Here is a 144179-nt window from a genome sequence, read left to right on the forward strand (position 1 = left end):
CACTGAGGTGGGGTCAGTCCAGGGTTGGATACGGCACGCAAGGCAATATTTTCCCTGTTGCCCAGCCAGGGATGACATTGCTTGTGATGTGAACCAGGTGATGTGGCCAGACCCTGACAGAGGGCAGGATCCATAAACCATCCACCCCATCCCTTACAATCCCTTACAATACTAATTTTTGTTTACCATTGCACTGTAATTTTACTGTAATTATTTTTGAGTTTAGCATACCATATTGTTTTGATTACTGTAGTGCAATTCTATTTTTCTTTGTGTTTTCTTGTTGTTGTAAAAACCTACAATGGTGAAAAAAAATAAGCTGTATATACTTTTCTTCTGAAGCCTATCTTTTCTTTGGAAGCCTTTCTTTTTGTGTGTTCATTGAAATGAGAGTAGATGTACTTTACTGGAACAATCTATCACAGAAGCCTGTATGAGAAAATTAAAAAGGTATATGAAATACTAAAGACAGAAGTGTTTTATATAAAGTACATCAGTGTGTTGTTGCTGCTTTCAAAGACTAATTCAAATGGTGTATGTGTGTATCATTTTGTCGCAAAAATGCCATTTTGAAAAAGGATTGTTAGGTTTTGATGGCAGAGTTTCATTCTGACATAGAAGTGAGAGTTTCTAAAAGTTTTTAAAGCTGTCACTTTACTTGTGTTCAGATGAAAGAGTGAAATATTTTTCATTCACTTCAGTCATCTTCATTGAATATGACTAAATGTCTTTAGTTACAGTGTATTTTATATTTATATTCATAGTTCACATTGTTTTCATACACACAACCTCTTTGTGTTTCATAACCACAGTCTGTCATAAAGTATAATCATATACAGTGCAAGACATGTCAGCTCCAACACATATTTGTTCTTTCAAGAGGAAAATATGAAATATTTTGCATATTATGAATTATATTTGTACTGGGATTTAACATGTGACAAACTTGTCAAGTTTAGAAAGCATGTAGTCACAATGATCCAGATTCTCTCCAATAACAGAAATATAAACATGTTCATCTCTCTCTCCCTGTCTATGTTCTTTCTCTACAGCTCCTGTGATTCTGGACCCCAACACTGCTCACCCAGAACTCATCCTGTCTGAGGATCTGACCAGTGTGAGATACAGTGATGAAAAACAGCAGATTCTTGATAATCCAGAGAGATCTGATAAATATTCATGTGTTCTGGGCTCTAAGGTTTTTAACTCAGCGACACACTGATGGGATGTTAATGTTGGTGACAATTCAGACTGGGATTTGGGTGTGACCACAGAGTCAAACCAGAGGAAGGGAGACACATTCTTTAACACTGGTGTCTGGAGTGTAATGTTGGATGATGCCAGTGAATACTGGTCAGAGGCCTCAGGAGAGTCATCTACTCCACTGAGAGTGAATAATAAACTCCAGAGGATCAGAGTGGAACTGGACTGGGACCCTAACCCTAAACCCAATCCAAAACTTATGGTTACACACATACCTACACACCCTCATACACAAACACATTGCTTCCATTCTTCTGTGATGGATCTCTAACTCTGGGGATTGTGATGTTCTGTGTTTTGTGAAACCTATCAAAAGTTGCTAATTTAAGTCTCTCTTTTTTTAATGGGTGTGCAGCCAAGTCCACATTATCTCTGACTCCTGAATGTTATGACAGAGTCCAGTCCTCTGATACTGAAGGATCCAGAGATGTCCTGGTGTGGGGCCCATATACTCCTGTTCTCTGTATGTGTCCATTTCATTCTTTCACTGTGACTCATATTTCAGTGTGACTACACCATAGAGAAGAAGAGGATTTGTACTGTCCTGTGTGCTGTGACATCTTCAGGGATCCTGTTGTCTTGTTTTATCGTCATGGTGTGTGTAAAGTCTGTCTGCAGCAGTTCTGGGCAACCCATGCTCTAAACGTAATCCAGATTACAGGAAAAGATCCACGAAAACAGATTTCAATCCATATTTTTTTCAGTGGGATAAATGTCTATTTCATTTTGACCTGCTGTAGAGACAGTGGTAATTTTAGGTGTGTCAGTTGAAAAGGAATCAACCTCATTTAAATGATTTAAGCAAGGAAAATATTTTACATATATTTAAAAAAACTTTAGTCATTTGGGGGAACATAAAATATGATGCTCCTTTTAGTTGAAAGAAATGAAAAATGACAGAGAATCAATGCTTTGTATTATTTGCTCATCAGACAGTCTGTGTTGTAACAATTTCCACTTGCATACTGATTATAAAAGTGTATTTTTAAAATACGAGCCAGGTTATACTTCAGTGTAACAGCAGGTGGCAGCACAAGACAGAAAAAGGCTCTTAATTATAGAGACAGACAGACAGAGTGGACCTGTTGGTTCAGAACTTTCTGTTGAAGTCTCATGTAGAAAGGGACCATGTGTGCTCTGGTTTTACACACAACCTACTGTTCACAACATAAATCTAAAGTCTTTGTTACAAAATGCAATGTACTACAGACATAAAACAGGTCAAAAGATTTTTTGCACAACTTGCACAATGTTTCAGTGTACATCAGAGTTTCAGATTTTATTGTTGAATATCTTTTACCCCTCTTGTTCCATATTTGCTGAGTCAGTTGACCATAGTTATTTTGTTTGTGCATGTGTTTTGTGTGAATATGTGATTATTGCATAATACAGGTGATGGTGTTTGTCGAGTTCACAATCACTGCATTTCTTTTTAGAGAGGGTGACATTTAACCGTAAACACTAACAATAAAAAAGACAGATGAAGTACAAGCTATCATTACCAGGAACAGAACACAATATAATAAATTAGAAAAAGACATATAAACATGCTTGCTGATTTCTAAATCATAAATTCACATAAAATGACTATTTTATATAAAAATATTGCTTTTCTTTATAGAGAGGGCATATCAACCTTTTGCACGTCAGAATTTATGACCATATAAAACACAAGCCATTGTTCCCAGGAGCTGAACAAAATATCATTTATCAGAGACACATATTAACCCATCTGAACATGAGTAAATAACTAACAAACACAGAATAAAATGACACTTTCTGCCACATCAAAACAGGTTTTATTCCCTCCCGTAACTTGATCCTCAGGTAAAACAAGGTAAGGACACAACCAATGAGAATCAGTCTTTAACTAAACTCCACCCTCATCCACATTCAGGAACTACAGACAGAAGGAATTAGAGTGCAGTCCATTTAGCTCTTCATAAATCTGACTACAGTTAAATTTTTACATCATATCAAAGACAACAGGTGAGTGACAGATGATGGCGTGCGGTTGGAAAATGATTGAAATGAGTTACTGAGTATTTTTAAAGGTCTGTAGAGTGAATGAAAAACAGAATGCAGAGATTTAGTTTGTTTTACCTCTGAACATTAGAAAGTGAAAGTGAACTTGATTTTGCAGGAGCCATTGGGGGGGAGGAGCTGTCAGAAAATGGCGTCTAAAGCTGTAGTATCAGAGGAAGATTTAACCTGTCCTGTCTGCTGTGACATCTTCAGGGATCCTGTTGTCCTGTCATGTAGTCACAGTTTGTGTAAATTCTGTCTGCAAAAGTTCTGGAGTACAAAAGGATCACAGGAGTGTCCTGTCTGTAGGAGAAGATCATCAAGACGTCAACCTCCTAATAACCTTGTGTTAAAGAACCTGTGTGAGACTTTCTTACAGGGGAGAAGTCAGGGATCTTCATCAGGGTCTGAGGAATTCTGCAGTCTGCACAGTGAGAAATTCAAACTCTTCTGTCTGAAGGATAAGCAGCCTGTATGTGTGGTGTGTCAGGCTTCAGAAAAACACACAAATCACAGATTTTGTCCAGTAGATGAAGCTGCTCCACGTTACAGGGTAAGATATAATCTTTGGTCACTTCATTTTTTAAAGACATATTTGGGTGTGCCTCTGACTCATCCTACAGAACAGGAACAGTGTGAGTGGTGCACACATATTAACCTGAGTGTATGAGAGAGAGAGACAGAATTGGAGTGGTAGTTCAGAATCAATGACTAAATATCTCTGGTCTTAAATACAACATTTTCATGATGTTCTCACTGTACATACATCACTTACATTTGTGATGCTTCAAAAGAGACAGAAACTACTGTGTCTGTCAGTAACAGGCACACACTGGTGAGAGTGTCTGCTCCTAGTATGAAGCCTATATATTTCTGAGGCCTATATACTTCTGTCCCTCCTGCCTTGAGTTCAGTTCTCAGACCTCCCCATGTTGAGTCTTGGTTCCTCCCAAGGTTTCTTCCTCCTATTCACTTCATCAGGGAGTTTTTCCTTGCCACTGTTGTCTTGGGCTTGCTCACTGGGGGTTTAGGCGCTGATCACTGTACAGCCACTTCGAGACAGTTTTTAACTGTAAAAAGCTCCATACAAATAAACTTGAACTTGAACACTGTAAGTCATTGGACTTCTCACTAGTGGGATTCTCCACTGTGCCTGTTAGTTTAGTAAAGTTCTTATTACATAAAAAGCAACTTGTCATTCTTGACACTTCTGCCTACAGGAAAACAGCAAGTAAATATTTTAATACTTAATTTAGCAGTAAGTACTTTTATATTTGATAAAGAACACAACTGCCACTCTTAACCCGTGTAATAAAATACATATTTTTAAAAACTAGTGCATTTCTTAATTTGTGAAGAGAAACATATCCTATTCATGTGCTAAACACCCTATTTTAGGAGGAAACTTCCATTTATCATGAAATGATGCTGAAATACAGAGACTTTTCCCTCTTTTGTTTCAGGATGAACTGAAGATTGCACTGAAGCCCTTACAGGAGAAACTGGAGATCTTTAAACAAGTCAAACTGACCTGTGATAAAACAGCAAAACACATTAAGGTGAGAGTAATGAAAAATGAAGAATGAATGTGTATTGACAATGTCTAATGAACTAATGTAAGACAGAGGGAAGAGATAAGATTTGTCAAATCTAACTCAAATCTTCTCATTTCTCTTTACTTCTCATTTCAGATCCAGGCCCGAAACACAGAGGGTCAAATTAAAGAGGTGTTTGAGAAACTTCACCAGTTTCTACGAGATGAAGAGAAAGTCAGGATTGCTACACTGAGAGAGGAAGAGGAGCAGAAGAGTCAGACGATGAAGGAGAAGATTGAGAAGATGAGTAGAGAGATATCATCTCTTTCAGACACAATCAGAGCCATAGAAGGGGAATTAGGCACCAATGATGTAACATTCTTGATGGTAAAACTCTCACAACTCTTTCCCTCTCTCCCTGTTTGTCTGTAATCCAGTTTATAAAATACACTATTATATACCGAATCATTAATTACACATTCTTTTTTTTCCACAGAACTTCAAGAGCACAGTGAAAAGGTAAGTTTCTTCTCTCTCTCTCCTGTCAGATTCTGAGCCCAAACCCACAGCAGCACTGACTCCTGAATGTTATTCCAGAGCCCAGTGCACACTGCAGGATCCAGAGATGGTTTCAGGAGCACTGATCAATGTGGTAAAACACCTGGACAACCTGAAGTTCAGAGTTTGGGGGAAGATGAAAGACATTGTTCAATACAGTGAGTTTGTTTTTATAATAGACTTTACATTTTACTTGTAGAGCTATTTGTCAAGTTTTCATTGCCAGAAAGTCTGGTTACAGAATCCCATTCACAAAATATCTGCTTCAGCTAGCTGTGTTTTCATGACAAAATCGGACTGTGAGATAGGAGATATTGAAAGAGACAGACAGGTTTTATCTTTAGTCTTACCATTTATTAATCACCATGAGAAGCTAAATAAGTAACCTTCTCAGTGAATGACTCTGGTTCAGTATGAAGACATGGGCTTTTAAAATGACAAATCTGTTATTGTTGATAGTCAAATCCACTGTGTGCTGCATCTCCAACTCTCTTCTTCTTCTTATAACAGATCTGACTCTGGTCTATGAATGTGTTCACATCTTCAGTGGTTTAAAAACTGGTATTCTTGTAACATTTGTCATGAACAAACAGGTTGTGGATGTGAAATGGTATTTAGTGTATCACATTAGATATAGGCTATTTAGTTACTAATTATTAATATTATTAATAGAACATTACATTAGGTACGATCTCAGACAGTAATTAGAGCATACAAGTCTAGAGACAAACATCTCACATATGTTGAGGAGATGGAAAATGTCTTTGTGCTCAGTTTACAACAGGATGAAATAAGAGGAGGGATTCTTCATCCTTTGTTCATATGAGTAAATGACCTCAGTTACAGTGCGTTTTATATCTCTTTTCTTAATTCATGTTGCTATTATACAGACAACCTCTATTGTATTATCACAGTACGTCATTAGCGAGAGCCATACACAGTGAAACTTGTCAGTCCCCACAAATATTTATTTTATCAAGATGAAAATATGAAATGTTATTATTACATTTAATTAGATCTGTGCTTTTTTGTCTCACATGATTTACTGTGTTACTGTTTAATTTAGTAATGGTGTTTAACATGTGATAGACTCTAGACATTCAGAATACTTATATTCACAATGGTCCATGTTCTTTACATTAAGAGAAGCAGGAACATGCAAATCTTTTTTCATCTCTCCCTCTGTCTCTGTTCTCTCTCTTCAGCTCCTGTGATTCTGGACCCTAACACTGCAGGACCAGATCTCATCCTGTCTGAAGATCTGACCAGTGTGAGATACAGTGATGTGAAACAGCAGATTCCTGATAATCCAGAGAGATTTGATGAATATATGTGTGTTTTGGGATCTGAGGATTTTAACTCAGGGACACACTGCTGGGATGTTGATGTTGGTGACAATTCAGACTGGGACCTGGGTGTGACCACAGAGTCAAACCAGAGGAAGGGAAACTCATTCTTTAACACTGGTGTCTGGCGTGTAATGTTAGATGATGCCGGTAAATACTGGTCAGAGGCCTCAGGAGAGTCATCTACTCCACTGAGAGTGAATAATAAACTCCAGAGGATCAGAGTGAAACTGGACTGGGACAGAGGAAAGCTTTCATTCTCAGATCCTCTAAATAACACACAACTATGCACCTTCACACACACTTTTACTGAGAGAATGTTTCCATACTTCTATAGTTGCTGTAAACTCTCTCCTCTGAGGATCTTACCAGTGAAGCACTGTGTATCAGTGAAACAGCTCAGTTAGATCTGACACTGTCTCTGTTTAAAGTGAGATTTTTCTACTGTTATTGTCTTTGTCAGTAATGTCTTGTCTGATCAGAAAGTTGATTTTCTGAAAGCTGGTAAAAAACAAATGTCTGGAAAAGGAATGGTTAAGAGTTAGTTTTGTTCATTATTTCATTTGGAGGGGATTGTTTTTTTCATTTTGTCTTGATTGGTTTGGTGTCTACATTTCAATTCAGCATGTCCCTTTCCTTTCAGTTTGCTTCAAATTACAAGTATTAAAGTTTCAAGTTTTAATCGTCACATACACAATGTCGAGATAATGGCAGTGAAATGTTTTCCCACTGTGCCCCCCCCCCTCCCCCCTTTATGTAAGAATATGCAGACATATTACAAAGGAAGTTTCAGAGAGTGTACTAGAGGTAGTAGTGATTGTAGCTATATGGGAGTGTAATATAAATAAGAAATGTAATATAAACATGATATAAGTGTGGTATGTAATATGTAGCATGTTTTTTTTTTCATTTTATCTTGATCGGTTAGGTGTCTTCATTTTAGTTCAGCATGTCCTTGTCCTTTCAGTTTGTATAGTTTTGATTAGTAATCAGTAAAAAAGCAGTCCACAGTCTCTCCACATATGTGTAATGCTGCAGTTCACTTATGTATCTACCTGATTTGCTTATATTTACAATGTTTTTCATTTTTTATTCATCAGTGTGCTGAGGGTGTGGCCGTGGTCATCACACATGAGAATTATAATATGACTCTGTGTGACTTGTTTAGTGACTGTGACATCAGAACTGTGGTTAATTGGTTCATCAGTCTTATAGTAAAAACATGAACCTTGGTAAAGTGATGATAAATGATGGTAAAAGTCACAACTCTTTCCCTCTCTCATTTTTTGGCTTTGTTTCTCTGTAATTTCACTACAAAATAAAAAATTATATATCTACACCTTGTCATTAATTGCAACATGTTTGTTTTTTCCGCACTAACTTCAAGAGCATCGTGAAAAACTAAGCTTTCTCTCTCTCCTTTGAGATTCTGTGTCACGGCCTGTGAGGCCTGGGATACGGTGTACGGACCCAGAAGCAGACTCTTGAGAGATTCTTTTTAAAAGGTGATTTTAATGATCAAAACTTCAGCAATTCAGAAACGGTTGGCAGTGTTTGCAGTCAAAAAAGGGAAAATCCAGAGTCGGCACACAGGTGGTCAGACAAAAGACAAAATGGGGGTACAGGCAAAAATCATGTGGGAGAAGATCCAGGACTTGGTTCAGTACAGTAAGTTTACTTTTACAGTAACACACAGAGCAATAAAAGGCAGTTCCCAGGTTTTATTTACTTCACACTGCTAAGCACATTTTACTTGTAGAGGCATTTTTTTAACTAAGTTTTTATTTGTAGAAAAATTTGGTTACAGAACTGTGTTTACATACATACACATCTTATTCACATACACATCACATACATACCACACACATCTTCTTCAACTAGATGTGTTTTTATGAAACAATTCAACTTCTGTGAGATTGTGAAGGAATGAGAGAAACAGAGAGAGAGAGAGAGAGTGAGAGCAACTGTGCTCATCAACTGTCAAATAAAATAGCAAATCAACAGGCCCTGTGGCTGTCACATGATTTTGAAGCAATGCACTAGAAATTTTGTATAATTGATTATTAGTTAATCATTATACCTAAGACCATAATTATGCTATATAAGCGCAGAGACAAACATCTCCCATCTGATAATATTGAGAAGGAGGAAACGTCTTTGCTTTCAGTTTACAACAGGGTTAAATAACAGGAAGATTTGGATTATTATTGCATTAGACCAAACAAAACTGGCTGGTTGTTTTAAAATTTTAACTCAGTGACACCACATGACACACTGTACACCTGTCACTTTATTTGTGTCCAGATGAAAGAGTGAAATATTTCTCATTCACTTCAGTCATCTTCAGTGAATATGTCTAAATGACCTCAGTTAGAGTGTATTTTATATTTATATTCATAATTCACATTGTTTTCATACACACAACCTCTTTGTGTGAAGTATAATCATATGCAGCACATAACATGTCAGTTCCAACACATATTTGTTCTTTCAAGAAGAAAATACTAAATATTTTGCATATTATAAATTATATTTTTACTGGGATTTAACATGTGACAAACTTGTCAAGTTTAGAAAGCATGTAGTCACAATGATCCAGATTCTCTCCAATAACAGAAATATAAACATGTTCATCTCTCTCTCCCTGTCTATGTTCTTTCTCTACAGCTCCTGTGATTCTGGACCCCAACACTGCTCACCCAGAACTCATTATGTCTGAGAATCTGACCAGTGTGAGATACAGTGATGAAAAACTTGATAATCTCAAGAGATTTGATAAATATTTATGTGTTCTGGGGTCTAAGGGTTTTAACTCAGGGACACACTGCTGGGATGTTGATGTTGGTGACAATAGAGACTGGGATTTGGATATGACCACAGAGTCAAACCAGAGGAAGGGAAACTCATTCTTTAACACTGGTGTCTGGCGTGTAATGTTAGATGATGGCGGAGAATACTGGTCAGAGGCCTCAGGAGAGTCATCTACTCCACTGAGAGTGAATAATAAACTCCAGAGGATCAGAGTGGAACTGGACTGGGACCCTAACCCTAACCCTAATCCAAACCTTATGGTTACACACACACCTACACACCTTCACACACAAACACGTTGATTCCATTCTTCTGTGATGGAACTCTAACTCTGGGGATTGTGATGTTCTGTGTTTTGTGAAACTCACTGAAAGCTGAATAAGTTGTGCAGGTCTCTCTTTTTTAACGGTTGTGAAGCCAAGTCCACATTATCTCTGACTCCTGAATGTTATGACAGAGTCCAGTCCTCTGATACTGAAGGATCCAGAGATGTCCTGGTGGAGGAGGAATAAACCTCCTTTAAACGATTTAAGCAAGAAAATATTTTATATTTTAGCCATTTGGGGGAGAATTACATGTTTTGCAATATGTGCATGTCGGACAGCTTGTATTTTAATTATTTCCCATTGCATATTTATTGTGAAAGTGTCTCTTTTAAAATACGAGCCAGGTTATACTTCAGTGTAACAGCAGGTGGAAGCACAACACAGCAGAAGCCTCAGAATCACAGAGACAGACAGACAGAGTGGACCTGTTGGCTCTTTAGAACTTTCTTTTGAAGTCTAATGTGGAAGGGACCGTGTGTGCAATGTACTACACATATAAAACAGGTTGAAGGACATTTTGCTTGAATCCCCTTACATTTCAACCTACGTTATATTTTTTAATATTTTATTTTTGCTTGGTTCTTTTTCTCTCTTGTTTTATATTTGCTGGTTTGGTTGATTACGAGCATTCTGAGTGTCTGTATAGTGCTAGTCTTATGTGAGGAAATGATTGTTGCATAATACAGGTAATGTTATGCATTGGCTTCAATTTCACTGAGTTTCTTTTTATAGAGAGCACATTTATCCTTTCTGCCCAGGAACAGCAAAAGATATAATTATTTGGAAAAACATATATTAACCAATCTGCACATAAATTACAAAATAATAGATAGGAAATAAAATTATGATTTCTACATCTTCTCTTTTAAGAGAGGGGCAATCAAGTAAAAGCCATTGTTTCCTGGAGCAATACAAATATTATTGATTAGAGACATGACCATCATGAACATGAACATGCAAATTAGCACATAAATAAGAAAATAACAAATCAAAAAATAAAATCACAATTTTACAGCATCAAAACAGCTTTTATACCCTACCATCACTTCATGCTTTGACGTCACAAGGTAAGGGAACAGCCAATCAGAATCAGTTCTTAAGGAAACTCCACCCTTAGCCACATACAAGAACTACAGACAGAAGGAAGCAGAGTTCAGTCTCTTTACTTCTGACTACAATTTCCATCCTACACAACCTCAAACATAAAAGGTGAGTAATAGATACTGTTGTGCAGTAGGAAGATCAGCAAAAGAAAAGAATGTTAAGTGTCTGTTTGTTTGGGCTCTGAACATTAAAAAGTGAAAGCAAAAGTAAATTTGATTTTTCAGGGAAAAAGCTGGTGGAAAATGACATCTACAGCTATAATATCAGAGGAAGATTTGACCTGTCCTGTGTGCTTTGACATCTTCAGGGATCCTGTTGTCCTGTCATGTAATCACAGTGTGTGTAAAGTCTGTCTACAGCAGTTCTGGGAAACAAAAGGATCACAGGAGTGTCCTGTCTGTAGGAGAAGAGCATCAAAAGATGAGCCTCCTTATAACCTGGCTCTAAAGAACCTGTGTGAGACTTTCTTACAGGAAAGAAGTCAGAGATCTTCATCAGGGTCTGAGGAACTCTGCAGTCTGCACAATGAGAAACTCAAACTCTTCTGTCTGGATGATAATCAGCCTGTGTGTTTGGTGTGTCGAGATTCAGAAAAACACACAAACCACAGTTTTATGCCAGTAGACGAAGCTGCTTCCAGTTACAGGGTAAGATATATTATCTGATCATTTTATATATTTACTCATTCAACGAAACTGGATTTGCTCCTGAAAAAATTCTCTCAATTCTCTTTTGTGGACTATCAGTACTGTGGAATGCCTTAACATGTGCTGACATGTTGGTCAGAACCTGGGACATAAGCCCTCACCCTCCTGTATTGGTGCTGGGGTTGTGTGCAGACTCATGATAATAGAAGGAATCTGACAAAACAAACTGGCAGAAAACAGGGTTAAAAAAAACAAGACAAAAAAAATGCAGAGAGTAAGTTTCAATTCTGCCTGCCCCTGAAGGTGTCTGGGGACCCATGACTTTACTCTGCCTCCACCTGTGGTGTAAACCAGCAACCACCAAAAAATCCATTGCACACCAGCATAGGAAAATGACTCTATTACAGCACTCTATTACAGACTCTATGACTCTCTTCAACTAACACAAAAGAACAGTACCAGTGTGAGGGGTGCACACACATTTTCCTGAGCGCACGAGAGAGAGACAGCATTGGAGTGGTACATCACTAGAGTCAAACATTACTGCATATACCTGGGAAGATCCATAAGGAAACTGGAAAATCCCATAGAGAAAGAAATGGCTGGTGCCAGTGTCATTCTCAACACTCTCTGTGGTGATTCTTGGTCCAGTAAAGCTCTTAATAAATTAGAAATAACTTGTCATTTTTGACATTTGTACCTACAGAAAGATATTACAGTAACTGTAAGAATTTTTAACTTATAATAAAAAAAAGCTGTCACTCTTAATCTGTGTAATAAAATACATATGTTTAAATCAAAGTGTGCTGATTAATTTATCAATAGAAACATGTCTAACCCATTTTTACATATGAGTAATAGATGCTGGTATACAAAGACTTTTTCCTCTTTTGTTTCAGGATGAACTGAAGATTAAATTGAAACCCTTACAGGAGAAACTGAAGACCTTAAAAAAAGTCAAACTGACCTGTGATGAAACAGCAAAACATATTCAGGTGAGAACAATGAGAAATGAAGAAGGAATGTGCTTTGACAATGTCTAAGGTACTGATGTAAGACAGAGGGAAGAGAAAAGCATTATCAAATCTCACTCAAATCTAAATGCTTCTCATTTTAGATCCAGGCCCGAAACACAGAAAGTCATATTAAAGAGGTGTTTGAGAAACTTCACCAGTTTCTACGAGATGAAGAGAAATCGAGGATAACTGCACTGAGAGAGGAAGAGGAGCAGAGGAGTCAGATGATGAAGGAGAAGATTGAGGAGATGAGTAGAGAGATATCATCTCTTTCAGACACAATCAGAGCCATAGAAGAGGAATTAGATGCCAAAGACATATCAATCCTGATGGTAAGTCACAACTCTTTCCCTGTCTCACTTTCTTTCTCTGTAATCTCATTTGTAAAGTATATATTTATAAAGCCAGTCATTAATCAAACACTCTGTGCTCCACAGAACATCAAGAGCACAATGAAAAGGTAAGTTTTTTCTCCACCCTCTCAGATTTAGGCTCAGATCTCTGAGCCTAAACCCACAACAGCACTGACTCCTGAATGTTATTCCAGAGCCCAGTGCACACTGCAGGATCTAGAGATGCTTTCAGGAGCACTAATCAATGTGGCAAAGCACCTGGGTAACCTGAAGTTCAGAGTGTGGGAGAAGATGCAGGGCCTTGTTCAATACAGTATGTTTAATCATGGCACACACAATAAATTAAAAGCACCTTGGATAGTCTTATGTTGCTGTTGTAATCTTACGGTTTGATGTTATGCTCACATATTCATGGTATTCTCATGGCATTCAAGTTAAACATTGGATCAAACCAAATGAGATAATGGTGGAAGAGAAAGAGGAGGACTAGTGTGTGGATATGGGTTTAAGTATAAATTGGCAAGAACTGTATATGAACTCAAAAAGAATGTGTTATGATAAGATCAAGTGAGATAAGTCGGTTGAATGATGTCAGGAATGTTATGGTAGCAAAAGCATATAACTGTACACTGGAAAAAAATAACAGAAGCCTCATCACAAACCTGGGCCACAACAATAAATCCATGTAGATAAATTAATAACAACATAAACATATTCTATGAACAAATATTCTATACATTCAGTCTCTCCCTCCGCCTCTGTTCTTTCTCACTCCAGCTCCTGTGATTCTGGACCCCAACACTGCATCACCATGTCTCATCCTGTCTGAAGATCTGACCATTATGAGATACACTGATGTGAAACAGCATATTCCTGATAATCCAGAGAGATTTGACAAACATGCGTATGTTTTGACATTTGAGGGCTTTAACTCAGGGACACACTGCTGGGATGTTGACGTTGGGAAGAGTACGTACTGGTCACTGGGTGTGACCCCAGAGTCAAACCAGAGAAAAGGAAACCCATACCTTCACAACACGGTGTGGGGTGTTTGGCAGAAGAACGGGACGTATTGGTCCCAGACCCCAGGAAGTAAGTGTACTCCCGTGACGATAAAAAGCAATCCAGAGGGGATCAGAGTGGAGTTGGATTGCAACAGGAGAAGGCTTTCATTCTTAGACCCTCTAAACAATGCACAGTTGTGCACTTTTGCACACTCATTTACTGAGAGAGTTTATCCATACTTCTATAGTGGCTGTAAAAAGTCTCCTTTGTGGGTTTTACCCGTGAAACACTCCATAAACGTGGCACAGAACCAGACCTATAGGAATTCCCTCCAACGGATTTTGAGTTCCTCAGAAATTGTTAGAAAATAACAAATGGTTCCCTTTTATGCCTATTTACATTCGCTGCAGACCCTGTGAAAGATGAAAGCAATTTAGTTAATTAGCACTAAAATAAATCTTGAGCTCAAACATGTGGTAAAAATTGCAGATTGAGATTAAGTTGAAGGTATAAAAATATGTTAAAAACAATATCACAAGCCTACATGTGAACCTCTGTGGACTCCCTTTGCAGGTGTTATGAAACACGAAAATAATACATTATTTCTTTCTTTTTTTTCTTTTTTTTTTCGTGATGTTTGGCTCACTCTGTGAAATATCAGAGAAAATTGCATGACATAAAAGGGAAAAAAAAGAATCTAAATTTTAAATAAAAGAATATTTGTGCTAAATGGAATACAGCCTTTTTTTTGGCAGTCTTGTGTCTTATCTCCTGTATGTAGTAAGGTAAAAGAAGACAAGCTCTGAAAGACTGAAGCTCTGTGTATTATCATTATACACTAATTAAATGCATGGTAGGAACACGCTCCCTCCATTAGCTTTGCTAAATGAATTGTAACTATGGGAAGGCGAATGTATCACAGGTGCCAGTGTGCTCTTTGTTCATAATACTATTATTTCGTAAGCCAAATACAACCGACAGTATATTAAACTGCGATACTGTAGCACTGTGAAAGCATTGTATACATCATAGTTTTCTGATGCTAGAAAAACATCAAACAATAAGCTGTAATAATTTTTTTCTCGTTTTTTTCTCTCTCGATCAGGATTGCTTATTTAGGAGGTAAGACAGACTTTATATGGTAGGATGCTGAGTTGTTCTGTAATCTTACAGACATAATAAGGAATCAGATTCAGGGATTTTGATGACCTGTCTCGTTCATAAACCCATAAATATATTGTGTGTCTTTAGGTATTTACATTGATTTTGATCTCTCTTTCAGTCTCCCTCTCTCTCTGTTTCTCAGTGTTGACATGTATGTACGCTGATGTATGCAGTCATAAGTTGTAGCAAACTTGAGCCTATTCTAAACTTTATCCTTTGAACTTTGATTTGAATTCAAGTTTGAGTGTGCTTTTCACTAAACTTTGTGAACATTAACGTCTAATCTTAACTAGACTTTCTGTAATTAGGGCTAAATTTTAGATGTGAGATTGTACATCTGATGTTTTGTTTTGTTTTCTAGTCTGAGCAGGAACTCTTGGAACTCCGAAATAAACTGAGCTATTGTTCACTGTCCATGCTAATCCTGACAAATCTCACTTACTGTGCCAGTCGATTGGAAAATAAAAGGTATAAAAAAATCAGTCGATATCAGTGTTATTTCATATGGGTGCACTCTTTCCATTTGGTGACACCAGAGCAGTTTACACACAATATAATCCACCTCACTGTGTTCAGAGTGAAGAGACCCTACTGTTTTTAATAATATAACCCACCTCACTGTGTTCAGAGTGGAGGGACACCACTGTTTTTAATAATATAATCCACCTCACTGTGTTCAGAGTGGAGGGACACCACTGTTTTTAATAATATAATCCACCTCACTGTGTTCAGAGTGAAGAGACCCTACTGTTTTTAATAATATAATCCACCTCACTGTGTTCAGAGTGAAGAGACCCTACTGTTTTTAATAATATAACCCACCTCACTGTGTTCAGAGTGGAGGGACACCACTGTTTTTAATAATATAATCCACCTCACTGTGTTCAGAGTGAAGAGACCCTACTGTTTTTAATAATATAATCCACCTCACTGTGTTCAGAGTGAAGAGACCCTACTGGTTTTTAATAATATAATCCACCTCACTGTGTTCAGAGTGAAGAGACCCTACTGGTTTTTAATAATATAATCCACCTCACTGTGTTCAGAGTGAAGAGATACTACTGTTTTTAATGATATAATCCACCACACTGTGTTCAGAGTGAAGAGACCCTACTGTTTTTGATAAGTCTGTCTCACACTGATATCCCAGAGGAACATGAGTGAGTGAAGATCAAAGCCACCATCTCCACCTCTCCTGTCTAAACTCCTTTGTCCTTTAGAGACCATTAATATAAAGCACCACAACAATGACAGTGGATTAACAATATGTTCTGATTGGACATGTTGGAGAATCTATAAATTGAACCTATTCTAGTGCCCTGTCTCTGAGGCAAATCTTTTAAGATTGTTGTTAGTTTTATCTGAAGTTCCATGTAACATTTGTCTGTCAGATTGAAGTAACTGAAGGAGTGAAATATGAAGATCATCCCTCACCAGAGGCAGAGGGCAATACAACACAATGAAAACAAGGTGAAGATAAAGAAGAGTTTTTGATAACGAACAGAACAGATTTTATAATTCACTGGCTGACATAAGAATAGCACTATTTTTCTCCCACGCTTTGGCTTCCTAACCTCAAGTCTCAGTCTAAATGTGTTATTCTGCCATCTGCTGTCAGAAAGAGTTATTACATTGTCCTCATGTTACACATTCTGTTATTTTTATTCGGTTTTATTCAATTACCATTCAGCAATTTTTTTAAAATTAAGTTTTCATTTTGAAAAAGTGTGAAGTTGAAACTTTTGAAATGTGTAGCTGTCGACAGGCAACTTCACTTTCTGCTCCATCTGAGAAACAAAACAAACAAATCAACCTAAACAATGAATATAACATGGTTTGGAGCACCGAACTAGAAATATTTTATTATTAACACAATGTAAAATAATATTATAATATATAATATAATGCAGTATAATATAATATAATATAATATAATATAATATAATATAATATAATATAATATAATATAATATACAACATTACATTATATGACAATATTTAGGGGGAAGAAAATGTCTCTGTGAAATGTTTTCATGTTCTTTAATTCATTTGGTTGAATGACCTCAGTTAGAGCACATTATGTATCACTATTAATAATTCATATTGTTTTCATACAGACAACCTCTGTGTGCTAGAACCACAATGTGTCATAAAGTACAGTCATCAGTCATGTATATGGGAGTTCATTGGGGTGTATTGTAACATCACGAAGGCGTCTATGTTGGCTTACTCGAACCAAATCCTCTGACAATGTGTCTCTAGCCCACCTACAGTAAATGAGTATGACAATACTTGACAATATTCTTCAACCTTATGACCCAAAGTATGTCTCAGATGACTGATAAGTTTACTGAGGGAATGAACATCAAGTTGTTGACATTTGAGAGAGTATTCTGACAAGACTGGAGAGTTTTCCACTTTTCCCAGTTGTGGAGTAACACAGTGTTCTCCTTCAGGGCCTCTGTTCTTTCAGTGCAGTCAATGTGTGTGACCTGTGAATGCTGTGAACGTGCTAAGAACGGGATAAGTTTATCCACACTGACCCTCCCCACAGAGAATAAGAAACTCTAGAGGAGGAGAGAACAATTGGAGTAGAGCAGGGGAGAGTTATCATTCTCTGAACTTCTTAAAACAAACATATGTTCACTTAGACACACGCACACACGCGTTACTTTCATTCTTCTGTGATGAATCTCTAATGTAATATTCTGTGTCTTGTGTTTTTCCCGAAAGTTATTACAATGTCCAACAGTGTTGTAGTACTCGAGATGGGTTTTGGTCTCGAGACCGCTCTCAAGACCACTTTTTGAATGTCTCGGTCTCGTCTTGCAATCGACCGCATATGTACTAGGTCTTGTCTCGGTCTCAGACAAGCGAGGACTCGTGATTTTATTTCAAGAGCGGTCAAGATCGCCTGGCATTCGCCGCATAGCTAGATCTCTATCTCATTAGAAGTTATATAAACTATTTAGACATTATGTTATCCTGCCTTGTATTCAGTTGTGAAATTATAGTGTTCGAACATGACATTAAATGCATACAGATAACAATTTAAGGCACGTTGTTGCACTGCCGTTCGTCTTGCACGGAAATGGTATTTCAAAATAAAAGTCCCTACAATCTCGTACATGCTGAGGAATAATTTGTGTGCTGCAAGTAAAATATCGGTGAAGTTTAAGGCCAAGCATGGTCAACAAACTTTGAATCATTATATTTGATGTTCAGTTTCTCTTGAACGATAGCAAAGGATTACTCTTGATTGCTCCTCTGAATAATAGCAATAACTTTTGAAAACACATTTTGGAACCTTTCTGTTCAAAGGTTCGTCCTAGTTCTAGTGACCAACTGGACATTTTATTTCAACTTATATTTCAATAACTTGCTAGCATTGATGAAATGACCATAAATCTATGATTCTGAAATTTCTCAAAATTGTGAAATTGGAATATACATCTAAAATGAGTCTGGGTCAACTTCAAAGGTCAGGCCTGGTCCTAGTGACTAAAGGATGTAGACATTTCATTTCATCTTAAATATCAACAACACCCTGGACTTAAAGAAATAAACACATAAATACACTTTTGAAAACTCTTGGAAATTTGTGCAATCACGTGACATGTGAAAAAAAAAAAAACACTTTTTGGGGTCACCCTCTAGGGTCAGGCCTAGTCCTAGTGACCAACCAAAGGATGTACATATATCCTTTCATCTTAAATGTCCATAAAAGCGCTTCTCAGAAATTTGTGAAATCATAAAACATGTTGAAAAAGCGCTTGCACAAAAAATTGAATTGTGTTAGCTGGATTGTAAAACGTGGAAAAGGAGTGTTGAATAAAGATGGTGTGGCAGGGTGAAGCCAAGCAGGGGTTCGGGTTGCCCAAACACACCAAAAACAACAACCAAAAAAATGGCTCCGCCACAAATAGCACGGAAGTACAAGATGTTTTATTTACAGTGCACACACACAAAAAACCCCAGTCCCAACCAAAGTGAAAAAAAAGTGAAAAAAAGTGTCCAAAATGGCAAATATGTACAGTGGGGAGAAAATATGTGTGTATATATATATATATATATATATATATATATATATATATATATTTACAAGGAAAAACAAAACACAAAACAAACCAAAAAAAAAAAAATAGATAGATAGATTAACAAGTAAATAAATAAACAAATCGCTACTCTCCATCACCGCACCGCATTTTAAGGTAAAAACCCTTTTCCGTGGAGTGGCCCCTTCCTCTTGTGCACCACGCATGCGCCACTCCGGCTAAACCAAATAAACGAACTTGTGTTCCTACAGCTCGCGGCCTGAGACAGAGCCCTCTGTCACAGATGGTTAGGTTGATTTCAGCTGTTAGTGTTTATTTTTATGTGGGCGTTTTTCATGGTAATGGGAGTCTTTCAGATCAGTCTGAGAAGTGCCTATGGTTTGCATGTTCCACATTTTATCATAAATGTGTCATGCAGTATGGGACAAGCATTGTTCTGGTCCTGGTCTTGACTCGGTCTCGTTGTGCCTTGGTCTTGGTCTTTACTTGGTCTTGACCCCTCAAGGTCTTGGTCTTGTCTCGGTCTCGACACACTCTCCTCTTGGTCATGACTTGGTCTCGTTTTAGGTGGTCTTGACTACAACACTGATGTCCAGTCCTGGAGTTGAAATAGATTCTGCTCAAATCACTTAACATTTCAATGTGCATCAGATATTTTAATTGTATCATCGCTCTTTTTCCATCTTGTTTTATTTTTGCTAGTTGTTTTGGGTATGTGTGTGTTTTGTGTGATTGAGATTGTTGCACAATAAAGGGTGATGGGATTTGTTGGGTTCACTTACATTGCTTTTCTTTTCTTTTGACATTTAAACTTTTGTGAGGAAAAAAACACACGACTGTATCATGTACAAGCCATCATTACCAGGAGTAGAACAAAGACGATTTTGCACATAAATGCACATAAACTACAAAATAAGACATAGAAGGTGGGTGTGTCCCCACCTTTTGCCCAGTGGTTGCTGGGACAGGCTCCAGCACCCTGTGACCCTAATTTGGAGAAGTGGCTTAAGAATGAAATGAATGAAATAGAAATTACGATTTTGGGGTGGCACAGTGGCGCAGTGGGTAGCGTTGTTACCCCACTGCAAGAAGGTGCTGGGATTGATTCCCAGCTGGGTGGCCAGGGTCCTTTCTGTGTGGAGTATGCATGTTCTCCCCGTGTCTGCTTGGGTTTCCTCTGGGAGCTTGAGTTAGGTGAATTGAAGACACTAAATTGCCACTAGGTATGAATGTGACTGTCTACCCTGTGGTGGACTGGCAGTCTGTGTTTCCCCACCTTTTGCCCAGTGAATGCTGGGATAGGCTCCAGCACCCTGTGGCCCTAATTAGGGTAAGTGGCTTTGAAAATTAATGAGTGAGTGTTTAGCTCTTATTAACTCCGACTACAATTAACTTTTCACACAACATCAAACACAACAGGTGAGTGAAATATGATGCTGTGTAGTTGGAAAATGATTGAAATGAGTAATTTAATCTAATAACATTAGGAACAGAATTATGGAAGTCTGTTTTAACTCTGAACATTACAAAGTAAAATTAAACTTGATTTTGCAGTAGACAACCTCTCTTACAAGTGTGTCATAAGCAACAGTCATATGCAGTACAACTTTGTAAGTGCCTACAGATATTTACTCTGACAAGATGAAATTGTGAAATGTTATTGTGATTGTGTGATATATCACTTTACTTGTCATATTTTACATAATTTTTAAAAAAGATTTTATATTTTACCCATTTAGGTTGTATGTAAAATATGATTACTCCTTACTGTTGAAATTTTAAAAATTACAGAGAATTACATGTTCTGGGTGTGTGTGTTTTGTGTGAGGATGTTATTGTTACACAATACAGGTGATGGTATTTGTTGGGTTCACTTACACTGCTTTTCTTTTTAAAGAGAGAGACAGGCAGTGCATCATTACCAAGAGCAGCACGAGATATAATTAATATACACATGTAAAATCAACCTGCCCATCAATTTCCAAGTAATACATTTATATAAAATGACAATTCTATATCAAAATAAAATGACAATTTTTAGAGAGGGGATATCAACCTTGTGCAATTCAAAATTTATGACCATATAAAATACAAGCCATTGTTCCCAGGAAAATATGATTTATGAGAGACACATTAACCCATCAGTACACAAGTAAATAACTAACAAATGCAAAATAAAACAACAACTTCCGCCACATCAAAACAGTTTTTACCCCCTCCCATAACTTGATCCTTAGATACCACAAGGTACAGACACAGCCAATCAGAATCAGTCTTTAACCTCCACCCTCATCCACATTCAGGAACTTTGGACAGAATGAACTAGAGTGCAGTCTGTTTAGCTGTTCATGAATTTGATGACAGGTAACTTTTTAACACAACATCAAACACAACAGGTGAGTGATAGATGATGGTGTGTGGTTGGAAAATGATTGAAATGAGTTATTTCATGTATTTAAAGGTTTGTAGAGTGAATGAAAAACAGAATGGAGTGGCTTGTTTGTTTTACCTCTGAAAGTGAACTTGATTTTGCAGGAGCCATTGCAGGGAGAGCTGTCAGAAAATGGCGTCTAAAGCTGTAGTATCAGTGGAAGATTTAACCTGTCCTGTGTGCTGTGACATCTTCAGGGATCCCATTGTCCTGTCATGTAGTCATAGTTTGTGTAAAGTCTGTCTGCAGCAGTTCTGGAACACAAAAGGATCACAGGAGTGTCCTGTCTGTAGGAGAAGATCATCAAAAGATCACCCACTTAGAAACCTGGCTCTAAAGAACCTGTGTGAGACTTTCTTACGGGAGAGAAGTCAGAGATCTTCATCAGGGTCTGAGGAGTTCTGCAGTCTGCACAATGAGAAACTCAAACTCTTCTGTCTGAAGGATAAACAGCCTGTGTGTTTGGTGTGTCGCGATTCAGAAAAACACACAAAGCACAAATTTCGTCCAATAGATGAAGCTGCTCCAGGGTACAGGGTAAGATTTGGTCACTAATTTTATTTTCTGTGGTCATTTTATATTTTAAGTGAAATTGCTGATGCTCTCACCATTAACATGGATTCTCAGTCGTGCTGTCTCAGCACTGTGGAATACATTAACATGTATGTAATATATATTAGAAAGGAGGACTGAAGTTCTCATCGTCCTGTACTGGTGCTTAGGGCATAAGGGAACTAACGATAATACAAAAAACTGGACAAGCTGAACTGGGAGAGGACAGGCTTTCAGACACACACACCACACACACACACACAGAGTAGGTGCCCATTCTGTCTGCGTTCTGTGGTGACTGGGGACCCATTCTTTGACTCCAACTCCACCTGTGGTGTCTAAAGATGAAGCAGTAACAGAGCAACTACCAAAAATCCACTGCACACTAGCATGGAAATGACTTAATTACAGCACACTATTTTAACACACTTCACATGGGTATTCCTCTGACTCATTCTAGTGAGTGAATGAGAGAGAGAGACAGAACTGAAGTAGTACACTGCTAGAGCCAAACAATTCTGCATATACCTGGTAAGAGCCCTAAGGAAAAAATGGCTAGTGCCAATACCTTCAGAAAGAAATTCATTCATTAACAAAAGTTCAAAATCAGTGACTAAATGTCTCTGGTCTTAAATACAACATTTTCATGATGTCCATATTGTACATACATCACTCACATTTGTATAAGTTACATCTGTGATGCTTCAAAACAGAAACATAAGTGTCTACTGTGTATGTCTGTAACAGACACACACTGCTGAGAGCGTCTGCTCCCAGCATGAGGCCTATATACGTCTGTCCCTCCTGCCTGGAGTTCAGTTCTCAGCTTGTGGCTCGCCTGTGATGCTAACTCAACCTGAATGTGAACCAAGAACAACCAGTCCTTTACAGCCACGTCAAAATCTCAGTTTTAATTATAGCCAAGCTAATTATTCTCAGCCACCGTACAGTTGGTTTTAAAGAGAAAACTTACTGATATGAACACTGCTTGGTTATTAAATGAATCTATATCTGATATCACATAGAACTCCGAGAACCTTGAGTATTAACTCTTTTATACTGTGAACTAATCATACACTGTAATTAATTGTATAGATCATTGAATCTTTGTCATGTATTTGGGAAGTGTGGTTCTTTTTTTTGGCCATGTGGTGTCCTCAGTTTTTGTTTTGTGCCTGTTTAGTTCATTACTGATGTATTGTTTTCATCTGTGTCTTGTTCTGTCTGTCTATTTAAGCCTCTTGTTACATGAGGGGTATTTCAGAAAGCAGGTTCAGTTAAAACTCAGAGTTAGTTAACTTAGAGTAAGTAATAAACTTCCTAATAGAAGAGTCCTGTGGCTTCATTCTCCTAGCAAAACAAAGCCATAGGGCTCTTCTGTCAGGAGGTTTACTACTTTATCTAAGTTAACTAACTCAAAGTTTTCACTAAACCTGCTTTCTGAAATACCCCCCTGGTGTACAATTCATGTTCAAGCCTTGTAGTGAGCTCTGTGTGTTTTCTTGGATTGTTCTCTGTTGCTGAATCTCTGTTTTTGCCTGTTTTTGGATTAAGATTCTGCCTGTCGTTTTCTCTGGATTTGTTTACTGGATATCTCTGCTTACTGGTTTTTACCTCTGCCTGGAACTGTTTACCGGTTTTTACCTGACTCTCTTGGATACCTCTGCCCTGATTCACCAATAAAAAAAAGAATCACTTTAACTGTATTACTTTTGCCTTGCTTTCTGCATTTGGGTCTTGCACTTGGTGGCACCAGGGTAAGGCCCTGAGCTTTCATGCGGGAGCCCCAGGTTTGATTCCCAGGTCCTATGTTACGATCTGTTTACCCTAGATTAATTCTACACTGGAAATGTTGATTCTATGTGCTTGTCAGTGGAGGATTGATTTCCCCTGCTGAATCTTGGTTTCTTCCCCCCTATTTCTTGTTCTTCCCCTATTATTTGCATGCCACTGTTGCCTTGGGCTTGCTCACTGGGGGTTTAAGCACTGATCACTGTAAAGCTACACCAAGACAGTTTTTAATTGCGCTATACAAATAGACTTGAACTTGAAAATTGTAAGTCAATGGACTTCTCGTTAGCAGCATTCTCCATGATAAAGTTCTTGTTAAATGAAAAGTAATTTGTCATTGCTGACATTCCTCCCTACAGAAAGGCAGTAAGTTCGTATTTTAATACTTATTCTAACAGTAAGTATAGAAAGTATTTTAATATATGATAAAGAACACAACTGCCACTCTTAACCTGTGTAATAAAATACATATTTTTAAAAACTGGTGTGCTGATAAATTTATCAAGAGAAAAATGTCATATTCATGTCCTAAACACCCTGTTTTAGGTGTTTAGGTGTAACTTCATGTATCATGAAATGATGCTCGAATACAGAAACTTCTCCTTCTTTTGTTTCAGGATGAACTGAAGACTACAGTGAAATCCTTAAAGGAGAAACTGAAGATCTTCAAAAAAGTCAAAATGACCTATAAGAAAACAGCAGAGCACATTAAGGCGAGAATAATGAGAGATGAATGTGTATTGACAATGTCTAATGAGTTAATACAGAAGGAAGAGATATGTTTAAGAGAATCTCACACAAATCTAAATATTTCTCCTTCCAGATCCAGGGCCAAAACACAGAGAGACAGATTAAAGAGGAGTTTGAGGAACTTCACCAGTTTCTACGAGATGAAGAGGCAGCCAGGATAACTGCACTGAGGGAGGAAGAGGAGCAGAAGAGACAGATGATGAAGGAGAAGATTGAGGAGATGAGTAGAGAGATATCATCTCTTTCAGGCACAATCAGAGCCATAGAAGAGGAGTTGGGCACCAGTGATGTTTCATTCTTGATGGTAAAGATCACAACTCTTTCCCTGTCTCACTTTCTTTCTCTGTAATCTGGTTCATAAAATACACTGTTAGATACATAATCGTTAATTACACATTCTTTTTGTCCACAGAACTTCAAGAGCACAATGAAAAGGTAATTTTTTTTCTCTCTCTCCTCTGAGGTTCTATGCCCAAATCCATAGCAGCACTGACTCCTGAATGTTATTCCAGAGCCCAGTGCACGCTGCAGGATCCAGAGATGCTTTCAGGAGCACTGATCAATGTGGCAAAGCACCTGGGTAACCTGAAGTTCAGAGTGTGGGAGAAGATGCAGGACATTGTTCAATACAGTGAGTACACTTTACATTTTACTTGTAGAGCCATTTTTGTCAAGTTTTCGTTTGTGGAAAGTTTGGTTATAGAATCACATTCACAAATCTGTCCCTCAGCCAGCTGCATTTTTAAATATTTGACTGACAGACAGGAGATAGAGTGTGTGTGTGTGTGTGTGTGTGTGAGAGAGAGAGACAGGAGACAGACAGACAGACAGACAGACAGACAGACAGACAGATGGAAATAAACATATAGAAACACAACTAGTAAAACTGCAATTCTGGGATTCTATGAAACGTGATTGGATAGGAAAAGTGCAAGAGTTTTTATGATTAGTCTCTCCCATTTGTTAATCACCATGAGAAGGTAAATACAGTAAATATAGTAAGAAAGTGAATGACTCCGGTTCAGTATGAAGACATGGGCTTTTAAAATAACAAATATGTTATTGTTGATAGTCAAATCCACTGAGTGCTGCATCTCCAACTCTTTTCTTCCTCTTAGAACAGATCTGACTCTGGTCAATGAATGTGTTTAAATCCATAGAGGTTCACATAACATTTGTCAAATCAGACAAACAAATCAATAAATGTTGTGGATGTAACATGTGATTTGAAGCATCACATTAGGCATATTTAATTATTAATATTAATAATAGAATATTACATTCTCTGCAATCTCAGATGGTACTTAGATCATATATATGTAGAGACAAACATCTCACATATGTTGAGGAGAAGGAAAATGTCTTTGTGCTCAGTTTACAACAGGATGAAATAAGAGAAGGGATTCTTCATCTTTTGTTCATATGACTAAATGACCTCAGTTACAGTGGATTTTATATGTACAGTCATAATTTATACTGGTATCATACAGACAGTCTCCCTCTATGGTATTACTACAGTGTGTCATAAGCAGCAGCTACATGCAGCACAAACTTGTCAGTAACTTCATCTTTTATCAAGATGAAAATGTGAAATATTATCATTATTATGAATTACACCTGTGCTCTTTTTTCCACAATTTATTTACTGTGTTACTGTATAATTTAGTAATGGTGTTTAACATGTGATAGAGTCTATACATTGAGAATATTTACATTCACAATGGTCCATGTTCTCTACATTGTGACAAGTATAAGCTGGAACATGCAAATCTTTTTTCATCTCTCCCTTTGTCTCTGTTCTCTCTCTTCAGCTCCTGTGATTCTGGACCCCAACACTGCATCACCATGTCTCATCCTGTCTAAGGATCTGACCAGTTTGAGAAACAGTGACATGAAACAGCAGATTCCTGATAATCCAGAGAGAATAGATGAATATCCATGTGCTCTGGGCTCTGAGGGTTTCAACTCAGGGACACACTGCTGGGATGTTGATGTTGGGAACAGTACATTCTGGGGCCTGGGTGTGACCACAGAGTCAAACCAGAGGAAGGGAAAGACATTCTTTAGCACTGGTATCTGGAGTGTGTTATTATATGATGGTAAATACTGGTCAAAGGAGTCAGGAGGATCATGGACTCCACTAATGGTCAATAATAAACTCCAGAGGATCAGAATGGAACTGGACTGGGACAGAGGAAAACTCTCATTCTCTGATCCTCTAAATAACACATACCTACACACTTTCACACTCACTTTTACTGAGAGAATGTTTCCATACCTCGGTAATCACTGTAAACTCTCTCGTCTTAGGATCTTACCAGTGAAGCGTTGTGTATCAGTGAAACAGCACAGTTAGATCTGACACTGTCTCTGTTTAAAGTGAAATGTTTCTACTGTTATTGTCTCTGTCATTAATGTTATTTCTGATCAGAAAGCTGATTTTCTAAAAAATTGGTAAGAAAGAAAAGTATGGAAAAGAAATGGTTCAGCGGTTTTGTTCCTCATTTCATTTGGACAGTTATGTTTTTATCATTATTTTTTTTTCATGTTGTCTTGACTGGCTTCGGGTTTCCATTTTAATTAAGCACATCTTATTACTTTCAGTTTGTATAGTTTTGTTTAGTGATCAATAAAAAAATGAATTTTAAAAGTCTACAGTCTCTCCGCACATGTGTAATGTTTCAATTCACTCATATATCTATACAATATGTTTATATTTACAGTTCTCTTCATTCATTAGTGTGCTGAGGGTGTGGCCATGGACATCACACATGAGAGTTATAATCTGATTCTGTGTGACTTGTTCATTGACGGTGACATTAGTTGGTTCATCAGCAAAAATAAGACAGTGAAGACTATGAACCAAGGTCAAAATCATGAGAATATAATCTGTTAAACCTCTCAGGTTTCCTTGGTTGATGTCTTTACATTATCTGTCTGCAGCAGTTCTGGGATCCAGCAGCATCCAGATTACAGGAGAAGAACCACAAAAATTGAAAAAGATTTCATATATGTATATGTAAACTAGTCCAGTAGAGAGAATATTTTACCCATTTAGGTGGATCCTGTTCTGTGTAAATATAATACCAAATGAAACATTTTTGCTGGAATGATGCAAAAATACAAAACAAACAAACAAACAAAAAAAGTTTTAAAATACCTGCTTGTCAGGCAACGTGTAATTTAATTGTTTTCTTTTGAATATTAATTATGATAGTGTCTCAGTGAAACACATAAAACTATGATACTTTGCTGTAACAGTAGGTGGCAGCACAACATTGAAGAAGGCTCAGAATCCTGGAGACAGATGGAGTGGGCCTCTTGGTGCAGAACTTTCTTATGGAGTCTCACATAGAGGGGAACACAGGTATGTGTGTTTTGTGTCAGAAAATAATTGTTCCATAATAAAGGGGCTTTTATAAACCTTTCTTTTTCATCAAAATAAGCAGAAATAACTGTTCTGTTTTATCAACATAGCTGTCTTCCCTTTCACTCTCTTCTCTGTGATTCTGAACTGAAACCCATGGCAGCACTGACTCCTGAATGTTATTCCAGAGCCCAGTGCACACTGCAGGATCTAGAGATGCTTTCAGGAGCACTGATCAATGTGGCAAAGCACCTGGGTAACCTGAAGTTCAGAGTGTGGGAGAAGATGCAGGGCCTTGTTCAATACAGTGAGTTTGTATTTACAGTGTTATGTAGTTCAATAAAAAGCAATTCTTATGATACTACAGACATTTCATTTTTAGAGCCATTTTTATCCAGTCTTCGTTTGGTTACAGGATCATGTACATATGTATAAATGCATTTTATGAGTTTGATTCTGAGATAGATATAAAGAGAGAGCGAGAGCTAGAGAGAGAGAGAGGGAGCGAGCGAGACTACATTGTTCTACATTGAATTTAATACATCAGTTAATCCACCCTGATTTTGTCCATGCCATTTTTGCCCATATTGACTTTGTCTACATTTTGATTGACAGATACCAATGTGCTCTTTGTCGTTTTCAAATGATTTTGTCAGCCAAATATTGGGGTCCTAGCGAGAGTATATTAAACTGTAATACTGCAATACTGTAAAAGCGCTGTATACATCACAGTCTGTTTACTGTGGAAGCATGACAAACCACAAACAATAAACTGTGATTATTCTTTTCTTCTCTTCATTTTCTCTCCTGATCAGGATTCCTTATTTAAGAGGTAAGACTGTCTTTATATGGTAGGACGCTGAGTTGTACTGTAATTTTAAAGACATAGTGAGGAGTCAGATTCAGGGATTTTTGATGACCTGTCCTGTTCATATACCCATAAATATATTGTGAGTCTTTAAATATCTACAGTGGTTTTGATCTCTCTCTCTTTCATTCTCTCTCTCTCTGTTTCTCAGTGTTGACATGTCTGTGCACTGATGTCATGAGTGATAGTAAATGTGAGCTTATTCTAAACATCATCTTTTGAACTTTGATTTGAATTCAGGTTTGAGCATGCTTCTCACTAAACTTTGTGAACGTTTAATCTCATATGGGCATCTTGTGATTTAGATACCTGTATGTGTGTTTTCATAATTATGACCACCAGTTCTGTTTATTGCTTTCTATAAATAAATTCATGTGAATGGGGAATGCAAAACATTCGTCTCCTTGTGACTCTTATGAAAGACTACTAAACCGTTATTTACAGGGAATACGAATGTTACTTAGTAACCAAGAAAACCAATCTGAGAGTAACACAAATGTATAAGAAAGTTTATAGGGTAAGGTTGTAACCATGAGATTGTACATCTGATGTTTTGTTTTGCTTTCTGGTCTGAGCAGGAACTCTTGGAACTCTGAACTGAACTGAGCTAATCCATGATAATCTTGACAAATCTCACTCACGGTGCCAGTTGATTGGAAAATAAAAGATATAAAAATCAGTTATATCAGTTCTATCTCATATGGGTGAACATAAGAGAACAAGACTATTGTCTGCACTCTTTCCATTTAGTGACACCAGAGCAGTTTAATATAATCCACCTTACTGCGTTCAGCGTGGAGAGACACTTCTGTTTTTAATAAGTCTGTCTTACACTGATATCCCAGAGGAACATGAGTGAGTGAAGATCAAAGCCACCATCTCCACCTCTCCTGTCTTAACTCCTTTGTCCTTTAGAGACATTAATATAAAGCACCACAACAATGTCAGTGGATTAACAATATATTATTATTTGACATGTTGAAGATTCTGTAAACTGAACATATTCTAGTTCTTTGTCTCTGAGGCAAACCTTTAAGCTTGTGGTTCATTTTATCTGAAGTTCCATATAACATTTGTCTGTCAGATTGAAGTAATTGAAGAACAGGTCTGAAAGACGAATGTCATCCCTCACCAGAGGCAGAGGACAAAATAACACAGTGGAAAAACAGGGAGAGGATAAAGTAAATTTTTATTTTGGCAATGAACAGAACAGATTTCATAATTCACTGACTAGTATAAGAATAACACTATTCTCTTCCCATGCTTTGGCTTCCTAACCCAGTCTAAGTGTGTTATTCTGCCATCTGTTGTCAAAGTGAGTTATTATTACATTGTCCTCACGTAACACATTCCCGTGCAGTTAAACCCAATCTACACTGTTTACAAAGGAAAGTTACACATTCGCACACATCAACACTCATCTAACCAACAAAAGATATCAATGCATTGATTTTTTTCCCCTGGAGGAACAGGTGGCTGCAATGTAGCCCTTACAGGAGAAACTGGAGACGTTAGGGACGGTACATACTAAGACATGGGTGTAACCACAGAATGTAGAAAATGAGTTTCTTTAAAACTTTGGTGTGATGAGGACAATAAGTGAATGGTACATATTTGTTACTGGTCTCAGCAGGACAGAAAACAATACAGTCAGTACTGAGGACCATAGTGGAGCTGGGCTGGGACAGAGGAAAGGTTTCATTTTCTGAATCTATTTATAACACACACATACACACCCTCACACACAACTGTTACTAACGACATGTTTCCTCTTTTCCATAATTGCTATAAACCCTCGCCTCTGAGGATCTTACCAGTTAAATGTTGTGTAACAGTGAAACTTTACAGAGCTGACAGTGTCTCAATTCAAAGACAGAAATGTAATTTCTCATGAGAAAGGTAAAATACTGTGCAGCTCTGAGACCCAGTACAAATCTAATGAACACATCCTGATTTTCTGTTGTTTTGTTCTCAACATAATGTTGCATCTTTGCAACATTATCATTAGCCCGATGACTTTCTGAATAAACTAATACAAAACTGCTTCACCTATTAAAAACTGTTAGTCAGTATTCAGAGTTTATGTATGAACTATGCATTAATAATTTCATATGAATTTAAAAGCATCTTAAATTACACCTGTGAATTTGAAATGGTCTCCTGTTCTCTCAGCTCACTAGTAAAATACTGATCCCTGCACTCATTCTGAGACCAGTTTTTATCAGATGTACACAAAGCTTAATGATCTGTTCATAGATTCAATGTTCATGAAGATCCCTGGAAAACTTTGGACCTCAGTTGCTAAGATCCTACACTCTTTCAGTTCTCTACTCATCTCCATGACAGCTGAACATTGTCTCTGAGTCTGTGCTGTAGGAAAGGAAGAGATGATTTAGACAATAATGAGAACATTTTAGGAATGACGTTAATTGCTCCACATCTTAAAACACCCTCCAGCTGTTTTCAGAGAAAAGCTGCGGTTGAGGTGTTAAACCTGTCTGAGTTGTTAAGAAGATTTTCCATTCTCACCTGATCCAGTCAGCAATGATGTGATGTGGGACACACATCTCAGTGTGATCACAGACTCTGTGTTATTCGCTTAATTCACTCTTTATCAGACTGACTTTAAAACTGAAACCTGTAATACTGACCCACCTACATCTGTAAAATATAATATTATCACATGTATAACACAACATTTAAAATAATATACAGACCAAGAAACATGACATGTCATATTTCACATGGAAGAGACATTGTACACTGTACCTCATTGTGCCACATGACAGAAAAATATACCACTTTCATTTTTATTGAACATTATTTATAAGACAAACTGAAAAAGAAAAGAAAGGGTGAGAGTTGAATGTCACAATATGAACCTTGTACATATCTATTCATTTCTTGTAGATGTTAATTTAGACTAAACTGGGCCATAAACACATGAAACACATGAAGATGTAAGAACTATGTATGACTGACAAACAGAGCAGATCTGTGTATCTCTGTATCATTGTACCATATCACTCTCCTGTATGGTTAACATGACTAATTTTGGTACTCAGTGACTGTGAATATTCTGGTCAAAATGGTCTGCTTGTAAAGGTGTTGAGCGAACAGTTCCACGAACACATACATCACTTGACAGCATCTATAAAAGTTTTAGGGCATATACTGACTGTTTCATAATGAATGTTTCATAATGAGTGCTATTTCATTAACCTAATTCATACATGTAAGAACAGATCTCTGTTTTTGGCACTTTAGTGGAACATCTTGATCAACCTGATTCTTAGAACAAGGGGGAATCAATCAGAATCATCCTATGCCTAAACTCCACCCTCTAACACACCTTACCCAAAGGGAAGGAGTATAACGTATCACCTGTGAAGATCTCTGAAAGAGTAACTACAGCTTTTCCCTCAAATAAATCATATGAAACCCTGGACAACTTGTGGTCATTTAGGCATTTTACTGAAAAACATAACATAAAGGATTTACAAAACACGAATTTTCTCTTTCAGTCTGATTGAACCTCTCAGCCAGCCCATCTGTCTGGGTCCTTAATGCAGTGATGCTCAGTTTCTTAATGCAGGGTTAGTTCATCAGCTGTGAGGTAAAGCTGGACCCTGATTAGACATTTGTGCCCTTGAAGTTGAACAGTCACTTCTGCAATAGGTTGTTTTCTTTTATTACCATGCACTGCCATGCCAATGGAACAGATAAATTGTGGTTAATGGTCCATGCTGAATTTTAGACTGAATACTAATATCACTGAACCTTGAACTAATTCAAAGTAACTCTTCATTAGTATTAACATATACATAATAATACCATGAACCTGGCAAGTACAGTAATACTCTTCAAATTCAGCACTCCTAGATAACTAAGTTCCTGGATCACCACATTTGATAAAATAGGAAATGTTTTGTCACATACTCAAAGAATAATAAACATGAATGTAAACATTTATTACAGCAATTAAATTCAAACTGTATAGAATGTATCTAATGTTGAATAAAATGGGATTTAGGTGGAACCGAGGCACACTCGCCATACACACACGACAGATGACATCTAAACAACACACAAGAACACTAACAACTAATGACAGACAATAACAATAGCCTTGCTGCCTTTAGTATGCCTGAATGAAACAACTATGTACTGTATCTATGAAGTATTACTCACGAAGAGGCAAGCTTAACCAAAAGAAACTATCTGAGTGATGTTTTAATGGAGCTCCTGGTCTCCTTCAGAGCTTGGGCTTGGTCCCATCATTCGTACAGCTCCCTTCTTCCTCTTTGTAAGTCCACCCTGTGGTCTCCCAATGACCTTCCTCCTCTTCAACCTTGCCAGACCCTTTGGTTTTGGCCCGAAGGCCAGTCCTCTGTTAGGCAGGATGCACCTTTTTTATGACTGGCCATCCCACTCCTGACACCAACGGTGATGGAGGTAGGCTACAATAACTGTGAATGTGCCATCTATTCTGGAACAACAGGGCCCAGCTATTTCACCTTAATCACAGCGTGTGTGTGTGTGTGTGTGTGTGTGTGTGTGTGTGTGTGTGTGAAGGAAGGTATTTATGTTCATATATATGTATATATGTATGAGTTGATACTTAAGCCGAACCAGACTTTTAAAAGAACATAGTAACTTACTCTATGACATAATTCTTGTATTGATTAAAAATGAAGATGAGATATAGACATTCCTCATCACACTCAAATGACTTTTCACTAATAATAAAGTGATGTGTTCTAGGAGGAGCTCATGACTATGTTGAAGCCATTACAGGAGAAACTGCAAGATTTTGAAGAAACCAAATTGACCTGGACTAAAATAGCAGAGTACATTAAGGTGAGAATTCAGCGCTAACAGTGCTTTAACATGTGCATGACAATTTCAAACATGTTTCATGCCCTTTTCTTTCTCTCAATTTCTTTCAGAGCCACGCCGCCAAAACAGAGTGGCGGATTAAGGAGGAATTCAGAAAGCTTCAACAGTTTCTGCAAGATGAAGAGACATCCAGGATAACTGCACTGAGGGAGGAAGAAGAGCAGAAGAGTCAGATGATGAAGGAGAAGATTGAGGAGATAAACAGTGAAATATCATCTCTCTCACAGACAGTCAAAGCCATAGAAAACGTGATAAGAACTGATGACGTGTCACTCCTACAGGTGAAGACCAAAAACACACGCTCTGTCTCCGTGTTTTTTCAGGACCGTGAAAAGACATTTCATTTAAAGACTAATATAGGAACATGCAAAATAAATATGTCTTTTGTTTCAATGTTGTAGGACTTCAAGACCACTGTGAAAAGGTAAAAATCAAACATCTAGTTTTGTTAGTTTGAATTTGAACCCAAATGTCTAACATCTCTAACTTTTTTCCAGAGCTGAATGCACACTTGAAACACTACAGCATCCAGCGACTGTGTCAGGAGCACCAGTCAATGTGGCAAAGCACCTGGGCAACCTGAAGTTCAGAGTCTGGGAGAAGATGCAGGACCTTGTTGAGTTCAGTAAGTTTTTACCGTAATAATTTGTGCAATAAAAGTGACAATAAAAGTGACATTATTTACTTTAAGAGCCATTGTGAAATAATGAGTGAGACAGACAGACAGAGAGAGAGAGAGAGAGAGAGAGAGAGAGAGAGAGAGAGAAATTGGGTAAAGGTGGTGAAGCTTGAATTCTTGGATTCTACAAAGCCTAATGTGATAGAGTCTATTCATTTAGAATAATTATATTCACACTGGTCCAGGTTGTCTACAATAACAGAAGAATAAATATGTGAATCTCTACATCATCTCTCCCTCTGTCTTTACTTTTTCTCTTCAGGCCCTGTGGTTCTGGATGCCACCACTGCATCACCATGTCTCATCCTGTCTGAGGATCTGACCAGTGTGAGATACACTGATGAGAAACAGCAGATTCCTGATAATCCAGAGAGATTTGATGAATATGCATGTGTTCTGGGCTCTGAAGGCTTTGACTCAGGGAAACACTGCTGGGATGTTGATGTTGGGAACAGTACATACTGGGACTTGGGTGTGACCACAGGGTCAAACCAGAGGACGGGAGACTCATTCTTTAACACTGGTGTCTGGCGTGTTCGGTTATACGATGGTAAATACAGGTCAAAGGCCTCAGGAGGGTCAAGGACTCCACTGACACTGAATAATAAACTCCAGAAGATCAGAGTGGAATTGGACTGGGACAGAGGAAGACTCTCATTCTCTGACCCTCTAAATAACACACACATACATACCTTCACACACTCTTTTACTGAGAGAATGTTTCCATACTTATACAATCGATGTAAACTCTCTCCTCTGAGGATCTTACCAGTGAAGTGTGATATATCAGTGAAACAGCACAGTTAGATGTGATACTGTCTCTATTTAAAGTGAAATGTCCCTACTCTTATTGTCGTGAATGTTATTTCCAATATGAATTTAGTTAAGTTGTTTGTCTTGATGTTTTGTCTGGAGTTTGTGCAAGTGATAGCACATGAATCCTCTCATAGCCTGAATATATTCTTAATCTTGATTGGAAATGAATTTGCATTTGAAGGATTTTGTATCCACCTCACTGTTGTGAATTCTTAAAAAGATCTCTGTTGCATACAAAAGATATGTTTTTTGAATGAATATTTGTGGATGTGTGATGAGTCAAAGAATGAGTCAGTGCTGTTGTGTCACAGGTGGTGAGTCACAGATAGATGTAGGGTTTGATTTTACTCTTATACAATTAACAGAGGGACTACAAGAATCGCATTGGGATGATTTTGTTTATTTTATTTGGAAGAGGTTTTTTTTTTTGGTTTGATTTAGTGTCTTATTTTATTTTAATATAGTGTGTTTAACATTTTTTTTTTCATTTCACTTTCTGTAGTTTTGTCTGGTGGTGAATAAATAAAGAGGTTGTAAAAGTCCAAAGTCTGGATTTGTGTAATGTTGCAATTCCCTCATGCATCCACCCATTGTGTTTATACTTACAGTTCTTGTCATTCATCAGTGTGCTGAGGGTGTAGCCATGGTTATCACACATGAGAGTTATAATCTGACTCTGTGTGACTTGTTCAGTGACTGTGACATCAGAACTGTGGTTAATTGGTTCATCAGCGTCACGGTAAAGATATGAACCAAAGTCACAGTCATGAGAACATAACCTATTAAACCTCCAAGATATGGTCTTGCAATTGTGTTTGCGTTAGGTGACAGCTTTATTTTGAATACGTGACGCACCTGTCTGCAAGGGAGGCTCCATAGCTAAGTGGTAAGAGCACCAGGGGTTCTAAGTTCAGTTTGCAATTTTTGAGAGGCCTCCTGAAATCTCCTGAAATCAAAGGCCATGACCCTGTGTCAGAAAGATACTAGTGCACTGAAAACTAATGCAGCTTGACTAGAACTACATATTCCACAAAACACTGAGCAAAAAAGTCCCGGGAAGTAAGGATTGTGACCAAAAATGTATCTTTAGCATAAGGCAGAGGTTCCTTTAAACCTGTCTACCAAAGGACATGTGTATTCATCTTGTAAAAATGAAATGTATGTAAAATGTGATAACAATATATGCCCGAAACAAGTACAAAACAACAACAACAACGGAGAATTACTAGCTTTGTAATTTGTGCTTATCAGACTGCCTGTATTTTAATTGTATGCTGCTAAATATTCAGAGTTTCTGTATAATCTGAGGGTGTGATACTTATTTACAACAGCAGGTGGAAGCACAACATGCGGCAAAAGGCTGAGAATGCCAGCGTCATGAAACATGCATGTGTTAGTTCAGGAGTTCCTTTTCTTGTGAGCTAGGGAGATCATGTGTGTCTTGTTTTTACACATGACACGTTTAAAATATTTAAACATTAAAACATGCAAGTCTAAAATATTTTCAATGAATTCCATTTTACACGGAATGAATCTTTTTATGGAAAGGTGCTTTACATGGATTGAATCTCAACTTTGCATGGAGGACGAGAAATTAAAGTTGACGCAGTGCCATTAAAATGAATGTCCTTTGATATCAAAATGTTTTTATGCTGTAGTGGAGGGTGCTGGGAGGGTTTGAATAGAGAGGGACACTGCATCTTCAATTTTAATGTATCAAAATGTATTTCACCATCTATTTTAGTATTTTCATGTCATTTTACATATTTCTATTTGAAAACCAGCAGTGTATGTTTGTCAAAATTCCCATTTACAGGACCAACATTCCTGCCCCAGTAAAGGAGTCAACCTGTGTGTACTGCCCATATACAATGTGTTTTTCCCCCCACAATTCAATGTATAGGCAATGTACTAAAGAGTTATTACTAGACCTGTACAGTCCCATCAAGTAATTAAGGGAATGTTATGCGAAATTTTTTGGTGATCTTTACATACTGTAAGTGCTACTGCAAATTTTGAATACCTCTTCAGTGCCTGTGCAATTTGTGATCAACTTGTAGTTTGGCTGCTTTGTTATCAGGGCAGGTCACTGAAGACGTTGACTTGTATGATTTGGAGACAAACCGTAAACCTGAGATTCAGGCATGCACTTCACTGCGGTCCACATCACTTCCAATTGTCTCCTTACGCTGTGAGACTGGTTTGACATGAGTGAGTTAAGTATGAGGAAAAAGATAAGGAAGCAGCCAATCAGAATCATTTTAAACTTAACTCCACCCCTGTACAGACACAGGAACGAAGGTCGTAAGAGACTAAGCATCACTGTTTGCAGTGTTCAATATCTGGCAAGAGCTATTCAACCACAGCTGATTAAACAGTTTATAGTTACATGACAAAAAACAGAAGCATAAAGTTTTGGGGGGACTAAAGACAGAGCACATATGGTCCTGTGAGTACTGCTCTCATTTTAACCTTGAACTCCGGAAGGTTAAGACAAGCTTTACTACACTGTACTTGGTACAAAGCACAAACTGTTACTGTCAGGGACCAAAAATGACGTCGAAACATTTTCAGTCGAAGGAAGATCTCTCTTGCCCCGTGTGCTGTGACATCTTTACGGATCCTGTTCTCCTACCGTGTAGTCATAGTGTCTGTGAAGTGTGTGTGCAGAAATTCTGGGAAGCCAAACAATTTCAGGAGTGTCCTGTCTGTAGGAGAAGATCCTCAAAAGAGAAGCCTCCTAGAAACCTGGCTCTAAAGAACCTGTGTGAGACTTTCCTACAGGAGAGAAATCAGAGATCTTCATCAGGGTCTGAGGAACTCTGTAGTCTGCACAGTGAAAGACTCAGACTCTTCTGTCTGGAGGACAAACAAACTGCATGTTTTGTGTGCCGGGATTCAGAAAGACACACAAATCACAAATTCCGTCCAATAGAGGAAGCTGCCCCAAGTTACAGGGTGAGAAATATTCTCATGCCATTCAGGTTTCTTAAATGAAAGTTATACAGTGATGAACAATAATCTCAGGTTATCCTGTCTTTACTGGACATTATTCATAGCAGTATTTTGTGAAAGATATTGTAGATGCTTGAAGCAGGTTTACCCCTGAGACATAATAGAACTGTCAGTTGATTTATACACCTGGCAAACATTTTACCATTGCATTAAAATATGAATTTATGCTGGTTCAGTTAGTTGATTTATTGCGTAAAACAGGTCTGTCCCGTTTATGGACTGAAATTTCATAAAGCACACCATGCATAGAAAACGCCCACAGGTTGGATTCCAGATCTATTGTTCAATGAAGTGTTGTTTTTGCTTTGCAGGAAGAAGTGAAAGCTGCACTGGGACCTTTACAAGAGAAACTGAAACTCTTTAAAAAAGTTAAACTGACCTGTGATAAAACAGCAGAACACATTAAGGTGAGAAGAACGACTGATGTACAATTAATGGACACTGAAAAACTGCATGAAAAAAAGGTGATAACAACAAAAAACAACAACAACAAAAAAACAAACAATAAGGTCCATGTACATGGTTCTTTTCTAGACCCAGTCGCAGCACACAGAGAAACAGATTAAGAAGGAGTTTGAGAAACTCCATCAGTTTCTACTAGATGAAGAGACAGCCAGGATAACTGCACTGAGGGAGGAAGAGGAGCAGAAGAGTCAGATGATGAAGGAGAAGATTGAGGAGATGAGTAGAGAGATCTCAATTCTTTCAGACACAATCAGAGCCATTGAAGAGGAGTTGGGCACTAAGGACGTATCATTCTTGATGGTAAAAATCAGAGTGCTTTAACTCGCCATTGTCTCTCTTTCTTTCTGTGCTCACAATTCAAAACCCCACAGTAAGTATCTGATCAGTAAATATGCACCTTTTGTTCTCTTTCTATAGAATTTCAAGACCACAATAAAAAGGTGAGTTGTGTCTCTGTCTTTTCTGTGGTTCTGAGTCCAAACCCGCAGCAGCACTGACTCCTCTATGTTATTCCAGAGCCCAGTGCACACTGCAGGATCCAGAAATGCTTTCAGGAGCACTGATCAATGTGGCAAAGCACCTGGGCAACCTGAAGTTCAGAGTGTGGGAGAAGATGGAGGAGATTGTTCAATACAGTGAGTCTGTTCACTGGATAATGGAATAAAAAAAGGGAATCTTAAAACAACGTCATCTGCTAATTTGGTTTATTCATACACTTGTGGTTACGCACGTGTTCTTTATAATAAGTTTATTTTTTTGCAGAACTGTCTAAAGGTGGTCCCCTTAACATATTTACTTTACTGACCTTTCACTCACCAGTCTGCTGCACTGGACTGAATGACTCACCTCCGCCCACAGTCCCCATACCTCACTCACAGTCTGGGCTCACTGCACCAATGTAACAGATTCACCTGGATCCCAGCTGACCTACTAAACTTGGGTTAAGGAATAAGATGCCCCTAGCACACGAGTTAAACACTTGAGCAGAGAGCCTGAAGTTTTGGGGAGGGAGGTTCTCTTGGCATTGCATGTAACGGGCTCATCTCCACTACATTTACAGAACAGTCAGAGTCTCGAAATTAGGGTCACAGTTGTCCAGTTCCTCTACATCAGCAAAAATATAAATATGTAAATATGTTTCATTTCTCTCTGTGTCTCTGTTCTCTCTCTTCAGCTCCTGTGATTCTGGACCCCGACACTGCAGCACCATGGCTCATCCTGTCTGAGGATCTGACCAGTGTGAGATTCAGTGATGACAAACAGCAGATTCCTGATAATCCAGAGAGATTTGATGATTATACATTTGTGCTGGGCTCTGAGGGCTTTGATTCAGGGAAACACTGTTGGGATGTCGATGTTGGGGAGAGTACGACGTGGTATATTGGCGTGACTGCAGAGTCAAACCAGAGGAAGGGAGAGGACGCGCTGCAGGCGGCCTGGCGTGTAGGTTATGAGGATGGAGAATATTGGTCAGAGGTCCCATCCGGTGGTACTCCCTTGAGAGTGACTGAGAAACTCCAAAAGATCAGGGTGGAGCTGGACTGGGACAAAGGAAAACTGTCGTATTTCCATCTACTAAATAAACGACATATAATTACACTGACACACACTTTTAAAGAGAGAATGTTTCCATCCTTTTATCACTTCTGTTCACTTTCTCCTCTAAAGATCTTACCACTGAAGAGTTGTGTAACAGTGAAACAGCACAGTTAGAGCTGATACTGTCTCAGTTTAAAGTGAGATGTTTCTACTGTTATTGGTTCTGTCATAAATTTTATTCTAGATCAGAAAGCTGATTTACTGAACCCAGGCGTAAATCTATTTAGCTTGTTTATTTTGATTATACTCCTACACCACACATCTATTACAAGTGTATATAGAAATGTAAAAAAGAAATACAGCATAACTAATATGTAAGTTTAATGTAGGTGGTGGCATCTAGGTCTTTCCTTTTACTGAATATAGTGTGATTTTTTTTTCTTTCTCGGTCAGCTTTGGATATTTATAGAGTTAATGTAGAGGTTTGAGAAAAAGTCTCTTAGTTTGTGACAAGGCAAACAGTCAAACCTCATTTTTTCTGTTTTCTGAAGTTTATTAATCTACTTTAATCTACGTTTGAGACGTATTCTTTCTTTCTGAGTTGTAGTTCATACTAACAGTTGAAAAGATGGCGCTATTACACTGGACATCAGGACATTACTGATAGTGTATTATCATACAGTGCAACTGGTATTATCACGAACAAAATAAACTTGGTGTCAGTGTTCAACAGCCCATGAGCTGAAGTGTCTGTTTCATTAATTTTCATTAGCTTCAGTGAGACTGTCTGTTTCAGGTCCAGCTTCTCTCAGACCCGTAGTTGATAAGATTAATGATACTAGCTGGTGGGTATGAAGACGACTTATCTTTTTGAAATGACCATTGCATTATCACTCAAACTCAAAAACAACATCTCAGTCACATTTATAACAGAAACGTCAGTACATACACATTTAAGCTATAGGCTAAATATTGAAAAACATCTTCAACTCAAGTAATCCTTTTCCTGACCTTTTTCTGAGATTTGTGTCTTTTTTGTTTACTGAGATTTTAAAATGTCTCATGCAATATTGATATTTCAAAGAGTATTATATATATCAAGTCTGTTTCGACTGAGGAAGCTTTAGTCAAGCTCTCGAAATCCAATCAGATTACTACCATTGTGATGTGACATTATAAATACTCTAGTGGTGAACTGAGTGAAGGGCTAATGAGAAATAGAAATGTCATACCTCATCATGACACCAGGGGGCAGAGCATCACAGGGAGACCACGGAGGTTCTACCTGGGCTCTCACTCACTCATTATCTAATGCTCTCTCTCTCACTCATTATCTAAGCCGATTATCCTGATTAGCGTCACGGCGAGTGCTGGAGCCTATCCCAGGGAAACACCCTGGACAGGTCGCCGGTCCTTCTTATCTAATGCTGCTTATCGTGGAGGGTGCTGGAGCCTATCCAAGCACTCACAGGGACGGAAACACCCTGGACAGGTCCATCGCAGGGCAGAAACACACATTCATAATCTGGTGTCTCCAACTGGAGATTGGACTGTGGGAGGAAGCCCACGCAGACAGGAGGAGAACATGCATGTTCGATTCCCCGCCCGGCTGGGAATCGAACCCAAGACCTTCTTGCTACCCACTGCGCCGTGTCTGTGTTTTGTTTGGGAGTCTGTAGGTTCTGATTTCCATGTCTCACAGGTTTTTTACCCTGTCATCCTGTCACCGGTTGAGGTTTATACAGCTATGACTTTCCTTGCACTGGGATCTGGCAGTGCTCTGAGGTGGTCCTGTGCACCAGTGCTGCAACGTTGTTGTGCCTGTTCAAGTGCTCAGTGTTGGTGATCTTCTCAGTATCCAAACAGCGGGAGGGCAACTGTCTTATCTTGTTCCATGCATAGCCTAAAGTTTGGCTCATTGGTCACCCTCAGTATTCTTGCTTTATGGCACGTGGCTAATCCTGTGCCCTGATGATGAGAGCTTCTGTTGGTGCCTTGACACCAGCCATCCATCTGTATACCTCTTCTATGGGGTTTTGTTCCTCTACCTAGCGTCAGCGTGGGGATCTTGCCGCGCTTAATGATAGGCCTAGCACATTTGTCTTGTCCGAACTTCATTTTGATGTCATCTGAGAAGGTCTTCACTGTCTGGATCGGGGACACGATTTCATCCGCTAATCTTTCACAGAGCTTGATGTCATCCACTTACATTAGGTGTTGCATCTTCCTTCCAGACTTCAGCTTGTATCCTAGACCTGATACAAAAACCCAACACACTGAACCCAGTTCCTTGCCATTGTCTGTCAGTTGGGCTCTCCAGGATTTCATGGATCTGTCAGTCAACAGTGTTATCTCCAGTTTGATCTTGTGTAACTTGAGTGAATCTACGGTCCAGGAGTGTGACACACGGTCAAATGCCCTCTGGTAGGCAATCCATGCCAGTGAAATGTTGGTGAAAGGTATATTCGGTATGTAAAACATATCCACAGATCACAAAGAATTTTTTTTGATAAGTGAGATCTTTTTTTTGGGTACTTCACCATGATGTGTCTCTACCAGAAGATAAGTTGAGTGAAAGATTGCTTTGAAATATGAAAGTCACACCAGGAACACAGATGACAGAAGAACAGTAAAGAAAAAAAACCCCTCTAAAACACAAAAAAATGTTTATTTTCCTCTTAGGTGTCCATATGCACCTGTACGTATTTTAATGGCCATCACAGGGCATGTGAGTAATGGGGAGCAAATTATTTGATACTGTATATGTCAGTTCAAACATATGTATTTGTTTGTCTGGTTTTATTGGATGTGAAGGAGGGACTCTGACAAGCCAATGACGTGGCATCAGAGGAGTGGTTATTTGTTATTTGAGTCACTGTACAATAAAGATAGGAAACATATTCATGTCCATATAACCTGTTAAACCTCCTAGGTGTGACTACTGTTGTGTTTGCATTGGGTGTGATGTTTATATTGAATAAGAGAATACCTTTCTTCAGGTTAAGGCTCCATAGCTCAGTGGTTAGAGCACTGGTCTTGTAAACCAGGGGTCGCGAGTTCGATCCTCGCTGGGGCCTCATTTTGGAGAGGTTCACATTGGCCCCTCAAACCAAAGGCCCCGACTCTGTGTCTACAAGATCCCAAAGCTCTGAGAACTTGTCCAACTGCACTAAAAGGGCATAGTCCACAAACAGTTGGGCTAAATGTTTCACCCACAAGTCCTCCTGGGAGTCTAAGGCGATGTCGTTAAAGAGGGAAGGAATCTTGTGGTTGAAACCTGAGAGAATACACAGCTACAGCTTCTTTTTTATGCAGCATCCAACACAGCAGTTGTGCAATGGATGATATTGTAGAAAAGAATAAAAGCAGTTATTTAAACGTTTTGGAAGGTCTATGCAGACATTTAAGAGTAAAATGCAGAGAGTCTGTCTTAACTCTATGTTTCAGGAAACGAAAATAAATATTCGTTTGTGCGGACTGTAACAGGTGAAGACCTGGCTGAAAATGGCTGAAAAAGCTTTATTGCCTAAAGAGGGTTTTTTTGAGGGCCTGCTTGCTGTGATACCTTTAGGGATCCTGTTATCCTGCCATGTAGTTGTAGTGTGTGTGTGTGTGTGTGTGTGTGTGTATGTGTGTGCGCGTGTGTGTTGGTGTGTGTTTGTTGTTTTGTGTGTGCATGTGTGTGTGTGTGTGTGTGTGTGTGTTGTGCTGTTGGTATTGTCTGCTGTCCTGGATGGTGTGTTTATTAGGTACTGCTTTAGTGTCTTTTTTTTTCCACAGTTAACGTTAACGCATTCCACCTTGTATCAGTCAAGGTGACACGCATGTTCCTTATTTACGTCACTTGATAAGAACTCCGAGGATGGCCTTGACCCAACTGTTCAAGTCTTCAGTCGCGACACAAATTGTAACTCTGAGCACTTTACTGTGATTTATTTTTTCACATTCAGTCTGCCTCTTTTAATGAATAACCTTTTGAGCATATCTTTGCGGGCAATAAATTTTCGTACTTTTTCAGAGGCTGTCTTCTTAAAAGTAAGAAGACCTAAACTTTGACACTTGTTAAAAAGATCATGACGTTGTCAGTTAAAACACAACTTGTGACAACTCACTTCCTCACACTAGCTCCTTTATTCTCCCTGTGTTACTCATCTTAAATAAACCTGTCATTGTTCAGCGGTTACGTTACACGTAACTGGCCATAGTCGCTGTGGGGTAAAAAGGGGGGGAACAAGGGCGAGGATTTTTTTTTTTTTTAAAGATTTTTATACTGTAGTCTGTGGGGTTTATACAGTGCACCTTGAACTTGAACAATCAAAGTAAGCTTTGCTTTTTTTCTTAATGTGTGAGTGTGTGTGTATGTGTGTGTGTGTGTGACAACTAAGCTTTTTGTGTGTGTGTGGGGGGGGGGGGGGCAGGAGGCAGGGTGCTCAGGTAATACATGTCAAAAAATGTTTGACATCTCTCGTATAACAGAAGAGTTACTGAAATCCTGTGTAAATGTAATGTCAACCGTAAACAGTGGTTAATATTCAGTGATGTGCGTGATAAGAAGTCATAGGTCAAGTGATGTCAATGAGGTATCATAGAAATTGGCAAGAAGAACAAAATGACTCTATATTTTTCAGACAGTAGCCTGAATCTCCATTTCACCAAACCTTATTTACTCACACCCTCTGTGTGAATTATATTTCATAGATGTTTCTTAAGGCGTTATGTTTTATATGATGAAGCGATTTGTTGATGAAAGTTAAACTCAGTCTAATCCCTGCCCTAATCTGCACAGTTCAGTGTGTACAAACTGGTCTCCTGTTTTATACTGTCATGATAAAAGGAACATAAGATAAAAGGACTTTGACCCCTCTGGCTTGTTTAGAACCTGTTTGTTTATCACTAACTGCTTGACAGAAAACACACGGAGCTCTCTGATATCCACTGCTGAAACATGACCTCCAAGTTATCATTATCAGAAGAGGATCTCTCCTGTCCCGTGTGCTATGACCTCTTCAGGGATCCTGTTCTCCTCTCCTGTAGTCACAGTGTGTGTAAAGCCTGTCTGCAGCGGTTCTGGAAAGAAAAGACGTCGAAGGAGTGTCCGGTCTGCAGGAGAAGATCTTCAAAAACCTCCCCACCATCCAACCTCGTGTTGAAGAACCTGTGTGAGACTTTCTTACAGGAGAGTCAGAGATCTTCAGTGGTCTCTGAGGAGTTCTGCAGTCTGCACAGTGAGAAACTCAAACTCTTCTGTCTGAAGGATAAACAGCCAGCGTGTGTGGTGTGTCAGACTTCAGAAAAACACACAAACCACAAATTTCGTCCAATAGATGAAGCTGCTCATGGTCTTAGGGTAAAGTATATCCAGTGTTATCATGGTTTCTTGCAAAATTTTATATTTCATGTGTATGTTACATGTCATAATGTATGTCTTACTATGATGTCATTTGAAATAGAGTACATTTAAATAGTTAAAAAGAATGCTCAAGGAATGCTTTGAGATTTATGAATTTATCAAAGAGAGGTGTGTTTACAATAGAATGTTATATTATACATCATTTTACTGTGCCATCTTTTAAAATGGGACAGTCTAAAATGCTTACTGTGAAAAAGCTTAACTTTAACTTAATGTTCAAAAGCAGCGCTCAACGATCACCAAATTTGTCCTGGACATCTCTTGTCAGAAACACTTCCCCCGTCAAAAAATCAAAACCGAGATCCTGGGGGTATGGTCGTTATCTCACGTTAAGCGTTTTCCTCTCCATTGACGCCCATTATAAGGAAAAAGCTTCACGGGACTTAATGTCCCAAAACAGCGATCAATGTTTGAAATTCATCCGACAATTGGTAATCGCCGATCGCAGTTTTGGAACACAAGCCGCGTTACTCCTTTTCACATTAAGCGTTTTACAATGTCCAAGACTGTCATATTTAAAGTGCACTGTCCATGTAGTAAAGTAATAAATAGTAAATCAAATAAATCCGCGACAACATCACGTCCACCTCCGACGATGTCAGCTCCACATGTTGCCATTTTCGACGTCGGCTATCAATTGCTAGTTAGCACTAAGCTAGGTCTGGTGTCTGGGCGACTGAGCGGGGGGTCCTCTGGAATGCAAAACCACTCCAATGCCGACAGTAGACAACAGAAACAAGTTGGTGTAACACTAACATTACAGATAGGCAACACAGAGGCAATTTTATTCATTTTAGTTATTCATTTTATTCATAGAATCAATCAAATACACCCTGACGGTTCACCACTGAATAATATAAATGTGTATATGTGTGTATATATATGTGTGTGTGTCTCTGTGTATATATATATATATATATATATACATATATATATGTGTGTGTGTGTGTGTGTATATATATATACACACACACACACACACACACACATATATATATATATGTGTGTGTGTGTGTGTGTGTGTGTGTGTGTGTGTGTGTATATATCTATCTGACACACTTGATAATGAAATATAGTTTCATTTCAGGGGAAACTGAAAACTGCGCTCCAGGCTTTACAGGAGAAACTAGAGGTCTTTATAAAAGAAAGGCTAAGCTATGATAAAACGACTGAATACATTAAGGTGAGAATAACACACATGTGTCACAGGAAGGGCATACAGGTGCACGAAACATTTTTTGCACACAGCTGCTGAATAAAATCATGTCACTTATTAAACATCTATTAATGTGAATAAGCGTACATTAAACGTGCAGATGTGAATTAAATGTGTGCAAATGAATAATGAATGTGTATAAATGAATTTCTCATACTGATATAGTCCGACATGACAGAGATGACAGACTCCTGATGAATCTACATGGTGTTTATCATTGTTCTGTACAGATCAGTTACAATACAGTGTTATAAATGTCCTACTGTAGAGTTATGACTTATGTCTGACTCACAGTAACTGCAGATCTTCATCGTTTTAATATACTATACATTTAAACATATTAATAAACTCTACTGTCTGTTAGTCATTAGAAAGGCGAGGAAACTGATGCATGTGTTTGGACTCCACTATAAACTGTATCATTCAAAGAGTGAGACACCAAAAATGGTTGACAAAACATAGTTTTGTTCAAAAGCCATGAAATGATTTTCAAACTGGCGAACTGTTTACATGAAGTTGTGAAAGTGCTTAAGTATAGGTAAATACATCGCTACAGCTTCCGCTGTGTTTGAGAAAGTGTCTCTGTTGTAAGTCACATACTTTGGTTTTTGTCCTGTTCTCCTCCTCTACGATGTTTCATGGCTTCACGTCAAAACCCCGGCGGCTAAAACCAAGTTTACTACCAGGTCTACTCTAAATGATTTTTTTTTTGTCTTTTTCTTTTTTTTTTTTTACAGATCCAGACCTTGCATGCAGAGAGGCAGATCAAGAAAGAGTTTGAGAAGCTACATCAGTTTTTGCAAGTGGAGGAGACAGCCAGGATAGGTGCATTGAGGGAGGAGGAGAAGCAGAAGACTGAGATGATGAAAGGAAAAATCGAGAAACTGACCGGAGAGATTTCCTCTCTCTCAGACACAGTCAAAGACATAGAACACAAGCTAAATGCTAAAGATATTCATTTTTTGAAGGTAAGACTCTTCTCCCTCCCTGCTCTTTCTCTCTCTCTACTTCTTTATCTCTCTCTCTCTCTCAATCTCTGTCTCACTCTCACTCTTGTGGTCTCTTTCTACCTACGTTGTTATTTGCAAAGGGTATGCTATGTATCTGAAAAACAAATATAAACTAAACCTATGCTCTCCTTCTACAGAACTTCAAAACCACAATGAAAAGGTAAGAGAGCTGTCTGCTGTCTTCTTCTTGTCAGTAGTTCTGAACCCAAAACCCACAGCAGCACTGACTCCTGAATGTTATTCCAGAGCCCAGTCCACACTGCAGGATCCAGAGATGGTTTCAGGAGCACTGATCAATGTGGCAAAGCACCTGGGCAACCTGAAGTTCAGAGTGTGGGAGAAGATGCAGAAGATTATTCAGTACAGTGAGTTTTATCTCTCGATCATGGGATGAAAATAAGGAAAATTAAAAGAAATTGAACTAGTTACGTATTTTACTCATGCGCTCATGATCATTCTCTGGTGGTGAATGCTCAGATTAAGATAGTGATAATTATAAAAAATAAAATGGATAAAATAGAGAGTATCAAGTTTCAACTTTATTGTCATTATACCTTGCAGCATGACAAAATGCGGATTCGCTAGTTCTGCCACTGCAACATGCACACAACAAACCGTGCAAACACAAAACTACTACTACTCCTATTGCAAAATACTAATACAGAGGATAGAGCAGGAAATACAGTCTAAGTATAGCAGAATAATGTACCCTGTAGCAGTAGTGCAGTAGAACAACGTATACAAAAATAAGGGTCTAAAAACAACATGCAATACACGAGGAGTGTCTATTTGAAGTGTATATATACATTTCTATACAGTAGCATTTACCATAAATATATTAAATGTACAGACAAAAGAATGGGCAGAGGTAGAGAGTCACACCCACTGGTGTTGTGCAGTGGTTGCAGTTCCGCTTGCAGGTATTGAAACTGATGATTAGTGACCAGAGTGTGAGTGTGAGGAGGGTAGTAATTTGAGTGTGAGTGTGAGGAGGGTAGTAGTTTGAGTTTGAGTGTGAGGAGGGTGGTAGTTTGAGTGTGAGTGTGAGGAGGGCAGTAGTTTGAGTGTGAGTGTGAAGAGGGCAGTAGTTTGAGTGTGAGTGTGAGGAGGGTAGTAGTTTGAGTATGAGTGTGAGGAGGGCAGTAGTTTGAGTGTGAGTGTGAGGAGGGTAGTAGTTTGAGTGTGAGTGTGAGGAGGGTAGTAGTTTGAGTATGAGTGTGAGGAGGGCAGTAGTTTGAGTGTGAGTGTGAGGAGGGCAGTAATTTGAGTGTGAGTGTGAAGAGGGTAGTAGTTTGAGTGTGAGTGTGAAGAGGGTAGTAGTTTGAGTGTGAGTGTGAAGAGGGTAGTAGTTTGAGTGTGAGTGTGAAGAGGGCAGTAATTTGAGTGTGAGTGTGAAGAGGGTAGTAGTTCTTAGTGTGAGTGTGAAGAGGGTAGTAGTTTGAGTGTGAGTGTGAAGAGGAGAGTAGTAATTTGAGTGTGAAGAGGAGAGTAGTAATTTGAGTGTGAGTGTGAGGAGGGTAGTAGTTTGAGTGTGAGTGTGAGGAGGGTAGTAGTTTGAGTGTGAGTGTGAAGAGGGCAGTAGTTTGAGTGTGAGTGTGAAGAGGGCAGTAGTTTGAGTATGAGTGTGAGGAGGGTAGTAATTTGAGTGTGAGTGTGAGGAGGGTAGTAGTTTGAGTGTGAGTGTGAAGAGGACAGTAGTTTGAGTGTGAGTGTGAAGAGGGTAGTAATTTGAGTGTGAGTGTGAAGAGGGCAGTAGTTTGAGTATGAGTGTGAGGAGAGCAGTAGTTTGAGTATGAGTGTGAGGAGGGCAGTAGTTTGAGTGTGAGTGTGAAGAGGGTAGTAATTTGAGTGTGAGTGTGAGGAGGGCAGTAGTGTGAGTGTGAGTGTGAGGAGGGTAGTAGTTTGAGTGTGAGTGTGAGTGTGAGGAGGGTAGTAATTTGAGTGTGAGTGTGAGGAGGGCAGTAGTTTGAGTGTGAGTGTGAAGAGGTTAGTCATTTGAGTGTGAGGAGGGTAGTAGTGTGAGTGTGAGTGTGAAGAGGGTAGTAATTTGAGTGTGAGTGTGAAGAGGGCAGTAGTGTGAGTGTGAGTGTGAAGAGGGTAGTAATTTGAGTGTGAGTGTGAAGAGGAGAGTAGTAATTTGAGTGTGAGTGTGAGGAGGGTAGTAGTTTGAGTGTGAGTGTGAAGAGGGCAGTAGTTTGAGTGTGAGTGTGAAGAGGGTAGTAATTTGAGTGTGAGTGTGAGGAGGGCAGTAGTTTGAGTGTGAGTGTGAGGAGGGTAGTAGTTTGAGTGTGAGTGTGAAGAGGGTAGTAATTTGAGTGTGAGTGTGAGGAGGGCAGTAGTGTGAGTGTGAGTGTGAGGAGGGTAGTAATTTGAGTGTGAGTGTGAGGAGGGCAGTACTTTGAGTGTGAGTGTGAAGAGGGTAGTAATTTGAGTGTGAGTGTGAAGAGGGCGGTAGTTTGAGTATGAGTGTGAAGAGGGCAGTAGTTTGAGTATGAGTGTGAGGAGGGCAGTAATTTCAGTGTGAGTGTGGAGAGGGTAGTAGTTTGAGTGTGAGTGTGAGGAGGGTAGTAGTTTGAGTGTGAGTGTGAGGAGGGTAGTAATTTGAGTGTGAGTGTGAAGAGGGTAGTAGTTTGAGTGTGAGTGTGAGGAGGGCAGTAATTTGAGTGTGAGTGTGAGGAGGGTAGTAGTTTGAGTGTGAGTGTGAGGAGGGCAGTAATTTGAGTGTGAGTGTGAGGAGGGTAGTAGTTTGAGTGTGAGTGTGAGGAGGGTAGTAGTTTGAGTGTGAGTGTGAGGAGGGTAGTAGTTTGAGTGTGAGTGTGAGGAGGGTAGTAATTTGAGTGTGAGTGTGAAGAGGGTAGTAGTTTGAGTGTGAGTGTGAAGAGGGCAGTAATTTGAGTGTGAGTGTGAGGAGGGTAGTAGTTTGAGTGTGAGTGTGAGGAGGGCAGTAATTTGAGTGTGAGTGTGAGGAGGGTAGTAGTTTGAGTGTGAGTGTGAGGAGGGTAGTAATTTGAGTGTGAGTGTGAGGAGGGTAGTAGTGTGAGTGTGAGTGTGAGGAGGGTAGTAATTTGAGTGTGAGTGTGAAGAGGGTAGTAGTTTGAGTGTGAGTGTGAAGAGGGTAGTAATCTGGCAGGTCTGGGGTAGAAGCTGTTCCTCAGTCTGGTGGCGCGTGATTGGACGGTCCAGTATCTCCTACCACATGGCAGGTGAACAAACAGAGTGTGGCTTGAGTGTGTGGGGTCCCCCTCATGATGCAGAGAGTTCTCCTCAGACATCTCTTATATATAATATACTGTACGTCCTTTATATATCGTCTATGTCCTTGTCGTATATGTCTTTTATGGGTGACAGGAAGGTCCCAGTGAATCACTGTACTGTTTTCACCAGCTGTTGCAGAGACTTACGGTCAGTCACTATGGAGTTGTCGTACCAGACTGTGATATATCTGGTCAAAATGGTCTCTACTGTGCACCTGTAGAAGTTTGTGGGAATCTGTGGCTCCAGGTTGATTTTCCTCAGCCTCCTGAGGAAGTACGAGCGTTGATAGGGGCTGCTTGATGAGAGCGGAGACATGTAGGTCTTGAATTAAAAAGTCTTGAATTACATGGACCCCCAGGAGCTTGATTCCTTTGACCCTCTCTACAGAAGTTCCTCTGATGAAGATGGGTCTCCGATCCACACTCTGTTTCCTCAAGACGATGATTAGCTCCTTTTTTTTTCTGGTACTGGTACTGTTTTACTGGTACAGGTTGTTCTCGGTACACCATTGACAGAGATCCACCTCCTTGCTGTAGGTGGTTTGTTGCTGTATTGGATCAGGCCCACCACTGTAGTATGATCTGAAAATTTTATAATGGCATTCGTTTCATTCCTGGTGACACAGTCATGGGTAAACAGTGAGTGCAGGCATTGGGCTTAGCACACAGCCTGTGGTGCACCAGTGTTCAGGATGAGTGTGGTGGAGGTGTGGTTCCCCCATCCTGACAGACTTGGGCCTGCTGGTAGGGAAGTCCAACACTGAGTTGAATATAGAGTTAAGGAGACTGTGTGCTCTGAGGTTTTTGAGCAGCTTCATTGGGATGATAGAGCTGGAGGATGAGCTGAAATCGATGTGCAGCATCCTTACATATGTTCCTGATATCAAGGTGAGTTAGTGCAAGGTGGGTGGCTGTGGAGATCGTGGACAGATAGGCCACCTGGCGCAGGTCTGTAGTGTCCGAGATGCTGGCTTTGATGTGTGCCATAACCAGCTGTTTAAAACACTTTATTATAATGGGGGTAAATGATACTGGGTGGTAGTCATTCAGGCGCGTGATGTCAGACGTCTATGATTGAGGAATGATTGTCACAGTCTTGAATAGGGTGTGAACAGTAGCCTGAGCCAGGGACTCCATGAAGATATCAGCACAGACCTCAGCAAGTTGTTGAGTGAACATTCTGAGGGTACAGCCAGGATTTCCATCAGGTCCAGCAGCTTTGTAAGTGCCTCCTCAGACATCTCTTTACGTCATTGGCTAACAGCTGAAATAACTGGTTGTCGGGGCTGATGGCATCTCTGCAGGGTGGCCCTGTATTGTTGGCTTAGAAAGTGAATAGAATGTATTGAGCTGGTTTAGCAGACAGACATCACTGGTGGTTACACAGCTGATTTGGTTTTTATAGCACAGGACTGTTTGTATGTCTGGCTACACGTGTCATGGGTTGGATCTTTTCGTCATGTGAACCTCACTGTAGTTCATGCATATTTACACAAGTGATTTTATCATTATACAAACCACTGTCTCTATAAGTGATGTTTTGTTTTTATGATTTGTTTCATTCTCTCTCCTTTATGTTTTCTTCAATGATCTTGGTCACAACAATGTAGTTAATCTATGTAGTCCGTATAGTTAGATTAATAACCATATAAACAGGTAAACATACTGTATATTTAATCTCTCTCTCTGTCTGTGTCTCTGTTCTCTCTCTTCAGCTCCTGTGATTCTGGACCCCAACACTGCAGCACCACGACTCATCCTGTCTGAGGATCTGACCAGTGTGACATACAGTGAGCATGAAATGCAGCTTCCTGATAATGCAGAGAGATTCAACAGGTATGCGTATGTTCTGGGCTCTGAGGGCTTCAACTCAGGAACTCACTGCTGGGATGTTGACGTGGACAATTGTACAAACTGGGATGTGGGCGTGGTCACAGAGTCAAACCAGAGGAAGGGGGAGGAGGTTTACGGTGGAATTTGGTGTTTGTGGTATACAAACGGTGAATATGAGACTCGATGCCCAGGACAGTCATGGACTCGTTTAAATATGAATAATAAACTCCAGAGGATCAGAGTGGAGCTGGACTGGGACAGAGGAAAACTGTCATTGTGCGACCCTCTTACCAACACACACATTCACACTTTCACACACACCTTTACTGAGAGAATGTTTCCATTCTTCTACAATTACTGTAAACTGTCTCCTCTTAGGATCTTACCACTGAAATGTTGTGTCAGTGTAGAAAAGCAAAGTAAGAACTGACACTGTCTCTACTTTAACTCACATCAAATGTCAAATTATTTTCTTTAACAAACTGATGTCAACATTTTACAGATCTGCTCACATTCAAGTATATGACAATAACTTTGGGTGATGCATGAAAGCTGAATAAATTAAATTTTATTGATTATTTTCTCAACATTACAGCTTTTAGAGGGAACTAAAACTCACTGACTAGCAGAGTTTTAATTACACATGTGGAATAATTAACCAAGACACAGCATCAGTGTTTAGTTTTCAGAGAGTATTCAAATTTGAAAATATTTCCTAATGAAAATTAAAGTTTTTATTCATTTGCCTTTTATAAACACGCCTGGAGCTACTGATGGTGAGAGAGAAGGTGATTCTCCAGTCTAAACACACACTCTGTTGAGACAGGGAGAGTTTTAGTGTGTGAAATCCACTTAGGGGCTTTATAGGAAGATTCAGTTAAAACATTCTTGTAAGGTGTTTGTCTCTTCTATCCTGCCTGTTTGTTTTAATGATCCATACACAGTGAATCTGTCATTAGTGTAATCCAGATATGATAAAGGGGTGGCTCCGTAGCTCAGTGGTTAGAGCACTGGTCTTGTAAACCAGGGGTCGTGAGTTCAATCCTCACTGGGGCCTGGTTCAAGTGATGCTCTCATTTTAGGGGGGGGGAACCTGGTTGGTCTGGATCATGTTGCATTAATGTTGTCCCGAGATCATTCAAATATACAGCTGTGTCACAACTTAAAGATTGAACAACCAAGCTAGTCTCTACCTGCACTCCATCCTCACATAGAAGAAATAAAGATGCAGGGAAAGTCTGCGTCAAGTTCTTCATTTTACTGCAACCTATTGTTTCTGCACAAGTAAGCAATAGGTGATGTGCAGTTACATGGAGGAAAGTATGAAGCAGTTACCTCAATGTTTTACAAGGTCTACAGATAGTATTAAAAATCTTAACTGTGCATTTTAAGTGTAAGTAACTACAATGGAGGACTTTGTGGGAAATGGCCTCAAAATCTTGACTGTGAAGAGGATCTCTCCTGTCCTGTGTGCTGTGCTGTGACATCTTCAGGGATCCTGTTGTCCTGTCATGTAGTCACAGTGTGTGTAAAGTCTGTCTGCAGCAGTTCTGGAGTAAAAAAGGATCACAGGATTGTCCTGTCTGTAGGACAAGATCATCAAAAGATGAGCCTCTTTATAACCTGGCTCTAAAGAACCTGTGTGAGACTTTCTTACAGGAGAGAAGTCAAAGATCTTCAACAGGGTCTGAGGAGTTCTGCAGTCTGCACAGTGAGAAACTCAAACTCTTCTGTCTGGAGGATAAAGAGCCTGTGTGTGTGGTGTGTCAGGATTCAGAAACAGAAATGTCAGTTAAATGTCTGAAAGATGACCTAAACCCACATGTACTATACTGTAAAAATCCCAACAGTTGTATGTTGCACAACTGAAGTTATTCCATCTTTTCATTGTTACGATGTTCATATATTTACTGTTTACCAACACCACATCTAGTTGTCAAGCGTGCAGTGGAGCTGGACCCAAACGCAAGACACAGTGGGTGTGACAACAAAAAAGGAGGACTTTTTACTTACAAAAGTAGACAAATAAACAGGTGGGAACAGGGACAAAAACCAGATACAAACCGTGTCTTCAAACGAACACAAACAACGACAGACAAAGGACAAACACAAGGGCTTAAATACAAAAGGAGAACTAAACTGGGGAAACGTGATTGGTACAAATTAACAAGGGTAAAACGAGGTGAATAAATAGAATAAACAGAATCAGGTGAGGGGCGGAGACACACGGAACAGTGGCACAAGACATTTCAAAACAAAAGTCCAAAGGAGGTGCGGGCTGTGACAGTAGTTTATACACGTTTGTATTTTATTTACTTTGCCTGTCTGAGAAGTTGCTTTGGATGAAAGTGTCTGCAAAAATGAATAAATAGAAATGGAAATGAACTGGGCATTTTAAGCAAAGTCCGGTTGAAATATGTCAGTTGGTCACACAACCAAAACAAAACATATGCTTATTACTGTGCTAATTAACATCACTTATTTTTAATAGACATTTGGATACTTGTGTAATGTAATTTGAGACTGAGACAGACAATTGGACATTGTCTGGATCAGAATACATTATCTCCTTGAAAACCTACGCTAACTGATATGCTATGGTAATTATCATTGGCAAGTGTTATGCCTTTTATGATGTAAAATACATTAAAAATATCTTTCTAATAAAAAAATGTCCAGTCTCAAATGATATAAAACCATAAGTAACACATACCAGAAAAGCATGTTTTTTTCTTTTGGAATTTCAGACAGTATATTGTATATAAAACAAAATAAAATCAGCCTACTTCAAACATGGTTTGTATATGGAACGTCTGATATGGCGAATATAATTTATTATATATCTATAATACATATAATATTTTCTGATTTACTGTTACACCATCTCAACAGTAAATAGACAGTCAATACACTATCTGTCTGAACGGCATATTAAATTTTTTAAATTTTCCTAAAGTCTTTGATAAAAGGACTCAGGAGCCAGTTGTGGAAAAACCTTTAACTGTTGGTTATCTAGGGGGAGAATCTGAACAAGAAATTGTAAACCAATCAGAAACCTTTATTTGAAACCCTGCCCTCTGACACACTTTGTGACGAAGAGGAAAGTCAGGGAGTGTCAGTTCGTTTGGAATAGTACAGAGAATTTTACCTGACAAATTACAGCACACCTATTTTAATTATTGTGAAGAAAACACAGATTAAAGGAAATTGGAGTGGACAACAAACAGAAGACAGAGCTTCCTGTGAATGTATAGTCTGTTTTATGACCAAAAATCAGAAATTGAAAGAAGAGCTGAAATACAAGGAGTCACAGCAGAAGTGGACCCGTTACAATATGGCTTCTCAATCATCAGAAGAGGATTTCTCCTGTCCTGTGTGTTATGACGTCTTTAAGGATCCTGTTCTCCTGTCATGTAGTCACAGTGTGTGTAAAGTCTGTCTGCAGAAGTTTTGGGAAAAGAAGGGAGCTCAGGAGTGTCCATTTTGTCGAAGAAGATCTTCAAAAGCAGATCCTCCCATTAACCTTGTGTTAAAGAACCTGTGTGAGGCTTTTTTACAGGGGAAAATTCAAACTTCGGCAGGGTCTGAGGAGTTCTGCAGTCTGCACAATGAGAAACTCAAACTCTTCTGCCTGAACGATAAACAGCCAGTGTGTGTAGTGTGTCGGGATTCAAAAAAACACACAAAACACAAATGCTGTCCAATAGATGAAGCTGCTCGTGATAGCAGGGTAAGATAAATATTGTGATCATTAAACACCGCAATAATATTTTAGCTTAAAAAGCACAGAGAAGTGTTTTCTGAGATATTTAATTTCAGTTATTCTTAAAAGTGGGAAAACAACATCTCCACATGTAGTGACTTGACCTCATGCTGTGTAGCTTTGGGATGAATGAAATGAAATGAAGTGAAAATGAAATGAACACAGTCAGGTTGCTATGTTGTGTCTGTGTTTAAAACTTTTTATTTGGGTTGGGCTTGGGATGTATTTTGTGTGTGTGTGTGTGTGTGGGTCAGGATCTCTGAGCTGTGTAGATCAGGTTAGTTCCAATAAAGTGCTGATTCATCACACATACACATACATTCTACAGAATCCAACTGGAAACCAGAGACTTTCTCTAAAAATCTACTTATTTATTTCAGGAGGAACTGAGGACTACACTGAAGCCCTTACAGGAGAAACTGGAGATCTTTAAAAAAGTCAAACTGAGCTGTGATAAAACAGCAGAACACATAAAAGTGAGAGTAATTAGTATAAATTGTACTGACACAGAATAATTATGAACCTTTTATGAAAGCAAGCTAACCTGAAATAAAACAACCGAGAACATCATAGGAACAATATTGATCAATTCCAAAAACCCTGAAGCTGAAAATAAAACAACGATTTTGAGATATTTTCAGTATCATTAGTATAGTGCACAGTGATCATTATATATTTCTATGTTTCTCATTTCAGACTCAGACCAAAAGCACTGAGAGGCAGATCAAGGAGGAGTTTGAGAAACTTCATCAGTATCTACGAGATGAAGAGACAGTCAGGATAACTGCACTGAGAGAGGAGGAGGAGCAGAAGAGTCAGATGATGAAAGAGAAGATTGAGGAGATGAGTAGAGAGATATCATCTCTTTCAGACACAATCAGAGCCATAGAAGAGAGGATCAAAACTAAAGCCATTACATTTCTGAAAGTAAGAATACATATGCCCCCCCCCCCCCACCCCCCCACCCCCCCCCCCCCCACACACACACACACACACACACGTGCACACACACACAACAAGTGCATAATTGATGATTAACATGTTTGATCTTCTTTCACAGAACTTTGGGGACACAATGAAAAGGTAAGTAACCTGTTTCTTAACTCTCTTCTTTTTCTGTGATACAAAACCTACAGCAGCACTGACTCCTGAATGTTGTTCCAGAGCCCAGTGCATACCACAGGATCCAGAGATGGTTTCAGGAGCACTGATCAATGTGGCAAAGCACCTGGGTAACCTGAAGTTCAGAGTTTGGGAGAAGATGCAGGACATTGTTCAATACAGTGAGTTTACATAGAAGATAATTAGGCCAAAAAAACAAAACAAAAACGATTCAGTTAATCATTCGGTAATGCATTTTGTTCATGTATTTATGATCACTTTCTCACAGTTTTCATCAGATGCTGGCGTAGATGTAAGATAAAAGACCCATAAAACAGATTGCCGATCCTATCCTGCCATCAGGCAGACAAATTTTGAAACAACAGAAAAAGAGAGAGAGAGAGAGAGAGAGAGAGAGAGAGAGAGAGAGGAGACTGTGATGTGACAGTGATTTCACCCAGTCACATTTGTTCTGTTTCTCTTTTTAAATGTCTCCTTTTGAGATTCTCGTGAATAAAAGACAGGAATTGATGTGGCAGTGTGAAACACAACAGACTGAGATAAAAACACAGGACAAATGTCAAGACACCTTAAATTTCTACAAAAACACAAACACCACACACCACATAAAATCATACAAAGTAAATGAAATACTTATCATTATAGACACAAATCTCACATGTGACTGAACAGAGTGGACTTAATCCCAGAATGTAACAGGGCTGAAAAAGAGGAGAATCTCAGAGTGTAAGACCAGCTTAAACCAACTCTCAACACACAACTAATGCAACACACACACCTAATCCAACAGATATACACCAGTAATACAATTTATACACAGCTAATACAACAGACCCACAACTAATACAACACACAATTGAAAAAGCCATCAAAAAACTAATATAACACACAGAGGTAATACGACACACAGACAGCTAACACAACACACATATACAATTAGTACAATACACGCGACTAGAATACTACACACAGCACTTATCTAAGTGCAATAGTCTTTAACACATTTAGCAGAATAATCTCAGTAATGATATCGCTGTAGTTCATATGCATGTACACAACTGACTTACACAAACCACTATCTCTATGAGTGATGTTTTGTTTTTGTGATTGAATTCATTCTCTCTCTTTTCTGTTCGCTTCACTGCTGTGAGTCTCATTAATGAGTGAAGATAAATAAATAACAAAATAAACATGTAAACATACTGTATATTCAATCTCTCTCTCTGTCTCTGTTCTCTCTTTTCAGCTCCTGTGATTCTGGACCCCAACACTGCAGCACCACGACTCATCCTGTCTGAGGATCTGACCAGTGTGGCATACAGTGGTGAGAAACAGAAGATTCCTGATAATCCAGAGAGATTTCATGGATATCCAAGTGTTCTGGGCTCTGAGGGCTTTAACTCAGGAACACACTGCTGGGATGTTGATGTTGGGGACAATACACTCTGGTCCTTGGGTGTGACCACAGAGTCAAATCAGAGGAAGGAAAAGACATTCTTTGACACTGGTGTCTGCCGTGTTCGGTATATGGATGGCCAGTATGCGTCACAGGCCTCGGGTGAGTCGTTAACTCCACTGACAGTGAGTAAGAAACCCCAGAGGATCAGAGTGGAACTGGACTGGGACAGAGGAAAACTCTCATTCTCTGATCCTCTAAATAACACACACATACACACCTTCACACATACTTTTAACGAGAGAATGTTTCCATTCATCCAAAATCACTGTAAACTCTCTCCTCTGAGGATCTTACCAGTAAAGAGTCGTGTAAGAGTGTAACAGCACCATTAGTTCAAATGTACAGTAATTATTGAGCAAAAAATTCAAAAAGTAGACTTTTATCATCATCATCATCGGTTTATGATGTCTAATTCTAAAAGTGTATGAAGGTCAAGACAATCAGTTTCATATTTCTAAGATCACACAATGAGTGTTTTAAACTACAGTATCATAGCAACAGTGTCTTTGATTTTCATTCACATCATACCAGGACACAGTTCTACACCTTGATAATGTAGGAGTTTCCTTATTCTCTCTTTATGTTTAAGTTGACTGTACATATCTGAACTGAAATGAGGAACTTTTTCCTTTACCAGGCTAAATGTCTGGAAATATCAAAGATTTTTCTTAAATTTAAGCTGTGTTCCAGTAAACATATTTAAAAAGAAAAACCCTCATCTGACACATTGATAATGGTACCCGCTTTAACTGGATCAGTGTATAATGTATGTGTTTGATTTGGAAAGTAATTGTGCTGTGTGTCTCACTGATTGTACTGTAAACACGCTGTATATGTTATAGTGTGTGATGAGTCTGAATAAAGCCATTATTAATCCTTCATTATGTTGTCATTGGATCAGTTCTTTTTATTGAGTGGTTTGCTGCAGGTCCAAGAACATCAGAATGATCAGAGTTCACAGGTTCCTGTTCCTGTTTCAATCACACTGAGATCCAAGAGTAAGATGAATCAGTGAAGGTCAAAGTCAACAGCTCTGTCTCATCCATCTGTTTGTGTCCTTTACAGAAAACTTAATCACATTATCTGAACACTGATGGTGGATCCAGGGTGCTCTCTGATTGGACATATTGGACACTGTACCTTGAGTTTTCAGGTTTACTGTGCACAAGTCTCTGTGGATCTATCTGACGGCATTTTGGTGTCTTGCGTCTGTTTTGAGATAGCTGTTCTGTCCACATTATGTCATTATATAAATTCATTTGATTGTATTTCTGTTTACAGGTGAAGTGAGAGAAACACTGATGTGAAATATGATTGTCATACCTCATTATGACAGCAGGGGGCAGAACATCCTAGTGAGGAATCAGTGAGGACGAGCAGGGGTTGTACCTTAAATTCTAAAATAAACACCGGGTCTCAAATAATAGCCGAAAAAATAATAGTCAAATTATAGATGGGGTGCCGCCCGGTTGGTGCAAGTAAAGCTGGTTCCAAATACAGGCCGGGGTAAATAAGCCAATAGGTCAACCAACTAAAACCAGTCATGTAAAATGCACTAGAATGAATTACCTTCATCCAAGTCTCACGGGTCTTGATTTTCCATTGTTAGTGCATATCCAATAACGCCAGGCTTGTTGCGGTTTTTCAGGTGGTTTTCCATTTAAATGACAAAGAATCTGTCATTAGGGTTATACTTACATGTTTATTGATTGAGCCACTTATGCCTTATGCCACTGTTTGATTGTGCCACTTATGTGTGCGATGTACCTCATTCTGCATTTGTGGAAAGTTTTCAAACATGAGTCCACCGATTCTGTGATTTTTGAAAATACATGCTTTCTGCCGGCTGCATGGTGGCGCAGTGGGTAGTGTTGCCACCACACAGCAAAATTGTCCCCGGGTTTGATATCCGGTGAACTCCACTACCCTAACTAGGAGAAGCGGATTTGAAAATGAATGAATACTGCAAACACTGGTTGTCATGACCAAGTAGGCTGTAAATGGTTTCAGTTAAGTCCTCAGTTTTAGCACTGATGAGTTAATGCTAGATTATCTTTAATGAATTCCTGGATATTTAATAGTTACATTGTATCTCACATCACCTATTCTTTTATATTAATAAAAAAGATAAGGGATTTCATGGAATACATCATTTGGTGCATTTTAAATAGTTGTCCACAGACTTTCACTCTTCATGTGGTGAATTGTTATACCACAGTGATATATATATATATTTATATATATATGTGCCACAGTGGACATTACAGAGGACTGTAAAGACTATAATGACTATAAAGCAAAATACAAAAATGATGGAGACAGAGAGCAATGTGAAGATGAAGAAGGTGAGGGTGATGGTGAAGAGGCTGAAATTTTACACATTTTACACACTTTTGTATTTTAAGTACGTTGCTTGTTTGGGAGGTTGCTTTGGATAAAAGTGTCTGCAAAAATGAATAAGTGGAAATGGAAATGAAGAGGACATTTTAAGCAAAGTCCAAATTTAAATATGTCTGATGGCCACACGATCAAAACAAAACGTTTGCAAATCATCGCGCTAATTAACAGCACTGATTGTTAAGGAGATTTTTAAGATTCCAGATTTTTTTTCTTTAAGTGTTGACATAAAAACAGAACATGAGTGTCTGTACACACAGGACCCTGAATGTCTATATCGAGGGGCAGATGTTGTGTTAGTCTAAATGTGTACGAATCAAATGGAGTCTTATGTGTTCATTGGTCTTTTGTGAGTTATTCAGGTTTTTACCAGCAGCTTTAGTTTTAACCATCAGGACTGGTTCTTTTAACAGTTCTGAAAGTCACAGCTTTTCGATTTACATTACCGCATGCAAAGCTGAGGGACAGTGAAAGAGAGGGAGAACTCTACACTCTGACACTTATTAAATCATAAAACACTGATACTGCAGTGATACTAAATTGGGTGTAACTGACCAAAAGTTCATGCACCCTGTCAAAGTCCATTTCAGATTGAATGCATGAAAAAAAACCCAATAAAACAACAGAAACGTGTTTTACTTATACGTTGACTCTTCCGCAAAAGAGGGGGCATTCAAGCTACCTTAAAAAGTTTGATTCTTTCATTCTTTCCCATTTTAAAAATATAACCATGACCTCCAAACTGGACAGTACAACTGGAGGAGCATTTTTTATGCATTGTGTGTTGTGAAATGTACAGTGATCCTTTTCTCCTGTCTCCTGCTCCTTGAGGGGAAGAGGTTGTGTTAGTTTAAGTGTGTATGAATCAGGTGGAGTCCTCTGTGTTTAATGTTCTTGTGTGAGTTATGCCGCCTTTTACCTGAGTTATATACCCTTTTACCTCCAGCTCGTTTCAACCATCAGGACTGATCCTTTGACAGTTCTCAAAATCAAAGCTATTCAATTCACATTACCACAGGCTCAGAGAGGGAGTGAGAAAGAAATCTCTGAGACACCTGTTAATGATGAAACACCAATTCTGAAGTGAACTGGGTTTAGCCGAGTGAAAGAGGATGCACCCTGTCAAAGTCCAATTCAGACTAAATGTGTGATAAAGTAATAAAAGATCAGAAATTAGATCTTTGAATCTTCAAGAGCCAGACCATTCAAGGTGCCTGAGACAGAGCTCTCCCGATTTTCCTCAATTATATTTTTACATTTTTTAAAAGAAAACCATGGCTTCCAGACCTTCCAAACGAGAAGAGGATCTCTCCTGTCCTGTGTGCTGTGACATCTTCAGTGATCCTGTTGTCCTGTCATGTAGCCACAGTGTGTGTAAAGTCTGTCTGAGGAGGTTTTGGGAGAGTAAAGGAACTCAGGAGTGTCCATTGTGTAGGAGGCGATCATCAAGAACTGATCCTCCTCATAACCTTGTGTTAAAGAACCTGTGTGAGACTTTCTTACAGGAGAAATGTCAGAGGTCTTCATCAGGGTGTGAGGAGCTCTGCGGTCTGCACAGTGAGAAATTCAAACTCTTCTGTCTGGAGGATGAACAGCCTGTGTGTGTGGTGTGTCGGGATTCAAAAAAACACACAAACCACAGATTCCGTCCAATAGATGAAGCTGTTCATGGCTGTAGGGTAAGAAACAGTCTTAAATCTTATTTCTTAAATGAAATATTAAATATTTTTTATGTCAAAGAAAATAAATTCTCGTGGAAACTTAATTTGAAATGGAACAAATGAAACCAGTACTGTGGAGCAGCTGTCTATACTTGTTACAGAGGAGAGTTCTGGATACCTGACATAAAAACATGAAACTAAATGAACTGTATAAACACTAAAGTGTAATTTTGTTCCAGGATAAACTGAAGACTAGACTGAAGGTCTTACAGGAGAAACTGGAGATCTTTAAAACATTCAAAGTGACCTGTGATGAAACAGCAGAACACATTCAGGTGAGAAAAATAAACATGACTCATAGATAGGATAGAGTGAGACACAGCACATTTGGTTTTTGTCAGTTTTGCACAAATACAAAAAGATTGCTTAGTTCATACTTTTCTGTTCACCCAAAACGTATATCTCAGTGACCTGTGAAACTGTATTTTTCTCAACAAAATCGTTCTAAACTAAATCTTTTTTCCTGTTAAACAACTAAAATAAATATCAGCCATTACACGTAAACAGTCTGTTGGGAAATAAAATCTTTTTCACTTATCAAACATTGACCACAGCATCACAGCATTAAAAATGTTTAAATTAATCTCTCACGCTGATATAGTCAGACATGACAGATATGACAGATTGTGTTTAATCTCCTGATGAATCCACATGGTGTTTATCATTGTTTGTTCTGTGTAGGTCAGTTATAATACAGTGTTATAAATGTCCTACTGTAGAGTTATGACTTATGTCTGACTCACAGCAACTGAAGGTCTTCATCACTTTAATAAACTCTACTGTCTGTTAGTCATTAGAACAGTGATCAAATATTATATGTGTTTCAATTTAATAACGTACAAACATAATCTACATCATACAATGCCTTAATATACAAATGTAACCATACACTATAAAATGTTCAACAAAGCCAAAATGTCTTAAATGAACACTAATCTAAATGAACCCTAATCTATAGAAACTCTAGTCTTAAGAAACACTAGTCTAAATAAACACTAGTCTAAATAAGAGGGCAAGTAGTAGAGTGACCTTACCTGCTGCCTCTCCGAAAACTACTTCAAAATCTCTGGTCTCAACCTGGCACTTTTTTTGTTGTTTTTCTAATTCCTTGTTACACAGTTGTGTGCTTTTAAAATGTTTGAATATGTTACCTTTTTTGTTGTTGTCTTGAAGTGTCTTATCACAAATAATGCACCAGGCACCACTTTTGCCTGTCAGTGAAAAGTAGCACCATTAAAAACTAGTCAGTCAGTGAGGGCTGTGTGTGTGTGTGTGTGTGTGTGTGTGTGTGTGTGTGTGTGTGTGTGTGTGTGTGTGTGTGTGTGTGTGTGTGTGTGTGTGTGTGTGTGTGTGTGTGTGTGTGTGTGTGTGTGTGTGTGTGTGTGTGCGCGCGCGTGCGGTAGCTCCATTAGAAAAACATCAGCTTGTCAATTCTGAGTCCTAGGTTTGATTACCAACCCTGACAGACCCCCTGTCAGAACTCCATATAACATCTGTATTTGGAACTGACCCATGTTATATTATGTCCACTTCTACTGCACTGACAATGGCTCACACAACCAGCTGCTAAAATCCATGTGAAAAAACCAAGTCTATTTGAAATGTTCTTCATTTTTGACAGATTCAGGCCCAACACACAGAGACAAAGATTAGGAAAGAGTTTGAGAAACTTCACCAGTTTCTACGAGATGAAGAGACTGTCAGGATAACTGCACTGAGAAAGGAAGTGGAGCAGAAGAGTCAGATGATGATAGAGAAGATTGAGAGAGTGACCAGAGAGATTTCCACTCTCTCAGACACAATCAGATTCATAGAGGACAATTTGGGTGCAAAAGACATTCTTTTTATGACAGTAAGAATCTCTCTCTCTCTCTCTCTCTCTCTCTCTGTCTTTATATCTCGCTCTCTCTTTATAACAAATCATATACATTCAGTAAATACCTGATGTTCAAGGCATTTATTGATTTATCTCCTCCCACAGAACTTTAAGGACACAAAGAAAAGGTAAGTAACCTGTCTCTTAACTCTCTTCTTTTTCTGTGATACAAAACCCACAGCTGCTCTGACTCCTGAATGTTATTCCAGAGCCCAGTGTACACTGCAGGATCCAGAGATGCTTTCAGGAGCACTGATAAATGTGGCAAAGCACTTGGGTAACCTGAATTTCAGAGTGTGGGAGAAGATGGAGGACATTGTTCAATACAGTGAGTTTAAGTGAGAGATAATTCAACAAAAAACGAAGAAAAAAAAGATTCAGTTAATCGTTCAGTAATGCCTGTTTTGCTCATGTATTTATGATCACTTTCTTAGTTTTCATCAGGCACAGGTCTGAATGTAAGGTAAAGACTCCAAAGAAAGATTGGGCTTAATATGGGGCTTAGATAATACTGTTAAATACAAGGGAGCGAGACAGACAGACAGACAGACCAAGACGATTGTGATTTCTCCCAGTCACATTTGTTCTGTTTTTTAATTTTTTTAAAAAAAATGTTTCCTTTTGAGATTCTAGTGAGTAAAACACAGGAATTTAAGTGGTTATGTGAACACACGAAACACAGATCAACACACAGGATGAATGTAAGGACAGCAGAAATTACTGCGTGTGTTTAAAGCACAAAAACCACACAGCTCATCTTAAACAAACAAACAAACAAACAAACAAACAAACAAACAAACAAACAAACAAAAAAACCCAGAGTGTAACAAGGTGGAGGAGAATCTCACAGTGTTTGACCAGTGTTAAACCAACTCTCAATACACAACTAGTACAACACACACAACTAATGCAATACACTCATGCCGAATACAGCACACACACACACACACACACACACACACACACACACACACACACACACACACACACAACTTATCTAAGTGTAGTAATGTTTAACACACTATCTGAATACTGTGAGTTTCAGTAATCAGTGAAGATGAATACATAATAATATAAACATGTAAACCCACTGAATATTCAATCTCTCCCTCTGTGTCTGTTCTTTCTCTTCAGCTCCTGTGATTCTGGACCCCAGCACTGCAGGACCATGGCTTACCCTGTCTGAGGATCTGACCAATGTGAGATACAGTAATGAGAAACAGCAGATTCCTGATAATCCAGAGAGATTTGATACATATGCATGTGTTCTGGGCTCTGAGGGCTTTAACTCAGGGACACACTGCTGGGATGTTGATGTTGGGGACAGTACATGCTGGACCTTAGGTGTGACCACAGGGTCAAAGCAGAGGAAGGGAGACACATTCTTTAACACTGGTGCCTGGCGTGTTCGGTTAGATGATGGTAAATACTGGTCAGTGGCCTCAGGAGGGTCACATACCCCACTGACATTTAAAAAGAAACCGCAGAAGATCAGAGTAAAACTGGACTGTGACAGAGGAAAACTCTCATTCTATGATCCTCTAAATAACACACGCTTACACACCTACACACACACTTTTACTGAGAGAATGTTCCCATTCTTCTATAATAACTGTAAACTCTTTCCTCTGAGGGTCTTACCAGTAAAGTGTTGTGTAACAGTGAAACAGCTCAGTTAGATCTGATGCTGTCTCTGTTTAAAGTGAAATGCACAGTTAGAACAAATATTGAATGGTAAATGACGAAAAAAAAAACCCTGATATTAATGTGAAATTTAAATTTTTGACGTCTGATTTAAAAGTGCATGTAGTTTAAAAATATTAATTTCACATTTTGGAAAAAGAGTCTTTTTAAAGTCTAAATTATATTACACAAATAAGATTAAAACTACACTATGACATTCTCAAATTATATAGAACAAAATCATAAAAAATTGAAATCATATGTTTTCTGCAACTTTATTTCAATTCATCTACCATAACTATCTTCTTGCTCTACCATCTTACTGGTTCCTTATTGATCAGTAGATATGATTGTAGTTATTAATAATCCATGCCTATAAGACCACCCATTTATGTCTGTCAAAAAAACTAAAAACAGCCTGAACATGCTTATTTTAACTATGTGAACTGTTAAAAACTTTGTAACATGTAACATGTAACCTACTGAATAAGACTACATACCATATAACACTGAGTCCCCTTAAGGAAATGTACCTTTTTTGTATCATAATTTTTATAATCTTGTTTCTACTGCAATTTTTTTTTCTTTCTTCTTGTTTCTGCCAAACATTTGCTTTTGATAAGAACAGAAATCACAGAATGTTTTTTTTTTCTTGGTTGTGTTATCTCACATCATATAAATCAGTTTCTATCCTTCTTTCTATCCATCTGTCCATTCATTCAAATTCACTGTAACTGTGTAATATGAGTTAAGTATTATAGTTAAATTTCTCTCTCTCTCTCTCTCTTATACCTATTGTAGAAATGTTGATTAGCGTGATTCATGTGTCTGTCAAATAAACACAAATCAGTCAAATTGTGAATAAATAAATAAATGAAATCTGTGTGTGTGTGCTGTTCTGAGATCAGTGAGGTTCCTGCTGTCTGCTCCCATGTCTCTGTACACAGGGTTAATGATTTATGTTTTTTTTTTTTAAAAAAAGGAAACGGCTTTCATCATCAGGCCTGTGTCTGAGTGTAAACTGCTCACAGATAGAGACTCAGCCCTGAATTCTGTGGATATTTTTACTGTTTAAACATTTTGTTTAAGTCAGACATTAAAGTTTCAGTTACACTTAATGATTACACTAAAAAAACACTTTAAAAATACACTTTAATAATGTATCACAAAATAAACATATAAAATAACTCTACTTCTACTCTACTAGCATAATGTACTGTTCTCTACTACTGTTGCAAACACTGCAACTTTCCTTTTTTTGGTTTTCATATTTTCATTATTCCCTTTGCACATAATGTCTCTATTATGTGAAGGCGTCTCTTTAAAACGTTAAACTGTGATACTTCACTGTAACAGCAGGTGGCATCAGAACATAACATGAGGCAGAGCATCCCAGAGGCAGGCAGACAGACAGACAGACAGACTCATGTGGAAGGGACCATGTGCACTAGTTTATTATACACATCCTAGTGTTCATACCATAAATCTAGAGTGTCTGTTATAAAATACTGTATAGTACAGATATATAGTGAGATGAAAGATATTTTGTTTGAATCTAATAACATTTCAGTGTACACCAGACATCTTAATTGTATTGTTACTTTATTCTTTTACTCTCTTTCATTTTTGCAAAGTCAGTGGACTGAAGTTATTGTGTGTGTGTGTGTGTGTGTGTGTGTGTGTTTTCTGTGAGAAAATGATTGTTGCGTAATACAGTCAGTGTTACATACCAGATTCACTTTCACTGCTTTCCTTTTCAGAGAAGGTGACATTTAACCTATTGCATTTCCCCCCCCAAAAAAGCTCAACCTTAACAAGTGGCAGCTGTCATTACCAAGAGGAAAATATAATTATTAAAAATACATAGACCTGAACATCAATTACAAAATAACAAATTCAAATTTGAATGACTATTTCTATTTTAGAAAAGCAGCTTTCTGCCCTTACCTTGACCTCAGGACACCACAAGATAAGGGAACAGCCAATCAGAATCAGTCTTTAACTGAACTCCACCCTCATCCACATTCAGGAACTACACACAGAAGGAACTAGAGTGCTGTGTGTTCAGCTCTTCATAAATCTGACTACAGTTCACTTTTTATACAACAGTTAACACAACAGGTGAGTTATGGATAACGCTACGTGTTTGGAAATGAAGTGAAATCAGTGGAGTGAATGAAGAACAGAATGCCTTGAGCCTTTTTCTTTTAACTCTGAATGTTAGAAAGTGAAAGTAAACTTGATTCTGCAGGAGCCATTGCAGGGGACGCGCTGTTAGAAAATGGCATCTAAAGTTTTAATATCAGCAGAAGATTTAACCTGCCCTGTGTGCTGTGACATCTTCAGGGATCCCGTTCTCCTGTCATGTAGTCACAGTGTGTGTAAAGTCTGTCTGCAGCAGTTCTGGAATAAAAAAGGATCACAGGAGTGTCCTTCCTGTGGGAGAAGATCATCAAAAGATCAACTTTCTAATGACTTGGCGTTAAAGAACCTGTGTGAGAATTTCTTGCAGGAGAGAAGTCAGAGATCTTCATCAGGGTCTGAGGAGTTCTGCAGTGTGCACAATGAGAAACTCAAACTCTTCTGTCTGGATGATAAAAAGCCTGTGTGTGTGGTGTGTCAGACTTCAAAAAACCACGAAAACCATGAATTCTGTCCAGTAGATGAAGCTGCACATGATAATAGGGTAAGACAAATACTGTGGTTATTAAAGCCTATACTAAACACAAATCTTTTATTTATTGTTTATATATGTATGTCTGTGTATTTGTGTGTGTGTGTGTGTGTGTGTGTGTGTGTGTCTGTGTGTTTACATATATATGTATATATACTATATATGTATTTAAGGTCTGTCAAAGTAACCGCTTTAATAACTAATATATAATACCTGTTACATCCCAGGTGGGATATGGTGTCTAGGGGTATGTAGAGGGGACGTAGCATAAAGGACACCTACCACCTGTGCTGGTTTGGGACGGTGTGATGGTGAGGAAAAACATGGACACGGGGAATCAGTGTGTAAAAAGTGCGCGATATATTAGGGATATTTGGTATTTAGTGGTATTTACACAATATGTACAAGTATATTTACAAACACACGCACACAAAAAAAAAAAGATGGGAGAGGACGACAGATGGTGCCAAAGGAAAGAAACTAGCAAAACAGAAACCACCCTAAATACCTACACCAATAACACACTTATCTACAAAACAAAAAGGTGGCAGAGCCAAAGGAAACCTAACTACACTAGCTATCTAATAACAAAACATACAGCAGTGGCACCTGCCTCTAACCTACCCCTATACACAGTGAAACACTACCATGGGGATCCCCTACCGTACTTGTCCTTCTCCCCGTGATAACCAAAACACCAGAGACAACCACAATGCCAAAATGATCCGCCAACAATAGGAGGTCATCCTTGCGGCACGAATCCAGCCGTTCCGCTGTGGGGTTCCTGAGGAACTGCTCCATGCTAAATTGAGCCATTGCTCCAACCACAACACCGTCCACAATGCGCAAATAGGCAAAATAAGCAGTCGGAAAAAACGCGCATACACAAAAATCCAAATAAGAGGGTGTGAAAAAAAGAGGAAAATTGAGAAAACTATCCCGGACGAACCCCCAATTTATGTTAAGTCCCTTCTCTTAGCACTGCGGTTGTCTTTTCCTAAGTCCCTATGAATTCTCTTTCCCATCTTTTCTTAACCTCATGATGTTTTCCCTCGAGGACAAGGAAAAGTGGTTGGGAAAGGACTTTGAACGTCATTTTTTGACTATTCAGATGCACCCGCGGGTTCACTTTTGCATGACGAAATAGAAGCTTTTGTGTAGCTAATAAATGCAACATAATGGTTTATGTTACCTGACTAAAATTTGATATTAGAAACTTTTTCCGACAATTAAACGATAGCATATATTTAAATATATGTGAGTATGTAAATTTACATGAGTTTAGATATAGGGAACATTAGCAAAGAAGAGATAAATAGCTTCACTGAAATTATGCAAAGTTTGAGTAATTATTTTATTAACATTAGATTTGTACACGGCCTTTTGCTTTTATTTATTCTTTTTGGGTCCATATATGTTAGCAATAGTGTAGTTGTTGTTAATGGTGACATTGATGATAACATATCGTCCTTCAGGGTCAGTGACAGTGGTATTATGGATTAATTGAACTTTTTTATTTGTCAAAATTGACACGCCTCTTTTCATGGAGTTGTAAGTTGAAGATTATACTTGGGTAAATTGTGGAGTTTTCAATTTCTGATCTTTGGAACCTGTTACGTGAGTTTCTTGTAAAAGGCATGTCTGTGCTTGTAATTTGATCAGATGGTTTATAATTTTGATTTTCTTTGCCTGCGAACTATCCCCACGCATGTTCCAGGTTATGAATTTGAGTGAAATCACTGACATGTGTAAGGATCAATTTTACAACTATGTGATGTGGGTGGGAATTTGTGAGTGTTATGTCGTGGATATGAATGTGAAAAATTGTGGTGAATGTATGGACTATCAACATTAGTTTGCAGTGTGTTTCAATTATATTTTGAGATGATATATAAAAACTAGTAAAAGTAGAAATGTTGATGTCGATGTGAAGCAGCTTCACCCCTACTACAATTCCCCTTCTCCCACATTTCCCAAGCTAGCTGTGACAAATAGACATGGACAGACAAGAGACAAACACAGATAATATGCATACGAGGAGATTCTGAGAAAATCAGAGAAAAGAGAGAGAGAGACAAAGAGAAAAAGAGAGATTGTAGGGTCAACAGTGAGTGCAAAATTTGTTTTAGTAGTAGACAGCAGGGTGTAAGTTTAGAGTGCTATTTTGGTATTGAAGTATGGAGTATTTGCCTATATATTTGGATGACTAAAGCGAAGCGGTGATGTTGCAATTACGGTAGAGTTGCGCGTCGATGTACAGCTTGTCCACAGATAAAGTCGCTCGTCTTCCCTTCTCCCGAAATTGCTTCAAGATCGGGAAAAGTTTGTTCTTCTTTCTTGTATTTCTCTGGGGAACTGGTCCTTGAGGCTGTAATTAGTCCCTCTCAGTTCCTTTCCTTTGCTTTTAATGAGCTCTTTTTGTTTGTAATGTTTGAATTTCAGTACTTCACTGCTGAAATAAATTACGGTAGTGACACTGTAAAAACACAGGACAATACTGGCGACCAGAGCTGCCAGTGCTTCACTGTAACTTTACAGGACAATTTCTTATAGTGTAGGAGCATGATATAGGAGTGAATGGTAAGATGCAGTATATGTGCGTGTGTATGTGTGTGAGTGTGTTTCTGATATCAGATGACTGTGTAATTTACAGACACCGTGTCAATATATCTCACATACACACTCTGAATCAGAGACTTTCTCAAAAAATCTATTTATTTATTTCAGGAGGAACTCAAGACTACACTGAAACCTTTACAGGAGAAATTGGAGTTCTTTAGAAAGGTCAAACTGTCATGTGATAAAACAGCAGAAAACATTAAGGTGAGATCCTGCAGTTTCATACAAAATGTTAATTCGCTAAAAATTCTACAATAGAAAAAAAATCAATTCTACAATATTTATATGAAACAGAACAGTAATTATCTACTTTTTACAAAATAAAACTAACCTATGCAGAACACATCACAGTAGCACATTAATTAATTCAAACAGAGTAAAGTATTGTTTAAAATGTTTTAATGTTTCTCATTTCAGACTCAGTCTGAACACATAGAGACACAGATTAGGGAAGAGTTTGAGAAACTTCAGAAGTTTCTACAAGATCAACAGACAGCAACGATAGCCACACTGAGAGAGGAAGAGGAGCAGAAGAGTCAGATGATGAAGGAGAAGATTGAGGAGATGAGTAGGAAGATATCATCTCTCTCAGACACAATCAGAGCCATAGAAGAGGAGATCAAAGCTGAAGACATTATGCTCCTTAAAGTAAGAACCTAAGCAGGCCTCTCTGTTTCTCTCTCTCTCTCTCTCTATCTCTCTCACACACACTCTCTGTCTGTCTGTCTGTCTCTCTCTCTCTCTTTCTAATAAATCATAAACATTCAGCTGACACCTGATAATCAAGACATTTATTCATTTATAATCTCCTTTCACAGAACTTTGAGGCCACAAAGAAAAGGTAAGTAAACTGTCTCTTAACTCTCTTCTGCTTCTGTGATATCAAACCCACTGCAGCACCGATTCCTGAATGTTATTCCAGAGCCCAGTGCACACTGCAGGATCCACAGATGGTTTCAGGAGCACTGATCAATGTGGCAAAGCACCTGGGCAACCTGAAGTTCAGAGTGTGGGAGAAGATGCAGGACATTGTTCAATACAGTGAGTTTATGTGAGAGATAATTAGATGAAAAAGAAAAAAAAAAAGATTTTATAAGTCTTTCAGTAGTGTATTTTGCTTATGTGTTTATGATCACTTTCTTACAGTTTCATCAGGTACTGGTCTGAATGTGAGAAAGACTCCAAAGAAAGATTGGACTTAATATGAGGCAGATAAAATAGTGAAATACGAGAGAGAGAGAGAGAGAGAGAGAGAGAGAGAGAGACACACACACGACTAATACAACACACAGCAGGGCAGCCGTGGAACCGGGCTTGTGACTGGAGGGTTGCTGGTTCGATTCCCAGGCCCAATGTCCACGGCTGTGTGCCCTTGAGCAAGGCACTTGACCCCAATGCTCCCCGGGCGCTCACCAAGGAAGGCTGCCCACTTCTCCTGCGTCTGGTGTGTGTGTTCACTACTGGTGTGTTGGATGGGTTAAATGCAGAGGACAAATTCACTGCTCACTGTTCACAGTGTGTGTGTGCAATCACTGAAACTTAACTTAACATAAATACAACATACTGTCAGGGCTGGAGTGGTGCAGGACCCAAGCGCAAGACACGATGATGATGGTGACAAAAGGAGGACTTTACTTACAGAAATGAAGATAAATAAACAGGAACAAAGGCTAGTAACAAAAAGGTGCAGCCTAACAGAGTGCATATAAACACTAAAAACGATAGACAAAGGACAAGGCAAACACAAGGGCTTAAATACAGAAGGAGAACTAAACAGGGCAAAACATGATTGGTTCAAATGAACAAGGTTAATAAACGGGACGAACAGGATCAGGTGAGGGGCGGAGACAGACACAGAACAGGAGCACAAAGACATATCAAAACAAGAGTCCAAAATTAGGTGCAGGCTGTGACACATACACTGCTAAAAAAAACATTCAAACAACTAATGCAACAAAAAGCAACAATAATGACACATATGACTAATACAATACATAAAACTAAAATAACCCACACACAACTTATCCAAGTGTGGTACTCTTTAACACATTGTCTGAACACTGTGAATCTCAATAATCAGTGATGATAAATTAATAGCAGTATAAACATGTAAACATACTGAATATTCAATCTCTCCCTCTGTTTCTGTTCTCTCTCTTCAGCTCCTGTGATTCTGGACCCCAACACTGCAGAACCACATCTCATCCTGTCTGAGGATCTGACCAGTGTGAGATACAGTGATGACAAATGGCAGATTCCTGATAATCCAGAGAGATTTGATACATTTCCATGTGTGCTGGGCTCTGAGGGCTTTAACTCAGGGACACACTGCTGGGATGTTGATGTTGGGAAAAACACGCTCTGGTTTCTTGGTGTGACCACAGAGTCAAACCAGAGGAAAGGAAAGACATTCTTTAACACTGGTGTCTGGTGTGTTCGGTATGTAGATGGTAAATACAGGTCACAGGCCCCAGGAGGGTCATCTACTCCACTAACAGTGAAAAATAAACTCCAGAGGATAAGAGTGAAACTGGACTGGGATAGAGGAAAACTCTCATTCTCTAATGCTCTTAATAACACACACATACACACCTTCACACACACTTTTACTGAGAGAATGTTTCCGTTCCTTGGTTTTCCCTTAAGATTCTCTCCTCTGAGGATCTTTCCGGTGAAGTGTCGTGTAATGATGAAAAAGCAGCGTTAGATCTAATGTATGATGGTAAATGAGAAGAAGCTTCATATTAATGTGAAATGTAAATGTATGATGTCTGGTTTAAAAGCGCACGTGTTTTAATAGTATTATTAATTTTACATTTTGGGAAACACAGAGTCTTTTCAGTGTCTAGTGTTATATCTTACAAATAAGATTAAAATTATGTTATAACATTCACTTAAATAGTTATTAAAACATCCATATCTATAACACCATATATTCATGTCTATCGCGAAACACAAAGCGGAGAGATTCCTGTGACAGTTCAAGTACAAACAATGTTAAAACAGCGATCAGCACTGAGGAATCCGTTACGAGAGACCAAGTTTTAATGTGTGAGAAAATGGCCTCCAAATGATTTCAGACCACGATTTCTCCTGTTCTATGTGCTGTGACATGTTCAGGGATCCTGTTGTCTGAGGGTTTATAAAGTCCGTCTGCAAATGTTCTGGAATGATAAAACATCCAAGAAGTGACCATTTTGCAGGAGAAGGTCTTTAAAAGACAATCCTCAACTCAACCTTGTGTTAAAGAACCTGTGTGAGACTTTTTTACCAGAAAGAAGTCAGTGATCTACATTTTCAGCACTCAGGGCTTTATGAATGTGAACTCTGAATATTCAGCACAATTTATATGTCAAGCAGCAGAATAACAGTAGCAACTAACAGCAGAATAAGACCACACACAATATTTAATGGGACAACAATTACATTACATTCATGTTTGGAATAACAATAAGCTAAACACATACCAGTTGATGCTGGTGCTGTATTGGTTTGTCACACTTGTTACGAGGCTGGATGCATATGCAGGTCAGTTTTAATTTTATTTGCAAAGAACGTCAAAGACTTGCAGAAAGTAGATTCAGAGATGCATGCAGGCAGGTGGGCGTGCAGGTGGGCGAACATGACAGCACCAAACAGTTCCACACAAGGGTGGAATACGAAGGAGTAAATCGACGCCCAGTCTTTTTAGCGATGTATGCTTATGAGGTACTAGGAATCTGACTGATGCGCTGACTGTAAGTCGCTTTGGCTAAAAGCGTCTGCTAAATGCTAAATTGAAATTGTAATTGTCAAAAGCAAAAGTAGGAGTACTTATACGAGACTAAACAAGGCAAGACTAACCGAAAACAGGTGGAATCAATGATGAAATGAACGAGCTGAACTAAGGAGTCAGGAAGTAAGCGACACTTTAAACAAAACTGACCAATAGAGGGGGAACAAGATGAACACGATGTGACATAGCTAACTACTGTAATTGCATGATGAAAGCATCAGCCCTCTTAGACCCATGGAACCATAGAAATGCCCCCCCCCCCCTCCATTTTTGTAGCGATCACATCTGCAAAGATAAAACTCACAGGCAGGTAACAAACAAAAAGCAATGCAAGTGAATTATAGTCAACAACCGTTAAATTAAGTTTGTGCACTCAGCTTCGTAAACGAATCGTAAATAAAAAGGTCATGATAAATAAACAGTGCAGTGGGTTATTATAAATAATATATGTTTATGTGGTCTAAAATGATAGCATGAATGGGGTGAAAACTGTATTAGTATAAAGGCCTATTTGTGCAGCACACTATTTCACCATCACATTGTCAACAAAAAGTTTGATAATAAGAATTCATTGATGACACTTTCATCAATGATAGTGATTTAATGATAATGTTAAGCAGTAGCCCCTTGAAATTAAAAATTCTGTCTTTATTAACCCTTCACAAAAAAGGATCAGATGAAAATATCAGTGATGAAAAAAAACCCACATTATGGCAGGCTACTCCAAAATAAATAAATAAACAAACAAATAAATAAAATAAAAGAAGAAAGGTGGAAAGAAAGAAAGAAAGAAAGAAAGAAAAAAATCTCCCTTTATCCAGTCAAATGCATGCAAACATTTTTACAAAGTCATAGGTTTGTCAATGTGTCCTTGTCATTGGATGAGAGATGCTACTCTTCACTGTTCTCACACAGTTTGTTGACTTGATCACATTGTCCTGGCATGCATGAAGACCCACTGAAATCTTCATCTTCTTTATTTTAACTGCTATTGGGGAGTGAGGGGTAATTATAGCCATACAGGAGAGACGGCATTCAGACTGGGAAATGTAGGAAGCATCAGAAATACATACTTCTAAAAGAGCAAAAGGGAAACACTGTAAACAGCATCTTAGTAAAAGCATGAAGTCAAATGACTGACAAAACCGTCTGTGACTAAAATCAGACTAAAATTCAAATGAAGTTCCGCTGACTAATATATGACTACAAGTAATTGGAATTTAGATTAATTTAGAATTAGATTTAAAATGCCCACCAACATTAACACTGAATGGGAAGGCTCTAGCAGTGTAAACTCAGTAAAGAGTAAAGATGGAGGAGTAAAGACTAATATAGCTCTTCCAATTAAAGAAACCCACCTTAACTAGACAACACACACACACACACATGCATGCACACCCACAAACAGACACACAGACACGCACACAGAAACACAAACACAAACATACACACACACACACACACACACAAACATTTGGAAATACCCAACTGCAATGATGCAAATGTAGTATGATACAGTTTCTGGGAACACACCCGTCACATTCTGTCTTTAGACAAATATGTTGGGTGTGGTTCTAAACTCTGTCTCTGTACAGTGGGGTGGAAGTTTGATTGACACGATAAACCTGCCAATGTTCTCTGAGCTTCCTAAACACAGTTGTTAAAAACTCTGGTCTTGTCTCGTCAGCAAGTTCATCCCCTCCTGGGAGCCAGAACATATTTATCTTTTCAACATAAATAAACAGCAACATTCAAATGTGACCTATAAAAGAACATGAATGATTTACATTATATGCCAGAATGATTTCTGCAGTTTCTACAGAACTCCAGTGTGTGTTTAACAGAACTTCAGAACAAACAAATGGATATGCATAAATACAAGTGTAAAACACATTACATGAAACCAGGAAATATAATAAATAGATGCAAGTCTTTTCATGTTATTCTTTTGTGGTTAAAAAAAAAGGTAAAATAAAAACAAGATTGTAAGTACAACACAAAAGTCAACGAAACCACCACATAAACAACTGAGAAGAAATACTGCAATTAATTTACATTATTCTTTACGGTCTATGTACGGTCCATGTACATTTTGGTAATTCTATTTTCCTTTCAGAAACAGAAAGGAGAAAATGAAAAAAGAAAGGTGTTTTGATTTCAAAATCCAAAAATGAATAATGGAAAAACAAGTCGTTTTCCTGCCCCAAAACAGCATATACAAAATTTAAAAAGGACTTGGTTTTCATTTTCTCCTTTGTAAAACAGAAAATAAAATCTCATGAAAACAAAAACAGAAAATAGCCTTTTTTTTTTTCATTTTCTGAAACGGTTGGTGCCAGATTAGATCAGCCAGAGGGACGGAAGTGTGGGATGCTCTAAACTGTGATTGGTTATAACCTAACCCTAGCCCCACCCCTAACCCTAACCCTGAACAAAGACAGCAGCACAGCATCCCTCCAGCTGGAGAATTTTCGAAATGTAAAATGGCAGAGGAACTTATTAATATTCATAAAAGAAGTGCTACCTGCATACACACTTTTAAAACACTCTTACAAACACACACAGACACACAATTAAACACTCTTACAAACATGTACATATACACTTTAAAACACTCTAAGACATACATATACATGTTAAACACCCTTACAAACACATACATGTACATTTTTTAAACAGTTTTTCTCTGAAAGAGTCTTTCCATTCTTCTATAATATCTCTACTGTCTCTCCTCTGAGGATCTTACCAGTGAAGGGTTGTGTAACAGTGAAACATCACAATTAGATTTGATACTGTCTCCGTTCAGACTGTAATGTTGATACAGTTAATGTTTCTCTTCTACATATTTCACATATTTTATTTATGAAAAGACATTATGTAACACTTTACTTGGATAGTCCGCCCACAGAGGGTTTACAGGGCATTTGTAACAGTTCAACAGCTTATTAGTTGAGATTCAACCATTTGTACATACATTGCTGAACATTTGTTGAATAGCATTGGTCGACCCTTTCCCTAACCCAAAGCGTAATTCAAGGTCCAATAAATTATTCTGAGAATATGTAGGTATGTTCATGAATTGTCACATATACTGTATTGATAGTCTGGTAAACATGTACAGACAAAGTGAAACAGCTGAATGGTTGAATCTCAACTAATAGGCTGTTGAAATGTTACAAATACCCTATAAATCCTCCAGGAGCAGACTTTCCAAGAAAAGCCTAATCAGACATGATGTTTCCTGATACCTAAATAAATCATGTAACAGTGTTTATTTTAACGATATTTCTCAATGACACAACAAACACAATCATATTTCTGAAAATACGTTAGATATTTGGGTGCTTAACTCACAATTTTTTAGTGAAAAGTAGTTTATGAATCTTTTACAGTTTTTTGTGATTGCTTACACACTTGTTGCAGAATTTGGCTCATTGTGTCCAAACTCTACACACAAGCCAAATAAGACACAACACTTAGAGATAAACATCTCACCTCCATGTCATAATGAAACTGCAATCAAAACCTAACAATCCTTTTTCAAAATGGCATTTTTTGCGAGAAAATGATACACACACGCACCATTTAAATTACTCTTTGAAAGCAGCAACAACACACTGATGTACTTTATACAAAACACTTCTGTCTTTAGTATTTCATATACCTTTTTAATTTTCTCATACAGGCTCCTGTGAAAGGTTGTTCCAGTAAAGTACATCTACTCTCATTTCAGTGAACCCACAAAAAAAGAAAAGCTTCAGAAGAAAAGTATATACAGCTTATTTTTTTCCGCCATTGTAGGTTTTTACAACAACAAGAAAACACAAAGAAAAATAGAATTGCAGTACAGTAATCAATACAATATGTTACGCTTAACTCAAAAATAATAACAGTAAAATTACAGTGCAATGGTAAACAAAAATTAGTATTATAAGGAATTGTAAGGGATGGGGTGGATGGGTTATGGATCCCGCCATCTGTTAGGGTCTGGCCACATCACCTGGTTCACATCACAAGCAATGTCATCCCTGGCTGGGCAACAGGGAAAATATCGCCTTGCGTGCCGTATCCAACCCTGGACTGACCCCACCTCAATGTCTATACATGCCTCTTCCATTGCTTGCAGAAGAGGCAGGCGGGCATGTGGTTGGTGGTCACACACATTCCAATGCCAAGCCGAAAAGAATTCCTCAGTAGGACTTAGAAATGGGAAGTAAGGGGGCAACTATACAACTGTGAAGTTATTGTGGCTGGTGAACCAGTATCGGACCAGAGTAGCCTAATGGAAACTAACATTATCCCAGATCACAACTGCTCTGGTCTGTCCAGTACAGGTATGCAGTGCATCCAGAAATGTGATTGTGCGCTCTGTTTTGTAGCGACCTAGGGTGGCATGGTGATGGAGAACTCCTTGCAGACTCCTTGCAGGAGCCCCCACAGACACCCCACCCCCACCAAAAGCTTACATGAGCTCTATTTGTAGAGGTCTATTTGTAGAGGTCTATTTGTAGACTGATTGGTGTCCAATTACTGCATATATGTTTTCATATGTGTGTTTGGGTGTTGCCAATTTCAGGTATGTTTTGCATTTCTGATACAAATGTTTTCCCAATGATTACACGAGGTTTCATCCATGAACAATGTGTCTAATGTAAGAAACAGTGTGTAGTGTTTTGCAAACAGTGTGTTACAGAATTGCAAACAAAGTGCAAAGCAGAAAATGTGTTTGTAGTTTTGGTGCCTTTGTTTAAGACATGGTCACAAAAGTTAAGGTTTTGATGTTTTTTTCACTTCCAGTGTGCAAGCAATCTGCAAAAACTGTAATACAATGAATCAAGTTGGAATGTACTGTGATTTTCATTTTGACATTGCATATATTTTGTCACGCTGACGATGTAGTGTAAATCTGTACTGCAAAAGAGGGTTACAAAATACTAAATATTTCAAAATGTCAGTAATCATTGTTACTAACAATGTTACAACAAATCACTAGCATAATAAGAAACAGTGGAAGAGTTCATTTTCAGCATGCTTTTAGATAGTTCCTAAAACAGGCACCAGTGCATCTCTAAAGACAACTCAGACTTTCCAAGGGTATGTGACACAGGATGTGTGAATACTTTTCAGTGTTTAAGATGAGCATAATTCTTAGAATAACTGTGAACTCACACACACAGACAAATAAAGACATACCTGATTCTGCTTTGGAATGAGTATCTGTCCAGCCTGACTTGCAGGATGTCTCTCTCTCTCTCACTTTCTTTCTCTCTTTCTTTCTTTCTTTCTTTCTTTTCTTACTTTAAGTCAGCTGATGTCTCTGTCCTTTATAAAAGCTCCACCCACTAACACAGCCTTACTGTAAGAAGGAAATAAAACTGTTTTTTCTTCTTTGTGAAGCATCTTGATGAACTTCATTTTTAAGATATGGGGCAGCCATTCAGTCAGAGATCTTCATCAGGGTCTGAGGAGTTCTGCAGTCTGCACAGGGAGAGACTCAGACACTTCTGTCTGAAGGATAGACAGCCTGTGTGTGTGGTGTGTCGGGATTCAGAAAAACACACAAACCATGAATTCTGTCCAGTAGATGAAGCTGCTCGTGGTTGTATGGTAAGACATACTTTGTGTCATTCAGATTTCTTAAATGAAATATTACTTGTTTTTATATCAAAGAACATCAATGCATCTGGAAACTTAATTTGAGGTAGAACAAATAAAACCAGAAGTACAGAATAGCTGTTTGTATTTGTTATAGATGAAAAGTTCTGGATAGCTGACATAAACACATGCAAGTAAAGGAACTACATGGACACTAACGTGTGCTTTAATTCCAGGATGAGCTTAAGACTACACTGAAGTCATTACAAGAGAAACTGGCCATCTGTGATGAAACACCGAAACACATTAAGGTGAGAAAAATAAACATGACTCACAGGTGGGGAGAGTGGGACACGACACCTGGTAAATACTTTTTTGAAAAAACAAACAGTCCGTTACTAACTTTACCCATATCAAAAATGAATTCCTCACACTGGTGGAGTCAGACATGACAGATATGACAGGCTATGTTTAATCTCCTGATGAATCTACATGGTGTTTATCATTGTTTGTTCTGTGTAGGTCAGTTATAATACAGTGCTACAGTACAGTTATGACTTATGTCTGACTCAAGGCAAGTACAGGTCTTCATCACTTTAATAAACTCTACTGTCTGTTAGGCATTAGAAAGGTGATCAAACATTATACATGTCTGTTTTCCTTAACATATAAACATAAGCAGTGTTATGCTCTCAGGCCTCTGTCTCCACCTTCCTGTCTCCTGTCCAATCAGAGCCCAGTTGAACCTGATTGGCTAATCATCTTGTTACCTAATTATTATTTGCACCTATTATGTGTACCTGTTTCCTGTTAATCTTCCTCTGTATTGATCTTAGTACATGCAAGTGTGTATGTGCATGTGTGGTGTGGTGTGTGCATGTGTGTGTGATTATTGCATCACACAGGGTCTGTTCATTAGCATAAGGAAAGGTATATGCACAAGGATTAAGCATGGATTTTATTTTAGACTGTGAATTTTTATCATTTTTTTTAAATGAATATTTATTTTACATGCATTTTATGTCTTTATGAAAACTTTAAGACTACAATTAAAGAAACTATAATCAATACTTTAGAAATGATAAATGAGGCCAAAAGAGTAATGTTTGCGCATTGAAATATTGATTAAAATAATACTGATCTGCCCAAGAGAGATCCGGTATCACAGCACTCCTTATGTCTCTGTTACAACTGTACCATGACAGTTTTTATTTTGTTCTCATCTACTGAAAATCTCTCATGGCATACAACTAGCTGATAAAACGTTTATGAAAACGCTAAGTCTGGTTGAAATGTTTCCTTAACAGGTTCAGGCCCAACACACAGAGACACAGATTAGGAAAGAGTTTGAGAAACTTCACCAGTTTCTACAAGATGAAGAGACAGCCAGGATAACTGCGCTGAGAGAGGAGGAGAAGAAAAAGATTGTGAAAGCGACCAGAGAGATCTCCTCTCTCTCAGACACAATCAGAGACATAGAGGACAACATGAGTGAGAAAGACATTCTTTTTCTAAAGGTAAGGCATTTTCTCTCTCTCTCTGTCTATTCCTCCAGCAGTAGAGGTCTTGTGACTAACTCATCTCATCTCTTTTCACAGAACTTTGAGGCCACAAAGAAAAGGTAAGTAACCTGTCTCTTAACTCTCTTCTTTTTCTGTGATACAAAACCCACAGCAGCACTGACTCCTGAATGTTATTCCAGAGCCCAGTGCACACTGCAGGATCCACAGATGCTTTCAGGAGCACTGATAAATGTGGCAAAGCACCTGGGCAACCTGAAGTTCAGAGTGTGGGAGAAGATGCAGGACATTGTTCAATACAGTGAGTTTACGTAAGAAATAATTAGACGAAAAAAGACATTCAAAAGAAGTCATTCAGTAATGCATTTTGTTATATAGCTATGATTACTTTCTTACAGTTTTCATCAGGTACTGGTAGACAAAAGAGTCCTAAGGCTGGAGATAATATGAAGCAGATGAAATACTGGAGTGGGAGAGAAATATAGAGAGGGAGAGAGTGAGAGTGAGAGAGATAGAGACAGACAGACAGACAGACAGACAGAGCGAAGAGACTGTGACGAGACAACGTTTTCACTTCAACACACTGGTTCCGTTTTCCCTTTGAGATTCTAGCGAATAAAAGCCGGGAATTTATGCGGCTGTTTTAATACTAGACCACGAGATGAAACAAGAAGAAAAAATGAAAAGAACATCGTTCAGTTAGGTGCTCATGGCCACTCTCCGACAGTGTTTTCATCAGATTCTGGTCTGAATGTCTGAATGCAGGATGCAGCTGATTCCTAAGACAGACAGGAGTTATTAAGAGAAAAAAAATGATAAAATATTAAGGTGTCAGAGAGAAAGAGTTCGATACGAGGGGAGACTTGGCTGTCTGGTGAGAACCATACAATCTTTGTTGACCCAACAAAACGTTCTAGTATGAGAAGCTTCAGGATGAGGAGACTGTGATGTGACAGTGGTTTCTCTCAGTCACATTTGTTCTGTTTGTTTGGAAGATGTTTCCTTTTTGGTTTCATGTGTATAGAGGACAGGAATTTTTGTGGCAGTGTGAAACAAAAAACACAAATCAACACACAGGACAAATATAAAGACACCAGAAATTGAAAGTGTTTCAAACACAATCACTACACAACTCATCTTCAGGAGGAGAATCTTGAATGTTAGGACATATTAAACCTAACTCTCAATACACACAACTAATACAGCACACACACACACACACACTTAACTAATACAGCACACACAACTAATAAAACACACACACTAGGCTGTCCTCCCTGCGTGTGTGCGTCTGTACGCAGTTTGACAGCCAGCTAAACTCCTTTCAACGAACGACATGGGAGGGTCTAAGCTCCACTGTTTTAATAGCATCATTTGCATGACGTCATCGAGCAATACACTGCGTGAAAAGTGGTGTATTCGGAAATATCCGGACAAAGTAAACTTCCGCTAAACCTGCTGTTTTCCGGAGGTATTCGGATGCCCGCAGAACTTTGTCTTGCAGACCTGAAAACTCCCGCAAATGGCCGAATACAGCTGTTAGACGGCAGTTTTCGGGCATCCGTGTGACCACAGTCGTTAGCTGATGGCTTGGCCTTTCAAATGCTAATAACAGTCAGTGGTCTAGGGGGGACTAGGTATAGAAACCTGCCCCCCTTCCTCGCTGTGACTTTCTATCACTTAGCCTATATGTAATATTTAGGCTATATTTTGATAACCACACAAACTTGTTAGGTGTTGCATGGTGTATAATACAGCAGTGGTAGGCCCATGTAGCCTTTAATGTCATTGCTCTGTCGTGCAGCTAATTACAATGGACACTTCAAATGGAGCATACAAAAACACACTGAAAACATAATTTAAAAAAAAGTCTAAATGAGAGGTTCATTAATTACATATTTGATGGTTATGCAACTGTCCTTTACTTGGGCTCAAAGGTACAGGGTGACCAGATGCAAACAGACCAAATGGGGGACAAGTAGTAAGTTTGTGTGGGACAATGTGGGACATGTTACTAATGCTGAGAGATGATTTAAAACTTAGATATAATGTCAGTCTAACTGAATAAGAAACACTTTTATACACTTGTATTGATAGACATCCAACATGCATTGGCCATTACAGGCCCATCAAAGGCAACTGTACTTAAGCAAAGCAGCAGGCATCATACAGCCCAAGTCTTTCAAGTTAAACCCCTGACCAAATCCAACTATAAGAATAAATAAGGCTCAAAATAAAATATTACACAAAATAAAACAATTTCAACACAAATCTTTATATCAAGCCAAAATCTCTATTGGATGAGTAGCATGGTCAGAAGGGATAAAAGAACTTTTTCCTTTCTTTTTGACCATGATGTCGGCTGACAGCGTTTACCTTCATATCTGTAAAGTTTTACTAAGTTTGGTTTTTGTAACGTAGCAAAGAAATTCGTCGGCCCCACAGCTGCACAGTTTGATTGACGGCCGCCACAGGCTCAATGCTCTCCTCTCAGCCATTTGGTGAAAGCAAGGCTTTTAAAAAAATACTCGGCTATGTTGCATTTTTACTGCTTTTGACATAGCGCTATTAAATAGATTAGAAACTATGCCGCAACGGCATAAGCGGCTCATGTGCGGGTGGGTAAAATAATGGATCCATATATTTTTTATTTCTGACAGTTAAAAACCAAACGACCAGCGAAAATGCGGGGCATTATCTCAGTATGAGAGATGCGGGACAAAGGATACAGGAGGGTTTTTTTTTTAAGTTTACAGGGCATAGGAGTTTTTGTTGCTGTTCCACGCTTTGTTTGGAATGTTTCTCCTCAGTACGAGGACGCGCCCCGTTTTCAAACCACCCACTCAGAATCTGAGGTTGAGTCCTGTCCAATCAGTTTTCTGTGCGTGCATGGCGTAGAGTGACAGTAACCAATAGCATTGTGTGCAACTGCAGCGCGAAATTTGCTTTTGGGAAGGGGTTACCTGTATGTAGGAGAAGGATTACAGAAGTTGTACTCCGTATTCTGTCGATAGTGTGCATTTTGAAGATGGCTTGCAAAAGAACACTTGAGTTTTCGAACGGACAGCGGAGTGGAGAGGCTACTCGTGCGCCGGGAATATCCAATGTTTCCAACGCCGAATCCGAACGAAAACAAACAACTGGTGTCCCCGTTAAATGCATTTTTAAGATGTCTGAACAGCAGTAAACGTTAATGGAGAATGTTATTCGGCGGTTGGACAGGATGGAGTCCCATCAAAGAAGCGCAAGGGGAGTCTGCCCAAAATAAGAAGACGAGCGGGGAATAACTCTGTTTCGGTAAGTTTATTTCTGTAGCCTTCTGGCTTTCGTCTTTGACTGCCTCACATTCTGATACGTTCACATTTCTTTATCTGCTTTTTCCCTAAATGTGGTTGAATTTAACTCTTGTATTAATTTTGCTTCTACAGGAAGCTGTGCGGAGAATGCATAATGCTGAAAACAACACGCCCAGATATGATCCACGGACAAGGTAAGACAACGTGTTTTGTTGGTAGACTATATCGTCGCGATTGTTTCATAGCATTGCTTGGAATTCTAAACAAACTTTTAATCCATCTTCCTTTCTTCTCCGCTTTTTTCTCTCTAGCATCCTGCAAGACCTATTGAGACTATTCGAAAGAGTTACCGGGTGAATCCAGAGAACAAAGAGGGGGGCAGGATCGCCACTCGAACGAGGCAAAGGAGGAGAAGAGTAAGTCAAAACATAATTTCCCCAGTAGTTAGACTTTTTCTCCATTTGCTATTTTCAGTGATCTAATGTCTGTTTTCACTGTGTTGTGCAGCAGCACAAGGCCAGAGCTAGTGTTCTTTAAACTGAGGAAGAGGCTGCCATATGGAAGACCGCATCAGTAGATGTCATTTCTGAAGAGGACGCCGCCATCTTGGATGGAAGGCCAGCGTGGGTCCTTCCGCCTAGCACAGAGTTGTCTGCACTGTGTGGGGTGCTACAGAATAGACTGGACAAAGAGCAAAACTATGTTGTGAATCACCATGCACGAGCTGTTGCGGATAGATTCACAATGGAGACCACAGAAGCTGGGTTGTTCTTGGGAATGCTCAACATTTAGAGTTTCATTTATGCTCCCAAAAAGCATTTGTATTATACATTATGATATTACAGTATATTCTGTTCTAATTTCTAATGTATTCTATTCTGTTATATGTTATATGTTGTACATTGATATATATATATATATATATATATATATATATATATATATATTTGTCAATTTATATGCCTTATAATCTATATTATACTGTATTTTCTTTATTTATAATAAAATTTGTGTAATTCATTTTTGTTTGCCAGACTATCTGTACAGTCTACCTATGAACATAAAACAACACCACCACCAATAATAATAATATTAATAACAATAATAATATTCATAATATAAACCATATGAATTCATGTCTGGGGACCCACAATTGACCAATGGGGAAGGGTTTTAGGGGAGGGGCAAGACATTGCTCCACCAATCCAAAGAAAGACTTTTGACCAATTGCAGGATACCTGGTGGCCCAAGGTGTGAAGTGCAAATGTTCCCTTGCAAGCACCCCCAAGGGATTATTCACCATGGCAACTAAGGGCTCTAGGCAGACCCCCAAACACGGTACATATTCAGGAGTATTCCATGCCGTGTAACAGAGCTGCAAACTGCCGGATACAGCCGATTATCTGTGGAGTATCCGGGAATATACAGGAGTATTCCAGTCCGAATACACCTCTTTTCACGCAGTGATACATGATTAAAATATATTGCGATGGAGTAAAACTAAGAAAAGGAAAGGAAATACAAAATATATTATCTTCCGAGCTTCAGAAATAAAGATGCATTATGTCACAATGCCTGTGTTAGCTCATTCTGTTACACAATACTGCTATGACCACAATACACTACAGTGTATATTAGACAGTTAACTGGCAAGTATTTAGTTAGCATCTTAACACAACTAGGTAAAATAAAAAGATTGCTATATGCCATAATTAAGCCACGCATAGCAAACTATGCTAACTTACACAGACTTTCAATGGTACACGCATTAGCATTATGCTAACGGTTCGCGAAATACTGTTAACGTCATACGCGTTGTGCAAACAAAATATACTAGTAGTTATACAAAAACAATGTAAAGAAGAAATACTTACAGGCAATGCTGTCAACAAACAAACTTAAGATTTCGGATGCCTATTTTGTGGAATGCTTGAGACGTGAAAACGTTGCAACTTTTTAACCAGGATCATTAACTTCCTATTAGCATTACGTCACTCAATTAAAGCGATAGTATATGCAAAAAGAACCAAGCCCTTGTTTTAACTATGGGGCAGAACACACACAACTTACCTAAGTGCAGTATTCTTTAACACATTTGGTTGAATAATCTCAGTAATGACAACACTGTAGTTCATATGTATTTATTTACACTGCTGACTTTATCATTATACAAACCACTGCTCTATGAGTGATGGTTTGTTTTTAGAATTGGTTTGATTGTCTTTATTTTCTGTTTACTTCACTGCTGTGGATCTCAATAATCTGTGACGATAGATTATAACATAAACATGTTAACATATTGAATATTCAGTCTCTCTCTGTGTCTCTGCTCTCTCTTCAGCTCCTGTGATTCTGGACCCCAACACTGCAGCACCACGACCCATCCTGTCTGAGGATCTGACCAGTGTGAGAGACGGTGATGAGGATAACAAGCTGCTTGATAATCCAGAGAGATTTGATTTGTATGCATGTGTGCTGGGCTCTGAGGGCTTTAACTCAGGGACACACTGCTGGGATGTTGATGTTGGTGACAGTACACTCTGGTCCTTGGGTGTGACCACAGAGTCAAACCAGAGGAAGGAATACGCATTCTTTAATGCTGGTGTCTGGGGTGTGTCTCTCTATGATGGTAAATACAGGTCAGAGGCCCCAGGAAGGTCAGATGTTTTGCCGAGAGTGAATAATAAACTCCAGAGGATCAGAGTGGAACTGGACTGGGACAGAGGAAAACTCTCATTCTCTGATCCTCTAAATAACACACACCTACACACCTTCACACACACTTTTACTGAGAGAATGTTTCCATTCTTTTGTAATTTCTGCAAACTCTCCTCTCTGAGGATCTTATCAGTGACATGTTGTGTAACAGTGTAAAAGCACAGTTAGATCTAATGATACAACTTTACAATAAGGACTACCCCTATAAAGTGTTAATGAATGGTTTATAATTAGTTTATAAATTAGGTTGTGAATACATAAATAATTGATAAGTTCTTATAACACATTAGATAAAAAGTGCAACAGTGACTTGTTCCTTGCCATATAGTGATCTCACATTTATCTGTATTGTTAAGCCTCAGATCTCATTGGTTACTTAGCTAACTTTGTCCTCTCCATCAGCCACCATGTATACCTGTCAGCTTCATCACATATTTATTAATAAGTTACTAGCATTTAACCACCATCAGCATATCTTAATAATCAAAAAGTTCCATTTGGTGCAACAAATTCTTTGCATATCAAATTTTCATATCAAATCACCATATACATAAGCTAAGGCTTTGGCAATATTGTTAACCTTGACATTTTCAGCGGCCATCCTCATTATTATCACAGGTGTTAATATGACATATGCTGTCACATTGTCATACATACTGGATTTTAAAGTGGTAGGTTGTGATGCATGTTGGGAGGGGTTGATGGCCGGAGCTTCCCAGCATGCCTTAGGGCGATGGACTTTTAATCCCAGTTCATTATTGTTTAGTTTATGTTTCCCATTCTGACTAGTAGAAGTGTATGTGTATTGTTCATCATGTAGTCTTTGTGCTGTATTGTTAATGTTTGTGATAGTTTGATGGTATCTGTGTACCTCAAATGTAATTGTCTGCGTGAATGATGTACTTCCCTCCTACTGTGTCAATATGTTGTGTGTTACTTCCTGGTGTGCATTATTGCAAAATAAAAGGCGTTTTGCCGAAAGAACAAAGAAAGAACAGTGTTATCACTCTAGAGAAAACCCAACAACTCATTGATAAATAGTCATGTATTTTACACTTCACAGTAAGGCTCCCTTTTCCAATTATAAATGTTAGTAACTCATTAATAAATGGTTAAGTGTTTTACACTTTACAGTAAGGCTCCCTTTTCCAGTTATAAGTGTTAGTAACTCATTAATAAATGGTCATTCAATTGAAGGGGCAGATCCATGTAGGAAATATCTACTTTCAACAAAGAACATGTCTCTGACACACATTTCTTCTTTTATTGGGAAAAGGTATGAATGGATCAAACTAAGGCAATTTGTTTTCTAAACAAATATACAGATAAAGCAGTACTAAAAATGTTTTTGACCCTGCGTAGAACACATGTAATTAGTATAAACTTCTCCCGACTTCACCGTTAGCGGCAAACAAAGTCTGCATTGCATTTGTGTGCCATCTCCTTTTCTCCCCCTATACGTGAAGGATTCATCCAGGTGCGGCCACTGGCACTCATCCTCCGTCTTTTCTTCGTCATTTTCACTATTTTCATTGTTGCCCTCTGTCTCCATTTGGTTTCTGTTTCTCCATGTCTTCAGTCCCTAAATTATTCCCAAGTCCTCCATTGTCCTGGTCACCTTTCCAAACCTCTGCCTGCTGGAGCGGTTTTTTTTTTTTTTTTTTTGCATGTTTGCAATCGGTTGATAGCCGTATTGGCTACAAAAATACAGATGAATGGTTTGGGTGTAATTAAAATTGTAGATAGCCTGGGAACCAGACGAATCTCTTAGCTCTTTCTTTTTTTTGGTCTAGCAGATGCGATTTGGTCTGGTGATATCAGGCTAAATTGTAGGCTCAGTAGTGCATTACATTTTTAAAATTAACAAAATAGATTACATAGTGCAATGCATACTTAAGTAAGAGTGAAATTACAGACTTGAAAAAATAGTCGCCCCCCCCAAAGAAATACTTAATCTAGTCAAAGTCTTTAAACGTTAGAGAAGCAGCCCTCCACAGAATATTTTCAACACTCCCTATCGGGCTGTGTGTGGTTTGAGTGTTTTTCTGAATCCTGCCACAGCACATACACAGGCTGTTTATTGTCCAGACAGAGGAGTTTGAGTTTGTCATTGTGAAGACTGCAGAACTCCTCAGACCGTGTTGAGGATCTCTGTCTTCTCTCCTGTAAGAAAGTCTCACACAAGTTCTTCAGAGCCAGGTTATTAAGTGGCAAATTTTTAGAAGATCTTCCCCTACAAACAGGACACTCCTGAAATCCTTGTTTTTCCAGGACTGCAGCAGACAGACTTTACACGCACTGTGACTACATGACAGGAGAACAGGATCACTGAAGATGTCACAGCGCACAGGACAGGAGAGATCCTCTTCTCACAGTCAAGATTTTGAGGCCATTTCCCACAAAGTCCTCCATTGTAGTTAGTGACACTTAAAATGCACAGTTAAGATGTGCATTTTGTGCTCGGTTTTTAATACTATCTACAGACCTTGTAAAACATTGAGGTAACTAATTCGTACCTTCCTCAGCGTAACTACACATCACCTATCGCTTACCTGTAGGTAAACAATAGGTTGCACTAAGATGAAGAACTTGACACAGACTTTCCTTGCATCTTTATTCTATGTGAGGATGGAGTGCAAGTAGAGACTAGCTTAGTTGTCGTCCAATCTTTAAGTTGTGATACAGCTGTATAATTGAATGATCTTGGAACAATATCAAATATACCATGATCTGGACAAACCAGTTTCTCCCCACCAAGATAAGGCCCCAGTGAGGATTGAACTCACGACCCCTGGTTTACAAGACCAGTGCTCTAACCACTGAGCTATGGAGCCACCCCTTGAGCATAGCTGCATTCTACACTAATGACAGATTCACTGTGTATGGATCATTAAAACAAACAGGCAGGATAGAAGAGACAAACACTTTACAAGAATGTTTTAACTGAATCTACCTATGAAGCCCCTAAGTGGGTTTCACACACTAAAACTCTCCCTGTCTCAACAGAGTGTGTGTTTAGACTGGAGAATCACCTTCTCTCTCACCATCAGTAGCTCCAGTCGTGTTTATAAAAGGCAAATGAGCAAAAACTTTAATTTTCATTAGGAAATATTTTCAAATTTCAATGCTCTCTGAAAACTAAACACTGATGCTGTGTCTTGGTTAATTATTCCACATGTGTAATTAAAACTCTGCTAGTCAGTGAGCTTTTGTTCCCTCTAAAAGCTGTAATGCTGAGAAAATAATCAATAAAATTCAGTTTATTCATTTTTCATGCATCACCCAAAGTTATTGTCATATACTTGAATGTGACCAGATCTGTAAAATGTTGGTATCAGTTTGTTAAAGAAAATAATTTGACATTTGATGTGAGTCAAAGTAGAGACATTGTCAGTTCTTACTCAGCTTTTCTACACTGACACAACATTTCAGAGGTAAGATTCTAAGAGGAGACAATTTACAGTAATTGTAGAAGAACAGAAACATTCTCTCAGTAAAGGTGTGTGTGAAAGTGTGTATGTGTGTGTTGGTAAGAGGGTCGCACAATGACAGTTTTCCTCCGTCCCAGTCCAGCTCCACTCTGATCCTCTGGAGTTTATTACTCATATTTAAACGAGTCCATGACTGTCCTGGGCATCGAGTCTCATATTCACCATTTGTAAACCACAAACACCAAAGTCCACCGTAAACCTCCTCCCCCTTCCTCTGGTTTGACTCTGTGACCACTCCCACGTCCCAGTTTGTACAGTTCTCCACATCAACATCCCAGCAGTGTGTTCCTGAGTTGAAGCCCTCAGAGCCCAGAACATACGCATACCTGTTGAATCTCCCTGCATTATCAGGAAGCTGCATTTCTTCCTCACTGCATCTCACACTGGTCAGATCCTCAGACAGGATGAGTCGTGGTGCTGCAGTGTTGGGGTCCAGAATCACAGGAGCTGAAGAGAGAGAACAGAAGCAGAATGAGAGATTAAATATACAGTATGTTTACCTGTTTATATGGTCATTAATCTAACTACATGGACTACACAGATTAATTACATTGTTGCGACCAAGATCACTGAAGAAAACATAAAGGAGAGAGAATGAAACAAATCATAAAAACAAAACATCACTTATAGAGACAGTGGTTTGTATAATGATAAAATCACTTGTGTAAATATGCATGAACTACAGTGAGGTTCACATGACGAAAAGATCCAACCCATGACACGTGTAGCCAGACATACAAACAGTCCTGTGCTATAAAAACCAAATGAGCTGTGTAACCACCAGTGATGTCTGTCTGCTGAACCAGCTCAATACATTCTATTCACTTTCTAAGCCAACAATACAGAGCCACCCTGCAGAGATGCCATCAGCCCCGACAACCAGTTATTTCAGCTGTTAGCCAATGACGTAAAGAGATGTCTGAGGAGGCACTTACAAAGCTGCTGGACCTGATGGAAATCCTGGCTGTACCCTCAGACGGTTCACTCAACAACTTGCTGAGGTCTGTGCTGATATCTTCATGGAGTCCCTGGAGTACTGTTCCCACCCTGTTCAAGACTGTGACAATCATACCTCAATCATAGACGTCTGCCATCACGTGCCTGAATGACTACCACCCAGTATCATTCACCATCTCTGTATTCCATACAGTCATCTGACATGTCTGGTCTGTGTTCCCATAATACTGTTATTCACTATATTCACACCAACAACACCCCACACACACACACACACACACACACACACACTTACACATTGTACCTGACCTTTCACTCCTAGATTATGTCGAAAATAGACTGATCTGATTTTGTTAATTTTATTAAAATGAATCACTATAATTTATACATTATGTATTGGAGCAACACCTAATCCCAAACCAAAGTTTTAAACACAGACACAGCATGATAACCTGATTGTGTTCATTTCATTTCATTTCACTCATTTTAGAACTGTACAATATTAGGTCAATTTACCATAAGTGGAAATGTTGTTTTTTCAATTATATAGTAATTGAAAGTAAATATCATCACAGAAGAAATTTGTATAAGCTTTTTGTTCTAAAATATTGTTGTAATGTTTGATAACCACAATATTTGTCTACACTTCTATCACGTGCAGCTTCATCTACTTAACACAATTCATGGTTTTTGTGTTTTTTTGAAGTCTGACACACCACACACAGAGGGTGTTTATCCTCCGGACAGAAGAGTTTGAGTTTCTCACTGTGCATTTATTACACGGCTACTTACTAAAGAAATCAATCATTTTGCACAAATTATTGATTTAAAAATTAATTTAGTGATTTGAAAATGATTTTATTGCTCTCGCTAAAAAAAAAAAATTGTCCATAGCAACAGTGTGTCATTCATAACAGCGGTCTGCTATTCAGAAATAACAGACAGTAGAATGCCGTAACTGACCAATCAGAATCGAGTATTCAACAAAGCCATGTAATATTAATCTTATCTGTTCTGTCATTCGCTTATTTCCCGTTGAAGTTACTCATATATCTCCTCAGACCCTGATGAAGATCTCTGACTTCTCTCATGCAAGAAAGTCTTACACAGGTTCCTTAACACAAGGTTATGAGGGAGCTCAGATTTTGACAACTGTGTCCTACAGATTGGACATTCTTTTGAAGCTTTGGTTGTATAGCTCTTTTCAGTTTTATTGAGCAGTTCTTATCGCCAGCTCTGCAGTCTGTTGGAAAAGAGACAGAAGTGTGCATTTTCAGGGATTAGCAACAAAAGGCTCTCACAGCATGAATATGTCACGATATCCATTCCCACAAAATGTCGATTTAATGACTCATTCATCATATTGGTAGAATTAGAAGGGTTTCACAGTAAAACTAGCATATTTAAAGATAAAAACACGTATCATAGGTAAAGCATATAGTTGAGAACTTTTCCAACGTTCACCAGCTACTTATACTGATTGACATGCGGTCTTTTGATGTGTTCAGATCCCCCTCTTATTACATATTATTATAATACAATACAATTATTACATTTCATATATTTCATATATCACATGATTCAAACTTTATTACATATGTTCCACACACAAACCATAAATACATAGAGAATGCTGTGTCCACGCCTGGATACAGGGGACCCTGTTTAGACAGAACAAATCACTTTAACAAAAGTTAAAACTGGAATGATTGGCAAAGACAGGTTCTGGAACAGAGGAACAGACTGGGGTTCTCAGACTAATGAACAGCATTTATCAAACTGAGGAACAGACTTGGGTTAGAAACAGGAACTCAGGTTCAGGAACACATTTAACCATGCAGCATAAACTATGGTACTCTTGAGCAAGCAAGCAAGGTAAAGGCTTTACACAGAAAACACAGAAGGTCATGGCTAAATATGCATGCTGAAAACGAGACTGGATTAATAAAACATGTGGAAAGGTAATTAAATGGTTAACTGACTGAACCAAATTAAACAGGACACTGACTAAATGAAGAAAAACTGGACGCAAAATGTGCAGTGTGACAAAATTATATGCAATGTTAAAATGAAGATCACAATAAATTCAAACTGGGTTCAATATATTGAAAGATTCTTCAGTCATTCAACTGAATCCTAACATCTACCGAAACACTGTGAGTTGACAAACCAAACACCCAGCATATTGTCAGACATAATCATATTCATTGTATCACTGGGACATATCATTGAAGTAAACAGTATTACTTTCTTTATTTAAGTATCAGAAAATCTGATTTCTTTTTATAAATAAAAATTGTAAAATCTGTAACAGAGAAACATTAACTACATCAGTATCTCAATTTAAACACAGACAGAATCAGATCTAACTCTGTTGTTCCACTGTTACACAACACTTCACTGGTAAGATCCTCAGAGGAGAGACAGTAGAGAAATTATAGAAGAATGGAAAGACTTTCTCAGAGAAAGATTGTTTAAAAGTGTATATGCATGTGTTTGTAAGAGGGTCGGACAATAACACTCTCCCTCTGTTCCAGTTCAGCTCCACTCTGATCCTCTGGAGTTTTTTATTCACTGAGAAGGGAATCCACGATCGTGTTGCTGGAGAGCGTGACTTATATTCCCCATTGTTACACCACACATACCAGATTCCACCATACACCTCCTCTCCTTTCCTCTGAGTTGACTCTGTGGCTACACCCACACCCCAGTTTGTACTGTCCCCAACATCAACATCCCAGCAGTGTGTCCCTGAGTTAAAGCCCTCAAATCCCAGGACACATGGATATTCATCAAATCTCTCTGGATTATCAGGAATCTGCTGTTTCTCCTCACTCTGTCTCAAACTGGTCAGATCCTCAGACAGGATGAGATATGGTCCAGCACTCTTGGGGTCCAGAATCAAAGGAGCTGAAAAAAGGACATTAATATTCTTTTATTGCGTAATTTGCTTTCAGTGAAAGATTGCAATTTTCAGATAATCCATCCACCAGTTACAACCATATCTGTGTCAAATAAATTCCCAACTCAGTTGGTTTGAGCATCTGTATCTTTCATCTTACAAACAACTGATTATGTATGGAAAGTTTGTATACAGTAAACAGATTTTATTCAAAATTTTCTTTTCTTTTTTTTTTTTTAATTTTACCATCCTTTTAATTTTACCATTCCTGCATCTTCCTCCAGACTCTGAACTTCAGGTTGCCCAGGTGCTTTGTTCACATTGATCAGTGCTCCTGAAAGCATCTCTGGAGCTGAATGTACACTCGACACACTACAGGAACCAGAGCTGGCCTATCAGGCCTCGTACCCGGAGGTAACATTTCATTTTCTCCTTTTTTTAATTATGGCAAAATCCTCTGCTGCTGACTTGAATTCAAACGTGTCCAATATGTCTTTGCAGCTTGCAATGCGCAAAAACCGCATCACTCTCTCCTCCTCCAGACGACTTCGCAGTGCTGTCTTAACTCGATTTGTTATAGCTACGTTTTGTATGAGCATTATTACTGGACATTTTGACCAGCAAGTTTTTCATTTATCATTTTTTATGAACTTTACCAGGTAAAAATCAGTAATTACCGGCTAACAGAAAACCTGACATTTGAGTATTTGAACAACCAAGGAGGAGCAACATGTTAACATGTAGCATCTAATATCAACTCACAATAATACTAGAATATTAGGGAGTTTTTGGGGCAGCGGCAGTATAGTATAGTCCTTTATGGGGGGTTTAAGGGGGTTTATAGTTGCCGTTGCAAAATGTGCCAACATGAGTGGCTATCGGGGCCCCTTTTCCCAATTTTTTTGGGGGGGGCCCCCAAACATTTGCCTGGTTTGCCTGTCCTGCCGGTGCGCTCCTGATAGCCATGTGGTCTGTGTTTCCCTACTACTGTTATTAATTCAACACACACCAACACACACACACACACACACAGACATTTGCACAACGCAGTACTCTTTAACACATTTGGCTGAATAGTCTCAGTAATGACTGTAGTTCATGTCTATTTAGACAATTCACTTATTAGCATTGTACAAACTAATGTCTCTATGAGTGAGGTTTTATTTTTAGGAATGGTTTCATTGTCTCTCTCGTTTTCTTCATTGATCTGGGTCTCAAAAACAATCCATGTAGATACACTAATACTGGTGTAAACATAATGATTTCATTTTCTTTTCTGTTTTCTTCACTGCTGTGAGTCTCATTAATCAGTGAAGATGAATTAATAAAAATATAAACATAAACACTCACTGAATATTCAATTTCTCCCTCTGTCTCTGTTCTCTCTCTTCAGCTCCTGTGATTCTGGATCTTAACACTGCAAACTCACAACTCATCCTGTCTGAGGATCTGAACAGTGTGACAAACAGCGATGACTATCAGCAGATTCCTGATAATCCAGAGAGATTTGATAGACATGCATGTGTTCTGGGCTCTGAGGGCTTTAACTCAGGGACACACCGCTGGGATGTTGATGTCGGGAAGAGCTCGGTCTGGATCCTGGGTGTGACCACAGAGTCAAACCAGAGGAAGGGAGAGACAGTCTTTAACGCTGGTGTCTGATTTGTTGAGTTATATGATGGTAAATACTATTCAAAGGCCTCAGGGGGGTCAAGGACTCCACTGACAGTGATTAGCGGATTAGTGGATTAGTGTGTAATGTACGTGTTTGATTTGGACAGTAATTGTGCTGTATGTCTGACTGATTGTGCTGTAAACACACTGTATATGTTATGGTGTGTGATGAGTCTGAATAAAGCCATTATTAATCCTTCATTATGTTAATCCTTCACTCTGATACTTTGGAATAAGGAGTGGCTGTTGGCTTGACAGAATGTGTTTGAACTTTTTTTAAACTTTTTACAGGCCCTTTAGACCGATGTCATATCAGTGTGAAACAGAAATAGTTATATCTGACAGTAAGTCTAAGAAATGATAACATAAAACATGAACATGAGTGTCTTTACATACAGGACCCTGAATGTCCATCTTGAGGGGAAGAGGTTGTGTTAGTCTAAGTGCATACAAATCAGGTGGAGTCTTCAAGTGTTCAGTGTTCTTGTGTAATAAATGTAACTAATACCACAAGGCTCAGAGAGAGAGAGAGAGAGAGAGAAATCTCTGAGAGACTAATTAACAATAAAACACAGATAATGAGGTGAACTGGGTGTAACCAATTGAAAGACTATGTACCCTGTCAAAGTCCATTTCAGAATGAAAGTGTGATTAAATAATAAAAGAAACTGATTCTGCTTAGACTTTGATTTTTCAACTTAAGAGACAGACCTGTCAAAGTGCCTTAGGGAGTCCTCACGGTTTTCCTCAAATTATTTTTCCACATTTTTAAAAGAAAACCATGGCTTCCAAATCTTCAATACGAGAAGAAATGCTCTCCTGTCCTGTGTGCTGTGAAATCCTCAGTGATCCTGTTGTCCTGTCCTGTAGTCACAGTTTGTGTAAAGTCTGTCTACAGCAGTTCTGGGAAAAGAGGGGAACCCGGGATTGTCCATTGTGTAGGAGAAGATCCTCAAGGTTTGACCCTCCTTGTAACCTTGTGTTAAAGAACATATGCGAGACTTTCAAAGAGGAACCAAGTGAGACATCAGTGTCTGAGAGGTTCTGCAGCCTGCACAGTGAGAAACTCAAACTCTTCTGTCTGGAGGATAAACAGCCGGCGTGTTTGGTGTGTCAGACTTCAGAAAAACACAAAAACCACAGATTTCATCCAATAAATGAAGCTGCTCTTGGTTGTAGGGTAAGAAATACTCTTTGTCATTCAGATTTCTTAAAAGAAAATGTAACAGTAGTTTTGTTGGGTTTTTTTTTTCCTGTGAAGAACATGAATGCCCCAGGAAACTTAATTTCAAACAGAGGAAATGAAATCAGCAATATAGGACAAGATGGAGAAAAGTTCTGTGCTCTGTTTGAAATGTACACTCACTCATTATATAGTGCACTATACAGTGTGTCGGCCATTTTGTAGTGCTGATCGAAATCTCAACTGAAATTTTACGACACTATATAGTGCGCTATAGAATCATTGCGAGGCACAGCAAAATGCAGTGTACAAAAGCTGTACCCTACATCGATCAACTTAGACCATCATACATTACAGCCTGTCTCGTGAAAGCAGAGAGTCTTTACAGACCAATCAGGTGCAGATATTCTGGTGTTTGTTTATGCGACAGAGATAATAATTACAAATATCCGGCACATAGTTATGTTGCAGTGTCATGTCCAAATAGTATCCGAAATGTATCAACAGCAGTCAACCGTTATCCCCTAGTGAGTGTCCCATGTAGCAAACACTATGTAGTGATTGAGTGATTGAGTGAGTGAGTGATTGAGTGAGTGAGTAAGTGAGTGAGTGAGTGAAGAAGTGAGCGTTTGGAACACGGGGCTGGACTCCAGACACAAACACATGTAAATAAACAAACTACATGGACATTAAAGTGTAGTTTTATTCCAGGAGGAACTGAAGACTACACTGGAGTCATTACAGGAGAAACTGGAGATGTTTAAAAGATTTAGAGTGACCTGTGATGAAACAGAGGAACACATTAAGGTGAGAATAATAAACATGACTCAGAGGTAGGGTAGGTTTGAAAAGATTATTTGCTTCATACTTTTGTGTACACAAAAAACAGATTCAGGCCCAACACATAGAGATGAGGATTAGAGAAGAGTTTGAGAAGCTTCATCAGTTTCTACGAGATGAAGAGACAGTCAGGATAACTGCACTTAGAGAGGAAGAGGAGCAGAAGAGTCAGATGATGGAGGAGAAGATTGAAGAGATGAGTAGAGAGATTTCCTCTCTCTCAGACACAATCAGAGCCATAGAAGACAACATGGGTGCAGAAGACATTCTTATTCTGACGGTAAGAATCTCTCTCTCTCTCTCTCTCTCTCCCTCTCTCTCAGTCTCTCTCAGTCTCTGTATGTCTGTTTATCTGACTGACTCTCTGTAGTGAATCATAAACCCTCAGTAGATACCTAATAATTAACTCATCTGAACTTTTCACAGAACTTTGAGGACACAAAGAAAAGGTAAGTAACCTACCTCTTTGTTCTCTTGTTTTTCTATGATACAAAACCCACAGCAGCACTGACTCCTGAATCTTATTCCAGAGCCCAGTGCACACTGCAGGATCCAGAGATGATTTCAGGAGCACTGATCAATGTGGCAAAGCACCTGGGCAACCTGAAGTTCAGAGTGTGGGAGAAGATGCAGGACATTGTTCAATACAGTGAGTTTAAGTACAAGATGAAAAAGGACATAAAAATTAAAATAATCTAATAATTCATTTTACTCATGCACTATTAAAGTTGTCATCAAATACTGGTTTGAATCAAAGATAATGGAGGTTATTCCTGAGACAAACTGGATGTATTATGAGACAGACAGAAAGTGAAAGAGAGAGAGAGAGAGAGAGAGAGAGAGAGAGAGAGAGAGAGAGAGAAGCAAAGTGAGACCTGAAATTTCATAACAAAATGCTTTTAAAGTACAGATTTGTGGAATTAGAGTGAGAGGCGAAAACTGTAGTTAATAACTAATAGTCTGTCTGGATCAGGAGTGAACAGAGAAGGAAAAGACTTGAACATCTTCAAGATGAGGTTGTGGTTTGTCCCACTCACATTTGTTCTGCTTTTCCATTTTGAAAACGCTTTCATGAAATGATGTATGTGTCGTTGTTAAACACAACACCCAGAGAACTCACCAGGAAGTATTGCAAGTGTTTAAAATACAAACATCACACACCTCATCTTAAAATAAAATCATATAAAGAAAATGAAATAATTATAGACACAAATGTCATATATGACTGAACAGAGTGGATTTAAACCCGGAGTGTAACAGGGTGGAATAAGAGGAGAATCTCAGAATGTTAGATCAAATTAAACCAACTCTCCATACACAACTAGTACAACACACACACACACACACACACATGCGTGCACACACACAACTAATACAACACACACACCTCAAAAAAAATACCAAAACAAAAAACACTCAAGCAGCTAATAAAACAAAGAGAAATAATACAACACATACAACTCATAACACACGCACACAGACACACACACACACACATGCAGATAAATTAATAACAATATAAACATGTAAGCATACTGAATATTCAATCCTTCTCTTTGTCTCTGTTCTCTCTCTTCAGCTCCTGTGATTCTGGACCCCAACACTGCAGGACCGTATCTCATCCTGTCTGAGGATCTGACCACTGTGAGATTCAGTGATGAGAAACAGCAGATTCCTGATTATCCAGAGAGATTTGATACATTTCCATGTGTTCTGGGCTCTGAAGGCTTTAACTCAGGGACACACTGCTGGGATGTTGATGTTGGGGGCAGCACAGACTGGGAATTAGGTGTGACCACAGAGTCAAACCAGAGGAAGGGAAACACATTCTTTGACACTGATGTCTGGAGTGTGTTTTTGTACGATGGTAAATACTGGTCAAAGGCCTCAGGAGGGTCATCTACTCCACTGAGAGCGAATAATAAACTGCAGAGGATCAGAGTGGAAATGGACTGGGACAGAGGAAAACTCTCATTCTCTAATCCTCTGAATAACACACACCTACGAACCTTCACACACACTTTTACTGAGAGAATGTTTCCATACTTCGCCAATGCCTGTGAACTCTCTCCTCTGAGGATCTCACCAGTGAAATGCTGTGTGACAGTGAAGCAGCACAGTTAGATCAAATGTATGATGGTAAATGAGAAACAGCTTCACATTAATGTGAAATTTAAATTTATGATGTCTGGTTTATAAGTGTATGCGTTTTAAGGGTATTGATTATACATTTTGGGAAACAGTCTTTTCAGTGTCTAATATTATATTATACAAATAAGGTTACAGTTACATTATAACATATTTAAATGATACAGAACGAAATCATGAAAAATAAAATCATACTTTTTTTCTACAACTTTATTTCAAGTCATCTTCTACAACCATCTTCTTGCTCTACCATCTCACTGGCTCCTCACTGGTGAATAAAGATGATTATAATTATTAAACATTCCTGCCTATTAAACCACACATTTATGTCTAAAATGATAAAAACAGCCCAAACATCCTCATTTTAACAATGTGAATTGTTAAAGACTTTGTAACATGTAACCTACTGTATATCACAATATACCATATAACACTGAATCCCCACTGAATAAATGTATCATAATTTTTTTTTAATCTTGTTTCTACTGTAGTCTTTTAAAATCTTTTTCTTGTTTCTAATAAGTGTTTACTGTTTCTAAGAAGAGAAACCACAGGATGTTTTTTCTTAGTTGTGTTATCTCACATCACATAAATCAGTTTCTATCCTTCCTTCCATTCATCTGTCCATTCATCCTAACTCACAGTAAATGTGTGGTGTGAGTCAAGCATTATAGTTAAATCTGTCTCTCTCTTATACCTACTGCAGAAATATTGGTCAGTGTGATTTGTGTGTGTAACCAGGGCTTAAAATGTAGTAGCCTACAAGAAAGGAGAAGTAAAAGAAAAAATAAGAAGAAATAATATAGGAATAGACAATAAAAGTGATGCAGACAAGTTATAACCAATCAGGTAATAATAAATAGCACTGCAAATGTCAGATTCAAGAAATGACCAGTTAACGGTTTAGCTCCGCCTACCGGAGATTTGAGAACGGAACTAGATAAATTAACAGAAGAACTTGCCAGAGAGAGATCTAGTGGAAGAGAAGACGTTCGACACGAACGGAAAGAAATAAAGAAATCCAAGAGACCCAATACGCTAAAAGTAATTTTTTTAGTGTTTATACTTACCGTGGTCATCTAGGTTAGACTCCTAGAAGAGAAGAAAAAGAAACAACGGATTACAAGTTTTGTTGAAGATACTTGAATCAACGGAAATTAGTTTTGTGATTTACACAAAGGGATTTGGTCAGGTTTTTTGTATGTATTATTCGAACCGACTTTCTACGGAGGAACCACCATAGCACCAAAGTGACAACAAAGTAAGATGGCGAGCCGACCCAAGAGAAAGGACGAACGCGAGAGCGGATTGCTTCGCAACATGGAGGATGTATAATTTTCTTATTTGAAGGACTTGATTCTGAGAAAAACTGAAAGATTGAACGTTGTGCACAAACTTTTAAAATCAGCTGATTGACTTGTAGTTTTGTTATGAATGTGATGTGTTGTGTTGTGTTGACGAAATTGTAAGTTTTAACTGTGTCTTTTGGCTCTAAAATTATGTTGTACTTACCGGGAAGCAAAACTGCGGTGAACTAAAATACCTAAAAGTAGAAGGAAGAAACATAAGTATTAAACAATATAATTAGACAAAATATTCCAAAATAACATTTTGAAGTAACATTCCGGTGCTTTTCTAACTAAATAGGGATCGATAAAAGGTTAGAGATAACCTAATTGAACTTTTAATTAGTGAATAGAATTAGAATTGATAGGTCAAACAAACTTGGTGAACTTAGTGAGCCGCATCTAACCAAAGTAAAGTCTGATTTTCATTTTCTTTAATATCCAAAGAGGTGATGTCTTTTGTTGTTTCAGACTCGGGTAACTAATTTGTTAAGATTTCAATTTCAATTTACCTTGTTTTTCTGTAAATAAATAATCTTAGAGGTGTGTGTTTCTCTGTTTACTGCCTCTCTTGATACCTAGAGTCTTTTCCATGGCCCAGTTTGTACCTATGGTAGCACAACATAGGGGTTACATGTGTCTTTGTCAATTAATCATAAATAAGTGACAGTGTAAATAAATAAATAAATAAATAAAATCTCTGTATGAGTGTGTATTAGGGTCCTGTCTGCTGATAATCTCTGTGCTGTTCTGAGATCAGTGAGGTTCCTACTCTCTGCTCCCATGTCTCTGTACACAGGGTTAATGAAACAGTTTTCACCATCAGGCCTGTGTCTGGGTTTAAACTGCTGACAGACAGAGATTCAGACCTGAATTCTGTGGACGATGGCCCAGGGGACATGGTAACACTTCACTAGGATAGTCCTCCCACGGGGTATTTGTAACATTTCAGTAGCTTATTAATTGAGATTCAACCATTCAGCTGTTCCGCTTTGTCTGTAGATGTTTACCACACTATCTGTTGAGTATATGTGACAACTCATGAACATAACCACATATTTTCAGAATCATTTAGTTGAACTTCAACTACTCATTGAAAACTGTTTCGCTTTGTTTGTAGATGTTTACCAGACTATCTATAGAGTATATGTATCTCAACTAATAGGCTGTTGAAATGTTACAAATACCCTGTAAACCTGTGGGCAGACTGTCCAAGAGAAGTGTTACCAGTGGTCTATGTGAACTGTCCAGTTCCGCAGGTTTTGGGAAAATCTCAGTTCTGACGACTTTGTGGATCAGCTGTGAGACAACTTCTGACAGCGAACCACCTTCAGTCCCTTTTGGTGAGCCAACTATTCACAGATTCTGTCATCTGGATCAATTTTCAAAGTCCTGTGCTTTGGATGCAAAGGCTGCGCTTGCTTTTTTAAGCTGATCCAGTCTCGATGTTAGCTCAGCTAGCTCATCACTGTGTGTCCCTTCCATGGTTGTTTTCTTTTGATTGCGTGAGTCCAATGCAGAACTGATGGTGCCTAGAGACGTCCATACAGGTGCAAGGGAGATGTCGAAAGATGTAGAGAGGTATGTTTTGAGTTCAGTAGCCAGGCTGTCATGGTCTTTCTCGAGTCACTGCACCTGGCTAGCAATGGTTAGCAGATCTGTAATCTTAATCACAGGCGCTACTTGAGTTGCAGCACAATCTCCTTTCTCTTGTCGTGGCAGTTGTCTCAACGTGGCTGGCCGACTTATTTGGAGACCAAATACAGTTACTGTCTAATTTATGCAATGAGATGAGGTAAATATACAAATGGTGCAAACAGAATTATGAAAAATGTGGGAGCTATCCCTCAGCGTGGTGGTCTCCAACATTGTGGAATCGGAAGTCCAAAAAAACAAAAAGGAAAATTAAAAGAACTTGAACTGGTTATGTATTTTACTCATGCACTCATGATCATTTTCTGGCAGTAAATGATGTCCTAAAACAGATTATCATAATTTGACAAAAGAAAATGTATAAAATAGAGAGCATCAAATTTTAAGTTTGTCATTATTCCTGACAGCATGACAAAATGCAGATTCACTAGTTCCATCAGTGCAACATGCGCAACACAAAACAGAACAAACACAAAACTACTACTTCTACAAAACAGGCTGCCAAAGTGTAGGACAAGACAGTCTAACATAGAAGGTAGAACAGGTAATACAATATAACAGTATAGTGTACTCTGTAGCAGCAGTGCTGTAGAACAATATATACACAAAAAAGGGCATCAGAAAACTATACAATATACAGTTTGAGTTGGGTCTATGTGAAGTGTACATATACATTTTTATATAGTAGCATTTATCATGAATATATTACATATGGAAAAAAAAAAAAAAGAAAAGAAAAGAATGGACAGAGCTAGAAAGTTACAGCCGTTCTAGTTATGCGTGACTGGATAATCCAGTATCTACTGCCAGATGGTAGGTGGACAATCAGATAGAGGCTGGAGTGTGTGGAGTCCCTGATGATGCTGAAAGTCGTCCGCAGACATCTCTTACATATAATATGTGTCTTTTATATATGGTCTATATCCTTGTCGTATATGTCCTTTATGGGTGGCAGAGAGGTCCCAGTGAATCACTGTACTGTTTTCACCACAGACTTATGGTCAGTCACTGTGGGGTTGTCGTACCAGACTGTGATATATCTGCTCAAAATGGTCTCTACTGTGGCTCCAGGTTGATTTTCCTCAGCCTCCTGAGGAAGTATGAGCGTTGATGGGCCCTCTTAATGAGAGAGGAGACATGTAGGGCTCCCAAAAGGTCTTGAGTTCTCCTTGAAAACCTATGCTAACTGATATACTATGGTAATTATTATGCTGAATGTTGAAATGTAGTAATGTAGTAGACATTTTATGATGAAAAATACATTAAAAAATATCTTTCTAGTAAAAAATGTCCAATCTCAAATGATATTAAACCATAATTAAGACACACAACAAAAGAAATAGTTTTTTTTTTCTTTTGGAATTTCAGACCATATTCACATATACATTAAATTAAGCTTCAAGTGTATTTTGTATATATTATAATCAAGCAAAAAAAAAAAATCAGTCTATTTCAAACATGCTGGGTATATGGAAGGTCTGATATGGTGAATATGACTTGTTATATATCTATAATACATAGAATATTTTCTAATTTACTGTTACACAGTCTCAGCAGTAAATAGACAGTCAATACACTATCTGTATGAACCTCATATCATTATTTTTTTAAAGTCTTTGATAAGAGGATTCAGGAATCAGTTGTAGAAGAGCCTTTAACTGGTGGTCCTCTAGGGGGGAGAATCTGATATTTTTAAAAGACACAAGAAATTGTAAACCAATCAGAATCCTTTGTCTGAAACCCTGCCCTCTGACACACTTTGTGACGAAGAGGAAAGTCAGGAAGTGTCAGTTCTTTCGGAATGGTAGAAGAATTTTACCTTACAAATTACACCAAACCTATTTTAAATTTGAATTATTGTGAAGAAAACACAGATTAAAGGAAATTGGAGTGGACAACAGACAGAAGACAGAGATTCCTGTGAGTTTGTAGTCTGTTTTATGACCAAAAGTCAGAAAGTGAAAGAAGGGCTGAAATACAAGGAGTCACAGCAGAAGTGGACCCGTTACAATATGGCTTCTCAGTCATCAGAAGAGGATTTCTCCTGTCCTGTGTGCTATGACGTCTTTAAGGATCCTGTTCTCCTGTCATGTAGTCACAGTGTGTGTAAAGTCTGTCTGCAGAAGTTCTGGGAAAAGAAGGGAACTCAGGAGTGTCCAGTTTGTAGGAGAAGATCATCAAAACCTGAACCTCCTGCTAACCTTGTGTTAAAGAACCTGTGTGAGGCTTTTTTGCAGGGAAAAATTCAGACAGCTTCATCAGGGTCTGAGGAGTTCTGCAGTCTGCACAATGAGAAACTCAAACTCTTCTGTCTGGAGGATAAACAGCCTGTGTGTGTGGTGTGTCAAACTTCAAAAAAACACACAAATCACAGATTCTGTCCAATAGATGAAGCTGCTCATGATAGCAGGGTAAGATCAGTATCGTGGTTATTAAACACTGTTATAATGTTTTATCCCAAAGAGCTTGAACAAATTATTTGTGTAATGATATTTATAAAGGATAGTCTTCTATGAAAGTATTTATTTTTAGATATTATAAAATTTGGGAAAACGACCTTCATTTCCAACTATAGTAAACTGAACTAATGCAGAACAGCTTTAAAATGAATGAAATGAAATGAAATGAAATGTGAAAATGAAATTAACAGAATCAGGTTATTATGCTGTGTCCATGTTTAAAACTTTCTATTTGGGCTGGGATTAGGTGTTTCTCGATACATAATATATAAATTGTTGCAATCAGTGGTAATAAAGTAAAATCAGGTGAGTGAAAAGTCAAATGCAGTATGTCCGTGTGTGTGTGTGTATGTGCGTGTGTGTGTGTGTGTGTGTTGTTGTTGGTGTGTATGGAATGAATAACAGCAGTAAGGGAGCACATGTCAGATGACTGTATAATTTACAGAGATCTGGTCAGCATGTCACACATACACATTCTACAGATTCCAACTGGAAACCGGCGATATAAATAATTTCTACAAAAATTTCTGTAATTTCTACAAAACAAATGCATTTATTTATTTTAGGAGGAACTGAAGACTGCACTAAAGCCCTTACAGGAGAAACTGGAGATCTTTAAAAAAGTCAAAGTGACCTGTGATAAAACAACAGAACACATTAAGGTGAGAATAATTAGTACAAATTGTATAGTGTCATTTAACTGTTAATAATTTTTTTTCCCTAAAATTCTGCTAAATATTGTTATGTATTTCCTATGTTATATTTCATATTCTATATGATTAAAAACAACTATACATTTTTTCTAAAAGGAAACCAACCTGATGTAAAACTACATAGCACATCACAGGAACAGTAATAATCATTTCCCAAAACCCAGAAACTGAAAATAAAACAATAAAACAAAATAAAACAATGATTTTGATATATTCTTTAGGATCATTAGCACAGTGCACAGTGATCATTAAATATTTCTATGTTTCTCATTTCAGACTCAGGCCAAAAACACTGAGAGGCAGATCAAGGAGGAGTTTGAGAAACTCCACCAGTTTTTACGAGATGAAGAGACGGCCAGGATGACTGCACTGAGAGAGGAAGAGGAGCAGAAGAGTCAGATGATGAAGGAGAAGATTGAGGAGATGAGTAGAGAGATATCATCTCTTTCAGACACAATCAGAGCCATAGAAGAGAAGATCAAAGCTAAAGACATCACATTTCTGAAAGAAAGAACACCTATGTCTCTCTCTCTCTCTCTCTCTCTTTCTCTCTCTCTTTCTCCCCATAACCCCCCTCCAATACATTACACACCATTTGTAAATAATTGATGGTTAACATGTTTGATCTCCTTTCACAGAACTTTGAGGCCACAAAGAAAAGGTAAGTAACCTGTCTCTTAACTCTCTTCTTCTTCTGTGATACAAAACCCACAGCAGCACTGACTCCTGAATGTTATTCCAGAGCCCAGTGCACACCGCAGGATCCACAGATGCTTTCAGGAGCACTGATCAATGTGGCAAAGCACCTGGGCAACCTGAAGTTCAGAGTGTGGGAGAAGATGCAGCAGATTGTTCAATACAGTGAGTTTATGAAAGACACAATTAGAGGGAAAAGGGAAAAAAAGTGGTCTGAAAAAAATACTGGTCTGAATGTAAGACACAGGCCACCTAAGAAAAACTGGAGCTAATATGAGGGAGGTAAAACTGTACAGATAGAAAGAGAGAGAGGTTTCTATCATTCACATTTGTACTGTTTTATAAAATATTTCGTCTTCAGATTAGTGAATAAAAGACAGGGAGGCATGAAACACAACACACAGATCAAAACACAGGACAAATGTGAGGAAACCAGAAATTACTGCAGGTGTTTAAGACACAAACACCACCCAGCTCATCTTAAAATAAAGTCATATACAGTAAATGAAATACATATCATTATAGACACAAATGTCACACACACACACACACAACACAGCTAATAGACTCAATAAATACAATACACACAACTAAAATAACACCCACATAACTAAGTGTAGTACTCTTTAACACATTGTCTGAACAATGTCAGTCTCAATAATCAGTGAAGATAAATTAATAACAATATAAATATATAAACATAAGGAATATTCAGTCTTTCCCTCTGTTTCTGTTCTCTCTCCTCAGCGCCTGTGATTCTGGACCCCAACACTGCAGGACCACGACTCATCCTGTCTGAGGATCTGACCAGTATGAGATTCAGTAATGACTATCAGCAGATTCCTGATAATCCAGAGAGATTTGATTGGTATACATGTGTTTTGGGCTCTGAGGGTTTTAACTCAGGGACACACTGTTGGGATGTTGATGTTAGGGAGAATACATTCTGGGACTTGGGTGTGACCACAGAGTCAAACCAGAGGAAGAGAAAGACATTCTTTAAAACTGGTGTCTGGCGTATTCGCTTATGTGAAGGTAAACATGAGTCAAAGCCCTCAGGAGGGTCATTTGTTCCACTGAGAGTAAAGGATAAACTCCAGAGGATCAGAATGGAACTGGATTGGGACAGAGGAAAACTCTCATTCTCTGATCCTCTAAATAACACACACCTGTGCACCTTCACACACACTTTTACTGAGAGAATGTTTCCATTCATTTACAATCACTGTAAACTCTCTCCTCTGAGGATCTTACCAGTGAAATGTTGTGTAACAGTGAAACAGCACAGTTAGAGCTGATACTGTCTCTGTTTAAAGTTGAAACTATTTAAACGTTTTTTTTAAGCGTTTAAATTTAAATCTATAAAATAAATATTTCAATCTGTTTAAACTAGGTCTATTCCTCAAGCCCCTAAACACAGTCTATCATTCTGCCCTCAGATTTATTACTGGTGATAGTTATGGCGCTCACCATTGTGTCCTTTATGCTAAAGTGGGTTAGTCGTTTTTTCGCAGAGAGGCAAAATAATCATTGGCTTCTGTTTATTTTCAAGGCCATAGCCCGAAAGCTGCCACCTTACATATGTGAAATGCTGAATTCGAATCATAGATCTTATCAAACCTGCTCAAATTCCCCAGACTGCTTATGCTATTGGTCCGCTCTGAACTTGGAAAATCAGCCTTTTGTTTTAATGCCCAATTTTCCTGGAAAGGTCTTCAGGGCACCCTAAAAATCAGTTCTTTACCTTATTATGGCCAGTTTAAAACCATGATCTGTCACGCCCCTGGTCCCTCTGTCTCCTGTGTCCTCTTCTTCGTCTGTTCTCCCTCTAGTGTCCAGTCTGGGTTCTGTTTTCACTGTTTCTCTTGTTTCCCCCCTCTTTGTGAGTTTTGGGTTCAGCCCTGTTTAGTCTTTTAGTTCAATCATTGTTCTCACCTGTGTTTAGGCCTTGTTTAAGCCTTGTTTAGTTTGATATAAGTACTCCTTGGTTTCCCCCGTTTCTTTGTTCTGGCATTGTTTGGAGTTTTCTCCATCCATGGCACTTTTATTTTCTTGGTCTGCCACGGTCTTGTATTGGAATTCTGTAAGTCTTTGAAACTCTTATGTTTGTTTTAAATGAAGAGAACACTGATCTGCATGTGCGTCCAGCCTCTTTCAAGAAACGTGACATGATCAGAAACCACCCCGTCTCAATTTGTAACTGTTTTAACTGATTTTTCCTGGATTTTAGCTGGAATTTTCTACCTGTCTTTTGGCAATATTTTACTGTCTTAGTTTATTATGCTTACCCTGTTTTATTGCTTTTACTTTGCTCTACTGTGTTTTTATTATTTTTTTTATTTTTATTCTTGTTTTTATTTGTATTTGTACACTCGGCAGCATTGAAAGAGACAGCTACCCTCAATGTCTCCCCCAGAACTAAATAAAGGATGAATGAATGCAACACACAGCACCATCAAAACATAATTCACCATACATTGAGAACAGAATTTGTTTGCCATTTAAATACAAAATCTTATTCACCGCCATTCTGGACGGTGCAAAATCCTAATCTGAAATGCGGACGTGTCCATCCAAAGTGCACAGTTAAACCATTTAAAAAAACCAAGTCAACTATTGCCAGTGTTAGGCAAAGTGAAGCAAAACTTTAAGCAGTCTGGTAAGACAACATTTTTCCCAACTGCCGTAAACGATTTTTTTTTCACATTCACCTAAAACACCAAATAAAACATCATGGTTTTTACAACCACCAGTGTGTGGGCCCCATTTTGTCCAACAAACTCTTGCTTAAATTAGTCCATTCCAGTAACCATTTATTTGTTCCTGTCTGTTCATGTAGGTGAGTTATGGTTCCTTTAAACGGCTTGTGCACATACACACTTCACCTTTAGCTTGGTGGGCCCACAGGGCAAAGCGTAAAAACTGGTTACTCACAGGAGTCCATCTGAAGGCCTGAGGAGTCCGACTGGCACAGAGGGAGACGGTGAGGAGGTGGGTAATGAGTGTCTGAGAGGCCGGGAGAGATCTCCTCTTTCCCAGAGTGTCAGAGGAACACACAGGCTTTAATCCAATTCACTCAGAGCGTTGTCTGGATTTTCTCTCCGTCATCCCAAGAGAACAACAGACAGTTTGTCCCTGCACAGGCTACAGTTAACAACCTGTTTGTGTCTCCTCTAACAAAACATTCTGCTAGACCTCATACACTTAAAAAAATATTAATAGTAAATAAAAAAAATAATAGGATAAAATAAAATAATAATTCAATGGAAACCGTTAGTGATCACATCTATCCGGGTGAAACTGATTGCTATACGCAGACGATCATAATCAATTTTTTTCTTTATTTCTCATGCTCGTTCTCATTAGATTACGATCTAACTGACATTTGTTTATTTATTACATGAATATAAAGTAATGAAACGGACAGCTTGGCTATTTATGGAATTTTATGGAGTGTTTCAAAATGCAGTAGGCCTACAGCTGTTTCAAACGTTTTTTCAAATTACAGTACTGTACAAATTAAATTACTGAACTTTGTGAGCTATAATTCAAATACACTATAATACAGTACAGTACTGTATATGAAATATAGCTTATTGTAGTTCAAATTTTAATTAGGCTGTTGCCTAAAACGTAAAAGTATTGTAACAGAGTTCTGTATTATGAGTATAAATAATTCCTATACATGCATAGTAAGTGTTTTGAACCATACAAGCAGTTGATCACTATCACTTTGATCGCTATAACTTATTTGTTACATTTGTTTTTATTGTCAACTTTATGCTCTCTCTCTTCTGGTCTCTTCACTAATCTGGTTGACAGTACAGTACAAATACTGTAAACTTTGTCTCTCACTCTTTCCCCTCACTCTCTCTTTAGCTCCTCTGAACCCCAACACTGCAGCACCATGGCCCATGCTGTCTGAGGATCTGACCACTGTGATAAACTATGATGAGAAACAGCTGATTCCCATTAATCCAGACAGATGTGATTGGTATACATGTGTGCTGGGCTCTTAGGCCTTTAACTCTGCTGGGACACACTGCTGGGATGCTGATGTTGGGGACAATACTACTGGGTGTGACCACAGAGTCAAACCAGAGGAGGGGAGAGGCATTCTTAACACTGATGTCTGGTTGTTGTGGTATAAGAACAGCAAGTATCAGTCTGAGTGCTTGCAACATAAATAGTCAGTATATGTCACAGGTCTCAGGAGAGTCATTTGGTGCAAAGTCCAGAGGATCAGAGTGGAACTGGACTGGGACAGAGAAAACTCTCATTCTCTGATCCATTAAATAACACACACCTACACACCTTCACACACACTTTTACTGCCAGCTCATACTTTGTTTCAGTTCTTTACTCACCTATATGACATGTAGGAAAGGAGGACATGATTTACACTGCATTATAATAATGATGTTATTTACTCCACATCTTATAAAACACCATCAGCTGTGTTCAGTGAAGAGCTGATGTTGAGGTGTTAAACCTGTTTGAGTTGTTAAGAAGATTTCCCATTCTCACCTCATCCAGTCAGTGTTGGTGATGTAGACCACATTTCAGTGCGATCACATACTCTGTGTTATTTTACTGAATTCATGCTTTTGCCAGATTAAGGATGAGAAAAATGAAAATTGAAAAATGAAAAATCTTGAGTGCCTCTATAATATCAACCCCCCTGCAATGATACGGAAAATGACATAAAATATACAATAATAATAATAATAAAAATAATAATAATAAAATATTTTTAAACATTTTTAGACATTATTAAAAATATTTAAAAACATTCAGAAATATTTTTGTTGCTTTTCTTTGCGTATTGTTTATGTGAATATGTCTCTTTAAAATGTTAAATGGTGATACTTCACTGTAACAGTAGGTGACAGTAGAACATAGCAAAAGGTTCAGAATCCCAGAGACAGACAGACAGATGTTGGTTCAGAACTTTCTTTTGAAGTGTCATGTAGAAGGGACCATATGCACTAGTTTATTATACACGTCCTACTGTTAAATCTAAAACGTCTGTTATAAAATACTGTATAGTACAGATATATAGTGAGATGAAAGATATTTTGTTTGAATCTAATAACATTTCAGTGTACACCAGACAACTTAATTGTCTTAACTGTTACTTTATTCTTTTACTCTCTTCTTTTATTTTTTTATTTTTTGTGTATGTGTGTGTGTGTGTATGTGTGTGTGTGTGTGTGTGTGTGTGTGTGTTTTCTGTGAGAAAATGATTGTTACATAACACAGGTTGTGTTATATACCGGATTCACGTTCACTGCTTTTCATTGCAGAGAGGCTGACATTTAACCTTCTGCTAGTCAAATAAATAAATAAAAAAATAAATTATGACCTTATAACCTAAGTTGTAGCTGTCATTGCAAGGGGGAAGATATAATTATTAAAACACATTTGAACATGCACATCAATTACATAATAACAAATTGAAGTTTAAATGACAATTTCTACATAAAAAAAAACCAAACAGATTCCTTTCCTTATCTTGACCCTTGAACACCATAAGGTAAGGGAACAGCCAATCAGAATCAGTCTTTAACTAAACTTTACCCTCATCCACATTCAAGAGCTACAGACAGAAGGAACTAGAGTGCAGTCTGTTTAGCTCTTCATGAATCTGACTGCAGTTAAGTTTCTATACAACATCAAACACACCAGGTGAGTAACAAATGATGGTTTCAAAGTGAGTGAAATCAGTTATTTAATGTTTTAATAGGTCTGTGGAGTGAATGAAGAACAGAATGCTGTGAGTCTGTTTTAACTCGTAGGAAAGTGAAAGTGAACTTGATTTTGCATTGCATTGTCATTGCAGGAGAGGAGCTGTCAGAAAATGACATCTAAAGCTGTAGTATCAGAGGAAGATTTAACCTGTCCTGTGTGCCGTGACATCTTCAGTGATCCTGTTCTCCTGTTCTGCAGTCACAGTGTGTGTAAATACTGTCTGCAGCAGTTCTGGAGTAAAAAAGGATCACAGGAGTGTCCTGTCTGTAGGAGAAGATCAAAAGGAGAACCTGCTAGAAACCTGGCTCTAAAGAACCTGTGTGAGGCTTTTTCACAGGAGGGAAGTCAGAGATCTTCATCAGGGTCTGAGGATTTTTGCAGTCTGCACAGTGAGAAACTCAAACTCTTCTGTCTGAAGGATAGACAGCCTGTGTGTGTGGTGTGTCGGGATTCAGAAAAACACATAAGCCACAGATTTCGTCCAATTGATGAAGCTGCTCGTAATTGTAGGGTAAGGGATACTCTGTGTTATTCAGATTTCTCAAATAAAATATCAAACCTTTTTATGTCAAAAAACATGAATGTTCCTTGAAACTTAATTTGAAATAGAACAAATGAAATCAGTAATGTAGAACAGCTGTCTATACTTGTTACAGAGGAAAGTTCTGGATACCTGACACATACACATGTAACTTAGTGAACTACATGGACACTGAAGTGTAGTTTTATTTCAGGAGGAACTGAAGACTACACTGAAGTCATTACAGGAGAAACTGGAGATCTCTAAGAAAGTCAAAGTGACCTGTGATGAGATAGCAAAACACATTAAGGTGAGAATAATGAGAAATGAAGAAAGAATGTGTATGGACAATGTCTAATGATTTAATGTAATACAGAAGGAAGAGTTAAACATCCACGAAACTAACTCAAATCTAAATACCTCTCATTTCAGGTACAGATCCAGCACACAGAGAGACAGATTAAGGAGGAGTTTGAGAAACTTCACCAGTTTCTACGAGATGAACAGACAGTCAGGATCGTTGCACTGAGAAGGGAGGAGCAGCAGAAGAGTCAGATGATGAAGGAGAAGATTAAAGAAATGAACAGAGAGATGTCATGTCTTTCAGATACAATCAGAGCCATAGAAGAGGAGATAAAAACCAAAGATATTTCATTCCTGAAGGTGAGAACATATCCCCCCACTCTCTCCCTACTTGGTGGAAAACTGGCTCACAGTTTTACAGTTTTTGCCCCTAATGCTCTCAAATGACAAGAGGCAGGTATGGCTCCTACCATTCTCAAACTATGGGCTGCGGACCGGTGCCTGTGCCAGTCTTATTCAAGATTCTAGAATGTTAAGCTCTTGTGGGCGGGAATGCTTAACATTCTAGAATCTTGAATAAAATGTTACTGTATTCAAAGCAAGAAGCTCTGCCGAGGGGGCAGTTTCCTTGGTGCCGGTACATGGGCCATCATTTGAGAAACGTTGTCCTACCACACATCCCATACCTGCACTGAACGCTATACACCCACCAAAATATGTCCTCTCTCTGGAGTGCTGTGTGCTGTTTGTACCTTGCATTATATGTTCTAGTCTTGTAAGGTTCATCCTGGTTTGTCTATTCTGTCTTTAATGCACCTTGTATGAATCTTGTGGGAGGCAACCTGTCCTTTTGTCATACATGTAAACTGTGTGATCGCCATGTCTGTAACCTTAGTTGTTTTACAGCAGCAATGACTGATTCTGTCACTATTCTGATTGTGATTTTGATTCTGACTCTCTTTAAACCATCTTTTCCTTTCACACATTTATTTTAATTTATTTGTTTATTTATAATCTCTTTTCACAGAACTTTGATTCCACAAAGAAAAGGTAAGTAACCTGTCTCTTGCTGTAACTCTCTTCTTTTTCTGTGATATAAAACCCACACCAGCACTGACTCCTGAATGTTATTCCAGAGCTCAGTGCACACTGCAGGATCCACAGATGATTTCAGGAGCACTGATCAATGTGGCAAAACACCTGGGCAACCTGAAGTTCAGAGTGTGGGAGAAGATGCAGGACATTGTTCAATACAGTGAGTTTGTGCACAAGATAATAAGATTTTAAAAAGTCAGACAATTAAAAGAATGTCATCTAGTAATGCATTATACTCATACACTTATCATCATTCTCTTGCAATATTCCTTAGATACTGGTCTGAATGCGGGATAATGGAATCTAAGACAGACTGTAGTTATTATGAGACAGACAGAATGTCAGGGAGAAAGAGAGAAAGAAAGAAAGAAAGACAGAAAGAGAAAGAAAGAAAGAAAGAAAGAAAGAAAGAAAGAAAGAAAGAAAGAAAGAAAGAAAGAAAGAAAGAAAGAAAAGGAAAATTAGGCTATATGGTGAGAACCAGATAATTCACTTACACAAAGACACTGAAACATAAAAAAACCTAACAACACGGCTAACATAATACACACAATGTTCACAACACACATGCAACTAATACATCATGTTACAAAAAAAAAAACCCAAGTGTTATACTTTCTCATCATTTCTTTAACTATACAGTAATAATGAAGAATGACTGTTCTTTTGTGCCCTGCGATGGACTGGCGACCTGTCCAGGGTGTTTCCCCACCTTTCGCCCAATGAATGCTGGGATTGGCTCCAGCACCTGCCTTGACCCTAATTACAATAAGCGGCTTAGAAAATGAATGAATGAATAAATGAATGAATGAATGAATGAATGAATGAATGAATGAATGAATGAACTGTTCTTTTGGAAACCAGACTCCTTCTTTATGAGGCTTGTTAGACTATTTACATAACATTTACATGAACTGAACGCGAAGCAACATTTATGAGGCAACATAAATAAACAAACAAACGAATAAATAAATAAATGCTGGATTTCTATATATATATGTGGATAGATAAATAAATATTCAATCATAACGATCAATAATTAGATAAATGTGTGGGTAAATTTCACTGTTGATTTAAATGTGTATAAACACATGAACATACTATATATTTAATCTCTCTCTTTCTGTTCTCTCTCTTCAGCTCCTGTGATTCTGGACCCCAACACTGCAGGACCATGGAACATCCTGTCTGAGGATCTGACCAGTGTGAGATACAGTGATAAGAAACAGCAGATTCCTGATAATCCAGAGAGATTTGATTGGTATCTATGTGTCCTGGGCTCTGAGGGCTTTAACTCAGGGACACACTGCTGGGATGTTGATGTTGGGGAAAATACAAGCTGGTCCCTGGGTGTGACCACAGAGTCAAACCAGAGGAAGGGAGACACATTCTCTAAAACTGGTGTGTGGCGTGTTCGGTATATGGATGGTGAGTATGATTCACTGGCCTCAGGAGGGCCATATGTTCCACTGAGAGTAAATAATAAACTCCAGAGGATCAGAGTGGAACTGGACTGGGACAGAGGAAAACTTTCATTCTCTGATCCTCTAAATAACACACACCTACGCACCTTCACGCACACTTTTACTGAGAGAATGTTTCCATACTTCTATAGTCACTGTAAACTCTCTCCTCTGAGGGTCTTACCAGTGAAGTGTTGTGTATCAGTGAAGCAGCACAGCTAAATCAAATGTACAATAATTAATGAGCAAAAATTTCACATCAAAAGTAAAGATATGAAAATTATCATCCTCATCAGTTTATGAGGTCTAATTCTAAAAGTGTATGAAGGTCAAGACAATCAGTTTCATATTTCTAAGATCACACAATGAGTGTTTTTTAAACTACAGTATCATAGCAACAGTGTCTTTGATTTTCAATCACATTGTACCAGGACAGAGTTCTGATAATGTAAAAGTTTGCTTATTCTCTCTTTATGTTTAAGATGACTGTATATATCTGAACTGAAATTAGAAACAAGGCTAAATGTCTGAAGATTTCAAAGATTTTTCTTAAATTTAAGTTGTGTTTGACTTTATTTTAATCATACAGTATATAAAACATATTAGTTAAAAAAAAAAAAAAACTTATCGGATACATTGATAATGTTACCTGCATTAACTGGATTTGTGTGTAATGTATGTGTTTGATTTGGACAGTAATTATGCTGTATGTCTGACTGACTGTACTGTAAACACACTGTGTATGTTATAGTGTGTGATGAGTCTGGATAAAGCCATTATTAATCCTTCATTATGCTGTCATTGGATCAGTTCTTTTGAGGGTATCTGTCTTTAGATGACTGTTCTCTACACATTACCTCTCCTGTTAATGCATGTGACTGTGTTTCCAGAATAGAGGGAATGTTTTATTTATTAATGTATGTATGTATGTATGTATGTATGTATCTATCTATCTATCTATCTATCTATCTATCTATCTATCTATCTATCTATCTATCTATCTATCTATCTATCTATCTTATTCATTCATTCATTCATTCATTCATTCATTCATTCTCTTATTATTTAGCCCCCCCCCCCCCCCCCCCCCCCCTCCTCAACAGATATTTGCCATTTTGTTTGTTACATTGGTTAATTGGTTCACATTTTAGTTGTCTCTTAAAGCTAATCTTCTGAAACAGATTCCACCCTGATGTCTCCAAACAGAGAGAAGAAATCATCCAAGCAGCGCCATGCTAAACCTTAACTCCACCTTCTTATACACCTGGAACAAAATATTAATTCTGGTCTAAATATTAATAGCGTAAGTGCTTTTTTGTCATTAAATCCTTGTCTGTTACTCTTACGGTTCTTTAAAGCTCCTAAAAAGCGTTATGGAACTGGGCTGACACCAGTCAGAGAGCATCAGAAGACTTTCTTATGGTGAACACATAGCTCCTCTAATCGGGTTGGAATTTTTTAAACAGGACTTAAAATAAAACAGCGTCAGTGTCCACGCCGTCTGTCCTCTAAGGCGTCTGTGGACCCACAACTTCACTCTGTCTTTACCAACAACAGCAACCACCAAAAAACCACTGTACACCAACATGGGAATGACTCTATCACAGCAAATCACAGTATATAAACAGGTGCAAAGGAAAGTGAAATCATTTCATCTAATTTTTAATTTCACCTCATGTGCATCACATCAGCCATGCACCAGACACAGAACTTACATAACTTACAGAACTTACAGAACTCACTGAACTCACATAAAAGACAGAATGGGAATGGTACACTATTGGTTGGAATTTTATCTGTGTGTCTTAGTAAAATATTTACTGGATTTTTAGAAGTGTTCATGGAAGTAATTGACAAAGCTATAAAGAATGATAAGCTAAATTGTCTCTTTACATCACTTTACTGTAGTTTTGTGTCACAAACTGAGAAGAGCCTGGATGGAGATGCAGGTAGTGTTTTTTTTGTTTTTTTTTTATTTCAAGTCGTAATCCAAGTGGTTGGTCAATGATCTGTTACATAATACAATGACTACTGAGGGCAAGTTGAGATGTGAGGTCTAGGTACAAGCAAAATTTGATGCACGGGAGGGCTAACAGAGGGAACAGGCACCAAGGCTAAACAGAGAACAAACAGATATTAACTAGGTAGCAAGGTAACAAGGCTCAATGAACAAGACTAATGGGACAACTAAGCAAACAAGACAACAGTGAAACAAGAGACAGGATACAGCTCAGTACAGACAGCTAATGTAAGACTTCACAAATGAACACAGTAAAACACATGGATATGTGTGTGTATGTGTGTGTGTGTGTGTGTGTGTATGTGTGTAGATCCAACCTGGCTCTGGCCAGGAGACAGGGTGGTGGAGACAGAAACCTGACATTTGAACTTTAGATGCTGCCTGTGAGCGGGGGGTGATTAATGTGAAAAATAAAGTTGTCATACTTCATCAAAACTGATAGACAGAAGAGAATTAAATGTTTACACACAATGTTGGAGTTTATGCTCTAGGGACAGTGAAAAGAGGTATTTGTGTATCGTAACAGATGAAATGTAAGAAGTCAGGAACGGAAACTAAGGTGTTTTGTATAACAAGGTAAAATATTATTTATGTTCTATATCACATGCATACTGTTTGATCAACATGAGAAGGAAACTCCAAAATGATCACAGAACAACCAGAGTGAGAAAGAGAAAAACTTTCTGTTATTCTCTCACCCTCTAAATAACACACACACACACACACACACACACACACACACACACACACACACACGCACACACACACAGACACACACTTCATAATTTCCCACACTTCACAACTTTAAACCAATCTTACATTTTTGGGGGCGGTCATACCCCATATTCTTTGCAGTCACCCCTGTCTTGTCCTCTGTACTCATTGTCATATGTAATCTAAACACTGTCACTACTCCACTATATCCACACAAAGACAAACTAATAATGTAAAAGATACTGATGTATGAATGAAACAGTGCAGTATTTCTGATCTAATATAACCTAAATGCAAACGTAATCATCCAGTTTTAAACAGGCACTGACATGTGTGTCTATACTGTACTGGATCTGGATTTGTCATTATACTGAACTCTGATACTTTGGAATAAGGAGTGGGTGTTGGTTTGACAGAATGTGTTTGAATTTTTTTCTCTGTACAGAACCTTTAGACCAACATCATCATGAGCCATAGAATCATAAAATGAGACAGTAATAAAGTCAAGCACATTTACTGTTCAGAGGATATTATACAGTTTTAAAAACACATATCTGTCTTACTTTGTGTGTATCAGTGAAGCACCAAATAATGTGTAATATCATTTCAGTGTTACAGAAATAGTTCATATCTGATAATAAGTCTGAGAAATATTAACATAAAACATGAACATGAGTGTCTTTACACACAGGACCCTGAATGTCCATCTTGACGGGAAGAGGGTGTGTTAGTCTAAGCGTGTATGAATCATGTTGGGTCTTATGTGTTTAGTTTTGTGTAAGTTAACTTTTGTAAGTTATGTAGCAGTTTTACATTCAACCATTAGGGATGATTCTTTGACAGTTCTCAAAATCAAAGCTTTTAAATTCACATTACCATGAGGCTCAGAGTGACAGAGAAAGAAATCTCTGAGACACTAATTAACAATAAAACACAGATACTGAAGTGAACTGGATATAACCGAGTGAAAGAGGATGGACCCTGTCAAAGTCCATTTCAGACTGAATGTGTGATTAAGCAATAGAACATATGAAATTGATCCTTCAAACCATTCAAATTGCCAAAGCTTTCCCCATTTATTTTTCCACATTTTTAAAAGAAAACCATGGCTTCCAAACCCTCAAAACAAGAAGAAAATCTCTTCTGTCCTGTGTGCTGTGACATCTTCAGGGATCCTGTTGTCCTGTCCTGTAGTCATAGTGTGTGTAAAGACTGTCTACAGCAGTTCTAGGAAACGAAGGGAACTCAGGAGTGTCCAGTTTGTAGGAGAAGATCCTCAAAATCTGAGCCTCCTGCTAACCTTGAGTTAAAGAACCTGTGTGAGGCTTTTTTACAGGGAAAAATTCAGGGAACCTCATCAGAGTTTGAGGAGTTCTACAGTCTGCACAATGAGAAACTCAAACTCTTCTGTCTGGAAGATAAACAACCTATCCAGTTGGTGTGTAAGAATTAAAAAAAACCCCCACAAAAACAACTAATTTTGTTCAATAGATGAAGCTGCACATGATAGCAGGGTAAGTCAGTATATTATAAAATTGGGAAAACAACATTTCCAGCTGCAGAAAATTATGCCTTATAATACCTATAATAATACCATACCTAAATAAAAACCTACTGCTGTGTGTGTATTTAAAACTTTGTATTTGGGTTGGGATTAGTTTAGGATTATGATTATACTCAATACGTAATATGTAAATTATAGCAAATAGTTGTAATAAAATTAACAAAATCAGATCAGTCTATTTTTGAGTGAAAAGTTAGATACAGTATGTGTGCATCTGTATGCATGTGTGTGCATGTGTGTTGTTGTTGGTGTGTATGGAATGAATAACAGTTGTATGATAACACAGAACAGACATGTCAGATGACTGTGTAATTTACAGAGATCTGCTCAGCATGTCACACATACACATTCTACAGATTCCAACTGGAAACCGGCGATGTAAATCATTTCTACAATAATTTCTATAATTTCTACAAAACAAATGCATTTATTTTTTTTTTAGGAGGAACTGAAGACTGCACTAAAGCCCTTACAGGAAAAACTTGAGAACTTTAAAAAAGTCAAAGTGACCTGTGATAAAACAACTATGTAACAACCTCGCCTCCTCCCTCGCCAGTCTCAGCCATTCCGCGCTCAGCGTCGCCGGTCTACTAATCACCGGCCTGATCACTATCATCCCACACACCTGCCCTCACTTTAGTTCGATTATACATCTCACTATTTAAACCCCTCCGTCGGAAAAAAGAAAGAAAGAAAGAAAATACAAATGAATGACCAAATCTTGACTTAAAACTATTAAAAAATTAAACCACGTCTGAAGAAAACAAAATAATACACCTCTAGACAATGCAAACAGCTACTTGTAAGAGGCACAATTACACAGAAGATGTATATGCAGCGCAGTCAAATGAATCAGACCAACATTAATAACCAAACACGTGACCTTTGGGAGAGTTCTATACTGATATCTGTGTTTTACCAGACATCTTATTCAAGAGTGTACAATTAATCTTTTATTACATGTACTCATTAAATATCAAGACCAACACAAAGTTCTGATTGTGCATGAAACCACGTGCACAGTGTTACAGTGTAAAAAATTAAAACCAAAACAGAATGACTCTTAGGACAGAATCGCTGATCACCGTTCTTCCCCCTCACACAAACCTACACAAGATCCAAGTGACTCAAACCTAGAATGACATCGATTGTTGGTTAAAATTTATTTGGAAATTTAATTTCACTAGAACTCATTCTCATACTTGTACAGCCAAAATCCAAATTACATCTTATATGTCCGCACTGTAACTAACGCGGAGAATGCAACAGAAATACCTAATTGATTCCAATTAACCAATCATTAATCAATAATGCTTACTGGCTATGCATTGCCTGGGAGGACATTTCACAAAGGTCAATGGACACCAGCATATGCCCTACCTATCATACATATACATTAAGTCACCACACAGTCTCAATGTGAAATCATATACAGTTAATGGAATGCATATCATTATAGACACCAATCTCATATATGAGTGAACACAGTCATATTTAATCCCAGATTTAATACCAGAGTGTAACAGGGTGGAACAAGAGGAGAATCTCAGAGTGCAAGAGCAAATTAAACCAACTCTTGTCACACACAACTAATACACACACACACACACACACACACACACACACACACACACACACGCAAACTGCTGTTCCTTGAGTAGTTTTGCTCTCTTGATTTTCATTCTTTCTTTTTTCAATTTTCTTCAAATCTGGTCTAGAGTCCAAAACAATCCATTTAAATAAATCAATAATCAATATAAACATATAAACATACTATACTGTATGTTCAGTCTCTCCCTTTGTCTCTCTTCCCGCTCTTAAGCTCCTGTGATTCTGGACCCCAACACCGCAGCACCATGGCTCATACTGTCTGAGGATCTGACCAGTGTGAGATACAGTGATAAGAAACAGCAGATTCCTGATAATCCAGAGAGATTTGACAAATATGCATATCTCTTGGGTTCTGAGGGCTTTAACTCAGGGACACACTGCTGGGATGTTGATGTTGAGAACTGCTCAGACTGGGAAGTGGGTTTGGCCACAGAGTCAAACCAGAGGAAGGGGAAAAGGGTCTATGGTGGAATCTGGTGTGTGTGGTATAAGGATGGAGTGTATAAAACTTGCTGCCCAGGGCAGTCATGGACTCCTCTAAATTTGAATGAGAAATTCCAGAGGATCAGAGTGGAACTGGACTGGGACAGAGGAAAACTCTCATTCTCTGATCCTCTAAATAAAACACACATACACACCTTCACACACACATTTACTGAGAGAATGTTTGGATGTTGGGTTTGGATAATGCTCTCTGTGGTCACTGCCACATTCGCATTCTCTCTTTCTCCCTCTGCTGGCCATTCTATGTTAAATTTGCACATACATTTCCTGATTTCTTTGTGAATCAGTAGTTGCACCTGTTTTCTATTAATCTAATCTTGTTCTGTTTGTGTATAGATACTCCTGGGGGGTATTCCAGAAACCAGGTTTGACAAATTCTGAGTTTAATCCTGATCTCTGAGTTGATGAACCCTGAGATGGGAAACTCCGAGTTTTTGGTTCCAGAAAAGCTGGCCTGAGTTAGTTCAATCAACTCTGAGTATGTTAACTCCGAGTTAAGTGCATGCATGACAATTATAAAAAGCCATCATCAATGGAGCTCTGATACTACGATTCACCATGGCAACCGGTGAAAACAAAAGTTGGCTTACTTCACCCCGCTGCAGTTAGAAATTCTGATACGTGTTTATGGCGGGTATGAGCACACCCCCCCCCCCCCCCCCCAAAAAAAAGGGGGGGGGCAACACAACTGCATCGGCAAAGGCGAGACAATTGGCGTGGGAGAGAATTGCTGCCCGAGTCAGAGCGTAAGTTTGAATGCAGCAGTCTATTCATTTAACATTTAACCACACTTTCTTTTAATACTACAGGTGGAAGTGGTGCAATCCCATGGGCACAAAGCGCACTTGAAGTGAAAATGAAATATAAAAACATAGTTCAAACAGTTAAGACACATTTTGCTTAGGCCTATAGGCTCGTGATTGTACCTCATTTTGGTTTTAATTATATTTGACATATTAAACAAAGTAAATATCACTCAGAGGCTATTTCAACTTGGAGTAGTTTTAACCCCCAAAAGAATGCTGTTTAAGACACACACATGTCCTCTCGCCTAATATCCTGCTTAGCAGATTAACATTTGGGTTGTAAGTACTCAATACTCCAGAGATTTTGCCAATTATAGTAGATTAAAGTATACTGAAACAGAATGCTCTTCTTCATCACAGGATTATGATGAAGACACATTGTCTGCTGCCATAGAGAGGGATTCAGAAAGGCCTACAGTGGTTTACATCTTTATCTTATGTATGGTAGCTACTGATATTTCTCTCCCCATTTAAATGTTTTTACATTCTTGTGTGGAATTTTGAGTTTAAAATGCACATTGAAGGGATGACACATTCTTATCCTTTTAAACAGAGCATGACTGGGCATTACCAGGAGGAGAGTCCATCAACCTCCACAGCACAGACTGACACAGTGAAATGTGCAGTAAATGCCAGGTTAATTCTGCATGTAGAACCGTAGAATTTAATGTCATCCTTATGTTTCTCAGTTACTGATTAAGGAGTATAAAATGCATCTCCTGAAGAAAATGGCTAAAACTGACTTAGAAATGGTGTACTTGCAGCAGCAGATTAAAAGGGCCTATCTTGAAATTGAATTATTGGAATACCAATTAGAGGTGGGTGCATGGTCACAGGTGAATTGTTAATTGCTGGAACAACCTAAATATAGTAATTGTTGTATTTGTAGGAAACAAAGAAGACCAAATGAAATGTGACTGATTTTTGTTTGACTGCTGGGGGTGATGGTATCTTAATCTGTGAAATGATTTTGGCAAATTATGTCTTGGACGGTTCCTCCATCTGTGGGGTGGATGGGAATGTCTTCCTCAGGGTCGTTCATTTGTGCGGCAGGGTGCTGCTCCCCTCTAATTGTGGCAATATTATGGAGAACAACACATGGCAAAATAATGTCACACGCCCTCTCTGGGGTTACTCTGACTTTACGCAGACGCTGGAGCCGGGCTTTGAGCATACCTATTGTCATCTCAACCCAGGCTCTAGTATTGCAGTGGGCCACACTGGAACGTTGTTGGGGGCCCAGCTCAGGGTCAGGGTAAGGGCTCAACAGAGAGGGCTGGCATGGGTGCTCTCTGTCACCGAGCAGGTGACCATCAAACTCTCCTGTAATTATACAGTGGATACATTTTAAAGGTGTTAAAAGAGGGAGGCAAGGGAATGATATTTGTGCAAAGCTTTACTTACCATGTGCAAATCTGTTGCTCAGAGCACACTAATGATGCATTCGTGGATCATGCACAGAGCCGGGCCACTTGGCTTCAACATTTGTGATCAAGTGCGCTGCATCACATATGATCTTGACAGTGCAGAGAATGAGAAAGATTAGTTGCAGTGTATTGTGATGTATAGTCTTTGTTATTGTAAGACAATAGTCAGTGTACCTGCACATAAATGCTGTGGAAAGACTTCCTATTCACATAGTCTACTTCATTAAATGAAGGAGCAGTGATAGGGATCTGTGTATCATCGATGCAGCCCATGACACTGGGAAACCCTGCAACATAAAAACTAACTACTGGTCCCAGTCTGAGGTTGCAGCAGAATATCATGTACACGATATAATTTAAAATATCATCATTAACTTCTACATCAGTCACCTGCAATCCTGTGTAATTCCTCTTTGATGGTCCTTAGAGGTCTGACACTAGGAAAATGTGCAGTAGCCGTTTAAGTACAAGGGACACTTTTTTACGGCTCTACAAACAGTTGCTTGATAATACATCTAATCAGGGTCTCAAAACTTCTCCCGACATAAGGCTATGCGAATTAATTTGGCTTCAACATCAATTGGGTTAGCGACGAAAAGAGACACCATGTTTGACAGCTGCTTCAGGTTCAGCCGGAGGGAGGAGCTAGGGAGAAACCCAGGGTTTGTTGAAGAAAACCTGCCAACGAGCAGATTAGGTTCACAGAGTCAGTTACCACGGTAACTGAGCCAGAGTTTGAGTTACCTCGCTTTCTGGAACGGAAACCCCAGAGTTTCTTTCATCTCAGGGTTAACAAACTCAGAGTTTTCACTAAACCCGCTTTCTGGAATGCCCCCCCACCCCGCCCCCCCCGGGTCACTCACTGGTTGGTTTGATGTGACTGGCTTGAGTATTGACATCAGTTACTCAAGCACACTGAGCTGACTAAACATGACCCATCAGCAGTGTCCAACATAACTCTAATGGTGGGCAGTTCGATCAGTTTTAGTGAGCCAATTTTTTCAAACAGTTCGAGAAACTGAACCATTTTTTTGGGGAGGGGGTTCAAGTTTTGATTCTTTTGGATTTCCGTTATGTTTCCTCACTCGTTTCTTCAGCTTAATGGCACTCGCTGAAGCGTTATGCTGAATGCAAAAATCTAAAGTTGATAAAATAATTACTCAAACTTTGCATAATTTCAATAAAGCTACTTATTTCTTCTTTGCTAATGTTCCCTTTATATTCAAATATATGTAAATGAACATACTCATATATTTATTCAAGTTATAAATATGTAAATATGTATTTAAAATATCATTGTGCTTATCTTTGAGTCTACATTTAGTTCAAGTTAATTCCTCTCCCCTCCCCTCCGCTTTAGTCGTCGTGACCATGCTGCTTTGTCTCCATGCCTGCTGTCCTTGGCCCTGCTCACCCTGCGTGGCCCTGCTCCTCCTGTGTCCTCTATCTATACACTATATTCTTTATTTTGTAAAGTGCTGATACCCCATGAATGTTCTCCTTTTCCTCCCTCATTTTCTGCATGTTTGTGCCTCATTTGTTCGAGCATGGGTGTCTTGTTTGAATATGGCTGCTTTCCTCTTAGGTGTACGCATTCAAACTCGGGTTTTTGAACTGGGTTTTCGTACTCAAGCTATCTGAGTTTGAGCGCGAGCTTTCGAGTTTCCTGGCCGAAGGCAGTTTAACTAAATTCACATCCCTTTGTTTGTAATACAAAGATTAAAAATAATCTCTTTACTGCGGTAAATGTAAACACTTCAATCTAGTGAGATAATTAGTCTGTTTTGTAAAGAGGCCGACGTTAGTGCGACCTATTTTTACTGCATTTTCCAATGTGAGTTCCATTTTTCTCAATAGTTTCTCTCGGAACATTTTGTCTTTTATCTGATCTCTAATCATGGAGTCTCTAAGATCACTGAAATTACAGGACTGTGCTTTCAGCTTGAAGTCTGTGAGAAAGTTCAAGTTCTAGTTTATTTAAAGCCCAATATCACAAGTTATCAAATGACTCTCCCTGTTGCTACATTCGTGAGCAAAAGACACACCTTTCATACGTTTCATTTTTCTTCGACAAGCTGTGCTCATCAAATTTCTTTAAGACCTCTTCAAACTTATCTTTGTTTATCTTATTAGTGGACTGTTATTTAATGAGTCTTTGTGTCTGGTCCATTAGCGAACTGCTATTTAATGAGTCTTTGTGTCTGTCTGGGCCTTTGAGTGAGACAAACTCGAGACCAGGTATCACCACACTGTAGATGTTCATATTTCACATCCATTCCTTTGTTAGGACAGATGTGGAAGTTTTAGGACTTTGATGATGACTGTGATGATGATCAGGAGTCACATTAAGAGTTGTCATGGTTACCATGACAAATGACATTTATCCTGCTGTCTGATGTTTCACTCCTCCTGTGGTGAGGACAGTTTAAGAGTGAATGGTGTGGACAAGTCTGTGTCTGTTATCTCTTTCAGGGTTAAAAGTTTTCTCATCATGTAAATGATGAGGTCTGTGTCCTCAAGCTCTTTCATTATTAAACAGCTCTCTTGCCTGGAATATACCAAACACAAAAAATATGATTACAGTGTGAGTAAAAATGGTGCAAAATACTGCAAGTGATTATATCTTAAATAACCAGTGTAACAGGTCAAACAGCTCTATAAAAACAGTGATGTGTTCTAGGAGGAGCTTCTGACTGCACTGAAGCCCTTACAGGACAAACTGAAGATTTTTAAAGACATGAAACAAAACTGGAATAGAACAACAGAACACATTAAGGTGAGAATAAATCACCGATGCTTATAATAGTATTTTTAGATTTTACATGATGCATGTGTAAATGAAAGTGTGAATTTACTCTAATGTATCCTCTGTAGATCCAGACCACACACACAGAGTGGCAGACTAAGGAGGAGTTTAAGAAGCTTCACCAGTTTCTACGAGATGAAGAGGCAGCCATGATAACTGCCCTGAGAGAGGAAGAGGAGCAGAAGAGTCAGATGATGAAGGAGAAGATTGAGGAGATAGACAGTGAAATATTGTCCCTCTCACAGACGGTCAGAGCCATAGAAAATGTGATAAGAACTGATGACATGTCACTCCTACAGGTAAAGACCAGACACAGACACATTCTGTCTCCTTGTTTTATCAGTTATGTGAAAAGACAAACCACAGAAAGACTTATGTATGAATATTAAAAATGAACCTTAATGAATTGAACTAAGACTTTTGTTTTTCTATTGTAGGACTGCAAAACCACAGTCAAAAGGTCAAATTCCAACATCCTGTTGTTCTTTGTCTGGGTTTGAACCCAAATGTCTGTCATTTCTGACTGTGTCATGTTTTTTTTCCAGAGCTGAATGCACACTTGACACACTGCAGGATCCAGAGGTGGTTTCAGGAGCACTGATCAATCTGGCAAAGCACCTGGGTAACCTGAAGTTCAGAGTGTGGGAGAAGATGCAGGACATTGTTCAATACAGTGAGTTTATGTACTAATAATGAGATTTTAGATAACAAGATGAAGAGAGAGAGAGAGAGAGAGAGAGAGCAAGAGAGAGAGATGTAAAATAGATAGGAAGTGAAATACATAACAACAGAGACACAAATCTCAAATATAACTGAGCAGTGTGAATTTAATCCCAGGGTGTTAGACCAGATTAAACGCAACTCTCAGTACACGACTAATATAACACGCGTGCACTCACACACACACACAACTAATACAACACACACAACTAATATAACACACAGTTGCACACAACTAATATATTACACAACACTGATACAACATACACACACACACACACACACACACTCAAACACACACAGTGCGGTATTGTTTAACACATTTGATTGAATAATCTCAGTAATGACATCTGTAGTTCATGTGTATTTACAGTGTTTGCTTTATCATTATACAGACCACTGCTCTATGAGTGATGTTTTCAGGATTGGTTTCATTTTCTCTCCTTCCTGATTTCTTCACTTATCTGGGTCTCAACAACAGTCCATGCAGACACATTAATATCATAATGGTTTCATTGTCTTTTCTATTTTATTCACTAATGTTAGACTCAATAATCCATGAAGATTAATAACAGTATGAACATGTAAACATATTGAACATTCAATCTCTCCCTCTGTCTCTGTTCTCTCTCTTCAGCTCCTGTGATTCTGGACCCCAACACTGCAGACCCATATCTCATTCTGTCTGAGGATCTGACCAGTGTGAGAAACAGTCATAAGAAAACAGCACATTCCTGATAACCCAGAGAGATTTGATAGATTTGCTTGTGTTCTGGGCTCTGAGGGCTTTAACTCAGGGACACACTGTTGGGATGTTGATGTTGGGGACAGTACAAACTGGTCCTTGGGTGTGACCACAGAGTCAAACCAGAGGAAGGGAGAGACATTCTTTCACACTGGTGTGTGGCGTGTTCGGTCATATGATGGTAAATACTGGTCACAGAACTCAGGAGGGTCATATGTTCCACTGGCAGTGGATAATAAAGTCCAGAGGACCAGAGTGGAACTGGACTGGGACAGAGGAAAACTCTCATTCTCTGATCCTCTAAATAACACACAACTACACACCTTCACACACACTTTTAATGAGAGAATGTTTCCGTTTTTCTATAATGGCTTTAAACTCTCAACTCTGAGGATTTTACCAGTGAAGTGTTGTGTAACAGTGAAACAGCACGGTTAGATCAAACGTGCAGCAATTAATGTATAAGAATTTCACATCAGAAGTAAAAATATTAAAATAATCATCAGTTAACGAAGTCTAATTCTAAAATATATATAGGTCAAGATAATGAGTTTCTTATTTCTAAGAACACACAAAGAGTATTTATAAACTACAGTGTCATAGCAACGATGTCTGTGATTTTCGTTCACATCATACCAGGACAGAGATCTGCACTTTGATAATGTAGGAGTTTCCTTATTCTCTCTTTATGTTTAAGTTCACTATCCATGTCTGAAGTGAAATGAGGAACATTTTCCCTCCCAAAATGTGTTTGACATTATTGTTATCATAAAGTACAGTTAGCATATTAGCTATGTAAAAACTTCTCTGCCACATTGATAATGTTACCTGCATTGCATGGATTAGTGTATAATGCATGTGTTTGATTTGGACAGTAGTTGTGCTGTATGTCTGACTGACTGTACTGTAAACACACTGTATATGTTATAGTGTGTGATGAGTCTAAATAAAGCCATTATTAATCCTTCATTATGTTGTCATTGGATCAGTTCTTTATATTGAGTGGTTTGCTGCAGGTCCAAGAACCTCAGAATGATCAGAGTTCACAGGCTCCTGTTTTAATCAGTCTGTCTGTTAACACTGAGATCCTAGAGTAAGATGAGTCAGTGAAGGTCAAAGTCAACAGCTCTGTCTCATCCATCTGTATGTGTCCTTTACAGAATACTCCATTACATTATCTCAATACTGACAGTGGATCCAGGGTGTTCTCTGATTGGACACATGGGACATTGCGTTGGAGTTTTGAGGTTTACTGTACACATAAACTTTAATTTGAGGCTCTCCAGTGTCTTGTCTCTGGGAGTGTCTGTTTTGAAATGACTGTTCTCTACATATTTGTCACAACCTGCACCTCTATTTTGGACTTTTAATTTGACATGTCTTTGTGCATCTGTTCTCCGTCTGTCTCCGCCCCTCACCTGTTCCTGTTTGTCTAATTATTAACCTTGTTAATTTCTACCAATCCTGTGTTGCCCTGTTTAGTTCTCCCTCTATTTAAGTCCTAGTGTTTTCCTTGTCCTTTGTCTATTGTTGTTTGTGTTTTAGTGCACACTGTTACGCTGCACCTGTTGTTATTGGCTTTTGTTATTAGTTTGCACTTCTATTTTGATCTTCATTTTAAGTAAAGTCTTCTGTTTGTCACCTTCTACCATCGTGTCTTGCACTTGGGTCCTGCACCACACCACCAGCGTGACAATATTACCTCTCCTATTAATGCACGTGATTGTTTTTTTTGTTTGTGTTTATGACGGCAGATGGCAGAACCACACTGTGAAAAAAAAAAAAAAAAAAGATTTATTTTGGCAATGCATGCTGATTTCATAGTTGTTTGTCTTTAACATTTTAACAGGGAGACGTTAACTTGCCGTTTTTGTTCTGTGCTTTTCAGTCTGTTTTCTGGAGAACAGTATTAAACAGTCAGCCCATATCTTCATAAATTCTACACAAAATTTGCAGTTATGCACGTTAAATTTTAAAATTTTAGATAGAAAATCACTGTATTTGGTTCATATTTTACATAAAACAATCAGAACAGTCCTGACTTAGCTCCACACTGTATAAAGAAGGAAATTCAGTTTAGTAATTCACTTATACTTAACATCTTGCTCCAGTAGAGGGCAGCACTACTCCTGTTAATATAACTTTTGTAATTGCTGATGAATACAGTGTTTTCCTAAAAACTATGAAAATGAGAAACATCTGACAGGATAATACCCCTTTCATTGTGATTCATGTTGGTATGAATTTCTGGAGATTTGATATTTACATTGTGCCTCATATCACCTACTCTTTCATATAGATAAAAAGATTTTTCAAGGAGATTTATAAAACACTTGATCACTCATTTAGTGCTTTTTAACAGTCTAAACTTTTCAGCTAGAGCAGTGACCACTGTTGACATAACAGAGGGAAGGCTGTCACTATGTGAGTTAAGATGAAAATGATTATGAGGGAATTTACGGAAAAGATGAAGACAGAGAGGGATGTGAAGATGAAGAAGATGAGGATAAGGAGGGTGATGAAGATGACTAGAATGAGGATGACGGTGAAGAAGATGATAATGAGGATGTTGGTGGAGAATGTGAGGATGATGATGGGGAAAAGATGAAGATGAGAAGATTGATAATGGAGATGAGGATGATGAAGAATATGTAAATAATAAAACTAATGATGATGAACTTGAACTGTCATCCAGTAATCCACTCCTATTGAAAATGATGCGGACAGTGAAGCAGTACAATTTAAATATGACTGATGGTCACACAATGAAAACAAAACCAAAATTGGAGTGGACTACAAACAAAAGACAGAGATTCCTGTGGGTTTATAGTTTGTTTGATAACCATAAATCAGAAAGTGAAATTGCAGCTCAAATACCAAGAGTAATGGAAGGAGTAGACCTGTCACAACATGACTTCTCAATCACTAGAAGAGGATTTAGCCTGTCCTGTGTGCTATGACATCTTTAAGGATCCTGTTCTCCTGTCCTGTAGTCACAGTGTCTGTAAAGTCTGTCTGCAGAAGTTCTGGGAAAATAAGGTAAGGTATTCTGGAGTGTCCAGTTTGCAGGAGAAGATCCGCAAAAGTAGGTCCTCCCTCCAACCTTGTGTTAAAGAACCTGTGTGAGGCTTTTTTACAGGGAAAAACTGGGAAAACTTCATCAGGGTCTGAGGAGTTCTGCAGTCTGCACAGTGAGAAACTCAAACTCTTCTGTCTGGAGGATAAACAGCCTGTGTGTGTGGTGTGTGTCAAACTTCAAAAAAACACACAAACCACAAATTCTGTCCAATAGACGAAGCTGCTCATGATAGCAGGGTAAGATAAGTATTGTGGTTATTAAACACAGCAATAATATTTTAGCTTAAAAAGAGCACAAAATCGTTTTCTGAAATAATATTTAATTTCAGTTATTCTAAAACTGGGAAAACAACATCTCCACATGTAGTGATTTGACCTCATGCAGTGTAGAACTTTTAACTTTTTTACACTGTGAACAAACCATATTCTGTAAATAATTGTATAGACCATCAAATCTGTTTACCCTGGCATCTACTAGCTTCATCTACTGGGTGACATTTGTGGTTTGCGTGTTTTTCTGAATCTCGACACACCAAACACACAGGCTGTTCATCCTCCAGACAGAAGAGTTTGAATTTGAACTCAAACAGGAACAAACCAAGGAGCCAGGAAGTAAATAACTTACCTGCCTGCCTGCCTGCCTGTCTGTCTGTCTCTCTCTCTCTCTTCATCTTTGAAACTGAAATATTGGAGAGACAGAGAGAGAGAGAGAGAGAGAGGATTGAACTATTCACAATGCCTTTATTAGTACACTGGCACCAACAATCCATCACTCACTTATACACCCAAGCGATCTGTTTGTTAGGTTGGTTCTCAGTTATTAAAAAAAGTATAGTAGAGTAAAAAAGTAGAGTATATCAAATGTAAAAGATAAACAAATAAAATTAAGATTGTCATTTTGAATAAAAAGCACACTAAAAACACTTAAAATTTAAAACCAACTCACCATCTTTCCCCCATACCTCAGAGAATTTACGCAAGTCATGCCTCATCTTAAAATAAGCATGTTAATTTCTGAGTCGTGCTGCCACCAAAGGCTTTGTTTTGCAATTACCAATTCTTGTACTACGGTACTAAGACTTACTCTTAATTAGAGATCATTGGAAAATTGTTTGTAAATTATTTAAGTTCATATCATGAACTTCAACCGTTTTCTTTGAAGAATTTAAGTAAGAATGCATGAGCATGAGGCGGTTTGCGTGAGTAGCCATTTTATAGTCAGAAATCATTAGAAACTGTTTTGAAACTGACATCTTTTGGAGAGCATATACATCTTTTGACCGACCCCATCGCTTTGTCATGCTACTTTTATTTTTTGATTTTTTGTATAGGATCAGCAAATCATTAAATGAGAAACTTCTGCCAGATAACTAGTGATCATTGTACGCTATTTTAAGCCACGTTAAGCCTTTTCCTTATAATGGGCATCAATGGAGAGGAAAACGCTTAATCTAAGATAACGTGAATACTCATAGGATTTCAATTTTGATTTTTTGACAGGTGGAAGTGTTTAGGACAAGAGATGGCCAGTCTGAGAAAAACTGGTTGATCATTGATCAACAGTTTGGGAGCATTAAGCCACGTTAAGCTTTTTCACGTTAAGCGTTTTAGAATTTCCTGCGGCTAAGAAGTTAAGGTCGTCAAAAACAGCATTGCCAGTTGGGAAATGTTAAAGTATCACACCAGAGGCGTAAAATGATCGTATTGTGAGGAAAATTATCGTATGCTAGTCATAACCAAGGAGAAGGAGGTGAGGGCCACGTTCAAGAAAATGAACTTTTGTCCTTTTTTGACTCATTTTGCAGCAAGAACTCAAAGGCAGACCTAGACGCTAGTCTTGAAGGATAATATTGTGCATGCTATCATTGCATTGGTTACATGTATCACGTCATGATAGCAGGCAGTGTTTATTCCATCATGTTGTCAACTTGTGCTGTATATTCATTGTTGTACTTAAAAGGCTGTTTTGATAATGTTGTTACTGTAGCCTATCCATAATTAACAAAATTATGTTAGTGGCATATTCTGCTGGGTTCACCAGAAAAGAAAAGCGACACTACTAAAAGTAACCACGAGAGGATGCACCTCCGGAAAACAAAAAAAAATTCTCTTGCGGTGCCCCCCTGACATTCTGTGCCCTGGGCAACAGCCTATGTCGCCTATGCCACAGGCACCCATGTAACAAGGCAACTGCACAAACTGATCCACAGCATCTGGCAAAGTGAGACCATCGCACAAGAGTGGGAAGATTGCATCATTGTCACCATCTAGGAAGGGGGGCAAATTAGCATGTGGAAACAGCCTTGTTTAGCCGGGTAGCGTCACCTCCCCTTTTTGTGTATCCATTGTTCAGTTTGCTGGTAACTAATTAGCCTAATTGACAAGCTCTGGTGCATAAATAGCCCAGGTAAACGCTACCTGAAGGTTTGCTCTCTGGATATCTGCCCCTTCTGCCACCGTTCCTTCCTTATTGGGGTTTTTTGTAGTTACTGCCAGCGTGACTTACGGTATGTTTCTTTGCAACTGACCCTCAGCTTCACCTGCCTCGCTGTAGCACTGCCTGGGGTTATCTGTCTTTGACAGGCGATTGCCATACTGTGGGTAACATTAGACCTGCAAAGGGGACTTGGTATTGGCGGCCCGCATCTTGGTCGAAGCTGCTGTTTTGTCTCCTTTTGTTTTTCTTTTGTCCCTCTGGTCTGTGTTTGGTTTCCGTTTTTGTTTCTATTATTCCTTCGCTTCTGTTTCGTCAGAGTTAGTTGGTTTATACCGACTCTGGAATATTGCTCGTGCTGTTGGACGGTCAGTCTCTCAGCGCAGGGTATTCAGTTTACTCATTATTGTCCGGTGTGCGCAATGTTTGCGCAGGCCATGTTGTGTTAATTGTGTCTTTTCTTTTTTTTTCTTTATTTTAGTGGTTCACTTTTTCTGGTATGACTTGTGGATGTGTGATTTGTATTTATTTGTTTTGCTTAGTTTGGTGCCGACTGGTATGTGATCTGGCGTGTCGACTATTCAATTAACTCCCTTTCATCCAGGCTGCAGCTGAGTGCCCCTTTTGGGGAGGCTAGTCACTGGTGGTGTCCCCTCACAGTGTGAAGTTTCCAGGAGCACCTTGGCTTAGTTCACCATTTGTTTGCAGTGTGTGTGCACATGTGCATGTGGTGTGGGACCTGGGCACCCCTCCCAATTCTGGACCAGCTTCATCTGCTGGATGAAGTTTCCCCGGGCGCTCACCAAGGAGGCTGCCCACTGCTCCTGCGTCTGGTGTGTGTGTTCACTACTGGTGTGTTGGATGGGTTAAATGCAGAGGACAAATTCACTGCTCGCTGTTCACAGAGTGTGTGTGTAATCACTGAAACTTAACTTTATTAAATTTGTGGTTTGTGTGTTTTTCTGAATCTAAACACACATTAAACACACAGGCTGTTTATCCTCCAGACAGAAGAGTTTGAATTTCTCACCGTGCAGACTGCAGAACTCTTCAGACCCTGATGAAGATCTCTGACTTCTCTCCTGTAAGAAAGTCTCACACAGGTTCTTTAGAGCCAGATTATAAGGAGGCAGATTTTTTGATGATCTTCCCCTACAGACAGGACACCTGTGATCCTTTCTTATTCCAGAACTGCTGCAGACAGTTTTTACACACACTGTGACTACATGACAAGAAAACTGGATCCCTGAAGATGTCACAGCACACACAGGACAGGATAAATCTTCCACTGACATGAAACCTTTAGACGCCATTTTCTGCAGTTCCGCCTCTGCAATGGCTCCTGCAAAATCAAGTTTAAATTTACTTTCTAATGTTCAGAGTTCCAACACACAGACTCCCAACATTCTGTTTTTCATTTACTCCAGAGACATTAAGTAACAGATTTCACTTATTTTCCAAGTACACAGCATCATTTGTTACTCACCTGTTGTATAAAAAATTAACTGTACTCAGATTCATGAAGAGCTAAACAAACTGCACTCTCGTTCCTTATGTCTGTAGTTCCTGAATGTGGATGAGGATGAAGTTCACTTAAAGACTGATTCTAACTGGTTGCTCCCTTACCTTGTGATGTCCAATGATCAAGGTAGGGGAAGAAAGCTGTTTTGATAAAACAGAAATTGATATTTTAAATTTGTATCATTTATTTTGTAATTTATGTACAGCTGCATATGTGTATTTCTTTAAAAATTATATCTCATACAGCTCCTGGTAATGATGGCTTGTACTTGATACAGTTATGTGTTTTTTACTAGCAAAAGTTTAAATGTCACCCTCTCAAGCAGTGTAAGTGAACCCAACAAATACCATTGCATGTGTTGTGATAGAACCCTCACACAAAACGCACACATGCCCAAACCAACTAGCAAAAATAAAGCAAGAGGGGAAAAGAACAAGGCAATAATAAAATTAAATGAACTGATATACATTGAAATGTTGTGATTCAAGCAAAATATCTTTCAGTTCAAGGACTGGATGCTGTAAAAACATTTAGGAGTCAGTGCTGCTGCAGTTTTAGGCACAGTATCTAAGAGCGATAGAGAAAACTTACTTTGTCCTGAAGTTTGTGGGGAAAAACAAAGATGTTGCAGTAAAGGTATATATAACTTTTTGTTTTATTGTGAGATCACAGAGAAACAAAGACAAAAAAAGAGAGAGGAAAAGAGTTGTGACTTTTACCATCATTTACCATCACTTTACCAAGGTTCATGTTTTTACTGTAAGACTGATGAACCAATTAACCAGTTAACGACTGATGAACCAATGTCAGTCACTGAACAAGTCACACAGAGTCAGATTACAACTCAATTGTGTGATGACCATGGCCACACCCTCAGCACATTGATGAATGAAAAATGAAAAACATTGCACATATAAATAAATGAGGTAGATACGTTAGAGAATTGCAGCATTGAACATATACGGAGAGACTGCAGACTTTTAAAGCTCCTTTTTTATTTATCATTAAACAAAACTATTCAAACTGAAAGGAAAAGGACACACTGAATTAAAATGAAGACACCTAACCAATCAAGACAAAAGGAAAAAAACAAACCTCTCCAAATGAAATAAAGAACAAAACCAACTCTTAGCCATTCCTTTTCCATACATTTGTTTCTTACCAGCTTTCAGTAAATCAACTTTCTGATCAGACATTACATTAATGACACAGACAATAACAGTAGAAACATTTCACTTTCAGCAGAGACAGTATCAGATCTAACTGTGCTGTTTCACTGTTACATAACACCTCACTGGTAAGATCCTCAGAGGAGAGCGTTTACAGTAATTATAGAAGAATGGAAACATTCTCTCAGTAAAAGTGAGTGTGAAGGTGTGTAGGAGTGTTTTATTTAGAGGATCAGAGAATGAGAGTTTTCCTCTGTCCCAGTCCAGCTTCACTCTGACCCTCTGGACTTCATCATTCACTGCCATGGGAACATATGACTCTCCTGAGGCCTTTGACCTGTATTCACCAAGATCATCTAACTCAACACACCAGACACCAGTGTTAAAGAATGTGTCTCCCTTCTGGTTTGACTCTGTGGTCACACCCAAGGCCCATTCAGTATTGTCCCCAACATCAACATCCCAGCAGTGTGTCCCTGAGTTAAAGCCCTCAGAGCCCAGAACGCACATATATTCATCAAATCTCTCTGGGTTATCAGGAACCTGCTGTTCCTCATCACTGTATCTCACACTGGTCAGATCCTCAGACAGGATTAGCCACTGGCTTGCAGTGTTGGGGTCCAGAATCACAGGAGCTGAAGAAAGAGGACAGAAACAGAGGGAGAGATGAAAAAAAGATTTGCATGGATGTAATTGTCTTAATGTAGAGAACCTGGACCAATTTGAATATAAGTATTCTAAATGTGTAGAGTCTATCACATGTTAAACACCATTACTGAATTACACAGTAACACAATGAATCAGTTATGGAAAAAAGAAATATATAATTAAAAATAAAATATAATTCAGAGTAATGATAACATTTCACATTTTCATCTTGATAAAATAAGTATCTGTAGGAACTGACAAGGTTGTAGTGGATGTAGCTGTAGTTGATGACACATTGTAGTAATACCACAGAGAGGTTGTCTGTATGATAACAATAAGAATTATGAATATGAATATAAAATGCATTGTAACTGAGGTCATTTAGTCATATGAGCAAAAGTTGAAGAAGCCCTCCTCTTATTTCATCCTGCTGTAAATTGAGCACAAAGACATCTTCTTTCTCCTTAACATCATCATATGTGAGCTGTTTGTCTCTACACACACACACCCTCTGGTCTATATATACCTGCCTCTGCTGAACTATTTTTTATCCCCGCTGGGGACAATGTGAGAGCAGTCTATAGTGCAAACAATAAAATCAGAAATAAACCATCATTGTCAGCGCTCATGCTCGTGTGACAATAGAGATGACAATGTGGCTATGTGATGATCCATTGGCCTTGATCCATGCACAGCTTTTCAGAATGTCACCAAGCACAAATAGTCTGTTTCTTGTTTTGTTTTGTTGTGTATGATCACAGCCCCTGTGTGTCCACATAAGGAACGGACAAGGCATGAGAGTGAAAATGTTGCGCGGGGCTACTTATTAAATTGATTAAAATATTCCTGCAAATGCAGTGGTTGAGTTCAAGTTCCGAAATTGTTTTATTAAAGTTCATAATTATTCTATAAATGTGCACATTAACAGCTGCAAAATAGGCTAACAGGCTTCATAATCTACTGTATATAGGCCAACTGTGGTTCATAATTTATTATTATAAAGCTGATGATGGGTTCATTTATAAACAATGATATTCATTATTTGCTTGCATCTTCTGGTAATTCACATGCGGTTCACTCACTCACTCATTATCTAAGCCGCTTATCCTAGTTAGGGTCGTGGAGGGTGCTGGAGCCTATCCCAGCACTCATAGGGCGAAAGGACAGGTTGCAGGGCAGACATACTGACAAACACACTCACATTCATACAGGATGTATAAAATGGGACTCACAGACTATGACACATGCTCACACTGCTCACTAAACATCCCAGATAATTATCTCCACTTAACCTGGCTATGCCCTCCAACTCAACATTTCTGGCAACAAGTCATTGACAAAATTTCTCTTGTTGTGAGCTGTAGCATTCCACTATCACCATCCCTCTGTCTACTTGGAGATCTCTCAGTAATTAAACCACCAATCCAGAACACAAAAAACTATACTCATCGCCTCAACTATCACCAAGAAAACAATCCTCCTAAACTGGAAAACTAGGAATACATTAAGCATCAAACAATGGTTAAACCTCCTCAAAGATTATATATCCATGGAACAAATTTCATCCCAGCATCAAATCTCACACTTTGAAAACATTTGGGGTTCTTAGTCTTGTCATGTCTTGTCATGCTTGTGTTTTTATGTGCCTGTCTGTCCTTTTGCTTGTTGTTGTTATGTCTCATCATTCCTCTATCTGCAGGTCTGTCCTGTCTGTCCGTCTGTCTGTCTATCTAGGAATTATGAGGGAGGGAGGGAGGAAGGTTGGGGGGGTGGGTGTGTTGCGGAGCGATTTCACTGAACGTACTGAATCTGCACTTGTTTAAAATAAATAAATAAAGTTGTCCTCCGAAGAGGGGGGGTGGTGGAGGGCAAAAAAAAAAAAAAAATGAAATGTCAAAGTAACTGGTCAATCTTACTACGACTCTGTCTTCATTGGCAATGGTTTAACTTGGTGTTTCGCCACACTGCTTGAGAACACTATAAGACATGTTCCACAAAGAAAGCATGTTAAATGGGCCTACACTTTATAGGCTGCAAAGTACACTGAGACCCACAAAACCCATGTGGTTATTTATCCCAATAAACATAGCCTTTTGTCAACAGATTATCTTCCTAAATGTCATGTCTTACATGAAACTGAAAAATCAAGCAGTTGAAATAGGCCTAACCTCACAGGTGTTAATAAACACAACGCATCAGAAAAAAAGAAATGTTTATTGAAACACACTGTTCATTACAGTCCCAATTTTCTGTCTCTGATTATCTTAAAGCTCTTGTTTCTTTGTTCCATGATGACTTCTCCGAAACATGTATTCATCATACGTATTAATAGCCTGGCGTAACCCACCAGAATAATAAGTAGATTAGAATTTGCCAATGCTTGTCTGAGCCGCTGTATTGCAGAATAGCATTATCAAGATGTGATGATAGCAAAAGTGGCCAGTAGGTGTCACCGTGGAGATGGCTATCAGATTGTTTCAAAACTGTTTCGAAATTTCTGGCACAATTGCTTCGAATGTTTCAGTGTTTCCGAAAGACTCGCTTTGCCCACTGTAAGTCCACGGTCCGTACCTGAAGGCACGATCCGTTCTGCACATGCGCCAAAGTAAGTGCATCCTCAGAACTGAATCTCAGTTTCGATCCACTTCACATTTGGTCAGAGAAGCCTTAAGACCTTACTATTTGTGTTTGTTTGCCCCATTAAGTGGGTTGGATATATTATGTGGTTTTGTGGTTTTAAGCCCGAATTCTTTTAGCTGTTGCTATGAGCATGTAATTTGGCACATACATCAGACGTGAGTGCATTGTTGAATGATGAAATGTCACGGGTCTCAATTCGCCAGAGGTGCGAGGGCCCGCCATCGCTGCTTGCGGCTGTATTTGTATTTTTTATGTATATTCGTTGAGGCAGCAAAATTATTTGTATTTGTATTCACCTAAAAGTGGAAATAGGTGTAACAATCCTGTTTTTGTTTTTATTACACTTCTAATTTTAGGATATTAAAGTGTTCAGCTAAGTGTTCTTCAATAAACTAGTACAATAATTATGAACACTTAAATGTAATATTTGTTTATGGTTTTCATAAACCTAGCAGTAAACATGTTTTAGCCTTAAACCATAAACATCATTGAAAGGAAAATCATTTTAAAACTGACATTCAGTTCCTAATCCACACTCAACGCAACAAACTAATTTTGTAAACTAATAAATGACTATGTGGACATTGTGAACTGCGCCACCACCCGCCCTAATCGGAGGACACAACCGTGACAAACAGGCTGACTGAGCAGTGAGCACAGTGTGTAGGTGAACTAGATAGGAACAACGCTGCCAGAGCTGATGCAGGCTGATCTACGTGGAGCATCTTGTGAAATTATACTTTATTTAGTATAGGTTTCATAAATATTGAAATGTTTAATCTTTTGGTAAATAAGGACCACATTATCATCAGGACTTCGAAAAGATTGTGCAAGAAACTGTGTCTATTCTGAAGGAAGAACCACACAGACTTGGAAGAAATTGCCATGATAATAAAGCCAATGTTTTACAAGAAAAAAATCGTAATATTACGAGAGTATATAGTCGTAATTTTAGGCTACGAGTTATTTTGGAGTGGAAATATCAGAAGAGCAGTCTGCCACTTGTGTTAAAATGAAGAACATGAAAGTGAAGTTATACTTAAGTATAGGTCTCACGAATAATGAAATACTGAATCTTTTGGCATGTCAACGCCACATTGCAGCAGGCTGCTCTCCTGATCCTCTTCTGAAATTACAGCTTTGCACTCTTAATATTATGCCTTTATTCTCGTAAGATTACGGGCTTATTCTCAAAATCTCAGAATTTTTTCTTTCTCTCAATGTTGCCCTAATACGCCGTTATAAAGAGGAACACC

General features: G+C 38.5%; 8 protein-coding genes and 3 non-coding genes across 16 annotated transcripts in view; 9 read left to right on the top strand and 2 right to left on the bottom strand.

Annotated features, from left to right (window-relative positions):
• Positions 1 to 3436: 3436 nt before the first annotated feature.
• Positions 3437 to 7134, top strand: LOC115820005 (zinc-binding protein A33-like). The gene is made up of 6 exons (XM_030783443.1): positions 3437 to 3841; positions 4752 to 4847; positions 4980 to 5210; positions 5320 to 5342; positions 5421 to 5539; positions 6587 to 7134. Exons 1-6 carry the CDS (start codon positions 3437 to 3439, stop codon positions 7132 to 7134), a joined length of 1422 nt encoding a protein of 473 aa, XP_030639303.1.
• A 14637-nt stretch (positions 7135 to 21771) lies between these two features.
• Positions 21772 to 27088, top strand: LOC115820007 (tripartite motif-containing protein 35-like). Its single transcript, XM_030783444.1, has 6 exons — positions 21772 to 22176; positions 24600 to 24695; positions 24806 to 25036; positions 25145 to 25167; positions 25245 to 25363; positions 26544 to 27088. The coding sequence occupies exons 1-6, from the start codon at positions 21772 to 21774 to the stop codon at positions 27086 to 27088; spliced, it is 1419 nt and encodes a 472-aa protein (XP_030639304.1).
• A 6328-nt stretch (positions 27089 to 33416) lies between these two features.
• LOC115821581 (zinc-binding protein A33-like) lies at positions 33417 to 35352 on the top strand. The gene is made up of 5 exons (XM_030785392.1): positions 33417 to 33422; positions 33732 to 33827; positions 33917 to 33978; positions 34364 to 34491; positions 34808 to 35352. The coding sequence occupies exons 1-5, from the start codon at positions 33417 to 33419 to the stop codon at positions 35350 to 35352; spliced, it is 837 nt and encodes a 278-aa protein (XP_030641252.1).
• A 2562-nt stretch (positions 35353 to 37914) lies between these two features.
• Positions 37915 to 40554, top strand: LOC115821582 (zinc-binding protein A33-like). The gene is made up of 6 exons (XM_030785393.1): positions 37915 to 38319; positions 38688 to 38783; positions 38911 to 39141; positions 39259 to 39281; positions 39358 to 39476; positions 40016 to 40554. Exons 1-6 carry the CDS (start codon positions 37915 to 37917, stop codon positions 40552 to 40554), a joined length of 1413 nt encoding a protein of 470 aa, XP_030641253.1.
• A 2830-nt stretch (positions 40555 to 43384) lies between these two features.
• trnat-ugu (transfer RNA threonine (anticodon UGU)) lies at positions 43385 to 43457 on the top strand. Its single transcript has one exon. It is a non-coding gene; the product is annotated as a tRNA-Thr (tRNA).
• A 1868-nt stretch (positions 43458 to 45325) lies between these two features.
• On the top strand, positions 45326 to 67120 carry LOC115821583 (uncharacterized). Its single transcript, XM_030785395.1, has 12 exons — positions 45326 to 45727; positions 57247 to 57342; positions 57563 to 57793; positions 57927 to 57949; positions 58031 to 58149; positions 59235 to 59755; positions 63113 to 63523; positions 63745 to 63840; positions 65187 to 65417; positions 65547 to 65569; positions 65651 to 65769; positions 66576 to 67120. The coding sequence occupies exons 1-12, from the start codon at positions 45326 to 45328 to the stop codon at positions 67118 to 67120; spliced, it is 2817 nt and encodes a 938-aa protein (XP_030641255.1).
• Positions 54088 to 54160, top strand: trnat-ugu (transfer RNA threonine (anticodon UGU)). The gene has a single exon. It is a non-coding gene; the product is annotated as a tRNA-Thr (tRNA).
• Positions 67121 to 69405: 2285 nt separating the features above from the next.
• Positions 69406 to 102492, top strand: LOC115820012 (tripartite motif-containing protein 35-like). The gene is made up of 6 exons (XM_030783449.1): positions 69406 to 69810; positions 72526 to 72621; positions 100418 to 100648; positions 100795 to 100817; positions 100899 to 101017; positions 101948 to 102492. The coding sequence occupies exons 1-6, from the start codon at positions 69406 to 69408 to the stop codon at positions 102490 to 102492; spliced, it is 1419 nt and encodes a 472-aa protein (XP_030639309.1).
• trnat-ugu (transfer RNA threonine (anticodon UGU)) lies at positions 92083 to 92155 on the bottom strand. Its single transcript has one exon. It is a non-coding gene; the product is annotated as a tRNA-Thr (tRNA).
• Positions 102493 to 107527: 5035 nt separating the features above from the next.
• On the top strand, positions 107528 to 118737 carry LOC115820002 (tripartite motif-containing protein 35-like). 6 transcript variants are annotated; one of them, XM_030783439.1, is made up of 6 exons: positions 107528 to 107926; positions 108541 to 108636; positions 108964 to 109208; positions 109684 to 109695; positions 117094 to 117212; positions 118193 to 118737. In XM_030783439.1, exons 1-6 carry the CDS (start codon positions 107528 to 107530, stop codon positions 118735 to 118737), a joined length of 1416 nt encoding a protein of 471 aa, XP_030639299.1. The 6 variants fall into 6 exon arrangements, with proteins under 6 accessions (XP_030639299.1, XP_030639298.1, XP_030639300.1 ...); XM_030783438.1 differs by lacking the exon at positions 109684 to 109695 and adding an exon at positions 110630 to 110651 and having other exon boundaries at positions 117101 to 117212; XM_030783440.1 differs by lacking the exon at positions 109684 to 109695 and adding an exon at positions 112360 to 112378 and having other exon boundaries at positions 117101 to 117212.
• A 20988-nt stretch (positions 118738 to 139725) lies between these two features.
• The window catches only part of LOC115820008 (tripartite motif-containing protein 35-like), a 7236-nt gene continuing 2782 nt past the window's right edge, over positions 139726 to 144179 (bottom strand). The window contains exon 6 of the mRNA XM_030783445.1: positions 139726 to 140270. Coding sequence (XP_030639305.1) covers positions 139726 to 140270 — 545 coding nt within the window. The remainder of the gene's footprint in view (positions 140271 to 144179) is intronic.

Source organism: Chanos chanos, chromosome 9 (genome assembly GCF_902362185.1).
Source record: "Chanos chanos chromosome 9, fChaCha1.1, whole genome shotgun sequence".
Classification (NCBI taxonomy): domain Eukaryota; kingdom Metazoa; phylum Chordata; class Actinopteri; order Gonorynchiformes; family Chanidae; genus Chanos; species Chanos chanos.

What these genes read in the sequence shown, in the direction of transcription:
- LOC115821583 (XM_030785395.1), top strand. Translation starts at nt 45,326, where the DNA reads ATGACCTCCAAGTTATCATTATCAGAAGAGGATCTCTCCTGTCCCGTG. An exon ending in TCTTACCAGTAAAGAGTCGT is followed by an intron (nt 59,756 to 63,112) that starts GTAAGAGTGTAA and finishes ATTTTTTAAAAG; the next exon opens with AAAACCATGGCTTCCAGACC. An exon ending in TTTAAGGACACAAAGAAAAG is followed by an intron (nt 65,570 to 65,650) that starts GTAAGTAACCTG and finishes ATGTTATTCCAG; the next exon opens with AGCCCAGTGTACACTGCAGG.
- LOC115820002 (XM_030783437.1), top strand. Translation starts at nt 107,528, where the DNA reads ATGGCTTCTCAGTCATCAGAAGAGGATTTCTCCTGTCCTGTGTGCTAT. An exon ending in CTGAAAGAAAGAACACCTAT is followed by an intron (nt 109,209 to 115,371) that starts GTCTCTCTCTCT and finishes GCAGTTCTGGAG; the next exon opens with TAAAAAAGGATCACAGGAGT. An exon ending in GCAGGACATTGTTCAATACA is followed by an intron (nt 117,213 to 118,192) that starts GTGAGTTTGTGC and finishes CTCTCTCTTCAG; the next exon opens with CTCCTGTGATTCTGGACCCC.
- LOC115820012 (XM_030783449.1), top strand. Translation starts at nt 69,406, where the DNA reads ATGGCATCTAAAGTTTTAATATCAGCAGAAGATTTAACCTGCCCTGTG. An exon ending in AAGCTGCACATGATAATAGG is followed by an intron (nt 69,811 to 72,525) that starts GTAAGACAAATA and finishes TATTTATTTCAG; the next exon opens with GAGGAACTCAAGACTACACT. An exon ending in AAGACATTCTTATTCTGACG is followed by an intron (nt 100,649 to 100,794) that starts GTAAGAATCTCT and finishes AACTTTTCACAG; the next exon opens with AACTTTGAGGACACAAAGAA.
- LOC115821581 (XM_030785392.1), top strand. An exon ending in AGAAAGCTTCAACAGTTTCT is followed by an intron (nt 33,979 to 34,363) that starts GCAAGATGAAGA and finishes ACTTTTTTCCAG; the next exon opens with AGCTGAATGCACACTTGAAA. An exon ending in GCAGGACCTTGTTGAGTTCA is followed by an intron (nt 34,492 to 34,807) that starts GTAAGTTTTTAC and finishes TTTTCTCTTCAG; the next exon opens with GCCCTGTGGTTCTGGATGCC.
- LOC115821582 (XM_030785393.1), top strand. Translation starts at nt 37,915, where the DNA reads ATGACGTCGAAACATTTTCAGTCGAAGGAAGATCTCTCTTGCCCCGTG. An exon ending in AAGCTGCCCCAAGTTACAGG is followed by an intron (nt 38,320 to 38,687) that starts GTGAGAAATATT and finishes TTTGCTTTGCAG; the next exon opens with GAAGAAGTGAAAGCTGCACT. An exon ending in TTCAAGACCACAATAAAAAG is followed by an intron (nt 39,282 to 39,357) that starts GTGAGTTGTGTC and finishes ATGTTATTCCAG; the next exon opens with AGCCCAGTGCACACTGCAGG.
- LOC115820007 (XM_030783444.1), top strand. Translation starts at nt 21,772, where the DNA reads ATGGCGTCTAAAGCTGTAGTATCAGTGGAAGATTTAACCTGTCCTGTG. An exon ending in AAACAGCAGAGCACATTAAG is followed by an intron (nt 24,696 to 24,805) that starts GCGAGAATAATG and finishes TTCTCCTTCCAG; the next exon opens with ATCCAGGGCCAAAACACAGA. An exon ending in GTGATGTTTCATTCTTGATG is followed by an intron (nt 25,037 to 25,144) that starts GTAAAGATCACA and finishes TTTTGTCCACAG; the next exon opens with AACTTCAAGAGCACAATGAA.
- LOC115820005 (XM_030783443.1), top strand. Translation starts at nt 3,437, where the DNA reads ATGGCGTCTAAAGCTGTAGTATCAGAGGAAGATTTAACCTGTCCTGTC. An exon ending in AAGCTGCTCCACGTTACAGG is followed by an intron (nt 3,842 to 4,751) that starts GTAAGATATAAT and finishes CTTTTGTTTCAG; the next exon opens with GATGAACTGAAGATTGCACT. An exon ending in ATGATGTAACATTCTTGATG is followed by an intron (nt 5,211 to 5,319) that starts GTAAAACTCTCA and finishes TTTTTTCCACAG; the next exon opens with AACTTCAAGAGCACAGTGAA.